Below are 142875 nucleotides of genomic sequence, written 5' to 3'. Positions count from 1 at the left end.
TTCCTCAGTAACATACTTTAGTATTCTGCCTCTAAACCATGCTGGGAGTATGAAAGCTGGGAAATTGTATACCTAGAACTGTTCAGGGCCAAACTCTGCAGTCAGTAACTACAATGCAAAAAGTACATGCAGATGACCGGTCCTAGACTGACCCAGATCTCATCAAGATCATTCTTGTAGCAATACTTCATTCTTTCTAGAACTTCTCTGTCATATAGAATCACAGAAGGGTTTGCGTTGGAGGGAACCTTAAAGATAATCTACTTCCAACTCCCCTGCCATAGGCAGAGACATAATGTATAACGCTTCCAGGTGGTTTGAATGAGCTGCATGCACATTGCCTGCTGATGATTTCTTTTGATAGTCTTTTCCTTTGATCATGGGCAATGAATTCAATGACACTGCAGTGTCTTTCCTGAGTGTTTTATAAAGACATAACACAGTGTCACAATTCCAGTAACCAAGAAAAAAAAAAATTGGTGTGCGTGCATTATATTGACTGCAACAGCTTTCAGAATGATCAGTTCTCCTCATTTTCTTTCACTTCCTCCTCCTCCATCTCTTCATTAAGTCAGTGAGCTTCGTCTGACCCTTCCCACCCCTTTGCTATGAATAAATGGAAAACCTCTTCAAAAGCTTGGTACTGACAGATTCTGCTTTCTCAAACACTAATGTGCATGTAACCTGCTGGGCAATGTTTTGTAAAAATAATGATGAAATATTCATGGGAGCATGATGGCAACAAATAAATGGAGTAAAGAGAGACTACAAAGCAAGACAAGAGGTCATTTATCGTATTATTCTAAGCCAAAAAAAACTGAAATAACGATGCAGTCCTCCAAAGCCTGCTGGGTGAAGCATGAGCTTTCACTCAGGCCTATCGGTATCAGATTCTTTTCTATCACCATATCAAATCAATCTGCTGGCCTTTGCTTGCTCCTTAGTATGATAGCTACCACTGTAAAATCTATCGGGTATACCAAAATGGAGAGACCTTGCACTACAGACAAGTCTCTGTCTAGATAAGGCTGAATAATAATATACATATCAAGACTGATTGTTCAAAACCAAAACTAACATGAATGAGAAAACATTGCTATAGAAATCACTCCAAACCAGGTCAGTGGTTGTAGGAGCTTTGGCAAAGCCTGAAGGGAGTGAAGGAGCTAGTTACAGAAAGACATTTAAGGGTTTGTTCACCCATATTCCTTTCAATCTTATGCATGCAAAAATAATTGCCAACCAGTTTATTTCTGGGAACTGCAAAAACTTCACAGTTGCCAGAGAACAAAGTGGGACTCCAATTTTTAAGTAGTGATTTCCACTCACACAAAGTAGGTTCAAAGCACTAAGCAATCAGAATGGTAACACTTTTACAATGGCTTTGCAGAAGTGTAAATGAATCTAAGTAAAGACTACGGCACCTGACGTGCAGGCTGCGGTTCGCTACAAGGATATTAGAGCAGGTTGCCCTTGTCTTCACTACTGCAAAGTCACATCTTTTTGATCATGGATTTGATTCATCCCTTTTATTGCCTAAAATGATAAAACATTTTAGTAAAGCAAGGACTGTGAAAATTTCATCTACTGCATAATCAGAGCTGTGCTTATGTGAAACCTTCAACTGCACTTTAAAAAACAATGGTCTATTGTTCTCTGCTTCATAAAATCATAAAGCTGCTTCCCACAGCAGCAGCAGTAGGCAGGTACCCTTGGAGGCCCCCCTGTTCACCACATGCACACAGCAGGAGCTCAGCTCTGGGTTTGCAGCTTCCAAGGGTGGAAACTCCAGGGCTTTCAGGGCAGATCTTCCAGGGCTTGGCTATTATCCTTGGAAAGCAGAAGGAGTTTCTTACATGCATCCAGGCACTGCTGTAAAGAGCTTGTCCCTGCCTTGTCTCATTGCTCCCCCCACCAGGCATCTTAAGTGCTGCTAGGTGCCCTGAAGTTCTCTCTGCTCCCAGCTGAATCAACTCCAGCCCCACAAGTGTGGTGTTATCTGACCTCCCAGCTCAGCACCAGAGGCAGTAATGAGGACAGGCCTCAGAGCAGACCCTGAAAGACCCTCCCCCTCCAGGCAGATACAGCCCAGCGACCACAACCCCTGAGCATAAGCACCCAACCAAGACTGCTGGAAGCCTTGCCAATGCCAAAATAAATAATATACCCTGCTCTTCACTTGTCCACAAATGAATTTATTACACAAGGTAACCAGCTAGTTCAGGCATGATATACACTGGTCAATGGTTGGTGACTATCCCAATCACCTTCTTGTCCCTCAAGTAACCAGGGATGTGCTCCAAGGGGATGCATGCCATGATTGCTTCAGGGAATGAAATGACTGGCCTGATGTTCCCCAGATCATCTTTTCTCTCCTTTTTGAAGGCAGGTACAATATTTGCCTTTTTCCAGTTGTTGGGAATTTGGAAGGCTCTCTCCACAGCCTTCCAAAAATGCTTGAGGATGATCTGAACATGAACCTCAGCCACCTCTCTCAGTACCCTTAGGTGCAGCCTGTGAAGTCCCATCACCTTGCATGGATTGAGTTTGTGCAAGTAATCCCTGACTCAGCCCTTATTCACTTGCTGATTGTTCTCCTCTTCCTTGACTCCTGTCTCTGGGGAACCCCTCAGTGAAGACTGAAGCAAAGATAGCAGTGAGCACCTTTGTCTTATCTGTGCCTCTTTTCATGCAATCTGCCTCATGCAGCCCACATTTTCCCTGTTTACCTTTTCACTGTTGATGCAGCAGCTTGACTTATGAGATTAGCTTTTGATAATCATTTTGCCCAAGATGGAAAAGAAATGACTGCTATAAAAATAAAGAATGACAAATTCATTGACATTGTCTGACAATGACAAGTTTTAGGTTACACTGAGTGTCCATCATACAATTACATCACACAACAGTTACTATAGAGGTACCCCTTCACACTGTTCTTTAATGAACAAAGAATCCCTTTTCCTATAAAGAAATTGTTTCTGCTGATTTAAGGTTTGTTTAATAGGAATCAGCTTTGCCAGTTCTTTTTCCTTATTTTCATTCCATCCAGCAGTTTTATCATATCATGGCTTTCTTTCAATTGAGATCCCTGGAGATCCTTTACCAGGAGATTGCCATACTTAGACTTGATGTTCCTAGGAAAGCACATCAATGTAACATTTCTGAAAGGCCAAGTTGTTTCCTGTTGTCCCTTAGGAAACAATATCACTTTGTGCTATCGTTGTTTAAATGTACCAAGAGCTTTCTGGCGCTGTGCCTGAACAGAACTGTCAAGATTGTAAATTCAAGTTATAACCCAAGGAGCATTCACGGTTTTATCTTATCCTGAGCTGCCTAACATCAAAAGAAATATTGAGAACACAACCAGCCTTTTGCATCCCTGAAGAGTGAAGCTGCAGAAACCTCTAATTTAAAGCAGTCAGAAGTACAGCAGCTGGTTTAGGGAAGGTTATAAATGAAACTATGCTCCTTGTAGCTGCTGTTGTGAACCAAGGTAAATCTACATGGTTAGACTTTGTGTGAGGATGAGCTTTTCTAAGAGGCAGAAATGGTGGTGCATTCGTAAAGAACATACTCTGAAAGAGGATAATGCAGCATTCAGTTTCTCATTTCTGTAATTACAGAAGTGTCTTCCTCCTCTTCAAGTGTCTGAAGCCATAAACCCCTATAAATGATGTCTGTAGTCCAAATTTATAGAGATAGAACTGGCACTGACATCTGGAAAACTGAGCTGAAAGCTCTTTAAACATTAGCCAGCCCTCCCAAGTCCATGGACTGACCTGTTTCATGGAAAGAAAACTTGATTCACTTTTTGAGTGGTCATGCCTAGATTCCAAGATACCTTGGACAGACCTTTTGATATGTATAACTTCGTGTCCATCATTCCTCATAAAAATCTGCCCTTTCAATTACAATTTTCACATCCCAAGGGCTTAAGCATACAGTAACTGGAAATCATCCCCAAATTAAATAAAAGCATGGAGTACCCCTGGATAACAATTCAATCCTGTAGCATACACAGTTTTGAAAGGGGCTTTTGGTTTCCCGATGAAAAAAGACCACTCAGAATCTTCTTAAAAATACAGAAATGTGCTAAAATGCAGTATTTTTAAATCAAGTTCTTAGGTCTTCCAGTTCAAGTATGTATGTCTTTGGCTGGGACATGGGCCAAGCTTGCAAAAATTCCAGATGGAGAACTCAGCCTGAATTTTTCATGTCAGGTAGCTCTGAATGAGATAGATGAGAGACATACATAATATGAGATACATTTCCTATATTTCACATTTACACCCTTACTGCAATACTGTTGAGAGACAGCATCTCCTGGTGTTTCTTATTTCCTCACCTTAACACGAAATAGTGTTTGTCAGTGAAATATCCTTTGGTCATCTGGGTTTTACAAATGCTGCAATGGTAAATACAGGCATATAAGATGCTGGAGGTTGCTTTAGAATACCCACATTCTCAGTAGCTCTGAAAATACCAGGACACAGAGATCGAAAATGGGATTAGAGATCAAATGGTTAATTTCATTGAACTATTTTGTGTTTCAAGTTGGAAACTTGACTATCCTAAATTACAATGTTTTACACTGAACATTTTTACTCTTTAAGCCCCAGAAGTCAGATTTAAAGAAAAAATAAAATAAAATCAAGCAATACAAATTAATGAAAATATACCCCTGCTGCCAAACTGGTTGTCATAGAAACAAATGTCATCACATCCAGAAAAAGGATTAAATGGCCATTAGAACTAACCTTCCCACATGTCAAAGCATGGAGAAGCTTTACATGGTAGCACATGACAAACATGACTCACCTTTGGGCGTGCGTAGCCTCTTGTGACAGGCAGATCACGGTTTGAACTCCATGTCAGTTCAGCTCACGGAGTTGCAGTGGGTAAAGGCAGCTGCTGCAATTGTTTCCAAAGCCCTCTGGTTGGAATTCCTACAGATGGAGTAACAAATTAAAATCAGACCATGAAGAGAGAAGCCCTTCTCCAGTGCTAGACTTCTGGCTGAGGTCAACAGCTCAGCAGCATGGACTACATGAAAGGTCATGAAGCAGCTCTTCTGCACAAGCACCAGGACAGGGTACATAGAATCGTAGAATCATAGAATAGTTAGGGTTGGAAAGGACCTTAAGGTCATCTAGCTCCAACCCCCCCTGCCATGGGCAGGGACACCTCACACTAAACCATCTCACCCAAGGCTTTGTCCAACCTGGCCTTGAACACCACCAGGGACAGAGCATTCACAGCTTCCCTGGGCAACCCATTCCAGTGCCTCACCATGTCAGCATGCCCAGGACCACTTATGTTTAAATTCTTGATCTTGTAAAACCTCAAGACTAGGCTTCAACTCTAAGATGATGCATATATTCACAACCAGGTAACTCTTTACATGCTTCATTATTTGGGAAAGAGGTAATCATAGAATCATGGAATGGCTTAGTCTGGAAGGGACCTTCAAAGACAATCTAGTCCAACCCCCTGCCATGAGCAGACACATCTTCAAGTAGCCCTTGATCAGACTCTCATTCATCTTAACTTCAAATGTTTCCAGGCATGAGGTATCTACAACCTCACTGGGCAAACTGTTCCAGTGCTTCATCACTGTCATTGAAAAAATTTCTTCCTTATATCTAGCCTAAATCTCCCTTCTTTTAGTTTAAAACCATTAACCCCTCTCCTGTTGCAACAAGCCCTGCTAAAAGTCTGTCCCCATCTTTTTTACATTCCCTTTTAAGTATTGAAAAGCCACAATAAATTCTCACCCAAGCCTTCTCTTCTTCAGGCTACAGAACCCTAACTGTCTCAGCCTGTCCTCATAAAAGAGGTGGTTCAGCCCTCTGACCACCTTCATGGCTCCGTGTCTTTCTTGTGCTGAGCACCTCAAAGCTGGACACAGTAGTCTAAGGAGGGTCTTACCATAGCACAGCAGAGGGAGAGAATCACCTTCCTTGACCTGCTGGCCACACTTCTTTTAATGCTAGTTGGAATACCAGATACAGTTGGGATGGATAGTTTCTAGGCTGCGAGCACACATTGCCAGGTCATGTCCAGTTTTCATGGTGACGTTTACTTCACCCTGATTAAGCTTTAGAATAAATCAGGTATTATGACTCACAAGAATAATTAATTCCTTTTAGAATATCCAGTTCAAGGACCTGGCTTTCAATCTGTGAGCTGCACACACTGTAAGAAGTCCCAAAAACTATACTTAGTGCGTCTGGAAAAGGTAATTAAGAGTAGCGAGCTGTTGGCTTGAATTCAGAGGGCAGTTGTCTGCATCTCCAACATCCATAGATTTTAGGGGCCTACAAACTGAAGCAGATTAAAAAACGGTGCTTTTCTGGCCCTGACTTTACTTTTAAGGAAGACTTGATTGAAAAATCCCCGTTTGTCCTTGCCTTATACCTTAGGGATCTTCCCTTTAGTTGAAGGACCTTTCACACTCATGAAACTGCCAGCTGCCCGCTGAACTCACATGAACTCAGGCCTCAAAAGACTGAATAAAACTTCCTCCACAGGCTACCTGGATCTATCCCAGCTGGACCCCCTTGCAAGAAACTGTGGAGGACCTGGCCCGGGGAAGGACCTCAGCAGCACAATGGCTGTTTACACCCTTACTAGAAACTCCTTTGTGACTCCATCTCATATCAGCTGCTTAACAGAAATTTTAAGTTTAGAGCCACAGAGTTTCATATCACAGACCGCCTCTGAAATTTTCTCTCTCTTTGCACTGACTTTAGAGCAAACACACAGAGACTTCAGTGCTAATCTGGATATCTCAACCCATTCCCCAGTGTGAGAAGTGAAGGGTCCAAGCAATGGTTTGATCTAAGCACTAGAACTGCAACTGTGCTGAATGGTCCCTGCCCATGCCATAGGTTCCTCTTAAGGAAAGGGGAAGGTGAAATTATTAACAGACTAAGATCCGTGTCATGTTGGCAATGTGCTCCCTTAATGTGCATCTTACAAATCTAGTGTCCTTAATCAATAGTCACTGCAGGGAAGCATGCACTTTCACTGTTCATGCTCTGCTGACAAAGGAAATTCGGCATTTCTGATTCATTTCACAACCACCCATCTTACGCAGAGCCTAATCAGGAAGCAAACCAAAGCTTTGCCCTTGACTTCAGCAGACTTTTGGGCTGTTTCACTGCAATGTTTGTGCTCCTAGACCAAACTGTCATGCATCACCTTTCAGGCCAGAGTGAATGTTTTTATTGCAGTACTATATTCTCTGGAGGAACAAGTTTTATAATGAAAGCAGTGACACCGACCCTTAACTAAAACACAGCTTTGGAAGCTGCTATTGCTCTGCCTTAGCAAGTCTTGTATCAGCTTCACAGCAATAAAGAAGAAAAAGCCAATTATCATGGTACTGTCAGGGAGCATTTCAGTCATGTTCTGCACATATTATTTTTATTCACCCTACCTTTGCCAAATTTTAAAGTCTATTTCACATCCTCTCTGAATACATCTGCTGTTGTCATTGCACTATAACTTCATTTGCTCTCTGATCTACACAAGACGTTAGATTTATGTCATCACTAATTTGTCTGTATGCATACAGCTCATAAGCTGATCCATACCTTTAAAATAATTTCTAGTCATCAGCATCTAGGCCAATTCACCAAGGCAAATGTGACATCCACCTACTAGAATGGCCAGAAGGAGGATCCAGGGAACTACAGGCCTGTCAGCCTGACCTCAGTGCTGGGGAAGGTTATGCAGCAAATCCTCTTGAGTGCCTTCACACAGCATGTTCAGGACAACCTAGTGATCAGGTCCAGTCAGCCTGGAATTATGAAAGACAGGTCCTGCTTGACTGACATCTCTTTCTGTGACAAGGTGACCCATTTAGTGGATGAGGGAAAGGCTGTGGATGTTGTTTACCCGGACTTTACTACTAGAGCCTTTGACACCGTTTCCCACAGCATTCTCCTGGAGAAACTGGCTGCTCATGGCTTAAATGGATGTTTTCTTTCCTGGGTTAAAAACTGACTGGATTGCTGGGCTCAAAGAGTAGTAGTGAATGGAGTTAAATCCAGTTGGTGGTCAGTCACAAGTCGTGTTCCCCAGGTATCAGTATTAGGGCCAGTTCTTTTAATCTCTATCAATGACCTGGATGAGAGTATTGAGTGCACCCTCAGTAAATTTGAGGATGACACCAAGTTGGCTGGGAGTGTTGATCTGCTGGAGGATCTGGACAGGCTGGATCTATGGGCTGTCGCCAGTGACACGAGTCTCAACAAGGCAAAGTGGCAGCTTACGCATTTGGGCCACAACAACCCCATGCAACCCTACAGACTTGGGGAAGAGTGGCTGGAAAGCTGTTCAGGGGAAAAGGGCCTGGGGGTGTTGATTGATGGAGCTGAACGTGAGCCAGTTTGTGCCCAGGCAGCCAAGAAGGCCAACAGCATCCTGGCCTGTTATCAGCAGTAGTGTGGCCAGCGGGGCCAGGGCAGTGATCATCCCCCTGTACTGCACTGGTGAGGCTGCACCTCGAATTCTGTGTTCAGTTCTGGGCCCCTCACTACAAGAGACATTGAGGTGCTGGAGTGGGTCCAGAGAATGGCAGTGGAGCTGGTGAAGGGCCTGGAGCACAAGGCTGATCAGGAGCAGCTGAGGGAAGTGGGGAGGTTTAGTCTGGAAAAAAGGAGGGTCGGGGAAGGCTTTATCACTCTCTACAGCTACCTGAAAAGAGGATGGAGTAAGGTGGGGATCAGTCTCTTCTTCCAAGTTACGAGCAATAGGATGAGAGGAAATAGCTTCAGATTGCACTGGGGAGGTTCAGGTTGGATATTGGCAAAAATCTTTTCACCAAAAGGTAATCAAGCACCAGAACAGGCTGCCCAGGGAAGTAGCTGAATCACACCCCAAGAGGTATTTAAAAGAAGTGTAGATGTGGTGCTTGGGGACATGCTTTAGTAATGGACTTGACCGTGCTAGGTTAATGGTTGGACTTGATCTCAAAGGTCTTCTCCAACCTAAGCAATTGTATGATTCTGTTCCAAAAGCAGTCTGGCTTTTCCCTCTGTCCTAGGTAACTCCTCCTCTTGCCTACATGTGTATCGATTTTGAACAGTTCTGTGTGGCCAGACCCTGAAGAGTCTCACCTTCCCATTCTGCCACATACCTTGCTACAGCATGCAACTGAAAAAAAAAAAAAAAAAAAAAGAAAAAAAGAATTGTGAAGATTTAGTTAAATTATCCCTGGTCAGGATCTCAAGGCTCAAGCCTATGATTCAACACACTGTCTTTGCTTGTCCATTATGCAGCACAAATAAAGCATGACAGAGAAGGTAGACTTTGAAAGCCCAGGATGTTTCAAGCATCTCCTGCCAGCCAGCCCTCATTGCTGATCCATCATTTCACAGATGAAGCACTGCAGAAAGCTGTCAGTATTGCTGTCACTATGATGAATGAGGCCACTAGCTACAACTTTCTCAAACAATATATTAAGCTCATCTATTGTCAACATTTATACCACCCCTCTCCCAGGGCTCTCCTGGGCAGCTACCACTTTAGCAGTTGCTTTCTTTATTTGAAGTTGCTGGAGGAGTTGTTTGAGTAAACACCTTAAAATTAGAAATACAGGGAGTAGCTCATAGGTAAGAAAGTAGTTTGTAGCAGTCATCAATCGTAGCAGTTACATACAAAGATTCTTAAAGATCACATGCTCAGCTACGTTAGCCATTGCAAACTATGTATTTTACCCAATAATCACATCTTTCATTACAAAATATGTTAACCCGAAAACTATACACATAGCCAGGTTTTCTAAATTCTCACCATTGTGACTTTTTACAAGGGCATGTAGGAATAAAACAAGGGGGAATGGCTTTAATCTGACAGAGGGGAGATTTAGATTAGATATGAGGAAGAAGCACTTTACTGTGCGGGCATAGGTTGCTTTACTGGCACAGGTTGCCCAGAGCAGCTGTGGCTGCTCCATCCCTGGTAGTGTTCACGTCCAGACTGGATGAGGATTTGAGCAAGCTGGTCTAGTGGAAGGGGTCCCTGCTTGTGCCATTGGGGTTAGAACTGGATGGTCTTTAAGGTCCATTCCAGCTCCAACTATTCTGTGATTCTATGATTGTGGCATCTGATTGTGTGATTTGTTAAAGTATCGCCTTCACAGTAGGACAGGCTTAAAGCCTTTCTACTACCTTATCACCAATTGCTCTCCTACATTCACTTGTGGAATATACAGTAAGCTGGAAGAGCAAACTGGTCCCAGTCCAAAACGAGGGAGATCTCAAGCTTAGAATAACTGGACACTGGGGGAAGTTGCATCTATGTTTGCCCTGTTCCTATATTCCCCTACATCTGATTCTGATTACTCCTGAAGACCAAATAGTGCTGCAGACAGCCTTTTGGTCCGGTTCATCAAGACTATTTTTATAGTCTTCACGGTGAAGAAAATGATCTGTGCCTTTGCACACTTACATACTACCTTGTGAGGTATATGTGTGTGTTTATAAAGTTTTATAGTGTTATCAAGTGACATACTGATGCACTGATAAACTCATCAGCATGGCTGAAATATTGGTTTGAAGTTCATGTGAACAGATTTTTTTGCAATAAAAGCCTTTCTGTATATGTTGGTCCCTGAATCTTTGTTGCAAGATATTTTGTTCAGGTTAGCACAGTAAACATGTATTTATTACTTCTGTTTATAAATAGCCAGCTCCAGAAACAAAACTGAAGTCATTTAATGTTATAATTCCAACTACAAAACAAAATTTTGTTGCATAATCCTAGGATCTTAATGGCAGATCTCGGGTCCCTTAACTCCACTGTAATGATCTCCCACAGCTGCTTTCAAATGCAGCCATTAATCAGCAAGTACAAAATGTTAACTGATGTATTTTGTCTTTGCTGTGATTAAATGTGAGACAGAAAAAGAGGAAACTGCTTAACAGAAGGCTTGATTTTACAGTTCTGCAGACTATACAACGATAAAAATAGCAGTAGCCAGCCTTCATTACTGCTCACATTTGTTTTTTGAAGGGAGATGCATACATCTCCTACTCCCTTGATTCACAGTATTGAGTACCTTTTCTGAGTCTGGAGAGGAAACAAAAGGGTGACTGTTACCTAACTCACCCATGCTCAGGCACACCTTTAAGCTGGTTCTTCCTGCCCAACTTCAGACTGCACCCATGTCATGACCAAAGGTGAATCAAACCATGTAGCTGTAAGCAAGAAAATCCCTAGAGCCATCCTTCATGGGGAAAGGAAAAGAAGAACGGAGCAACCTTTCTTTTATCATTGAAAAGATATGAAAATGACCTACAACAAAATACAGCTCAAAAACCCCCAAAATTAGTCTGCCTATGTATGAAGTCTGCTGTGTTTAAGCCAGGATCATTGTCATTTTGTTTCAATTTACTGTAATCTACCTGTCCCTAACCCTGGGCAAGTACGTGGAAGATGCACTGCCTGGTCTCCTACCTCTCCAACTGCTGACAGCTAAGGGTCAGAACATCTTAAGCAGCTCTAGCATGAACTGCCAGAACTTCTCCAGAGGCATCCCTAGGACAATAAATTAGGCCTTTTCAAAATGCTAGGAAAAAAAACCTGTATAGCAGGCAAAGTAGCACTAATGATGAATACCAGCCATGTAGCTGAAATGAGGCCAGAGGAACAAATGTCCCAGAAGGTGTTCTAAGGAAATAATAAAAGCCAATTAGCGCTGCATATATCTTTCCATGGGTTTTTGCAAATCTGTAGTACCTATAGTGCCTTACTGTGATATCTGATCATCAACAGCATCTTTGTCCTCAATAACTTCCTTTGAGTTAGGGGAAAAAAAAACTTCTCCACTTGTGAGGCTGAGACAGATGAAGGGTGGGACTGATCTATCTAGATTACACCTTTGTTAAATCCCTTAGGATCACTGTGACATTGTATTCAGGATCCCTGTACCATGCACAGACTTTACCAATTTGAGAAACCAACTTTTCCTACTCAAGGCAAAAACGTCCTTTGGAAGCAGACTGCTCCTCCACTGACTTTGAACATACACCAGGTGCCTACAGCTAAACAGGATGAAATCCATCCCAGAAGTTGGCCTAGAGTTGGTATACCTCCATTGGTATAGCAATGTAGAAAGCAGTGGTGCAGCATAATCCTAACTGCTTTTTCATTGTCATTTCTTCCCAGCAAACACCCTGACAATGCTCCAAGAAAACTCACAGGACAGGCAGGTCTCTCCCCACAGGTAGAAGATTAAGATTTCTCTAAGAAATGCTCAGCTAATTTTCCAGGCACCGATATTTTAAATACCCTCACACCTTTTAAAATGTTCTGACCCTGACAATTACACTACATACCTCATCCACCTGTTTACATTTGCAAGCACTATTGCCTCTCTGGTAGACAGCTTGGGTTTTCCTTTGCAAGCCTATGGTGCGATCATCTAAAGGCAGTCTGAAAAGTACCAGCACTACAGCTCCTGGATAAGCCTAAGCTTGTTTGGGTACTGTCTCTTTTATAGATCAAAAAAAAAAACCAGCATTTGCAACCCTTCCTTGAGTCCACTCACTTCTGCCCTGGTTGCAACATGAGTGTTGGTGGGCTCCTGCCCCAGCAGACTTTCAGAGCAGCTGCAGGAGCTATCTGTGTCCTCTGTTCTCCCTCATCCCCTGACAGTTTGTCCATAGGTCTCTTGGGATTCTGTGCTTTTTAAAGGGACATTTTTATCATTTTTTTGTTTTATTTTAAATCTTATTGAAAAGAATAGTCTTATAAGACTATTCCTATCCTTTTCTCCATGAGTTTCTGTCTTCCACTTGCACTTTCACAAGCTTGTATTGATTTCTCTGCTATATGTGGTACCTATTCCAAAGCTAATATACAATCCACCATCATCTTTTGTGGTAACCTTTGAATTAAAACCAAAACAGGTAACATCTTTTGCATTTTTCTCATGGAATTTCTGAATAAAAGTTGCTTGGGTGGACCATTAGAAGCTCTTTGTGAAAGTTTCCAGTTGTTGCTCTCTGATACTTTACAGCCTTCAGTGGCACAGTGGCTAGCTGTTAAGTATATCAGACAGAAAAGTAATGACAAGCCTATACACGACTATGTGCTTTTCTTTCCCATTTCTCACCAAAAGGGATAAATTTCTTGGTCACTGCCTAAAGCAAGTAGAGAGTGCACATGTGTATATGCATGAGAGTATACATACATACATCTATATGCATGCATTTGTGTGGTGTTAAGAGAAAGGTGACAAACTCTTAAGTTGTATCACAGTAGAACTGGTCCTATCCATTGTACAACCCACTGGACTGAAGCAGAATGAGAAGAAGCTAACAGAACACAGGGACAAGGAATAACAATACTTCATCACAGTCCTGCAGCCAACAGAGGGACAGAGAAATCCCTCAGAAAGGATCTCATGTAAGGTGAAGGTAATGGAGGACTAATATTCCTTACAAGACAGAGCAAGCCAGTGTCACATAGAGCGATACCACAGACTCAGTGGCTCTGCCTTTCCTGAGGCAAAAACTGCAAGGAGTGGGGCTGACAGCAGCTGTCAGAGTACCATAAGGCTGACAGCAGCTGTCAGAGTACCATAAAACTGACAGCAGCTGAGAAGGTCAGCAAGAGCAGAGAGTTGGAGGTGGACAGGTGGAAGTGGGAACGCAGGTTACCAAAACTTGAAGCAGCATCCTTGAAAATAAGTCCCAGAATGGTGTTAATAGCTCAGCTCCTGAGTGCATGGAAGTATGTTGACAGTTCCTGAATAAGGAATCCCCTAAAGCAAAGTAAGTGGTGGCAGCCAAGTGCTGAACTAAAGCGTAACCTAGTTCACAGGCATAGTGACTATTTAAGCATTCCCTCTCTTCTGTCCTACAGCATCATTACAAATTAGATTCCTGCCCCTGAAACTGCAACAATAAAAGCCACTGCTTTACAGTGTTATTCCGAAGAAGATACAGAGAAATGGGTCATGACAACTTCAGCTGCAGAGCTAATCCATCATAATGCACCATAGCGCTTACAAATTGTTGCCCAAGGCAGACAATGGCAGGCATTTCCAATCAGCCCCAGATGGCTAATATGTGGCAATGTTTTGTAACCTGCGTATGCTAGACTACCACAGCTGCTCCAGTAAGCCTTCTTGAAGTATTGATGGATGCTCTTTTTTGACCCAGAACATTGAACACATTTAATAGAGAAGTATTGCCGCCAAAATCATTCCCTCCTCTTCCTTTCCTCTACATTCCTAATTCAAAGGTCAGAAGTAAAATCAAGCTCTATCAAATCTATCTGGTTTTCTCATTTTTGGAAGAGATATTTGTGCTTTCATCTGACAGCTCAGTTGAAATATTCTATCCTGTGCCAATAGAAAGGATGGTTCTGCACATTAATAAGCAGCACACAAGTAAAATGACTTTCACACCCTTACCAGGAAGTGTATAGGTTCTCTTTGTAAAGGGGTACACATCAGGTGTTTTCTCTGTCCCCAAAACTAAAATCTGGCTTTTATCTGAAATATGAAGATGGCACACTGTTTACCTTTATTTAAAAGCTAGTTTGTGGTTTAATCATAAGAAATATTACAAACTCACTCCAATTACTTATGTATGTGTTTGTGTGTATACATGTATTGGTGTATATACTAACAGTCACACATGAGTTACGGACAGTTTAAGAGGCCAGCCCATGCAGCAATCTTTCATCTGATTCCCCCAGATAGAGTTGAACCTTTACTTTGTTACTCATTCTCCCCTCTTTAGAAGCCACATTGTCTACTAGCACTGAATTTGCCTCATTTTCTATGTCCCTTTTTAGCCTCCCACGTAATTTGCCTTTGGCATTGTAAACAGCCTGTGTTCTCACCAATCTTTTGCTCATTCAATGATTTTAAGGCTGAAGGGACATTTGGATTGTCTGATGTGATTTCCTACATGGCTCAGTCCAGAAAAACTCACTCAGGTACTTTCACAATGGAGCCAGTGACTCATATTTAACTAAAATATTATCTAATAATCACCTTGCCATAATCTGAGGACATCACAGGACAAAGAATTCACCACAGCCTTTTTGTCATAGTGTCTTTTGCATGTCAGCATTTTAGAACTCAAAAGGAAGACTTACTTTCATTTTGCTCTTCTCCACCTTCGCTTTCTGCCAGCACCTTCTGATTTTTCTCCAGTATTTTTTGAATACTTGTAGTTTATACTTAATCTTCTTTCTTATATGCAACTATGTGTAGTTCAGTACATAGGAAAATATAAGGCTTTCTGCCTACACTGAAAATTCAAGAAAGAGGCCTCATTCCAACCCTAACCATTCTATGATTCTGACTCAGAGGATGAGATCCTGCTCTATAATACCCTATGGTATTCAAAAAAATCATTCTTGTACCATCCACCATGGAACAAGGTATCAAGACATACAGTCTTTTCATAAACAAATACAAGAGGAGGGAATGAAAGCAAAATTTGAGCCAGATAGGCACTCAAATGACTCCATGAACAATGTTGTTGAGTATGGCTGAGCAAGAATGACTGGATAACGGCTCATTGATGTCCATAATAAAGACAGATTCCCAGCTATTGTAATTCAACGTAACATTGTAACATCCAGGAAAAAAAAATCACCTGATAATTCTTGATGGCACACTTATGAAATTTAAACTCCCATTCCTTCCTCATCAGGCATATTTTTATTTTAAGGTGTTTAGAAAATGCTTTCCGTGAAAACATGTGAAATACTACACATAGGCAAAAATCATCATCTGAAAAATCCAAGGAGGAAAGCACATAGCACCTCTATAAGAAGGGAGGTCAGGATTACAGTGAATATGATTCCACGCATTTCTGCAGGAAAGCAATCATAAAGCATTCAGAAAAAGGGCTACAGCCGAGATAACCTCTGAATGAACCTTTGTCCTCTGGGAGTCTGTGTACAGTGCTGCATCACAAGATTTGAGTAGACCAATTTAAAAGGACCCAGAGGATCAGTGAGACTAATCCAGAGAAGAAAAAGAGAACGAACTGAGAGTAATTTCACCTACAGAGGAGGGACTTAGTGGTCTTCAGCAAGGAAAAGAGCTAATGCAGAATAAAAAAGAATAGTCTATTCTACAGTTCCACAGAATAGGACAAAAAAGTAACAGCCTTAAGTTACAGAAAGGAAAAGCCAGGTAAGACATTAGTGTAAATCCTGCTGAGGGTGAAGATGGAAAAGTCTTGGCACAGATTGCCTGAAGAGGACACGCATCTCCATCACTGGAGCTTTTTAATAGGCTAGACAAACACCTGCCAGGAATGGCATGGATGCATTTAATCCTGCCTCAGGCAGAGAGATGGATTGATGACCTCTTTAGGCCTTTTCAGCTCTGCTCTATACATAACTGGAATAAAAAACTAATAAGGAAGACACACTGGACTCGACTGCCCTTACTCTCCCCAGTGAGTTCGGGACCACATTTGCTTGATTTTGTAAGTCTGAAATACACTTGTTTGGTTGTATAGCAAAAATCTTTTATACATACAACTTATAGAGCATTTCACATCATAGCAAATTACAGCTGTAAATGCAAAGATTATAATATAGCCTCAAGGTATTATATGGAGTCCTATCTGCTTAGTTTATTGACAAAAGATGAGCTACTCTAAACTGTCAGTGTAATGTCTTGCCATCTTAACTGCAAATTAAGCTATTGTTCTTTCCATTTGGAATATCATTGTCAATCACTAAGATTCAAGAGCTGGAATTTCAACTTCTGATTTTTTTGATGGTTCATAGGGCAAGCCATCATAGCTATCTTGCCACTGTGTCACTACTCCTAGCAAAAATATAAAAATTATTTGGAAAGTACAAGAACTGATGAAGAGGAGGATAACAACAGCCAAAAAATATGCAAAATAAATATTATTACTCAGAAAACACAGAAAGAGTGAGAACAAGCTCATTACAAGTGGCCAAGATTACTTCTTCCCAGACATAGACTGTAAAAACCAGCATAGCCGTCCTGCAAAGTGCAGTGTTGACATACAGCAGCTGAAAATCTCTCCCACTGGGTTTAACTGGAGTTACCAAAAAAATGCATTTAGCCTATTGGTAGTAACCAGAAGTCATTCTGGGGTGTCATCCTCCAGACAGCCACACTTAAGAAAGTTCCATCAGTTCTGCTTTTTGTCCGGAAGATGAGCTGGTGATGGCCATGTGAGAAAACAGAGAAAGCCATTCAAAATAGCTGCTAGAATCAGACAACAAATCAGCAAGACTAAAGACAGCTCCAGAAGACAAGTTTTATTGGTCTGAATATATTACCTTTCCGTTTACCAGGAGTAATGAGAATAATGGCATGGTCTAACTGACAAGCCAGTAAATGGAAGTTTATGGTAGGCCCTAGTTCTCTATTCAGATCTAATCACGGGTGCTAGCTAGCATCACTGACAGTCCAGCAGACTTGCTTTCTTGTATACTAGTACTAGGGACACCGTATCTAGGACATACTGTTCACATATTGTTCTAAAACATTTAAAATAGCATTCATTCCTATTCTCAGTCCCAGAGTATATACCTAGACTTGGGCTCCACAAAAGCTGATGGTAGTTCAATGGCTTCATGTTGTGCCTTCACTTGTAACTTGGCATTCATTTGCATGATTTTATGTATGATGACAGGAGCATGCAAAATATGTCAGGATACAAATACTTCATTTCACATTGAGGCTAAAGATGGAAACACAGCTAAAAATGGGATCATACCATCATCCCTGGCCAGATTTGAGAAAAGGTCTCCTTCTCCAAAAACATATATTAGCTACAAGAGCACTGGCTGCTAAATTATCTCAGCATATTCTCACAAGAACTGGATAATATAATAATAATTTAAAAAAAGAAAATCATTCCCAATAAAGCATTAAAACAAAAAAAAAAAACAAAAAACAAACCAAACAAAAAAACACCAAACTAAGTCATTTATAACACCCAAGTTCTAAGTATCAGAGTGCTCACTTAAAGGAATCCCTACACAACAGAAAACATTCCTCCCTTCTGACTTACAGCAATGGCTTACAGCAGAAAGCTGCAAATGAAAGGATTCATTTTTTAATACAGGCGAAGGAACTGGGGCTTTTTCAGCCTGGAAAAGAGAAGGGTCAGGAGAGGCCTTAGAGCAGTTCTGAGTGCCTAAAGGGGCCTACACAAAAGCTGGAGAAGGACTTTTAGAAGGGCATGTAAGTGACCGAACAAGGGGGAATGGCTTTAAGCTGAGAAAGGGGGAATTTAGATTAGATATAAGGAAGAAGTTCCTTCCTATGAGGGTGGCGAGGCCCTGGCACAGGTTGCACAAAGAGGTTGTGTCTGCCCCATCCCTGGCAGTGCTCAAGGCCACGTTGGACGGGGCTTGGAGCAACCTGGTCTAGTGGAAGGTGTCCCTGCCCATGGCAGGGGGTTGGAACTGGATGAGCTTTAAGGTCCCTTCCAACACAAACCATTCTATGATTCTATGATTTAATTTTCCCCAGACAGGCTTAATAAAGAGTACATTTAAACCCAGGTATGTTACCAAAGCAACCTAGTTAACATAAATTTTTTCACATGCCAGAAAATCAGTGGGATTTCAGGTGTTCCTGTTTTATGATAAATATTTCAATTTAATCTACATATTTTTGTATCAATCACCAGTGTAAGAATACTCTAAAAGCAAAGATACATGGTATTTCTCTGATCTTTTTTGGCTTTGTCAGAATCTCTAAATAGCTCAGTTTTCATACCTCATCTTTTGTTACCATTAGATAACAAAAAAAGTTTAAAAAAAAATCATCTGTACCCTAGAGCTTATAAAGTTTTTTAAACTATTTGCTTGTATTTTCCATAAATGAAGCAATAGTCCCCTCTTCTGGACTGAAGTAATGTTGCAATTACTGCGGAGAAACCACTGTAGAATGAACTTCCTGCTAATGTTTACTGAGGGTTTGGGGCTTTTTTCCTAATTACAGTAACAAGAAAAGCTTTCAGGTCTATACACAAGTCAAGCACACAAAAGAGGTGAAGAAATCAATGAAGTAATGGATTGTGGAGTTTTGTATTCAGTTTCAGCTGAAGGCGCTGATAGCTACAACAGCTGTAAGTAAGGATCTGTCACCATTTCAGGAGTGAAACACAAATTCCCTGTAATGCATTGACTCACAAACTCTCAGTGTTTCTTAAAAAAGCTGCACAAATCACTGAGCTGGAAGGAGGAGTTTATTTTAAACAAGTGTTTGATTCAAGGTCTTCTGCTTTCACACCTGAACGTTGATTGTATAACCAAAGACTAGGTTAGAAATCATCACCCGCTGAAAGAAGAAACACTGACCAAAGCAAATAAGGCAGAAAAATCTCAAGGGCTCAAATTCACAGAAAAAAATGGCCCCTCAAATACACCAATTCTCATCTCTACCTTGAGCAAAGTATTAGGAAACAAATACGCAAGGGAGCACAAGCACCTGAAACTTAATTTTGTTCTCTCCCAGGTTTTAACCTTTTGTTTGCAAGAAGCAGCACAGAAGAGTAAAGTATAAGTACAGAAGAACGGGAGGAACTGAAGCATCTAAGGAACCTGCATCTGAAGACGAATGGCAGCTAGCGTCAATCTTGCAAACAGATGTTACTGAAGTCCACTCCAGAACAACACATACAGGAAATTTCACACTCCCAGCCCTGCTTCACAGACCTCCATGATTCTTGCCTTGGTGGCAAGGAAACCTGAGGGCCTCCAGAGAAGCCTTCTTGTGCCTCGAGAAAACCAGAGGTGTGAGAGGTGTTGCAGTGGCTGTCATGCAGCCTCACCTCAGCCTGCTTTCCTCTGAGGGGCTGTGCAGGGACAAGCTAACCAGCAGGGACTGCCTTAGTGCAGATGACAAGCAGCTGGACCCCAGCAGAAAGCCCAGGCAGGAGCCCATGGGCTTAAGGTCGTGGAGGCCCAGAGAGCTTTCCACCCAGAGTGGGGCAGGGTCTCCAGTGGGACTAGGAGGTGAAAGGGCCTCCACCTGGACACAGAGCCCATGCATAACCCTTTTCCTTCTTCATCTCATCCCTCTCCTCCTTCCCCTTCTCCTTGCACTTTCCCCATACCATGGCTCAGCGAGCCAGGACCTCCTCCTGCTCTGACCTGGGGCCTTTGGTTTGCACGAGGCACACAGACTACACACTCCCAGCAGAATGTCCTCCATCCTGCAGCTCCGGCCAAATGAGGAGTGTATCACAGCTCAGGGAGCTTCTCTGGCAGCTCCAGTCTCCACCTTTCATCCCCAAGGATGCTGCTTGGCATTCCTTCCCTATGGAAGATTTGAAAGAAAACATCTGGGCTGGTGGAGACAAGAGAGAGCCTTGGGGTGGTGCAGGTGCCCAGCAGCAACCACTGTGCCCCATGCACACAGCAGCAACACTCACATGTCCTGGAATGCCACCTTCTCCCTGCTTTGCATCATCTGGTGGTCAGGTCACTCAGCAAGGCAGGCACTGGGCACCACATGCACGAGGGTACGCAGCTCCTGCCTCCCTCTGGGGAGCAACCCTGCCTGCACTGCCTGCAGCAAGGCTTGGCTGCTGGCCGTGTGCTGTCACAGAATCATAGAATCATATGGTTATAGTTGGAAAGGACCTTAAAGATCTAGTTCCAACCTTCCTGCCATGGCAGGGACACCTCACACTAGACCAGGTGATCAAAGCCCTGTCCTGCCTGTTGCTCTGGGGAGCTGCAGGCTGGCAGAGACTGCAATGACAACAACATCTACTTATTCTGACTTGAGCTGCCCCATTATGAATGTCACTGACCCCCTTCTGGCTGCAGCTGAAAGGCATGGGGTTTGGGCTGGACACATGGGACTGTGGGTACCAAGAAGACATCAGGTGGGCTTTGTCCCTCTCAGCATGTTCCTGGCAGCAGCCATGTGGCCCTTCATTCTGAAGGCCATTGCCCCCAAAGCCTGGCCAAAGCTGACATGCTGTGTCCCAGGAAGCTGAGCTGGTCTTTCCCCAGGATGGACGGCACTCAGAGGCTGTGACACCACGGCCAAGTCTCTGCACTTTCTACCCATGTACACGCAGATGTCAAGGATCAGCTGCTGCAGAGCTCACTGAAGGAAAGGGCCTGTACTTGTGTCATGGCAAGTGTTACACTTGGCCAAAAAACACCCCAAAACAAAGGCTGCTTAAAACAGCCCCTCTTCGAAATAAAAGTGCCCTGTTGAACAGAAAGAGTGAGACTGTGGAAATATCATAAAGATATTTAACAAATACTTTTTTCAAGGTTTTTCTTTTTTCAAGACTCTGCAAGCTCTGAGTGTTCACAGTATATTAGAAAACTTGCCCACGGCCTGGTGTCCTGGGTTCCGCAGTAGCAGTCATGTTTTTCCTTTGTGTTAACTGGTACAGTGCTGTGTTTTGACTTCCAGTTTGAGAACAGTGTTGGTGAAGCCGATGTTCTCGGTTGTTGCTAAGTGATGTTTACCCTGACCAAGGACTCTGTGAGGCTCATGCTCTGCCAGGGAGGAGGGGAGGCTGTGAGGAAGCAGAGACGGGGCGCCTGACCCGGGCTAGCCGGGGAGGTATTCCATACCACAGCACGTCATGCCCGGGGTGAGGGGTAACTGGGAGTTACCCGGAAGGACAGGGGCTTCCGGGTGGAACTCGCTTTCTTGGCCGGTGGTATCGTATTCTCTTCCCTTGTTATTTTCCCTTATCATTGTTGTAGCTGATAGTAGCGGTGGTGATTTGTTGCTGGACTGTTTTTGTCTCAACCCGTAGGAGTTGCACTCTCTCGATCCTCCTCCCCGTTCCTCCGGGAGCGGGGAAGGGGAGAGCCCCGGTGCGGGGAGGCAGGGGGGGAAGACGGACACGGACCTCGATTGTTGTCAGCTCGGCACCACTCACTGGGAGTGAGTGAACAAGCTACCTGACTGGGTTTAAACCACGACAGTTCTTTTTTGGCGCCCAACGTGGGGCACGAAGGGTTGAGATAAGAACAGATCTGACTGGATTGATAGTCACTCGTCACAATGCTGATTTATTGGCTCTCAAGGTTGTTTCTCTTGATCTCACAGTTTCAGTATATGATATCTTACGTCCATCCGGTACTTGCTGTATTAGTGTTTTTCAAGTGTGGGGCTTGGGCTAAGGTTTTTATCCCATTGTACTTTATGGTAATGACTTGTAATACAATAGAATCATTGATCATGAAATTGATCTGGCTTATGTTCCCAGTGTGGTCACCACCTTTATACTTTGGGAGGTATATGATGGAGGTGCTTAGCAATTACACATCTTTTTTCTCCTTCTCAGATGCTCAACCTGGGAAGGAGACATCCTTTTACCCTCCTAGTCGTCCCCCCAGACCATTTACATTTGAGAGTTTTGAATTTTTTGAATGGCCTTTTAATGCTGTTGAGACTTGTTTGCTGATGGTGATGGGAATCACCATGCTAACACGCATACAGAGTGTGTTTTACCCACTACTGATTTCAAGAGTTAAGCAGATTCAGGTTTGGGTCTTGTCTGGGGTCAAACGACGATGTAGGAGGACCGAGAGATTTTCCCTGAGGCTGGACAGCCATGAGTGGCAGGGTGTGTGGGATAGTATGGGCAAGTATCTAGGTCAGTGGGCCCCTCCAGTACTTTGGAATTTCACTACTGAACAACTGCAAAATCCAGAAGAATTAGTAAAACACTTAAATGAGGTGTGTGGTCATTCTGGCCATACCAGAGATGGACAAATCACGGCAACGTGCTGGGGCTTGGCCTATGCTTACAGGGCCTTGTTCAACACTATCCAGCACCTTCAAAAGGAAAAGAATGTCGGCGGATCTGAGGGCAAAGCAACAGTCGCTACTCAAACTTTGGCTGCAATGAACAGCACAGCTGTCCCAGTGGCAAGTACAGCAGCTGCTCAAACTTCAACTGCAACAGACAGCGCGGTTACCCCAGCTCCAAGCACAGTAGCTACACCACCCCCAGTAACAAGTACAGTCGCTACTCAAACCACCGTGATAATCACTGCAGCCAAACCAGAGGACCAATTCGTACCAATATCAGTTGCCCCTGTACGCAAGAGAACAAGCAAAAAGGAGGCAAAAAGGGTGAAGCGAGATGAAGAACCAATGAATTCACCACCCGGTCCAGAATCTGATCAGGAGTCATCATCACATGACGAAGAAGAAGAAGAAGAGGTAACTTCTCGACCTCGGACCTCAACCGAGCTGCGGAATATGCGAAAAGATTTTACCCGTCAACCAGGGGAGCACATCATCACCTGGTTACTCCGATGCTGGGACAATGGGGCTGATGGTCACGAACTAGAAGGTACAGAAGCCAAGCAGCTGGGATCACTTGCTAGAGAAGGGGGAATTGACAAAGCAATTGCAAGAGAGAAAAAGTCCCTCAGCCTTTGGAGGAGGCTCTTGGCAGCTGTGAAAGAAAGGTTTCCGTACAAGGACGATGTTACGAGTCGTTCGGCCAAGTGGAATACTATAGACAAAGGCATCCAGTCTCTGAGGGAATCGGCCATCGTAGAGATGATCTATCACATCAAGCCGAATAACGGGGATACACCTATAGATCCAGATGAAGTTGAATGTACACGACCCATGTGGCGAAAACTTACACGGAATGCACCGTCATCATATGCCCATTCATTGGCAACAGTAACCTGGAATGACATAGTACCACTAACAGTGGATGAAATGGTTCATAAACTCCGAGAGTTCGAAGACAATCTCACCCCTTCCATCATCTCAGCTGTGAAAAAACTGTCCCAGGACATCGAACAATTGAAGGACAATCTATCTGATTTATCCGGCTCCTCACGTGTACCAACACACGTCTCAGCTATTAACAAAAGGCGTCCTATTGTTCAAGAGAGGAGATACAGGAGGTATACGCCACGGGGTACCCTATGGTTTTACCTGCTGGATCACGGAGAAGACATGACAAAGTGGGATGGAAAACCTACTTCAGCTTTGGAGGAACGGGTGAGTGAACTGAAGAGGGGAGCAAGGGCCAAGACTGATCGTCCCATGAGAGCTACGGCTTCAGTCTCTGGTGATCAGTTTCCCAGATGGAGTGGAAGAGCTGATTTTACTCCAGCTCCTGTGATAAAGAAGAATAATCCCTTTCAACACGACTTAAGTGTCCAATGCTGTGACGACTGTTAGAGGGGCCCTGCCTCCAGCCAGGTGGAGGTAGGGGACAATCGGATTTACTGGACTGTGTGGATCAGATGGCCTGGCACATCAGTCCCACAGAAGTATAAGGCTCTAGTAGATACCGGTGCACAGTGTACCCTGATGCCATCAAGCTGTCAAGGGGTGGAACCCATCTATATTTCTGGAGTAACAGGAGGATCCCAAGAGTTGACTGTGCTGGAGGCTGAAATCAGCCTGACTGGGAGGGAATGGCAAAAGCACCCTATTGTGACTGGTCCAGAGGCTCCATGCATTCTCGGCATAGACTACCTCAAGAGAGGGTACTTCAAAGACCCAAAAGGGTACCGATGGGCTTTTGGTATTGCTGCTTTGGAGACTGAGGAAATTGAGCAGCTGTCCACCTTGCCTGGTCTCTCAGAAGATCCCTCTGCTGTGGGGTTGCTGAAAGTTGAAGAACAACAAGTGCCAATTGCGACCACAACAGTGCACCGGCGGCAATATCGCACCAACCGAGACTCCCTGATTCCCATCCATCAGCTGATCCGTAGACTGGAGAGTCAGGGGGTGATCAGCAGGACCCGCTCACCCTTCAATAGCCCCATATGGCCAGTGCGAAAGTCTAATGGAGAATGGAGACTAACAGTAGACTATCGTGGCCTGAATGAAGTCACACCACCATTGAGTGCTGCCGTACCGGACATGCTAGAACTTCAGTATGAACTAGAGTCAAAGGCAGCCAAGTGGTATGCCACGATTGATATTGCCAATGCATTTTTCTCAATTCCTTTGGCAGCAGAGTGCAGGCCACAGTTTGCTTTTACTTGGAGGGGTTTCCAGTTCACTTGGAACCGACTGCCCCAGGGGTGGAAACACAGCCCTACCATCTGCCATGGACTGATCCAGAATGCACTGGAACAGGGGCAAGCTCCAGAACACCTGCAATACATTGATGACATTATTGTGTGGGGCGATACAGCGGAAGAAGTCTTTGAGAAAGGGAGGAAAATAATCCAAATCCTGCTGAAAGCCGGTTTTGCCATAAAACGGAGTAAGGTCAAGGGACCTGCACAGGAGATTCAATTTTTGGGAATAAAATGGCAAGATGGACGTAGACAGATCCCCACAGATGTGATCAACAAGATAACAGCAATGTCTCCGCCAACTAATAAGAAAGAAACGCAAGCTTTCTTGGGTGCAGTGGGGTTCTGGAGAATGCACATCCCAAATTACAGTTCGATTGTAAGCCCTCTCTATCATGTGACCCGGAAGAAGAATGATTTTAAATGGGGCCCTGAGCAGCAACAAGCCTTTGAGCAAATTAAACGCGAGATAGTTCATGCAGTAGCCCTTGCACCAGTCCGGACCGGACCAGATGTAAAAAATGTACTGTACACTGCAGCTGGGGAGAACGGTCCTACCTGGAGCCTCTGGCAGAAAGCTCCAGGGGAGACTCGAGGTCGACCCCTCGGCTTTTGGAGTCGGGGATATAAAGGATCTGAGGCCAGCTATACCCCAACTGAGAAAGAGATACTGGCAGCCTATGAAGGGGTTCGAGCTGCTTCGGAAGTGATTGGCACTGAAGCACAGCTCCTTCTGGCACCCCGGCTGCCCGTGCTGGGCTGGATGTTCAAAGGCAGGGTCTCCTCTACACATCATGCAACCGATGCTACATGGAGTAAATGGGCTGCACTAATTACACAACGAACTCGAATAGGAAATCTCAGTCGTCCAGGCATTCTAGAAGTCATCATGGACTGGCCAGAGGGCAAAGATTTCGGAATGTCACCAGAGGAGGAGGTGATGCGCGCTGAAGAGGCCCCACCATATAATAAACTGTCAGAAAGTGAAAAGCAGTATGCCTTGTTTACTGATGGCTCTTGCCGTATTGCGGGAAAGCATCGGAGATGGAAGGCAGCTGTATGGAGTCCTGGACGACAAGTTGCAGAAACTGCTGACGGAGAGGGTGAATCGAGTCAGTTTGCCGAGGTGAAAGCCATCCAGCTGGCCCTGGACATTGCTGAACGAGAAAAGTGGCCAGTACTTTACCTCTATACTGACTCATGGATGGTGGCAAATGCCCTGTGGGGGTGGTTGAAGCAGTGGAAGCAGAGCAACTGGCAACGCAGAGGTAAACCCATCTGGGCTGCTGCACTGTGGAAAGATATTGCTGCCAGGGTGCAGAACCTGGTGGTGAAGGTACGTCATGTAGATGCCCATGTACCCAAGAGTCGGGCCACTGAGGAACACCAGAACAACCAACAAGTGGATAAAGCGGCTAAGATTGAAGTGGCTCAGATGGACTTAGATTGGCAACGTAAAGGTGAATTATTTTTGGCCCGGTGGGCCCATGACACTTCAGGCCATCAGGGCAGAGATGCAACATATAGATGGGCCCGTGATCGAGGGGTGGACTTAACAATGGACACTATTGCCCAGGTTATTCATGAGTGTGAAACATGTGCTGCAATTAAACAAGCCAAGCGGTTAAAGCCTCTTTGGTATGGAGGACGATGGTTGAAGTATAAATATGGGGAGGCCTGGCAGATTGACTATATCACACTGCCACCAACCCGCCAAGGCAAGCGCCATGTGCTTACCATGGTGGAAGCAACCACCGGGTGGCTGGAAACATACGCCGTGCCCCATGCCACTGCCCGGAACACCATCCTGGGCCTTGAGAAACAAATTTTGTGGCGACACGGCACCCCAGAGAGAATTGAGTCAGACAATGGGACTCATTTCCGGAATAACCTTATAGATAGTTGGGCCAAAGAGCATGGCATTGAGTGGGTATATCACATCCCCTACCATGCACCAGCCTCTGGGAAAATCGAACGGTACAATGGGCTGTTAAAAACTACACTGAGAGCGATGGGTGGGGGAACTTTCAAGCATTGGGATACACACTTACCAAAGGCCACCTGGTTGGTCAACACCAGAGGATCTGCCAACAGGGCTGGCCCAGCCCAGTCAGAACTGTTACATATTGTAGAGGGGGACAAAGTTCCCGTGGTGCATATGAAGAATTTGCTGGGAAAGACAGTCTGGGTAATTCCTGCTTCAGGTAAAGGCAAACCCACTCGTGGGATTGCTTTTGCTCAGGGACCTGGATATACTTGGTGGGTAATGCGGGAAGATGGGGAAGTCCGATGTATACCTCAAGGGGATTTGATTTTAGGGGAAAACAGCCAGTGAACTCAATTGTATGCTGTTGCCTGCTGTGTAATGCTTTTATAGCCCATCAACTAGATGTCTCCAGGTCACCAGCGACTGGCCCTGACTTCCCTCCAGCCATCATCCCAACAGAGAATGAACTTTGAACATCATGGACTGAATGGACTCGGCAGCATTATAGGGATTGGTCCATGCACTAAGAAAATGATTTTTCCTCTTGGTCTGTATGTATATGGATGTATATATGTGGGAGAGCGATGGTGTATTGAAAATGTGGGATCTGAGCACGACGTGAATGGTATGGAATAAGGGGTGGATAATGTCCTGGGTTCCGCAGTAGCAGTCATGTTTTTCCTTTGTGTTAACTGGTACAGTGCTGTGTTTTGACTTCCAGTTTGAGAACAGTGTTGGTGAAGCCGATGTTCTCGGTTGTTGCTAAGTGATGTTTACCCTGACCAAGGACTCTGTGAGGCTCATGCTCTGCCAGGGAGGAGGGGAGGCTGTGAGGAAGCAGAGACGGGGCGCCTGACCCGGGCTAGCCGGGGAGGTATTCCATACCACAGCACGTCATGCCCGGGGTGAGGGGTAACTGGGAGTTACCCGGAAGGACAGGGGCTTCCGGGTGGAACTCGCTTTCTTGGCCGGTGGTATCGTATTCTCTTCCCTTGTTATTTTCCCTTATCATTGTTGTAGCTGATAGTAGTGGTGGTGATTTGTTGCTGGACTGTTTTTGTCTCAACCCGTAGGAGTTGCACTCTCTCGATCCTCCTCCCCGTTCCTCCGGGAGCGGGGAAGGGGAGAGCCCCGGTGCGGGGAGGCAGGGGGGGGGAAGACGGACACGGACCTCGATTGTTGTCAGCTCGGCACCACTCACTGGGAGTGAGTGAACAAGCTACCTGACTGGGTTTAAACCACGACACCTGGTCAGACTCCAGTATGTCCTATGAAGCTAGTCAGGCGGAAAAGACAGATACGCTTATGTTCCATTTTTTACTGTGCTTGATTGGTTTAATAATTGGCTGAAAGAAAACACAGTAAACTTTAACAGAGAACTGGGCCGTGGCCAACCTTTTCTGCTCTGAGGTCTAAAAAATAAGTGATCCAAGAAATACATACTCCACAGATTAGTAACCCAATGCTTGCTGCTGGGATACGTGATAAAAAGCTCATCCCACACATACAAAGGAGCCTGTGGCTAAAACAGGCCTGTGAGAGGACCATCTTCTATAGGGACACAGTGGTCACCTTTAGCCAGCTGAAGGAACAAGGCTCAGTAGTTGGAATATTGACCTGCTTTTTCTGGTCTTGAATTAAAATGAATAGCCAAACATGTCACCCACAGTTGTCTTCCAGTGGGGAGAGAAACATAGGTTTGAGTCAGGTGTTTCTTCGTACGTTCTTTTTATGAAACAATCACAGATGCCTGTTCCATCACTATGAGGTGATCCAGGCGAGACACAATGATTTTGCTCCTTTCCAGTGAGCAGGAGAACTGGAACTCAGCTTTTCTTCATTCTGTATTGCTGCATTTCCACTGATTTTCATAACACCACAAAATCCCTCTGGCCACAAGGGCCAGGGGAAAAAGCACTGTCAGTGCCTGAGTGTGAGCTGCTGCAATTCACTTCCATGTCCCTAAAAACAACTAAGTCCCTTTTCACCACCATTCTCAGATGAAACGTAGGCATTCTCATCTGCCCCCCGCTTTTTCAGGGTGCTTCACTTCCTTGAAAGAGAGCTCTGTATCTAGCTTGAAGATGACTGCAATTTTAACTTCACCACCACCAAAAGCAATTGAGTGCTTGTGGGCAGTCAAAATTTATGACTGCAGAAAACTGTGTGACACACCTCAGATCAGAGTGTGTCCAAGCCTTAGGAACACCAGTGAATTCCCAGTCCCTCCCTAGAATCTATTTTCAAGAAGTTTCAGCAGCAATGGAAAGTAAAATCAATTCCTTATTTTGCAGCTCTCTGTAAATGCTGTTATTTCCACCACTTTTGAGGCTCCAGCTGGAACAAAGCATCTTTGCTGAGTGTCCTTGATCATGAAAATAGTGCTTGAGCATAGTTTCACTCAAATCTTCCCAAAGAAGCTGCCTCACAAATCATAATGCCCTGCAGGGCAAATGAAGCAGCATCAGTTCCATGCTTGCTTCTGCTCACATCTCCCCAAGCAGGCCAGGGGAACACACCCTCAGGGTGGGAAACAAAATAAGAATGACAACTATTGTGTAGGTTTGAGTGGAGTTTATTTAGCAGTTGGCAGCTGGCCTGGAGTAGTGGGTGAAGATGTGATGTGTTGTGGCTCTAAATACAGTAGGCATGTAAAACTGCAGGCCTGTGTTTTGCTCTCTCTGTGGTTCAGCAACCACAAACCCAGGATTCCTCTGCTTTCCACACCAACAAATCACTGCTGCCTTTCCCAAGGCCTTGATCAGAGCAGTGAGCCTATGTCAGACCCACCCACAGACCCATCCCAGGGCAGTGGCTGGCCAGCCACCCTCCCCAGCACAAGGTCCCTTAGTAGACAAACAGGTCAGGATGTCACAATGTCCTGATTGCACAGCCGGTACATGAAGTTCCCAGCACCAACTTTCTCCAGCAATTTCCACCTTTTTTTGTTTTCCTAAGACTGCCTTGGGATATGTTTTATCAAACAAAAGTTACACCCTGAATGCAGCCGTCAATATTCCTGTGAATATTCCCATGCCCTAAACTGGGATTGATCAACAAATCTAGATCAGGGATGGGCATAGGCAACGCAGTAGTGTTGCTTGAGAAGCCACCACAGCTGTCTAAAGAAAGCTGAAGTTATCTCAACAGAAAAGGGAGGGTGAATTTTGTTTTATATTAATAGCTATATCAGTTAAATGATCAACTGGTTGTACCAGTGTTCTGAGTTAATCAAAAGGTGCGAATATCTTCCTAAGCCAGCTAGACCAGTATGGCACTCAGACCAAAATAAAGCATAAAAGCTGAGCAACCAGAAAAACGAACTTTGAAGAGAGCTATGGGCTTGAGCTGGCTTCAACACACGTATTTCTTACCAGTGACTGGAGATACGTAGCATCATGATGGTAAATGTATATAGACCAGTAATGGCAATTTTGTCTATATTCTGATTCAACCGGATTTTGTAAATGCTATATTGTGCTCTTATTGTGATTGCTGCTTCACTCTGCTAAATCAAAATCCCAGGTAACAATAAAAGTTTCCAAATAAGTAAATTTAGTAATAACACACTAAACCATTCTCATATGGAATATCTGAATGAGCTTGGTCAGAATGCATTGGACAAGAGAAGTACCAGGACTCCAAGGCAACACGGTCAGGACACTCCTCATCGTGAGGTGTGCATCTCCAGGGGAGGCTTGGTTTACTCAAGACAACATGCACATCACTGTAATGCAGGACGATTTAAAATGGCCACCCCTTTGTAGCATCAAGGGCACGTGGGGAATATGCGCTTAAGACTGTGTACGTCTACTAATGTAAGGCCTCAACTTCATGCAAGAAAGGACAGCAGTTGATATTTCTGTCTGACTTTGATTCAGCTTAATTTTTAGCCACTTCAACAATGCAGTGATAATAAGAAACCAACAACCTTGCATGTATGAAAAAGTAGAACTCTAAATACATTTATTATTCAGTTACATTTGTTTTTCATTGCACAAATTTGGTTTTTATCCCCATGGTTTACAGTTTTTTACAAAGTTGTTAGGATTTTTAGAAACTATTAGAATGATCACTTAAGTCTATTTAGGCACAGTTTATTAATGCATAACTGCACTTTCTCCACTTTTTTCTCTGTGTGAAAGATATACACTTGCATTTAAGCTCCAAATTGAAATACATTTCACAGTCTACGCTTTTACAGGCATAATGTCTAAAAAAGAAGTTTTGATTAAATAGTCTTACCTTATCAAATTTTGCCAATAAAGCCTAAATGAAAGCAACTTCTTTTCCAGAAATGCTGAAATCAACACAACCCTAAGACAAGAACCATGGTAGCTGGCCATTTTCTATGCTAGTCAGTCAGAGGGTAATGAAGAAACAGTCCTCAAAATCCCCTGGGAAAATTACTCTAACTTGGAAATAATTTAAATAATTTATTCTGCATGAAAAATAACAACAACAAAAAAAAAACCACAATGCAGCAAATGAAACACATATGGCGACAAGGATGTGTCCTATCCCCTGGAGTGCTGAGGCTGTGTCAATTGCTCTCCTTTCTGACAATGATAGTTTGAAAACCAGAGTACCATATCCCTGGGGCTACCCTCTGTGAAAATGGCTTTGAAGTTTGAAGCTGTCAGGCCTGTTTGACATGGCTGAAAAACTGTGAGCTTCTCGATTTTTTATGTAGCTCTTCTCTTTGGTGAGAAAGCCTGACTACTTCTGGTGTAATATTCATGTATTTGGATTAAAGCTCTGTAACTCGCGTTGAGCTGCTTCTGCATGTAACTGCATACTGCAGTGCTTGCAGGGCACAGGGAAGTCCATTCTAGAAAACCTGAAATGAGCTGAAGTTTATTTCAACAATTTTGTTATATTATTTTTTATTTTTTTTTACAAAAAGAGTAGTGTTAATTGACCGATGGTAAAGGACTACTCCTGATGCACATGAACAACTACCCGCTTTCTGTAATGCTGCAGAAAGAAACAACAGTATTTGTGACTTTTTAGCACCCACAACTGTTGCTGCTATTGATAAATGAATGGAATATTTTGAAAGCGGGTGATGTGTTTGCAGCAGGGAAAAAGGGATGCTGGAGTCTTTGTGTGATTCTCTCTCTTGAAGTATTTAGTGCCCATGAGCTCCCTGCTGGCTATAGCTTTCAGGGATAACCAAAGGGGTATCTCACATGAGCACAGGCAGTGCACAGCTTTTAGTCCCCTTGCTAAGGATTCCTGTCTTTGGAAATTTCTGACTACAGAGATACTTAAATTTCTTTAGACTTTTGAGAAAACATTAGACACCAGGCAACTAGAAGGGGATAGTATTCATTCCTGCATATGTCACAACAAAGGTGCACGGATACAGGTTAAAAAGCAGTAGCTTGCTCTGCTTGGGTTTAAGACATCTCCATAAACTCTGCATTTGGGACATTCCCACTCTGGTGCTGCTGCTGCGCTCTGATCCCAGGGCAACAGACAGTGCACTGCAGGAACAAATGGGAAAAAAAAAACAGGCACCAATGAGGCAGGCAGGTCTGTGCCCTGCATGGGTGCTCGGCACTGCGGGCAGGCTGCATAAAAGCTGGTCACAAGTGCCAGCCCTGAAACCAAGGATGGGCCACATCCTACAGCTGCTTGTATTCCCAAGAAAGGTCTGGGGGAGGCAGCAAGCTAGAGAGTTGATGCTGAAGGGAAGATATATGTGTGTGGCTTCAGGGCCTAGGGACACAGGGCAGCCCTGGAGGACGCAGGAGGCTGGGCAACACAGCTGGAAAGAGGGAGCCTACAGCTGTAGATGGCTGCAGGCAGTGGACAAGGCGCTGGCAACTTGGAGCTAAGGAAGCAGAAGCTGCAGACAGGACAAGCAGTACTCCAGCAAAGGGGGGGGGCTGTTTGTGACCAGATCTGACAGCAGATCTTTGAGCAAGTGTGCTCAAAACCGCAGCTTTAAATGTTGTTCTCATTTGCCTGATGACCACTGCAGCATCACAGGCCCCCAGCTGACTGCCACTGGTATTTGGCAGAAGGAGGGACAGAAGGCCACTGACTCAAAGGACCCAGAGACCTCCGCTGCACTTGAAGCTTCTCTGCTGACAATCAGCCCACAACACCACCCTTTTAATAGTAGAACCTTCAAACATCAACTCTCCTTTATCTATCACAAAAATGCCAGCACCGTGTCAGCCCCAGTGCAGCCTCCCGCTCAGAGCGGGACTATCTCCAAGTTAAGGGCAGCTATCGCTTTGCCCAGCCACCCAGGTTTAGGGCCGAGCCGTGAGGCAAGAGTGGTGCATGAGGATCACTTGGGAGCTAGAGGTGCCTGTGAAGCTCAGTTGCAGAGTGGTCTCCCAGGGTAGGAGGACAGCAGCCACAGGAGCCGCACTGCTGAGTCCAGGAGTGGGAAAAGAAGCTGGTAGCTGCCTTCAGTGTCCCATCTTGATGTCATGTGGAGGAACAGCAATACAGGTTGTTCCTAGAGATCTCCAGGATCCAAAGAGCAAGATTTTCCAAAGTGTCTCACTAGCATTAATGCATGAGCTTCTGACACAAGTGAGCTTGCGAGCAAGGGGAGCCTGGAGAAGCACAGCAAGTCCATAAGTAACTGCCTGGTGATGATTAGGGAAATACAACCACCACAAGCCAGGGAAGTCCATGCTGCCTGACACATCTTTTTTTCCCCCAGCAAAAACACTAGGAGGAGTCATCCACAGAAACAGGAGTCTGCTGCAGTTGTCAGGGGTGCCAAGAACTGGAGGCCAGCACCCTCAGTAACTGTCTGCATCCATAGAGAAGTTTCCACTTTCCAGCTTCATCTGTTTAATTTGAACATCTCTCTGGTTTACCAGCTCACGTAGTCTACGGATTTCTTCCTGTTGTCGGTAAAACATCTGCAAAAGCTGTAAGAAAAGTCACATTTTATCTCCCTTACTGTAAGGAAACACAGACTTATCCTGTCAAATGTCACCAGTCCTGTCAAATCACTTCTGAGAGAAACCATTTAAGGAGGAAGACTTCAACCAACAGAATGAACATCAGCAGTACTCCTGCTGTCCTCTTGCTTGTGCTATAAATGCATGTGTTTCTCAGCACCATTTAGTGATGCTACCTTGGATTAATTCGGTGGAAAAGATCAGAAAAATTAACTTTCACACTTCTGATCACTCCAAGAGAGCCTAAACACAGAGAGTATTTGGAGTCTAAATTCCTGGATCTGCCATGTCTCCTACTCTGACCTTAGGCATGTCCTTTTACTTCTGGTCTTTTTTCCTATTGATCCTGCACCACTGCACAAGCTTTGGTTATGATACACAGAGGGGTTTGGCTGTCAGTTAAGTCAGATCATGTTGCTGCCAGGACCTTTTCTGGAGCCATTCCCAGGAGTAGGCAGTGACCAGCAGCCAGCCTCAGTGGCACTGTGCTGCCAGCTTGTTCCCCAGCAGTCAGCTTCCAAGACAGGGGCAGAGCCAGCCCCCCCTTTCCCATGTCAGGGTCTACAATATAGCTAAGTGCTCAAGACTATATGGATGCACCCTGGGCCAAGGAAGCAGGATACACCAGCTTCTTCCACAGATATCCCTGATGCCTCATGGGGCTATCTGAACACAGCTCCCATAGAAGGTTTACACTGCATATACTCCCTTCTCTTCCAGAACCTGGAGGTCACAAGCGCCTCCTTGTCCCCAGACACCAGGCAGGTCAGTGCACAAGAATGCCTAAGAAGCAGGAATACTGACTGCTCTCGCCTTTCCGGACTCCCTCAGCTGGTGCAGCTGGGCCACATTTCTGCTTCAGCTCTGCAGCCAGAGCATGCAGAGCTTCTGCCGCACAAAGAACAAAGAGCTTGTACTGGCCAGGTCTGCAAAATAAACCCTCCCCAGATTCTGTCACCTTGTGAATGGCATCCTTTTGCTGGCTGAGGCTTCCACCCACAGTCCCAACCCTTCACCCCAGATATTCACACCTCATTTTCTGTTTTGGGTGGTGGACACTCAAATATGTCAAAGCTACTGGAGAGGCACATTTGCTCATTTTTTGGCAATTTCTCCTCCACTCTGAGAAGTTTTCTTCTATGTTCAATCTCATTTGGCTCCTGCACATCCTCCAGCGGCATCCTTCCTCCCCAGCCCTGGTGCCGGCTCAGGTCATCAGTCTTTGCGGGTGGCTCTGGCTCAGAAAGCTGTGGTAAGGAATTCACAACTCCAGAGCCTGGTCTCAAGGATACCAAGAGAGGTCCTAGGGGAGGAAGCAGGTGACAGGTTAGGACTTAGGAACCACATTCAGAAATCAGCTGTAAGCAATTCACTCAAACAGCCTGCAGGGATAAATGAGTAGAGTGGAGCAAATTCCTGAGTTCGCAGTGGTGAAGATTTTAGCCACCAAATTATTTTAGCTTACAGCCACATCTGTTATGTCTCTCCTTTTCCTTCCCTTCTTTCTCTGAAACTTGACAGGCAAGGGAGCCAGTAGCAGTTTACCTAAGCCCTGGAGAGCTGGAGGGCTGGGGAGTTCTCCATGTACTGACCTTTGTTAACTCCATTCAGCCACTCTTGTGCTGTAAGTGCTGGCTGGGCTGCTGTCGTCAAGGGGTAGATGTCTTCCTGGTATGACTCTGACTGCAAGCAAGCAAAAGTCCAGAGTCACCATATCAGTGAGATTTTGGCTTAGAGGGATTATACTGGATTGTGGTGGAGAAAGGAGTTTGTTCCACCTCAGCACAGGATGTGTCATGAGCACTCACCAGCTTGGACATAAAACCTTCTTGTCTGCCCTGAGCCTCTCTTCTCCTCACCCCAACTCAGAACTGTATCTGAAGGCCTATTTTAATACCTGCCAATAAGATCTTTACACATCCAGACAACAGACTGGGGGAGGTTGGTGAAACACTAACCCAGTTCTCTCAAACTCAGCACTCCTGAGGATGAAGAAGTGGATACGAAGGATAGGCACAAGTCACAAATTATTAGCTGATCATCAGCTGACAGAAACTGGCCAAGCAGATAACATTGGCAGAACATGCCTGATTGGTCATTGCAATGAGCATTAGCTCTTGCTGCCTTTCTGAACTCAAGGCACTCATACCTTCCAGTGTTTCTGGAACCCATTGTTCCCTTTTTCCGTGGGTAATTCTTCTTTCTTCCACAAGCAGATTTTCATGTAACTCAACAACACTCCGAACTCTTCTCTCTTTCGTCATTATGTCAAACACAGACACCTAACTCCCGAGTTACCCAGCCGGGGTTTGTTGGCACGGCTTTCCCACAAACTGACCAGCTTTGTCCCTCAGTCCAGGAGAGCGAAAATCTGTTATACCTACTTTCCTGCCCTCAAGAGTCACAGAGAGAGGGTGCTGCCTTATTTTTCACTGATATTTGTCCCAGACACAAACATGACCTGAAGTTAACTTACCCGTCGAGGCACAATCATGGAGATGGGCTCAATCATGCTTTTAGTAGGTATCAGTTTGTAGAAACGGAAGATTTCACAAGCTGACACTTCAAGGCCTCTCTTTGGCATCATTCCTGGTAGGATAGCATGAAACAAACAGGATATAAATCCCCCTAGGAAAGTTAATGTCATCCATATTGGAATAGGTATGACACTAAACAACAAAAGGAATCACAGCATCAGCTATACAGCAGTGAGGTGTGAAGTTTGCAGTCAAAACTGGCTCAGTGGCACAAATGACAAGGCTAAAGAATTTTGGTTTCTGTCCAACCATGAAGCTACATATAAGGGTCTGTGTTTTTTATGCCAAGCCTCCTGTTCCTTCTTCATTCTCATGAGCTGCAAATTGAGTGAACAGGACTGAGCAGAACTGGCAGGGAATGCCACAGGATTTGACTATCAAGATCAGCAGGAAGGGATTTCAGGACACCTGAACACATTAGAAGAGCTACATGAGTCATGCTGAAAGCCCTTCCAGCTCAGTATCCTTCCCCCAGCACTGTACCAAAGCAGAATGGAGTAGGAGCAGGATGTGAACATCTACTTTGTCAGAAAGCACCATTTGTCCTTCAGGGACTCACTGAGCCACACAAAGTCTCAAAGTACCTGGTAACCTCACTGGATTTCTATCCCATAAGCTTCTAAAGCCCAAAGCCTACTGTCCTGGCTTCAGCAGTAGCAGTCATTTTTCTTCTTCTTAGTAGCTGGTGCAGTGCTGTGTTTTTTACTTTCAGCCTGAGAACAGCACTGATAACACCAATGATTTTAGTTGTTGCTAAGTAATGTTCACTCTGAGCAAGAATTTTCTGAGGCTCATACTCTGCCAGGGAGGAGGGGAAGCCAGGAGGAAGCAAAGACGGGGCAACTGACCCAAACTAACCAAAGAGGTATTCCATACCACAGCACATCATGCCCAGTATATAAACTGGGGGCAGTTACCCAGAAGGGTTAGATCACTGCTTGGGTCAGGCTGGGTATCGATCGGTGGACAGTGATCGGTTGTATTCTCTTTCCTTGTTATTTCCCTTATCGTTATTACTATTGGTGGTAGCAGCAGTGGTTTGTGTTATACCTTAGTTACTGGACTGTTCTTATCTCAACCCATGGGAGTTGCATTCTTTCCATTCTCCTTCCCATCCCTCCAGGAGTGGGAGGAGGAAGAATTGGGGGGGGGAGTGAGCAAGTGGCTGCATGGTTCTGAATTACTGGCTGGGTTTAAACCACGACACCTACAAAGATACATCCATGTCAATTCCCTTAACAAAAGGGATTATCTCTCTTTTAGACCTTGCTTCATTGTGTCCTACAGAAGCTTTGTTTTTTACTAATACCAAATGACTCCATTAAACAGTAGATTCTACATGAAGGGCCAGTGATCATTACATTGTGCATTCACCTAAATGTAAACCTAAGCTCCACTCCTCTACATCTACATTGTATTCTGTTTTGCAAATACTGGGGGATAAGATTTAGTGAAATAACCTTAGCAGTATGATTTGATCAGGATAACAGGTCAGACCAGGGAAGTATATTTGATTCATTCAGGCCCTTTAAAAACACTTGTACACGTCCTTTTCAGTGAACAAATTTTAAGAAGACTGTGACAGCCAAAAATTAGGATACTATATACTGCAAGGATCGTAAAAGCTGAGTAACAGACAGATAGATATTCCAGTTAAGTTTTAAATAATCTATTCCTTTTCAATAACAGGGTTTTTTTGAAGGACACAGGTACAAATCCAGTGCTGCTAAATGTCTGTAACAATGTCCTGGAAGAATGGGAGTGTCTGCAAGTAGTGTGGAGGGGTGGCAAATGGTCCTAAAAACACATGTTTATAGAGGAATACAGCTTACAGGGTAGACTGGAGAAGGTTCAAGAAAAGGATACCAATAGGGTCTGAGAGCTGAAAGCCAAATTGTGTAGCTTGAATGAGCTAAGCAATGGGTAGTAAGTGGACAGGTTAATAAGCACGGGTCTCCAATGGAGGAGGGGTGACCTAATCACAGCAAGTCCATCTATAACTGGGAAATGCCAGCAAAGGAGAAGATAGGCAAGCAGTAAAGGTATTAAGATGTGGAGCACCCATTACCAGAGAAACCCCAGAGTGGAAACAGTGTCAACAGAGTTCAATGCCAAAAATCTTGGAGCAGATTCACAATGGGCAAGAAGCATCCTCCACCTTTAAATCCAGACTATCCTCCCTTCCACCTTGATTAGGTATGCAGGAGGGGATGGATGCAGCAGTGACTGGTAAAGCTGTGTGGGCCATGTTCTGCTGGTCAGAAGGGAACCCTCAAACCTGTGCCCCTGTAGTATCACCTGTGACATAAAGGTAAATTGGGTCAAACTGGCTGCTGTGCACCTGTAAACCTGAATAGAGACTCAAATCTGGCCCACTCTCTTTTCTAAATGATATTTTAGATAGTCCTGGACTCTGGCAGTCTTTAAAACAAAGAAGCCACCTCTTATAACATTTGACATATGCTGTCACTCACCCATTCCCTTCTGTGGTAAATGAGAACGATATTCCATCAGGTAGTACAGGTATGGTTTCTCAGGGCTTATCTCATAGTACCGTATATTTCCATCACCCTAAAGGCAAAGAAAATCAACGTAAGGCAACCTCTGCTGCTTAGTATGAAAGCATGAGAAGATTGCCTGGCCTCAGAAGCCATGCAGAGTCAAGAATGAACTAAATATTTACCCCCAGATTCCTATGTGGGAAGGTTAGGGCTCTGCAGTGTGCCTCCCCAGCATTTGCTGAATGGGAAGCACTTACCTTTCCCACCACATAAAGCATGTGTGTGTCTGAGTCGTAGAAGGGAAATAGGATTCCTGAGGAGCCATCCAGATCCTCCTCCAGTAAAGGCACAGAAAGGTCATCCTGGCAGGACACAGGAAAAACAGAGAGCTTCAATCACTGGCCAGTCACCTCAAGTCAGGGACATCTCACCTGAGCCCCACCTGACAGTGGCACATAAGCCAGCTTCTTCAGAAACTCATACTCTATAATGACCCTAGGCCATGGCCAGCTGCCCAGAGCAGAGGGTCATGCAGAAATTTATTCAAAGTTCTGTGGGTGGGAAATGGGTGCTCTGTCCCAGGCTCTCAATTGAGTGCAGCACCTCAGGACATCAGCTCATGATAACTGGTACAAAGGGTGACAGCACCACAAAGAGGCAAAAGACTGTGTTACAAGGTAGTTAACACAGAGGGATGAAGTGAGACACTGACAAAGGAAAAGAATATCACTGTGTAAGAGAGGGGTAGAGAACAGCAGGGTTTCATAGGGCTAGCAGGCATCGCGATAGGAGAGCACGTCTTGGAAGTGATCAGTACTACCTCAATACTCTTAACGTCAAAGATCATCAGAAAACAAACACACAACATTTTTTAACTCCATTGAGGGCTTCACCTGAGTAGGCTGTGTCTAGAGCTCATTTCTGTTTCCAGTACCAGTATCAATTTACCAGTAAGACCAGGAAGAGCTGCTTTTAAGTCAGAGCTACAGTGACCATCCAAAGGTTCTTTGAATGATTTCTACCCATAGCAGGCACAGCATTCTCTCTGTTCTGGTGGATTTCTATGCTGAAAGTTTTGAGAACTTCTTCAGAAACTCATACTCGATTAACAGTGTCATAACAGTAAGGACTATCACCAACTAAGTATTTGACAGATCACTTCTGAATTGCTGTTATAAACCGGTTGTTGGGTATTTGGCAGGTAGAAAAAGTTAATGAGACAGCAAAAGAGGGAAAACTGAAGCTGGTGCGGTTAAGATTGCTGGTCCAACTCACTTGATCCCATAATGCAATTTGCCTATTATTCCACCGAGATGTTCCAGTAGAGATCAGTTTTTTCATGTTTCCAAGGAACAAGACTTTATTGGCTTTGTGAGAGTTGTAGCTGGCTTCCTATAGGAAGAGAAAGGACACTGTGTGAGGAAGAGACAGCACCCATCGCATAGCCAAATTTCATGTTACACAAGACCTCTGATTCAGTAACATCTGAAAGATCTGCTCAGCCTGCCTGAACTACAGTGAGCAAGATTTCATGGGCATCTGAGAAAGGCAGCTTAAGTTCTTCAGAGCCATCCGCAAAAGCGCAGTCAAACTAATGTATTACATATGTGCAAAAGGGTGATCTCTTAATTGCTGGCAGGGCTTTGTGCGCCCAAATCTGTGCAAATACCTAGTGTCGTGGTTTAAGCCCAGTCAGGTAACTTGTTCACTCACTCCCAGTGAGTGGTGCCGAGCTGACAACAACCAAGGTCCGTCCCTCCCCCCCCACCAGGGCTCTCCCCTTCCCCACTCCCGGAGGAACGGGGAGGAGGATCGAAAGGGTGCAACTCCTACGGGTTGAGACAAGAACAGTCCAGCAACCAATGTACAACACAAATCACCACCACTACTATCAACTACAACAATGATAAGGGAAAATAACAAGGGAAGAGAATACGATACCACCGGCCAGGAAAACGAGAAGCCCCTGTCCTTCCGGGTAACTCCCAGTTACCCCCCACCCCGGGCATGATGTGCTGTGGTATGGAATACCTCCCTGGCTAGCCCGGGTCAGGCGCCCCATCTGTCGTGGTTTAAACCCAGTCAGGTAACTTGTTCACTCACTTCCCCCCCTTTTCTGGCCCTCCCCCTGCTCCCGGAGGGACGGAGAGGAGAATCAAAAAGAATGCAACTCCCACGGGTTGAGATAAGAACAGTTTAGTACCTAAGGTATAACACAAATCACTACTGCTACCACCAATGATAATAATGATAAAGGAAATAACAAGGGAAGAGAACACATCATCTCACCACCAGCCGACCGATAACTCGCCCCCCCCAGCCCGACCAAGCACCAACCGATACCTCCTCCAACCCTGCAGTCTCCCAGCCCTTCCGCCTAACTCCCAGTTACATCCTGGGCATGAAGTGCTGTGGTATGGAATACTTCTTTGGTCAGTTTGGGTCAGGTGTCCTGTCTCTGCTTCCTCCCTGCTTCCCCTCCTCCCTGGCAGAGCATGAGGCTCACAAAGTCCTTGGCCAAACCAAAACATCGCTTGTTATCAGCTCTGTTCCCGAGCTGAAAGTCAAAACATTGCACTGCACCAGCTACCAAGAAGGGGAAAAATGACTGCTACTGCTGAACCCAGGACACCATCTCTGCTTCCTCACAGCTTCCCCTCCTCCCTGGCAGAGCATGAGCCTCACAAAGTCCTTGGTCAGGGTAAACATCACTTAGCAACAACCAAAAACATCGACATCACCAACACTGTTCTCAGGCTGGAAGTCAAAACACAGCACTTGCACCAGCTACCACAAAGGAGAAACATGACTGCTACTGCTGAACCCAGGACACCTAGGAATAAGTCAGCCTCACCTTGCCAACAAATACAGAAACCAGGCAACAATAACAACCCTGGCAATGGGACACTTGCACCCTTCTGTCCACCTGATCTCTACAAGCCCTGATCTCTACAAGTCCTCCCTGTGGCATCCCACACGGGACTGCATGAGGCAGCTATCAGAACAGTGCCCTTCGAAAGGAGTTTCAGGGAGCAAGAAGCATGGTAGCAAGATGCGGAAACTGTGTTCAACAATGACAGCAAGTGTTCCATGAAAAGTAGAAGGCAATTGCAGCACCTGGTGTGCTGGGCAATGGAAGGCACAGAGGAGTCTTCTTTAATGGCAATGAATCTACCCAGAAGAGAAAACACTCCAAAGGGTGAGATCAGCTGAACCACAAACCTCTGAACCCAACCTACCTGTAGGACTGTTCCTGCACGAGGGTCTATCAGACGTATCTTTCTGTCCCTACAGGCTGTGGCAAGGAGACTGCCATCTGTGTTGAATGACATAGAAAGGACCACATCTCTGTGAGCATTGAGGATCTTCACTGGGTTTGAGATGACAGTCTTCATGGTGTCAAGGTTCCAGATCATTATCTGGAGAAATAAAAGAAAATCAGCCCTTTGCTGCCTGACCAGCTGGGGGATTTTTGTACCCTATTAACCTCTTCTCTGCATGCATAGGTCTTGCCATCTTAAGTGGTTGTTCTCCAGCATTTAAAATATTCCCTGGTACTTACAGTAATATATCAGGGATACACTGCTCAGAATGTCAAATGTTCTAATTTCCTTCACAACCACATTTTATACATAAAAGTGGCCACCATCAGTGCAGATATTTGCACTAGCATAAGAATGAAGCCAAATAAAAAAACACAAAAAAGTGCATGGCACTGCATATTGTATCTAATCCAGTAAAGGAGAACGGCAGAATAGACTTAAGAGAGACTGGAAAATTAGCAAGTCCTTCTGAACTTGCAGCAATGTCCTTTTGCCTTTGGGGTCACCGTGGAATTTCACCCTGGGGAAGGCTTATGAGCTCTTTAGCATTAGTTCACAGCTTGAAATTAAAACAAATTTCAAAACACCCTGCCAAACAGGGTACCCCAGGAGGAGAGCTGCACATAGAACAGACCCACCTTGTAGTCATACCCAGAGCTGAAGAGGATGTTATTAGCAGTGGGATGCCATTCAATGAGACCAACTCTTCGAACATGCCCAAGAAGTTCCTTCTTCGGACTGGTAATGGTTTTTGTTAGCAAGGGCTTGGGGATCTCCCAGATTTTCACCTGAATGGCACAGGATGGGTCTTTGTGAGATTCCTGAGTAAGGAGCTGATTTGGAACTAATAACTATTATTCCCCTGGTATTATTATGCCCTTGATAGTGAATAGGAATGCTCCTGGCTTTATTGAATGCCAGTTATTTAAATTAGTATCTTTACTTTTCTGTGGGCCTGAGGAATCCTCTTTACCCTCTATCTTTAGCCAGCAGTTCTACCAGTTTGTTTTAACTTGGTAATTCAACACTTACACTTGGCCAAGCTGTCAACACAATTACAAAAACTTATTTCCAAGGGGAAAAAGTAAATGACAGATCTTGCAGACCTTGCCTCATAACAAACTTTGAGCAAAAACAAGCAAATCTGAAATAAACTTTGAAGAGTCACAGAAAATATTATAGCAGTGATCAATCCAAGCAGTCATCCACTCAATACTACATAGTAAAAGAACTGAGAACTCCCCTGGTCAGATGACAACTATAGTATTGTTTGTCCCATAGAAACTGCATCAGTGCCGAACACTTTGCAAATGACACAGCCATTTGTCAAAGTAGACAGAGCCCACTCAGGTGGGTAAAGTACTCAGAAGCCCACATAGCAGATGTCCCAAAAAGAGAGACTGAGAAGCACTGCACTGAAGTTTATTCAACTTCAACTGGGAGTGTGGTGTCTCATAACAGGTCTACCTGCAGCCCTGGGTTCTTCTACAGGGATGCTGCATGAAGACAAAAAACCTCTGTCCTCCTGGAGTGGAAGAAGAAATAGAAGAAACCTGCAAAAGGGGCTTGACCTATGCAGGTATAATGAAAGAGTCCCTCACTAACTGTAGAAGCACAACTATTTAGGATTCTAACAGGTGATTAAGCCTTTGGCACAATGAAAATTACTATGCTTGTCATATTTTTTCCTAGATTTAGCCTGAAGCAAAAGAGTAATGCTCTTTGAGGTAGATAGGTCATGGAAGTTAGCCACATCTGCCCAAGTCTCCCATTGTTTGGCTGATGAGGATCACACCTTTCTAAGACAAAGAAGGAGAGCTATAAATCCTGGGACCTGCTGGGAAAGGTCATGAGCGTTCTTCTCAACTGAGGAATCAAGCTCATCAGAAACCTAAGGACTGTGGGGTCCAGTAGCCTCTAGACAAACTTCCAGAGTGGTAAGAGCTTCAACAGCAATCACTAAAGCAATAGAGCTGAGAGTGTAAGAAAGGGAAAAATAGGTTGTGTTCATACTGAGAACTGCCTAGAATGAGCCATTCACCCTGCATGCTATTAAATGGTTGGTGGTAAAAGCAGGGGAAAAGCCCCTGGTGTCTCAGACTGTATTAAATGGCAGAAAGTGCCAGTGCTTACTGAGCAGGAGTGGGTCTTGGAGCCAGCCCTGCCAGGTCAAGCAAGAACAATTCATGAACCATTTACCTTACTGCATCTTGAAGAAAAACTGACAAAGCAAAATCACAGAATTGCCCTTATAAGCACACAGGACATCTTCAGCAAGCTGAATTCACATGTTCCTGATTGATGTGCCAAAAGGAACAGAAGGGGTAAGAGGATAAGGCCTCTCCCCATACTGTTCAAACTCTCAGTCCCTGTCCACTTGCACTGGCCTCAGTTCTAAGCCTGCCTGAAGCAGCACTGGGAACTGTAAAGGGCAATAGGTGAGACTATTGACTATTGACTCACAGAGACTATCCATCCCCTCCCATGACAAAAATTACCACTCTACAATTCTTCAGCTACACACTGCAAAAGATAGCTATGGTACCACCAAGGCAAGCTCCAGAAAGGCTGATTAATGGCCAAGAAAGCTCTGAGGAATGTGGGTAATGGGAAATTTCCACTACCTTCACAGAAGCTTGTGGCCATCCTCAAAAGCTCCAGGGAGACACAGTCCAGTAAGAACAATCAGATACATCCTTGCACACAAGCCAGAACAGTGGCTTATGCCACAGTGAGGCTCAGAAATGGTGCAGAGCACCATACCTTAAACAACAGAATGCGAGGAGTCTTGGGCTCTGATGTCCAGCCCAGTTGACACCTCTGGGACCCTAGAAACTTCCTCAGACTTCTCTCAGGACAGAGAAAGTGTTGCTGTGGAGACGTGCTAAAAGTACATCCAGTCCAAGCTCTCTAGTACAGGCCAGCACAAGACAGATGTTGACACCATATCTGTCAGTGACGTGTGAATCCAACAGCAGGCACTGAGATGAAGGGGGAATGGGAGCAAATCTGAGGAGAGGTGGGATGAAAAGAATTTGTTCAGTTTCTGGCTACCCTTCAAGAAAAGCACAGAGGAGATGGAGCCAGAGTCTTTGGAGGTGCACAGGGACAGCACCGAAAGCAATGAAAACAAATGGCAATATGGGCACTCCCTGGTGATCAGAGGAGCCCTATTTTGCCTAGAAGGGCACTCAACCCCTGGAAGAAGGGACCAGTGAGGCCACAGCATCTGAAGCCTTGGAGATCTTCCAGCTCACCTGGACAAGGCTTAGAACAACCTGATTCAACTGACCTGCTTTGAGTAGGGCTTGGACTAAGTGAGCTCTAGAAGTCTAGCCACTGGCTACCAGGCAAACCAGTCACACTAAGAAACATAGTCTGCTGTCCTCTGTAGTTGGCAGGGATGGAAGAGGTATCCTTACATTATGTCATTGTGTACGGAACCCCTAAGGTCCTGGTGCCAGGATGACGGGAAGGTGATACCAAAACAGAGAGCATATTCACAAACAGCAAGACTTCTTAGAACAACTTTTATTGATGAGACCAGTGACAAGCTCAGTATTTTCATTGTTTAGATCATCAGGGAATGATCCAGTGCCAAGTTTCAGTAGGAAACTGGAAAAGAAAGCTGACAGGGAGCAGCTTTCCTGCATAGACTCCAGAGTCCTGGTAGACAACAGGATAAATATGACACAGCAGCATATCCTGGTGGGGATGAAAGCTAGCAACATCCTGGCCTGATACAAAAGGAAGACAGCCGTTAGATCAAGGGAAGCAATTTTTCTCATTTACTCAGCTATCATTAAACAGCAGCTGGAACACTGCATCCAGTTTTGCAGTATCTCAGTGCAATAAAGATGCTGATAAACTTAAGTGATTCCAGTGGAGGCCACCAGGATGCTCAGGAGGCTGCAGCACTTGCCCTTTGAGAAGCTGAGGGAGATGGGCTTGCTTAGCTTGGAGAAGACATTTGCTTCAAGGCAAACTTAGAGAAGCCTTCAATACTTAGAATACTGCTAAGAAATTAGAGCCAGGCTCTGTCTTGAAGAGCAGGGTGGTAGGACAGGATACAGCGGTTACTAACTACACTGGGGAGGTTCTGACTCCATATAAGGAAATATATTTCTCCATGGAAGCAGTGAAGAACAGGAACAGGTTGCCCAGAGAGGTGGTGAAATCTCTATCCTTGGGTTGCCTCCTGTGCTCAACAGACCTGCACAGGAGAACACCCAGGCTCCTTTAACACAAATGGTTTTGTGATTCTGTAACTGCAGCAGGAAGTTTTGAAGCTTCTGCTCATTCCTTATCTGAGGATCAAAAGAGAGGTCATGGTAGATCCTTCCTGCCACAGGTCCATCCGGAAACAGTATGAAAACTCAGCAGACAGGTTGGAGGATAAAATTAAACCCTCACAGACAGCCCGGAAATTTAAAGCCTTCAAAAAATAAAAGACAAACATATCCGAAGAAGCAAAGGAAAGTCACTACATGAAGGACAATTAAAAGAGCCTAGATTTCTAATTCAAGAGTGATTTTCGGCAGAGCTGAAATGTCTGAATGTGCACTAAGCCAGGGTTGAAGGAAATGAGAAGGAAAACCTCCCTGATGCTGTGTGGTAGAGTGAATATACCCAGTGGAAGAAAACATATGTGGGATCTCTGGAAAAAAGGACAGTAGTTAGTCAGGTGGCTCTGTTGCAGAAGTCAACATCCCGCTTTTGACAGGACATGGAAAAACAACCTTTCATGGTCACTTAGATACAGGTTAAATTGCCCGTTACAAACATTTCAGTTACTAGTCTGCACCTACACTGAGGCAAAATGTGTGACTGCATCTTAATTATAATAGTACCAGGTAAGGCACTTACTGCAGAATGGTATGATGCAGATTCCTCAGCTACTCCATAAGGGATCCAGCATGACTTTACAGAGTAACTGAGTAGAGAAACAAACTCAAATTTGCTCTGCAGGGAATTAATCTGAAGCAGCTGTTCCAGATTACATTGTATTGAAGCTTTTGTTTGAAATTAAAGGAAGAGTTTTATAATGATTAAAATTGAATAGTAATTCCATTTTAAATTCATACTCTTGTTTTCTCATGCAAACATACCCAAAAAGACAGAAGTCCCCATAAAACAGATCTTTCTTTACACACTGATTTTGATATATCATCTGGAAGGTCTGACCCCAAGAGAAATAAATGATCTTACTTTTACCTGACTTCTTTATATGTATATGTATGCTTTCACATCTCAGCCATGCGCCTTTTGGTTTCTTTTTCATTTCTCTCCCCCAAAAGGATATTAGCTATGTAACAACACCGTCGACAAGCTGGTAAACTTACTGTGGCATCTTCTGAACATGAAGCTATTACAAAGTCATTGAATGGGTTCCACTTGATGTCCAGAACATTCCCTCTGTGACCCCATATTCTGGGATAATGTGGGTCGAGCTTCCCTGTCTGGAAAACACATATCAACAAACCTAAGGTGAGCCAGGTAATTACAGGACATTTTTAAAGAAGATCCAAGCCAGCTCCAGCAAAAAACCTCTTTCTCCTTGTTATGTTCCAAGTGCCCTGGGTGGCCTCTGTCTATTGAGAATGGGCTTTTGCTGTCCCTGCTAAGCAAGTCTTGATGATAGCACTGAAAAGAAAGGAAATAATTGTCCAGGCCTTTCTAATTACACATTGCTATGAAGAAATCTGTACACATGCAGCAGCTGAGACTGCTGAAGTTAGAAGACAGTATTTGGTTCAGACACCAGGATAAAACTTTGAGGGGAAACACTCATAAACAAGTTGAATCCTCCATATTTTTTAAAGATCTTGGGGGGAGAAACACACACACCATAAGATTTCTTACCTCTTACCTCTTTCAGAAGACATTTTTTATAAGCAGGAAAAACATGTATATAGAGTTTAGCTTTTATTCTTTAGCTTCATCAGCTAGAGTTTGTTTTATTTTTCAAGCAAAAAGGCATTTGTGACACAAATTACAAATGTAGTTTTTCTTTCAACAGCTATCTGTTTCTCCCTGATATTGCTCAAATCCAGCCATTCACCAGACTGAACCAGATTCCAGACTCTCCTAAAAGACTCAAAGTTTGGGTGGCATCTTCACTACTAAAAATCCTGCACGAAGTGCACAAAGGAGTATTGAGAGCCTGATGCCACATGGGAGCAGTCTTGCATCAGGAGAAAAACATACTGCAGGCACAGTGCTACAAAGCCAAACCAGTGTATTAAATGCTAGGAAGCCTGCTGGGAATTTTAGTAACATTGCAGCAGCACTTGCTTCTCCCTGTCAGGAGCAGGAGAAGTACGGACCCACTTTCTATCCAAGACATCTGTCCAAAAGCAAAGGTCAGACACCTAAAGAGATATGGTGGCAAGCTGGTCCTGCTTACTGCTTTATTTTTGTCCCACCTCAAAGAATTACAAACCAAAATGAACACAAATGCATGCTCTCATGGAAAGGAGACACTTGTGTTGGTGCTCTCCCTGCTCCTTTCCAGAGGTGGGCCTTAGGAGGGCACAGCAGAGGGGAATCAGTGCTGGCTCTAACATGGATGTGGCCCGAATGTAATTTTCCCAGCCTTTAAAATGTGTATGGTTCTGAATGCAGAACAGGGCACAACATGTAACTATTCTGGCCTCACTGGAAAGTTTATCACATAGACTGGGACTAACCTGCTTTAATCTGAACACTAGAGGGCTTTGAAATGTAAAAGACTGCTTTTTGGACTACAGTCTAAAACAATTGTGACAAAGCAAAGTGACTTGGGAAGGCAGAAGAGAGATAAAAAGCCTTTAATAAGCAGCATTCCCCCACCCACAGTGTCCTTTTGTGGGCTTCAGAGCTTGATTTCAATTTGGCAACTCAATGGGCTGGGCAGCCAGCTCCACAACGATGCCTTGATCCCTATGGGAACTGTCCCCTCCTAGAGCTGGCTGGCTGACTGTCTGCTCCCCATTCCATCTGGGAGACTCCCAGGCTGCCCTGAGCCTGCTCTGCCAGTCCCATCCTGCAAGGCTGTCCTACCACCATGTCCCCAGCAGGCTCAATTGGCCTTGGAAAAGGAGCCCTTGCCCTTCCAGCCACCAGCCCCAGTGCAACCTTGCATTCATGGGACAGAGCAGGACCCCGCAACACGTGAACCCCCAGGCTTCCAATAAACACGTAGGACAGGTAGAGCTGCTGGTCTCAGATGCAAATCTGTATGTGGAAGTGAAGCTCTTCACATGCTGGGGGAAGTTTTCATCTCAAAAGCTATTTCATTAACTAATGTTTTGTTATTCATGCAGAGGTACCTGACTTCCACAGAGATTTGCAGGGATTGAAAATTAGTAATTTTTCAACCTCACACTTTCTAAACTCCCAGCACTTCTGAAGAGTAACCAAACTCAGAGCTCCTTGACAAAAAACACTTCTACTGGGACAGCCCTTACAACTCTCCCAAGAGCAGAGTTTGTACAGGGTAGATATCCTTCCTTTAACAGCCAGTGCTGACGCATTGAAAGGCTGGAGATCGCAAAGACTTAGATAAACATCTCCTTGTCTCTTGGGACTTTGTTCTCATTTTTCTATCCCTTTGCTTTATGCTGCAAAGGAAGAGACAGATGCAGTCTCAGCCAAGCCTGGTCATTGGAGAAGGGAATAGTCAGGCCTTTGCCACAAAAAGGAAGGCCACAAAACTGCTCTCTCAGTCAAGAACTTTGCTTGCTATGCACTGCATGCAGTTCCCAAACACATCTGTGCCAGACACCAATCTACGCACCCTAAGAAGACCATTCATCTCCCAGTTATAGTCACTGAGCCTGTGTCTCCTTGGACTTGCAAGATTAACAAAGGCAGTCAGCCTGTTCAGCCATCTTCCTCCCTGGTGAGACGTGCTGCCATTCAATGGTACATCTTCACGAGGACCTGTCTGACACATCCTGCATCAGAAGACCATTCTCCAAGTGGTGGCAAATATCAAACTAATTCCTCTTCAGGCTGAAAGCAAAGGCCTGCTGAAAGGAGAGTATCTGTGGCAAAGAGCTATCTCCCTATATAACCTCTGCTGCTCTCAACCCTAACTCTCCCCCAGGCTCTCAGAGAGGAACAACAGTGCAGTAGTTGAGAGCGGGATTTACGCAGACTGACGAGAGAGCTTGGTGCCCACAATAAGGAGCACAACAAGCCAGCAAGGAGGCACAGTTCAGAGCAAGGTTGAGCCTGCATTTAAGCACATCTTGACGCAGGCAGTCCCTCTAGTAGCATGTGCAGAAAGAACTCCAAAAAGCATTGGAGGGACAAGAGCAGCTCCAAGGGCAGGTTGTTCACCCAGCCTGGAAAGGGTAGGCCTCTCTTTCCCAGCTACCATATCCTGCGTTGGCTAAATGTGATGTCCTGGCTCTTCCGCTTTTCCTCCACACGATGGCAAGGTTGTAACGCAGCTGCTGCCTGTGAATCCAGTCAAAAGTAACCACAGATCAGAGGCTCATCATGAGAAGGCAATACTGTCCCATGCATAGTCTCCAGAGCAGCTGCCTTTGGTTCCCTGCAGCTGGGTCCACAGTATGCTGTCTACCATGGTCAGCATTGCAAAGGATGGCAGCCACAAATACCACCACCAGGAGCACAAGTCAAAAGCTGCCTGGTTTTACCAGGTAGGACCAGCTGAGAAGTGTATCACAGTCCCCAGGCTCAGGGAACCTCTTTCTGTGAGGGGCTGAGCCCACTCTCCACACCCAGCAAGGGTCAGGAACAGGTATTCAGAGAACGGCTGTGCAAAGCGCAGCACGTACAGATAGTTTCCCCGATCCACCACCAATGGTCAACCCTCAAGGGACATGCATCAGAACTAACACAGTTCATAAAATGCTCTATAACTTCATCCTGGTTTACAACCCTTAATTCTTCTGGTCTCATCAGCATCTGGAGCAGTGAGCTCTACATCTGAACTGCAGAAGAATTCACATCTACTGATAACAGTTTGCTCCCTTTACCAGGATTCCAGGGACTCCATACCACAAAAAAACAAGAAGAATTACTCCTCAGGCTTGTTCCTCATCCTCATGACAAGTTTTACATATCTCACTTCTTTGTCTTTTTTTCCAGACTGACTGAGGCCTAATCTACATCTTCCTCACATATTTTCATTGATGTACTTTAATAACCTTTTTCTGTACCTCCCAGTTCTACCATGCCTTTGAAATAAGGCAGTTATTTCTGCAGGCAGGTATTTCAGATCTGGATGGAGTGTTAAGCAGGTGTTAAGATGGAAGAATTACTACTGAAGACTAGCCTAGAGAGCTCTAGAGAGCTGAGAAAAGGTGAGAAGACAGAAAAATTAATAGTAAGCAGTGCAAGCACTCTCAACTCATTTTGCCAACACTTTGAGAGCTGGCTCCCACCCCCTGTCCCACAGTCACCAGCTTACAGATGCGGCTCTGCGATAAGGACAAGTTCTTCAGCCTCAACAGATCATGGTTGAGGGGGAAGAAGTGACTCAGTCAAGAAAAACAAGGCAAGGGTTAATTTTAGAAGGACTGTCTTTGAACAGCACCTGCAGAGAAGGAGATGAACAAACAAAGTCTAGGAGAGCCAGGAACTGTGCTAAATTCTTCAAGCATAGCCAGTTCACTTTCATCCTTAGCAAATATATATTGAAAAAGTGGTAATGCAATAACACCATCAATTAACTTTTAATTAAAGGCTGAACTTTTGCCTTTCATCTGTTCTGCCCTGATTCCAGAGAGCTCATAATCTCATATTCAAGTTAATCCACATTAGTGCATGCCTAATTTTTTCTGAAGCAATAAACATCAGATGGCCTGCTTCTCTCCCTCATCAGATCCGTAAGTCATCAAAACCCATAAACATCGGATTTGTTACTGAAAGGGAAGCTTCTCCAGCATCGATGCTTTAAGCTTAAGAGCTTCACTGCCTGATAACCATTTCTCCACTCTTTCACAAAGGAGGAGGTAGAGCGAAACATGCCACATTTTCCTTTTGTCATATCTGAAAACATGCCAGTAATGCAGCTTTCAGATTTTGCCCCCTGTGTCTCCTAATTACTTCTATATTTAAAATTTCTCCTAGCACAGTTCCTGCTCTTTATACAGGAAATGCAAATGAGATGTGAAATGAATGAAGGTGCTAAAAAGCTGCAAGCAGCAATGTAAGAGATAAAACTATACACAACCCAGGAATCACCTGCCAGAGCATCTGAGGCCCCTCCTATCACTCTGCAATCTGGACAGCAGCATTAACTGAATATCCTCTGTGTGATCTAGCTCCCTAGAAAGCCTGGCTTTCCTCCAGCCTCTTGATGCTCTCTCAAAAGCCAGCCTGCCTCAGGAGAGCTCACCTGGTGTATGGGAATGACAACAAAGGCCCCCCCGCACGCACACTCAGTCACCACTGCAATGAAGTGGGGGTTTACAGCGCAGAACTGGTTGTCATGGACGTTGTGGGTGATGGGCACGCAGTCATAGCATTTCTCCTTACTGGCTGGTCTGCCATACACGTGCCGGAACTTGGAGGTGCGGTACTGCAGGTTCCACGACATCTGCAATTGGAGAAACACAATGCTCCATGACATAAGGACCAAGCAAGGCTTGCAGACCCCCGCTCCCCAGCACAGCCTCACCCCTCCACATCTGTGCTCCTCACATCAACCCTCAGACAGCAAGCAGCAGTCACTTTTTTCTCTGGTGGTCTTCACCCCTGTGGCATGACCTGTGTCTGCACCCACTGCAGATGGAGTGATGAAGAGAAGAGAGTTCAGGGGAGAGAAGACAGCTCTCTCCATCACCAGCTGGGCTGTGCATGCAGTCCCTATCACTGAGGCAGCGTCACACGGCAGCAAGTTTAAGAGGAGATGAATCTTGGTAGCACAGAGCTCAGGAAGGATAAAAGATACATCTTAGGTGGGGAAAGCCTGAAAGATGGCAAGTGAAAAAGCCAGTCTGGATGCATGCTTCATTTAGTCCTGAGGTGTCTTAGGACCAAAAATAAGTCTAAATTTTGCACATATGAAGGGAAAAAAAGAGATCTGACAGGTTACAGGAATAGTTGCTGTCACCTCTTGGCTTTTTCCCCACTAACAATGAATGACATTTTGCATGACTAGCTTATAACTGCACCACAGCCTTCTGACAGGCAGCATTTTAAATGGTGTTTAAATTAGATACATAAATCATGCTAAACACAAGAACCCTTCCCACAGAGAGCACTGGAGCTTAACAGAACTCATGCAAGTGCTCTCAAGTAGGAAACTACCAGTGTTGGGCAGAAAAGGTCATTCAGACTATTAACTCTTGCTCTCTCAACAAGACCTAGACAGTGGGGATGGTCCTACTGCCTAAAGGAAAAGAAATGGAGATCAGGCAAGAAGGTTATGGGTGAAAGAGATCCCCAGTCAGCTGTGAGTATGGGCAAACATTGGGAAAAGGCTTGATTTTACCCAGTACTGATTTCTTTAACATGAACTTGGTGAACACTGTTATCAGCAATACTGGATCAAAATACTCCAGTCTGAGATGGGAACCCAACCAAGCAGCTTTTGAGTTACAGCAAGACTTAAACCACTCACTCATGTGGGTAAACGTTTAAGGGGAGGCATGCAATGGCAGGAAATCAAGAGCGTCATCACCTGACAAGGGGTCTAAGCAATTCTAAACTTAAATATCCTTGTTGCTGGCATGTTTTTGCATCCTCTTATGATGACTGTTTGAGGTTAGGAAACTGTATTGCTTGATCCTGGGCTGTTAAACTGAAACTTTACAAGCACCCATCAACACAAAGATCCACAAAGCTCACATCCCACATCACACTGGAAGATGTGAGCTATGAATAGTGCTAGGACACAAGTCCTGTCCTATCTCCTGTTCCCAGAAGGAGCACAGTGTGGTCTGAAGTGCCATGACATATCTGCAATACAAAAGGGATAGATGCCCATTCTGAACACAACTGTGGTGAGACACATGGAGACACAAGTAGCAGCCCAGATAGAGAAGCTGGGAAGAGCTGGGCTGGGCAAAACACTTCTCTGCAGGGCTGTACTTAAGCAGCTCCCAAGTTTTGGGAAAACATAATGTTACTTGCTGCACTCCAGCCAGCTATAACAGGTCTTTCATCTTTTATTCTCCACTCCTGCATGATTGTCAGCTACTCAAAACAGCTTCCTGGCAGTAAGCAGAGCGGTCACTTGTGCCACCAGCTCCATTCCCCGCCATTCTGTCTTGCAGGCAAGCCCACCCTGAATTCTCTCCCACCCTGGGTGAGTCCTGCAGCAGAGCAGGCCCCATCTTCTCCATAAGGGCCTTTGAACTCCTCGATGACCCCCACACTGGCATGTTTCCATGTACACCTCACCATTTCCATTCCCCACCCTTGCCCACCACCTCAACATTAGGAGGACGGTCCTCTCCCTGCTGGAGGCAGAGGCAGCAGGGGGCTGCACATCATCAGAGCCGACTCCATGGGCCACAGGGAGCTAGCTGCAAAATCCTCCCCAGAGCAGGAGGCAGAGGCACCTCCATGGGGAGCCCCTCCCCCACATCTTTCCATGGCAAGCAGTAAACCCTGGTGTACAAGTAACTTTTCACAGTTCCTCAAAACCTACTGAGGCTACAGCTGCACTTTCCACCTACCTCCCCCATCCGAGGTGCCACTACACTACAGCACCTTCTTACCAGCCTTCTCCTGGCCCTCATCACACAGCCTCCCACTTCCAGAGGAAAAGCGAACTGGACAAGGAGATCCTGACAGTAGCAGGGCTGCATCAGCCCCCTCTCTGCTCACAGTGCCACGCCCATCCGAGGGTGCTGGGATCCATCAGAGGCCTCTGCTCAGTGTTCCCTGCAGGGTCCTTCTTTTCCATTTTCAAACATTCGCTTCCCTCTTCTCTGTTTTCGGGTTTTGACAGTCACAATTATTTGGTTTCCTTCCTCTCCTTTACTGCCACACATGGTGGAGAAGAACAGACAGGAACACCAGGCAAAAGAACGTGATATGACCACTGTCCAAACACAGAATCATAGAATGGTTAGGGCTGAAAAGGACCTTAAGATCATCTAGTTCCAACACCCCTGCCATGGGCAGGGACACCTCACACTAAACCATCTCACCCAAGGCTCCCTCCAACCTGGCCTTCAACACCACCAGGGATGGAGAATTCACAACTTCCCTGGGCAACCCATTCCAGTGCCTCACCACCCTAACAGGAAAGAATTTCCTCCTTATAGCCAATCTAAACTTCCCCTGGTTAAGTTTTAACCCATTACCCCTTGTCCTACCACTACAGTCTGTAATAAAGAGTCCCTCCCCAGCATGAGGTCTCCACACAGCCTTCTCTTCTCCAGGCTGAACAGCCCCAACTTTCTCAGCCTGTCTTCATACAGGAGGCGCTCCAGGCCCCTGATCATCCTTCGTGGCCTCCTCTGGACTTGTTCCAACAGCTCCATGTCCTTTTTATGTTGAGGACACCAGAACTGCACACAATACTCCAAGTGAGGTCTCATGAGAGCAGAGTAGAGGGGCAGGATCACCTCCTTCAATCTGCTGGTCACGCTCCTTTTCACAGTATCACAGTATGCTAGAGATTGGAAGGGACCTCGAAAGATCATCTAGTCCAATCCCCCTGCCGGAGCAGGAACACCTAGATAATGTTACACAGGAATGTGTCCAGGCAGGTTTTGAATGTCTCCAGGGAAGGAGACTCCACAACCTCCCTGGGCAGCCTGTTCCAGTGTTCCGTCACCCTCACCGAGAAGAAGTTTCTTCTCAAGTTTAAGTGGAACCTCTTGTGTTCCAGTTTGTACCCATTACCCCTTGTCCTATCATTGTTTGCCACCGAGTAGAGCCTGGCTCCATCCTCGTGACACTCCCCCTTTATATATTTATAGACACTTATAAGGTCACCCCTCAGCCTCCTCTTCTCCAAACTATAGAGACCTTTTGGTGCAGCCCAGGATACGGTTGGCTTTCTGGGCTGCGAACACACAGTGAAGCCGTCTCAAGTTCATTTTCTCATTGACCAACACCCCCAAGTCCTTCTCTGCAGGGCTGCTCTGAATCTCTTCTCTGCCCAGCCTGTAGCTGTGCCTGGGATTGCTCTGACCCAGGTAGGACCTTGCGCTTGGCATGGTTAAACTTCATGAGGTTGGCATCAGCCCACCTCACAAGCGTGTCGAGGTCCCTCTGGATGGCATTCCTTCCCTCCAGGGTATCAACCGAACCACACAGCTTGGTGTCATCTGCAAAGCTGCTGAGGGCGCACTCAATCCCACTGTCCATGTCAACAGCAAAGATGTTGAACAAGACCAGTCCCAACACCGATCCCTGATGGACACCACTCGTTACTGGTCTTCAGCCAGACATTGAGCCATTGACCACAACTCTTTGCATGCAGCCATCCAGCCAAATCCTATATCCACCGAGTGGTCCATCTATCAAGTTGATGTATCTCCAGTTTAGAGACAAGGATGTCGTGCGGGACAGTGTCAAATGCTTTGCACAAGTCCAGGTAGATGGCATCAACTGCTCTACCCCTGTCCATCAGTTCTGTAGCCCCATCATAGAAGGCCACCAAATTGGTCAGGCAGGATTTCCCCTTAGTGAAGCCATGCTGGCTGTCACCAACCACCTTGTTGATTTTCATGTGCCTTAGCATACCTTCCAGGAGAATCTGCTCCAAGATTTTGCCAGGCACAGAGGTGAGACTGACTGGTCTGTAATTCCCCAGGCCATCCATTTTCCCCTTCTTGAAAATGGGGGTTATATTTCCCTTTTCCCAGTCATCGGGAACTTCACCTGACTGCCACGATTTCTCAAATATGATGGTCAGCGGCTTCGCAACTTCATTCACCAGCTCCTTCAGGACCCATGGATGGATTTCATCAGGTCCCATGGACTTGTGCACGATCAAGTTCTTAAGATAGTCTCAAACCAGATCCTCTCCTACAGTGGGCCCAAGGTCTTCATTCTCATGTCTGCGTCTGCCTTCCAGGATTTGGGTGGTGTTGTCAGAGCCTTTGCCAGTGAAGACTGAGGCAAAGAAGTCATTCAGAACCTCAGCCTTTTCCAAATCCTGTGTAGCCAGTTCTCCTGATAGCTTCCGGGGGGGGCCTCCATTCTCCCTAGTCTGTCTTTTATTTGAAATGTACCTATAGAATCTCTCCTGTTATCTTTCACATCCCTACCCAAGTTTAATTCTAACTGGACCTTAGCTTTCCTAACCTGGTCCCTAGCTTCCCGGACAACATCCCTGTATTCTTCCCAGGCCGCCTGTCCTTGCTTCCACCTTTTAGAAGCCTCTTTTTCGCCCTCGAATTTTCCTCAGCAGCTCCTTATCCATCCAAGGAGGTCTCCTGGCCCTCCTGCTGCATTTCCTTCTAGTTGGGATGCAACACTCCTGAGCTTGCAGCAGGTGATCCTTGAATATCAACCAAGAGTCTTGGGCCCCCTGCCCTCTAGGGCTATATCCCATGGAACCTTACTAAGCAGGCTCCTGAAGAGGCCAAAGTCTGCAGGTTTGGGCTTAGGAAAAGTAACTCTCACCTGGAGTTGAATCTGACAAAGGATGTGAATGGCAACAAGAAAGTTTCCTGCAGGTACCACAGCAGTAAAAGGACAACTAGGGAAAACCTGAGCCTGCTGAGAAGGGGAGCAGGAGTCTTCTGACAAAGGACACAGAAAAGGCACTACAGCCTTCACTGCTGTATTGGGTTTGCATGGCAGGGTTTTGGTGGTGGAAGGAGCTACCAAACCCTGCTGGGGGGGGGGGGGGGGGGTGTCTTCTGCAAGAAGCTTCCCCCATGCCCCATAGAGCCAAATGCTAGCCTGTGCCAAGAGAGTCCCACGCTGGCCAAGGACAAGCCCACCAGTGATGGTGGAAGTGCCTCTGGGGTGATATAGTTAGAAGGGGAAAGAAAAAACTGTGCAACTGCAGCCCACAATAGGAGTGAGCTGTGGTGGTTTAAGCCCAGCTAGTAACTCAGAACCATGCAGCCACCTGCTCACCTCCTCCTTCCCCTTCCACTCCAAGTGAGATGGGGAGGAAAAATCAAAAGAATGTAAACCCCAAGGGCTGACATGAGAACAGTACAGTAACTAAGGTACAACACAAAACCACTACTGCTACTAATAATAAGGGAAATAACAAGGTGAAGACAATAGGAAACTAAAAAGGGAAAGGAAAAACAACAACCAACTCAAGTGCTCAACAATAGAATTGCTCACCAGCTGCCAAATGGTACCCACCCTGACCCAAGCAGTGATCTGGGCCTTCCGGGTTACTCCCCCCAGTTTATACACTGGGCATGATGTGCTGTGGTATGGAATAGCCCTTTGGTTAGTTCGGGTCAGGGGTCCTGGCTCTGCTCCCTCCTGGCTTCTTGTGCTCCTCCCCACTGGCAAAGCATGAGAGACTAAAAAGTCCTTGGTCAGAGTAAACATCACTTAGCAAAACTCAAAACATCTGCATGTTATAAGCATTATTCTCAGACTGAAGCCAAAGAACTGTGCCACCTACTAGGAAGGAGAAAAATTACGGTTATAGCTGAATACAGGAGATGAGCATATGAGAGTGCAACAGTCCTGCAGACACCCATGTCAGTGGAGATGGAGGGGAGGAGGTGCTCCAGGCACTGGGCCAGAGATTCCCCTGCAGCCTGTGGTGCAGACCATGGTGAGGCAGCTGTGCCTCTGCAGCCCATAGAGGTCCTTGGTGGAGCAGATTCCCCCTGCAGCACACGGAGGACCCCACACCAGAGCAGAGGGATGCCCAAAAGAGGCTGTGACCCCATGAGCAACCTGTGCTGGAGCAGGCTCCTGGCACTAGCTGTGGCCCCATGGAGAGAGCAGCCCACACTGGAGCAGGTTTGCTGTGTTCTCCATGCACAGCCATGTCTGAGCAGAGTGAGCCAGCATGGACAGAGCCCAAGGTCCTGAAAATCCCAGGTATGCAGCACTGGGTAAGGCCTGAAGCCACAGCTTGGGATCCCCAGCTCACCTCACCTGCTTGTGGGGCTGCAAGAAGCCAGGGCAGCAAGGAGCCATGGTCCTCACAGCAGGAGCATGCAGACCAGCCCTGCACACTGGTCAGTGCTCAGGGGCAGTTTAACCCCATCTTGAGAGTGAGCTGGAGCTGAAGTCTGGGTCTTTTCATCTGGCCGAGGAGGTAGAAGATCCTCCCTCACTTGCTGCTCAGGGCTCTAGTGTCACAGTCCCAGGCACAGGGACTGATGCTAAAGAGACAAAAGGATGAAAGGGACTGATGAAGGGACCTCTGCCAGCATGGCACAGAGCCCTTTGCATCTTGGAGAAAGGAGGAAGGCAGCATAGCCTTTGCAGTCCAAGCCTCCTGCCCTCCCTACCCATCATCCTGACCTAATTCCCCACATCACGAGCCTCTCTTTGGGGTAAGGCGAACTGGGATGGAAGGAGACACTGCAGACTGTACTAGTGTTCCTATGTTTCTGACCGTACAGCCGATGTGAAGAACGTGTTTAACACTACCCTCCCCTCACCCAGTTCCCAAAGACCAAGCCTTTGAGGCTGTCACTCCACTTCTTCCAACACAGAACATCACAGGTTTTTTTCTGAAGCTGCCAAGGAGTCCTGAAATAGGATACAGAATTCCCTGCAGCACTCCTCAGACCTCTGCTTGCCAGGCTGCAGCAGGCAATCAGTGCAAGCTTTTTCAGGCGGAATGGTGTTTCCTAGGCAGCTTCTGTCCATTGAGATGTGCAGCCCTACCACTGGGAGTACTATCTCATGAAAGAACATTCAGCGCTTTACAGGAAAGAGTAAAATGCATTCATTTGCTTCGTATTTCCTCACTGCTGGCATAAACAGAGGAAACAGCTCCTCTGCCTCTCTAAGCAGGATAATGCAACTGCAAAAACAGAGAAGGGCATATAGATGGTTTAAAATGATACCCTGAAGCCTCTCACAACAGGCATTTCTGGGTGCTTGGTTCTAAGCTGAAGGCAGGGTACAACACAGACTACTCCAAGAGAGAGATCTGACCATGTAGAGAGTCTCAGCTACAGAGCAGAAGAACCATGGAGGCCAGTCTCAAAATACAGAAAGATCCTCACCAGAGATTGCCTCCGATGTGCAGCAGAGTGCAGGCTTCACAGAAAGCCACTGCAAGTAGTCCTACTCTTTCTATGTGTGCTGAAGTTAAATCACATGTGCAGCAAGCACAGTCAGCAATGGCTCATGCTGACTGTGAAGGAAGACCCGAAGGGAATCAACCTAAAATTGATACCCAAGTCTGCTGCCTGCAAGACCTTTTGTTCCTCTTTTTTTTTCTAAGACAGAGTCATATTGTCCTTGGCTCAGCAGCTGGGTCTGATATATAAGATAAAACAGCAAAGCCATAGCAATTCTCCACCCAGTGTTGAGAACAAGTGGGATTCCTCTTCTTGGCACCTGGAAAGGTGCCCAGAAAGCCACTGCAGTACTCTGATACCCTCAAGCACAGCCTACTCAGCCTTTCTGTGCTTACTTTACATGAACCTGTAAATGCACATGTGACCTCTAAAGAACAGACAGTTAAAGATGGAGAATCCAGGTCCATCACTTTTCTTCCGAAGTATGGTGCAGCAGCACTGAAGGGACTTAGGTCTGCCTTAGCTCTGACCCTTTCATAAGGGTGTTTATGAAAAGTTACCTTTCCATGACTCATCTGTGAAACCTCACTGCAACGGTCCTCACTGTTTGCTGAAGGTGTGAGCTCCTAAGAGGGTTGTGAAGCCTAGCAGTGTCTGCAGCACCCAGAAGCAGTCCTAGGAGAGCTATGCTGTGGGGTATTTACTGCTGTCCACGAAACATCACACAAAAACAGGCATATGCATGTCCAACTGACTGAATGTCTGCTTCACCATAGGTGAGCGTGTTCCCACTTGCCCTACTGCATCCCAGTTAACCTGTTATTAAAGGTTTGACCAAAACACTCATGAAATTTTTGAATTCTGGATGGATTTCTCCTGAACCTGGACAACATAACTAGATAGGAAAAGTGAAATATGTTTAAGGAAACCCAGACATATGATAGCCTAATCCAGACCCAGCTGAGAGCACCTTCTCCTCCGGTTCACAGTATTTTATGAAAGCATCACAGCAGCCAAGCCAGCTCCAATTGTCTCAAAACTCAACACATTTACAACACTTTTTTCTGTCTTCTACTATCTTTGGTATCCTTGGCATCGACAGTACCAAGAGCTGGAGGGCGAACAAGACCTGGAAGTTATTTTCCTTATATGCTAAGGAAGGCCTGAAAGAAGTTTGACGGGCACCTTATCTCCGGGAAATACCAGCTGTCAGGTTTGGCTCCACATAGGTATGAGCTGACCTCTCTAGTGCTCTTTTTCAGTCCCAGCCATGAGCTGCTTTCTCTTGCTCAAGAGCAGAAAATTAACTTGGGGTGGGAGTAGATGGGGGTTTAAAAACAAACTACAGAATACAGCCCTTGAGCAGAATCAGATCATAAGAAATACCCGATGTGGGTCAAACAGAGAACAAATAGGTGGGAGTCACACTACAGCTGGGAGCAGAGGGAATTGGAGTGTCTTTGACAGCAATGAGATACCCTCAGCTCACCCAGAGAACTACAGGTGGGTGGTGTGATGGTCTCACTCCAGGGAAGGAGAGGATACGAACCAGCCCATGCCTCATTCCCTTTTGTATAGGCCTGCAAGTCTCTAGCAATGGCTGGACACACATCAAAGGCTGTGCTGCACCTAGTTAAAGCAGGGAGGAATTTAGTCTACATCGAGGTCAGATGGGAGATGGGTCTGTAATCTGATCAAGAAGTCGGGGGGTCAAGAAATCCCACTTAGCATGCTCAGTTTCTGTACTGCACACTCTTCAGAGCATGCCAGCCTTCTGCTCTCAGTCGCCAGGGAGCAGCAAACTCCAAAGCAGACACCATCTGCCACCCAGGATCTCTGATCATGTCTACACTCACAAAACGTTAACAGCAGACCCCCACTGGGGCAGGTGATAGGTGATATCAGAAGATGAGGGAACTGGGACCTTCATGCATCCCACTGCTGGCTGCCAGGAAGGACACTCATTTTCTAATTCCACGTGCAAACAGCAAAACAATCAGCTACCAGGCCCCCATCTGCCAAATGGACACCAGCCACTGAGCATGCATGACTCTTTGTGGAGCCAAGCATGTCCCCTACCATCCATCCTGATTCAGCAACAGGCTTAGCGTCAGTGACTACTTTCCACTGACTTTATGCAAGGGCAAAGCCTAAACAATACCATCATTTAACAACCTGGATGGTGAGACAAGGAGGCAAAAAAAAGCATAAAATGTAATCCCTTTTAAGCAATGTTAAGTGTGACGGCTTTGTAATGGAAAGTAACTGCGGTGCTTGAAGGTAGTTGACATAATTTCAGGCCCTCAGGACCTCAGTACAAAAGGTGTGAGAAAAGCAGAATAGAAGGACAGGACCTGGGGATGGGGAGTATCTGGGACTAGCAGATGTCCAGGGTGGGCACAGATAAACTAACTGATAAGTAAAGGACAGGATGATTGCTATGCTTGGGGTGTTAATAAACCCATTAAGCTGGTGTAAGCATCTACTAGCGAGTATCCCGGACTAGCAGATGCCCAGGATGGGAGCAGTTAAACTAACTGATAAGTAGAAGGCCAGGATGACTGCTATGTCTGTAATGTTAATTAAGCTGGTTATGAAGAGTGTTGGGAAAAGCAAACGACCCTTAAAGACCACCATCATATTTTTGTATGCATGCCCGAAACTTTCTGGAAAACGATGTAATATGCTCAATGACCACATAAGGATGGCCTGCATGGCAATACGGGAACACGCGTTAAGAGGAGCTATCCCCTGTGTCTCCCGGCGCCGCAATAAAGAATACCTGCTTGTCAACTTGAAACTCTGCTGGCGAGTTTGTTCCTGGAGTTTTCTCCGAATCAATGGTCACTATGTATTTTCTTTCCTCCCAGGCACATTCCCTGCTGTGAAAATACAAGCAAGGAATGAGGTAGTCTGGCTCTAAGCTGATAAGCACGGCAGGAGCTGTCTTTATTTCCAGAATAGAAATAATACACAAGTGCACAGAGAAAATGATGCTGGACTGTGAGCTCCTGTTGCACTCCACATGCCTGTACTGGGATATCTCATCATAAGCAACACAAACGAGGAATTAGAGAGGTGGGCACATCTACGGGGGTATGATATAATAGGCATCGCAGAAACATGGTGAGATGGCTCCTACGAATGGAGTGTTGGAATGGAAGGTTACAGGCTCTTTAGGAAGGACAGGCCTGGCAGGCGGGGAGGGGGAGTTGCCCTTTATGTTAGGGATAGGCTGGAGAGTATGGAACTCTGTCTGGGGACAGGTGAGCAGTCAACAGAGAGTTTGTGGGTCAGGGTTAAAGGGAGAACAGCGATGGGAGACATTACTGTGGGGATCTGTTACAGACCGCCTGATCAAGGAGAACCTGGGGATGAAGCACTCCATAGACAGATAGGAAAAGCCTCGCACTCACAGGCCCTTGTTCTCATGGGTGACTTTGATGCAGAGTTGACCAATGTACAGGGGGGTTGTACAAGGGGGTTAGAGGAATTTCCTTCCTTAAACAAAAGTATTGTCTGTTGTAAATGCCTGCTAAGCAGAACAAAGGCACCTGGTCCTATTGATAAGGAAAAGCAGACACTTGGTCCTATTGATAAGCAGCTATTGATAAGGAAATACAGACATTTGATCCTATTGATAAGCAGCTATTGATAAGGAAAAGCAGAGGCCTGAATCTACTGATAAGGGGGAGAAGCAGATGGTTTATGGCTGGGATACCACCAAACCCTAAGGCCATATGTGAAGACTGAAAGGTGAAAAGTGCAAGAAGAGGAAGACTCATTTACTTCATCTTGAAGACCCCTACCCACAGGAGGAAGACTCATTTACTTCATCTTGAGACCCCTGCCCATGACCAGAGGGGGCACTGCGCAGGGGCAGAGGACCTTCTGGCTCATTATAATACGAAGCAGGGATAGGATATGAATATGTATAGGCGTGTTGTGCAACCTTATGAATATATATAACTTTAGAGGATAAATGTAGAGGGAAACAACACTGAGGTACGCATGACTTTGAGGAATTATCCCCGTGCGTCTCAGCGCTGAATAAAAAGCATACCTCCTTTACAACTTTAACGAGTTGTGGAGTCTATCCGCGCATCAACTTCAACCACCCTGATATCTGTTGGAGGGACGGTACGGCCTGGTACAAGCAATCCAGGAGGTTCCTCGATTGCGTGGAAGACAACTTCCTTCTGCAAGTAATAGGGGAGCCGACAAGGAGAGGTGCCATGCTTGATCTCCCAGGTCAAGGGAAGGGCTCGTTGGAAATGTGATGCTCCAGGGCAGCCTTGGATGCAGTGAACATGAGGTGGTCGAATTTGAGATCCTCAGGACAGTGAGAAGAGTGTGCAGCAAGCTCACTGCCCTGGACTTCAAAAGAGCAGACTTTGGCCTCTTCAGGAACCTGCTTAGTAAGGTTCCATGGGATATAGCCCTAGAGGGCAGGGGGGCCCAAGACTGCCAATTGATGTTCAAGGATCACCTGCTGCAAGCTCAGGAGTGTTGCATCCCAACTAGAAGGAAGTGCAGCAGGAGGGCCAGGAGAACTCCTTGGATGGATAAGGAGCTGCTGAGGAAAATTCGAGGGGGAAAAAGAGGCTTCTAAAAGGTGGAAGCAAGGACAGGCGGCCTGGGAAGAATACAGGGATGTTGTCCGGGAAGCTAGGGACCAGGTTAGGAAAGCGGAGGCCCAGTTAGAATATAAACTTGGCTAGGGATTTTAAGGATAACAGGAAGGGATACAGGCACATTTCAAATAAAAACCAGACAAGGGGAATGGAGGCCCCCTCAGGAAGCTCTCGGGAGAACTGGCTACACAGGATTTGGAAAAGGCTGAGGTTCTGAATGACTTCTTTGCCTCAGTCTTCACTGGCAAAGGCTCTGACAACACCACCCAAATTCTGGAAGGCAGATGCAGGGACTGTGAGAATGAAGACCTTGGGCCCACTGTAGGAGAGGATCTGGTTTGAGACCATAAGAACCTGAACGTGCACAAGTCCACGGGTCATGATGAAATCCACCCGTGGGTCCTGAAGGAGCTGGTGAATGAAGTTCCTAAGCCGCTGGCCATCGTATTTGAGAAATTATGGCAGTCAGGCGAAGTTCCCGATGACTGGGAAAAGGGAAATATAACCCCCATTTTCAAGAAGGGGAAAATGGATGGCCTGGGGAATTACAGACCAGTCACTCTCACCTCTGTGCCTGCAAAATGTTGGAGCAGATTCTCCTGGATGGCATGCTAAGGCACATGAAAAACATCAAGGTGGTTGGTGACAGCCAGCATGGCTTCACTAAGGGGAAATCCTGCTTGACCAATTTGGTGGCCTTCTATGATGGGGCTACAGAACCGATGGACAGGGGCAGAGCAGCTGATGTCATCTACCTGGACTTGTGCAAAGCATTTGACACTGTCCCACTCAACATCCTTGTCTCTAAATTGGAGATACATCAATTTGATGGGTGGACCACTCAGTGGATATAGGACTGGCTGGATGGCCAAAGAGTGCCATTGAAGCTTCCAACTTCATGAGAGCAAGCAGACTGAAATTGGCAAAATGCTACACAACTAGAAGGCTCCCGAGGAGATACATATGCTATTCTCAGCCCTGTGTCAGTAGTCCATGAAATAAAATCTTTAAATACACACAGCTCCAAGCAATAAAACCAAAAGCAAGAATCACTGGCCTTCCCAAAATCTGCCTACGCCCATGATTTTCTCTTGCACCCTCTCTTCCACTGTCTTCAACTCCATTTAATTCATCTTACCCTTCTCTCCTGCTAAATCCTCTCTCCCGCCTCCCTGTCCTTCCACGCAGCTGATCCTCTCAGAATTCACCCCTCTTCATCCAAAAACAAATAATGTAACTTGCTGCCAAAAGATGTGACCAGTCACTCTGGGAGACTCGAAAAGCCCTTAGCTATCTTGTCTCTGCCAACGGCAATTAGATAATGTTTAGAGCCACATGACAAAACCAAGATGCACATGAAGTCAGGCTTAACAATGCACTGAACATCAAGCTGCACATGGGAAATAGGAGAGACATTCCCATTCTCAGTACCCCAGGACTGCTGGTTTTATGCCTGAGAGCCAGCTAACATGCACTGCAAATTTCATTACATGACCCCATGTGGAACAGATTGTACAAAAGAAATCCATTAAAAGTACTTCTCCTCTCCTCACTCTGCTATCCCCACAACAGATTTGTGCTTAATCAGGAAGACATGTGCTACCTGCTCCCAAACCAGGCTTGTGCAATCTTCACACATGCAAAAGGTCTTGGTTTCAGTGTCTTCACTTTTAAAGAGACTGTTGGCCCCTCTTCTGTTGAGACGGAGGCATGTTTCTTGATGAATCTTAGCAGAGGAACAGCAGCAGAGCAGCTTGCTTCAAACCTCTGCTCTTACCTAGCCAGCATCAGCTAGGAAGCGGTGCAGCACACACACCAGCTCAGGAAGGTTAGTGTTTCTTACACCTCCTGCACAAGATAACTTTCATCAGGATGTGGTACAGCAGCAAGCCTCACATACAGGCACTTCCACTGGAAAACAGCCTCTCCTAGCAGATGACTAACAAAGCCAACTAAGACTCAGGTCCACCCAGCTAGACTGGGACAACTTTGGCAAAGACAAGTACATCACATCATTGTATTATGTGCAAAGACAAGTACATCGTATCATACTCCAAGTAATGCTACTAGTGCTTCTCCCACAGGACAAATATCTCTCCCCAGGACCTGGTACTGCAGGCCACATGCAGTAATACACCCTGCCCCTGAGGTTAAACAGAGAGCATTCAAAGTGACAAAAACACTGAAAACACAGTGTTTGGAGGAAATTCTCACACCCAAATGGCTTTAAAGCTTTCAACCTCACAGCACTCCACATGTATTTCTCACCCTTTCTTCTTGCCTTACACAGAGAAAAGGCTGTTGGCTGCAACCCTGATAGACGCACAGTGATCACAAAACAAGCAAGCAGCTAGAAAGGCGCGTGCAGGTGCCATCCCATGCATCCTTGCTGGCCGCCAGCTTTCCTGACAAGAAAAAGGGCTTCATTAGAAACAGCAGAGAGGGCAAACATGTCCCTCTTTCTAAATCAAGTGTTGTGGTAAGATACAGTTTACTACGAGCAGCACACAGAGCTGGCCCACACTGCTACAGGGTCATTCTTGGTTTTCTCTGAAAGGTGATGGCAATGGCCTAAGGACTGGAAGAAAGAAGATGTCACCCTTATCTTCAAGCAGGGCAAGACAGATGATCTGGGGAACCTGTTAGAAGGTTTTCAGGGGATACTGGGGGAAGGAAAATGACATCAAAGTAAAAAATGACATCAAAAAAAGTAAAATATTAGCTGATACACAGGTAAGAGTGAGATAGATGGAGAGTCAGCCCTGCATTTGTAAACCCTTGCCAGGCCTCACAAGCCAAGCTGCACTAACAAAAGCCACAATCTCTGTGATACTGCATACCCAGTTTCCAGTGCTACCATGGTTCCTCACCACAGTGATACGGTTAGCAAGAAGGTCCTCAAGTGGATAAGTGGTTTGTGAAAAATGAGTAATACTTACCTTTTGAGTGCTACAGGCTTAAGTTCAAAATAAACCCTGGCCACCTTGTTCATAAGCCTATATATCTCCAGGAAGGCTAAATTCAAGGAACATAGGCAGACCATCACAGGTTTTGGAAGTCCGTCTTTTTCCTGTTCTTCTCATTCATTTCTCTATACCCTTCCCTAGGATCCTTCCCTGAAGATCTTTTTTCTAATATTCTCCAGTAATGGACAGACCATCATCTTCCTGTGAAGCTTATCTGAGCACTTAACTGCCTTTACAATGACAAAGCTTTTCCTTGCTTTCAAAATTTAATCTCCTTTTGTGCTATCAATGTCCCTTGCTTATCCTATTTGGCCACATCACAGGAAAAACCTATTCCCCTCTTTCTGCTGCAAGCTTTCCTCCGCAGTTGACACAGAGCTTTTCAGTATTCTCCAGTTTTTACCTCCTTCTTCTGTCAGCCACATTTTCTCAGCAGCTGATGAATTTGTCCTTCTTGCCTCCAGTCTCTTTGGCTGATCTGTATTCTTCCAGAGCAGCTGCATCTAAAACTAGCATACATCTATTTTACTGATATGGGTGAGCAGATGCCTTCTTTATAATTCACCAGATACTCTCCTGTTCATATTTACCATTTTCTTGCTACAGCATGTCACTGTGCTGTGCTCAGCCTGGAAGGAACTGCAGTCCCTGAACACTTCTCTGCAGAACAGCACTAGTCTGACAGTACTGCATCATCGAAAGACCTGAACCTCTCACTGCAGAACTGATTTTCCCATGCCATCTCTTCAGCTCATCAAGGCAATTTAAAACCGGAACCCTGTTCTCCTGCAGGCTTCCTGCTCCTCCCATTTTCCTGTTCAGTATATATTCCTTTGTCCTAATTACTAACAAAAAGTACCAGAGTATCAGATGGTAGGAAGAACCCTGTAAAACTCTTGTCAATAAATCCTCACATTCTGCTAATTAGCTATCACATGAGCTCTCCTGTATAGTTCTCTCACCAGATTTACTGGTACCTTACCATAGACAGGGGTATCTAGTGCATATTCGCCTATCTTAATTGTGTCAAACTGCACTGCACACTTTCCTAGTCAAGATAAATGATGCCTGCTTCTCCATATCCTCTGTGCTCACCACACTCTCCAAGAGGAGATCTGAGTGTATTGACATGCTTAGTTTTGCAATGCTCATCCTACCTCTTTTGCCTCATTATTTCTCCCACATGTTCTACTTTTTCTTGTTGTTCTGATATTTTCTTTACAGAAAGGCTGCAGCTCCCTGCTACCCAGAGCTCAGGAATTTCCTCCACCCTCTGCAGAGCTCTCAGAGACAACCTGCTAGTTGCTCTGAGTTGATTTCAGGCAGTTCTTCATGTGTCCTGCAGCCTGCACTCACTAGAGTTCCCACACATCTGTCATGGGCACTGTCTAACCTTCCTTGTCCCACTGTAGCCCAAATTACCACTCATTCCTTCGTGCTGTTGCAGAGGAATTTAGCTAGGCTTGGGTAGGGCCCTGCATTTGTCCCTCGAAGGAGGCAATATGGCTGGAAGCAGTGAGCCCTGCCAAGCAGGGCTGTGCTGCTGGGGTGATCCCAGGGCACATCAAGCCTGCTTAGGTAGTAATAACCGACCAGTACCCCAGTACACGCTGGGATCCAGGGACAGGAAACTGCTTGTTGTTCTTAACAGCCCACCAGGAGTGCAAGTTCTTTGGGATCTCCAAGTTTTTGTTCTCATGGGGCTTCGGCTTCAGAAACAGGTTTGTGAACCTCAGACCTTAAACTGGGCTCCACTCCAAGCTATGGATGCTCTCCTAGGCATACCTGCAAGACAGCAGGTCACGCACTCCCAGACACACCTCACCATTCAAATTCCACATCTGCTTGTGTAGTAACACTATCAAGGAGAAATTATCAGTAATAAATTCCTTTGGATCCAAAGTCAAGGAAACAACATGGTTATGCAGCAACCCAGAGCTTTAAATATCATTTGTATGTGTCATCTCAAACAATACCACAAGGCTACAGATTTATTGTTATGAGAGTAATAAACAGCAGATATGTGGTTTTCACCTCTTGGTTCCACCTAATGTAGGGCAAAAGGAAGCACTTGCCTCTTCCATAACTGTAGACTGATAAGCGACATCCTGCCTACAAGGATGTTATCAGTTTAGAGTCCCCATATGGACAACCTGACCAGTGGATCATGACCCTGACCATGTCACTTGACAGCCAGTTGCTAAAAGACAAAGGTTGCTTCAGTAAGAGACTAGCTGGCTTTTTATGCATTCAAGCCACCGAGCAGTGCAACTACAGTCAGTGGCCACAACTAGGAAATAAAGTCTGCCTTGCTGAGTCTACCACCAGATGTGGTGCAAGCAGGAAAAGCATTTCCCATCTGTGACTCCATGGTTCACAGCATCACTTAAAGCTGTTTCTGCAAGAAGCACACGCTGCCAGCAGCTTAGAAAGGGATCTCTGTGGGTTCAAGCAATCCAGGCACAAGTACACATGCTGCAGTTAAGCCTTTTCCCACAAAAAGAGGGCCGGTATCTCAGAGTGTGGCACCCTCAGCCCTGCATGAGGTCCTCCCGCTGTGGCTAGCACGCAGAAACATAGGGGCTGCCTCCCGCAGCCCTGCGGCTGGTGGTACGTGCTCCGGCATCTGCCTTCAACAGTGGGAATCCCCATGGGTCAGACTGCTGCATATACATTAGTGGAGCATCCAGCATGGGACATAGTTTAAGCAGCCGCCTGATTTTCAAACCACGTTGGTATGCATGCCACACCTCAGACACTTGAGCAGTGTCAGAGAAGCAGTTCAAGTCAGTGCCACAAGAAAACTGAATTACCGGTGAGGTCTCACAAGCAGGACCAGTCTAGCCAGCAGTTCCGTATGAATAATGCATTAAAAATGAATAAATAAATCCAGGAATAGTTTGTAAACTAGAGAGGAAGTGGAGAGCCATTAGTGAAGTGATCTCACATTGCTTTTTCTATCTCCGTATTCAGGGAAAAAAAAAGGCTTAAGAGCAATCCAGACTCTCAAGTTAATCAACAAAACCAAAGAAAGGACTACCACTGCTCACAGCCTCCAGGCAGTGCATTAGCTTTTAGGGAAGGTCTCATGAATAATGCAGCATGTCTTCCAGAGCATCTGCTCTCCAGTCAATTCATGGTAGGTGTCGCGGTTTAACACACACTGGGTTTCCAAAAAACACAGCACTACACCAGCTACTAAGGAGAAAAATGACTGCTACTGCTGAACCCAGAACAGTAGCAAAAATTAAACACCTTTCAGCATGTCTTTCTATCAGGCTGCAGGGCCTTCTTACAACTGCTCGGAGGCATATCCTTGGAAAATCAACCCTATCTGCCACCAGAGCTGGAAGCCTTCTAAATCAGACTGCTGGGAGCCAGTCTTTTCAATAACCCATCCTGCAATGGGCCTCGATTTTATCAATTGCCTTTCTTTGTCCACACTCACTGTTAAAGGGCTCAGATCAAGGCTTCAGTCCATGCCACACCAGAAGCATCAGCCCACAGCTTGCAGTCTGCCCAGGTGCCCTCTCCTTCCCTACAGGGACAAGGTAGTCCCATAGCACACCAAGCCTCTCTCCTGAGCTGTAAAAGCAGCTTCATAATCAAAGTACCCTTCCCCAGCAAGGGGGTACAAGCAAAGAGCCTTCACCAAAGCCTGGCTTCAGCCATACGCTCAAACCTGTCTGTTTTCAGAGGCAAAGCAGCCGATGGACAGCAGTGCTTTGTCCATGTCCATCACTAGCACCAGTTTGAACATCAGTCATCTTCAGAAGCACAAAGGTCCCTTCTCCTTAGCAGCTCTTGGAGAAGGAGTTTCCTCGGAGCTGAGGAAACTGCTTCTGTCACTTCCTTCCAGCAGCAGAATCTGAAGGCTACTGGTGACCTGAGGGAGAGCATGCTGCTGGTGCAGATGGATTAGGGTCTGCATAGGTGGGGTGGGACAAAATGACAACAGCAAAAAAGATCTCAAAGGAGACCATATTCTAGAGAGCTTTCATCAGAAAACCCAGCTCTAAGTAACACTTAAAAACATTTGCAGTTCTCCAGCATGGCAAACATACTTAAATATAGTGCCCTGGAAAGCTGGTTGTGAAAAACACCTCCGCCTGTAGTATAAACATTGCGCAAATGCAGAGGATGTGAAGCAGGGGGTAAAGTTGTCACTCAAGATGGAAATAAGTGGATTCCCTCATCCACAAAACAATGAGGCCCAAACCTTTCCCTGAGCAGGAGCAGCAGCCCCTCTTGCCCCTTGTTTTCAGCGCACACTAGCCAGGGCAGGACATGAGCTCTCACACGTGTCTCTGGGAGAAGGCATGGCAGACCTTCCCTCATGCTAGCAGTAGGTCAGAGCTTACAGAGGGTACATGGTGCCCACAGCCTTAGGAGAGGTGGGACAGCAACTCCTCTGCTGCCACAGGCATCATCTGTACTTTTGCCTCCACCAAGTGTCAGTTTGGGCTCAGGGAGGCAAACGCTGCATGAAGACTTGGCCTGTACTCAACAGCAAGGTGTCAGCATCCTATTGCCACCCTGCACCCCACAAACATCGTCACTAACTGATGCCACACCATCTCAGATCATCCTTCTAGCAAGGGAACCCGAAGCAGCTCACCAAGGAGCAAGGACATACCAAAGCCCCAAACTTTGCAAAAAACACATTGTGCAAATTTTATTCCTGTTAGAAGGTACACTGACTATTGTGAACCTTAAAATAACTTCAGACATGTATGTCTGGACAGGCATGGGCTGCTAGGAGTGAAACAAGAGCCCACTCCACAAGGCAAAATTGGTTGAGACAGCAGAAAAGCAGTGACCACCCTGGCTGAGCTTCCCAACTGCATTTGTACTCGGTCAAAGCTGAAACCACAGCGCACACCCCAAGGCAGGCAGCAATGCTCAGCAGTGTCCAGCACAGAAACCTCCCTGATGGTGACACCTGCTCGCGGTATTGCCACATGCCCGCCACCCGGTATTACTGCATGGCTGCACTCTTCTGTCACACTGGCACAGCAGGGAGATGGAAGAGGAAACTACAAAATAGCCCAGCCAGGCTATTTTTAACTGGGTCATCCCAGCACAGCCAGCGGCAACAGCCAGGAGCAGGGAAGAAAGCAAGGAGAAAAGCTGTCAGAGACCGCAGCCTCAGGCAGCTCTTAAGAAGCTGTCTCTGCTATCACCTGGGCTAATGAGGAGCCCGACTGTATTTTGGGGAGGCATCCCCAGAACAATGTACAGTGAAGCCACATCATGAAGTACTGGCTGAATTGTCACCCATTCTTCACTGCTGGGGTCCCTCCCAAGCCTGACAATATGTACTTGAGCCTCCCCTGGGACAAGTGGGAGGAGCAAGAAGAAATTAAAACAATAAAGCATACAGAAACACAAGAAAAAAATAGGCCAGAAGGCACTTCTGGAGGCCCCAAGTCCTACCCTCAGTCCCCAGCAAAGCCCACTGCAAAGGGGCTCATGTTGCTCAGACTTTCCAGCTGAGTTTGGAAGTCCAACAGGGATAGAGATCCCACAGCCCCTGTGGGAAACCTGTCTGCCCACATTCTTGTGGAGAAGCCCAGGTTGCAGGGCTTGCAAAGTGACCTAGATGACTCTGGTCAAACTTGTTGCCCACCAGAACCCCATAGCCTTCACTGACGAGTAGCTCTCTTGCTCTCTAGCCTGAGCCATTGCAGGGAGCTGCTGCAAATCAGGAGCAGAAGTTGACATTTACCTTTACTGAAACTCATGGGGGGCTGATCTTCCCCTCTTGAGAGGCATGAAGCTGGCAGGAAGCCTTCAGGTTGCTTAGGAAGCCCAGGGGCTGGGAGGTGCCCATGTGGGGGTCTATTGCCAGACCTCGGAATTCCCTGCAGTGGCCAGACAAACATCACTCTTCCCATGAGCAACCAAGTGATTTACCCTGGAGCAAGAGAGCCTGTGGCTCCTGCAGCACCATCACTATCCTGCTGCCAGTGGTGCCTGGAGCTGCGCTTCCTGCAGGTTCACACCTCATTGAGGCTCAGGGAGTGAAACACCACCTCACTGCACACACATGCCCCAGGCTGCAGAAGTTGCTCCGTGAATATTTTTAAGCCAACATCAGTAGAAATCCAGGTGAAGAGCATGGCCCACCCTGCAATGAGTGTGGAGAACATTGTGCTCAGTCAATACAAAGTCAGCTTGTTCTGATTTTTGTATTGACCAAGCATTTGTATTCCCCTGGGGACAGGGCAATCTCCAGGGATGCTTTCACTCAGTGACAGCACTGTTTTCCAACAGTCCAGCCTCCCCCTTCACCACATGTCCCATATCAGCTTCATGCGGCGCCCCTACTCCGCAAGCTCTGGCAGAAAGATGATGCATTAAGGACACAAATGGCTTCAGTCAACAGGGCCTTGGGTCAGGGAAGTGCGAGAGGCTGGTGAGACCCAAAATGATGCTGAAACTCAACTCAGTTTCATTAGGCTTATCAGAGCTCACAGGAAGGGCAGGGAGCAGTGTGACCAAAGCAAAGGATGGGGCCACCTCAGCCTCATTGGAAAGCAAGCTCCTCCTTCCCCTGGTTCACCTGCAGCTTTCCAAGATAGCCTGTGTAGTCCAGCAGAAAGATAAAGCCCTGCCTACACTCTCCAGAGACAATACCCTCTTTCACTCGGCCAGTTACCAGGGTAGCAAAGAAAATATTATTGCTTATCAACTTCCTTGTGAGTATAATGTGCCTCTGAATTCAATGGGAGAGCAAATTCCACCTTATAGAGCTCTTCTACCCTGGCAAGATCCTGTTCTGTTACGAAAGAAAAGCAAATACAACAATCCTGATTCAAAGAACAATCAAAACTGGAAGCCTCCTCCACCACACACACTGCAAAAAAACTCATTAGAAAGAGGAAGTGGTGAAATGCACAAAATTTAAGGGACATTGACGCATCTCTTGTTAGAAAGGCAGCCTCAAAAAGCTCATAGCCTGACCTTTTGCAAGCTCAGCAGTTTCTCCTGAAACCAGAGCACTATGCTTTTGCTGTCCCAGTTCACAGGAAGAAGCCTCCTGCTATTCAAGGACAAGCCAGATTCTGAGTTTCAGCCACCCATTCAAAAGATGAAGCTGGGTCTCAGTAGCCAGCCATGTGCTTTGGGAAGATAGGGATGTTTCGTCCTACTGCTCTTTATCATCAGGTTTAAGTATGCCTGCAGACATCTGGCAGATTGGGTATCTCTGCTAAAGACTACTGTACAGAAGGCTTTCCTTGCAGAAAAGCTGAGATTTACTGGCTTGGGGGGGGGGGGGGTGGGGGGGGTGGGCTGGGGCGGGGGGGGGGGGGGGGGGGGGGGGGGGCTGGCTACCTTCAGAGAATCCCAAGACTTTGATTAGTTGCCCACAGAAGCCCAAATGGGTAATGGGTTCCAATGAGCTAGCCAGGGTTCTTCCCAAACTCTTCTGCCTAGCTGAGGAGCTGCGGCTGCCACCGGAGCACAGGTATGTTAGGAAAAGTGAGGTGGCTAGCAGGGTGGAGCAAGGCAGTGGGAATACACCCGGTGCAGGTGTTTCTCCTGAGTTTTGTGAAGGTTTGTAAGCTACACTTGAATGTCTAAGATGCAGCCCTTAACATCTAAGGTGATTCAATGCAATGGCACTCCCAGGACTGAAGGTTTGTGCACTGCCCAGACCACCCAGCTTAGAATGCTTGCGGGACATGAAGGGATTCTGTGGAGCAAGCACAAGCCTGGCCTTAGCATCTCGTCTCTGAAGCTACCTGGGAAAACTGAGTCTGATCAACCAGGTGAAAATGGAAACTAACACAGAGCCGGGCACTAACCCAGCTCTGACTGCCTGGGTTGGACAGCACAAGCACAGATGCAAGAACACAGCCAAAGGGACCTCATTCATCTCTGGGAGTCCCCAGGACAGCCTCACAACCAACCTGTAGCTCTAAATCAAGGTAGATGTGGAGAACCCCAAAATGAGGAGCTCCACCAGCCTGGTGACAGGAGATGCAGCTTTCTCTCACGTCTGACCTACTTCCCTCCAGCTGCAGCTTACGTCCTTTTCTCCTTGTCACACTATCTGTCACCGCCAGGAAGAGTCTGGCTCTGTAACCACCCTTCCAGGAGCTGTATCACAGTGCTAGTAAATCAGTTTGGCAGCAAAAGACACAGGTACCTACAACCATAGACTACAGAAGAACCAGATGTGGGTTTCCTACTCATAAGCCATGGAGCAAAGGGAAGTGGTCCCCATCCTTCGGGGAGCAATGACAGCAGGACCTTGTTCTTTGAAAGGTGGCAGACAGCATCAGATCTTCTCTGCAGTCCATAGCTGCAGAGTTCCTTCATCTTCCTTGCAGCATCATCTGCCTGCAAAAAACACTCAAGGACCCACGGAACAGCAGAATGTGGAGAGCTCTCCAGCAACCATTCAGTGCCTGTGGAATTGCTTTATGATTGCAATTGAGGGTTTTCTCTTTAACTGGGTGATTAAATAAGAATTGGCATTGCTCTGTTCTCTAGAAATCTAAACTCTTAAAGCACTTCAGCTAACAGCAGGCCCCATTTATCTCATGCATGACAAACCACCAAGAGAGCACAGCAAAGGCAAGTGCTACAGGCACAACAGGCAATGCTTTCTGCTGTTTTAAAATCAGTTCACCATTTAGAGCAGCAACAGCAGGTTCATTTGTGCTCTTTTCAGTTTTTTAGCCTATCTTTGACTAATGCTAACTAAGTGGGAGGACTACCAATGCCTTCTTTGCCAGGGAAATGAGATTCTGTGCCCTTTTATTCACCCTGTGGGCCTGGCAAATGCAAAGTGTCTTGGAAATCAGTGACATCATCCTGAACTGAATCCATTGGTGCAAGTGCAGCAGTAGTGTTTGGTTCAGACTGGAAGCATGTTTTTGAAGCACATCTCCTTACTGCTGCCATTTACTGCACTCCAGTTTGCACTGCAAAGCTGTCGTGGAGCATGCAGACAATATTCATTGCAGATGAAACTAAAATCATTCCAGGATCAGAAGCCAGAGCACTCAATCTGCTAATGGGATCAGCTGAGTCAGGTTAAAACATCCAAAATGCCTGCAGATATGAAGTCCTGGTGCCACCTCTTTCACTTCACAGATCTACTCCTCTTGCATTGTAGATGTGGCTATAGTTTAACAGAGGGGTGAGGTCGGGCACTGCACAGGCACTCTTCCATAGATACCCCTCTCTTGACCCTCAGCCTTGCCTGCCTTAGAGTCATAGAATAGTTTGTGTTTGGAAAGGACCTCCAAAGTTCATCTAATCTAACCCCCCCCTGCAAATGAGCAGGGACATCGTACACTAGATAAGGTTACCCAGAACCACATCCAGCCTGGCCTTGAATGTCTCCAGGGATGGCGCATCCACCACCTCTCTGGGGAACCACTGACAGTGTTCCACCACCCTTACTGTGAAAGACTTCTTCATCACATCCAGGTCTTCAGATACACGGAGGAGAAGAGGTAAAGAAAACAGTGTGTTGATCTCTTTTAATGGGTTTGAGTGTTCCTCCATCTCTGACCATTTTGTTCAGCATCACAGCTCTGTGACCCGTTCCCCTCTTCACACCTCATCAATGAAGATTAGCCTCTCCTCCCATATAGTAGCTTATTCCAGAAGTACTTCATTCCTGACAGCCTCTTTGCATATATTCTCCAGTACAGATTTTGATCATTCTCCCTCTCCTGCACCCCTTACAGCTAGAAATCACCCCACACAGAACCTCCACATCCCAGCTGAGCTCCCTGCTACAGGCTCACTCTCTCTACCACTGCTACTTTCCTATTTCTCCAACACAGCTGATATGATGCCAACAAGCTGATCTTTCCTCTGCCTCTGAGTCAAGTCTGGGCACCTGTGCCTCATGGGCTTTTTGAGCCAAGGGCTTATCTGCCTGCTCAGCCAGCCCTAATGGATTTTCCCCCTGCAGATTCATCTCATGGGTTTGCTTGAACCACATCACTGACATCCTGTGTCAATGAGTTCCACTGTTTATCTGTATCCTGCTGTTCCTGGGCAGTGATAAACAGAGAAACAATCACACCTTATCTGAACTCCACATCCCATCATCCTACCATATGTCATATCCCTTTTGAGACATACCTTTTCCAAACTAGTAGAGAGGCAGTTGCTCCTCTGCTGCCAGTCTTCTGCACTACCAGGTCCTCAGTGAGCTGCAGAAAGCTAGCATTGCATGAGGCAGTCAAGGCACAGCTGCACTGTAGCTGTAGCCAGACAGTGTTTGATCTTTTCACAGCACCAGTAGAAAGGGAAAATAAAAACAAAAATAAGAATAGGAAAGGTAGCATAGGCCTTGAAGTCTGGCTGTGAATTAAAGCAGCATTTGAACTCCTGGTACAATAACGCAGGCCAGGCAGCTTGGGATGCAATCTCCATGCCTTAGGCAGCAAAAACAAAGACTGTCTGTGTGAAGAAGAGCAAGAAGAAAAGCACTGGGTAGGATACACTGGGCTATGCTGCACCTGACTGAATATGCATTTTTCTCTGTATATCTTATATGTGTTCATGTAATTACATCTGCATCTAGGGCTCTTCAGTACCAGGGAAAGTCTTCAGGCTCCAGGAAACTTCTGCAGATGGCTCAGAGCCAGAGGAGTACCCAGCTGCACTGCTGCTCAGAGAGATGACAGCAAGTAGGAACAGCCCCACAGAGGGATGGAGCAGGCCGAGAGCTACCACTGTTCTGTGTGAGATCCTGCAACACCAGGAAACTGAGGCACAGGAAGGACAGCAGATAATGATGCAGGGAGGTATGGAAGCAAAGAAAGGGAAGGAGGCTTAGAAAGAGCTTAAAATAGAGATGAATTTCCTGGGAAAGACATCCCCTTACATTTATAAACTAAGACACCATGCAATCATCTGCCAGTATCAGTTGCACCAGAGGCAGCAGTGAAAGGTGTGTGAAAGCCTTCTTGTGCCACAATGGTGTCTGTCCCATTAATCTTCCAACCCCCACAACTAAGTTTGACTACAAGACAGGCAGAAACACTTATTTTTAATATGTAGCTATCATGAAGCCACAGAAAAGTTCATGTTGCGAGTCATTTGTGCTGTCAGGGAAGGAAGAACAGGTAAGACGCTGGAAAACACTTCTGAAATACACAAAATCGTACACAAGGTAATGACTGGTTTCACCGGTTTCTCAAAGCTGAAAGAAAGAGGAGGTAGAGAAATCGACACTTCAGTTCCCTCTTTACACATCAAACAGTTATACATCAAGCTTTCAGTTAAGCTCAAGAAGTCCTGTTCCACTAACAGCTCACAAAGGGCTGGACATCAAAACCAAGCTCAACAGTCAAAAATTCCCCAAGCTAACAGCAAGATGAGCTTTACTGAAATGCTTTTTGAAGCTGCAGGGATGAGCACAATATATACAAGGACATCCTTTGATATTTTGCCTCCATCCAGTGAACCCATAAAGCAGATGTGTACTGCAGCAGAAAGTTCTCACCACTCACCCAAGTTTAATACTTGGCATGCGTGTTGGGAAAGAAGCATTGGACATAGGGATCAAAGCAGACTTTCCAGGCGGACTTCAGCTGTGGGTTTCTTCGGTTTAACTTCATGGAATATCGTCTCCTAATGTCATTACCAGGTTTGCACTTCTAGTATCATGACAGAACCACAGGCAAATTTAGGCTGGTAGGAGACTCTGCAGCCCTAGCTCCTAGTCCAAGCAGCCTCTAAGTCAGCCTAGGTATGCTGGGTTCAGCAGTAGCAGTCATTTTTCTCAGTAGCTGGCGCAGTGCTGTGTTTTTGACTTTCAGCCTGAGAACAGCACTGATAACACCAGTGTTTTTAGTTGTTGCTCAGTAATGTTTAGTCTCACCAAGGACTTTTCAGACTTGTGCTCTGCCAGGGAGATGGGGCACAGGAAGCTGAGAGAAAGCAGAGATAGGACACCTGACCCAAACTAGCCAAAGGGTATTCCATATCACAGCATGTCATGTCCACTATATAAACTGGGGACAGTTTACCTGGAAGGGTTAGATGACTGCTTGGGTCGGGCTGGATATCAATCGGTGGACAGTGATCGTTTGTATTCTCTTTCCTTGTTATTTCCCTTATCATTATTATTGGTGGTGGTAGCAGCAGTGGTTTGTGTTATACCTTAGTTACTGGACTGTTCTTAACCCATGGGAGTTACATGCTTTCAATTCTCCTCCCCATCCCTCCAGGAGCGGGGAGAGAAAGAAGCGGAGGAGTGAGCGAGCAGCTGCGTAGTTCTGAGTTACCAGCTCAACTTGAACCATGACACTAGGTTTCTTAGGGTCTGGCCCACATGAATTCTGAAAATCTCTGAAGGTGGAGGTAGGCAAGCAAACCATCCTGCTGAGGCCCTGTCTGGCTGGTAACTGTGACCTCAGCCAGGCAGTACACACTGCCACAGAGGGAGGTACTGGTCCTGCACAGTGCTCTGTGTAGGGGATGACTCCAAGGGGGTGAGTCACCTACCCCTCCTGCTCCAGAGCTCCAGCCAACACAGTCAGAAGTCCGTTTTCACTTACAGTTAGTGTCCAAAGTGGCTCAGAGGACTGCTGCCTTCAAACTGTCATTCCTCCAGTGACCATAAGCCAAAACTCAAGAGAGAAAGTTAGTTGTCATTCTAGGGAACAAGAAAACCACCTTGGGGCTCTAAAAGCAAAGTCCAGCAGAACACAGAGAGCTCGGAAGAGGAGTGTATGCCCTCCAACATGGTGAGACAGGATGCTCTGGGGGCAACAAGCCAGGGAAAGGAATCTCTGCAGGATGCCAGGTGGCTGCTGTTCAGCTAAAGGCAGGCTGAGAGATGTCACTACCTCCAGAGAACACTGCTGTCTGCACTGAGAAGATCATCCTGTTCAAGTTTCTAGCAATGCATCATCCTGGGATGCTCTTCCCACAATTCCTCTTCTTTGTTGCTAAAAAAACACAACCACATCCTTATTTTACCAAATAATAAGTTCTGCTTCCAGCTACTGGCTCTCATGTTGGTTTGTCAGCTGGATTGAAAAATCCATTATCTATGAAGAGACAAGAGGATTCTGATCTTTTCGACTCCACAGGAACCAAGAGTTCACCAAAACACAGCCTGGATGCCAAGACATAAGTGCCAACTTTACACTTGAGCTTTTACTTATAAAATCTCAGTGAGGGCTTGGGTATTTCTGCTCAAAGACTTGGTTTTCAAGTTGCATCACACCCATTGTTACTGCACAAGGCTTAATGTACAGCAGGGGCAAGAACCTCAAATAGATGCAAGGGGGTGTAGAGTCAAGCCCTTCAATCCCTACTAAACTTTTAAGTGAGTGCCATGATCTTTAAAACTGTGAAAAACTGAATTCATATTGATATCTACTGGAAGCTGTTGGATGCCAGGCTATCATTAGCAAAATCAATCTTTTCAATTAAGACTTCAGGCATCAGTTACTGACACCAAGACCTTCACAAATTCAGAGAAACATGAGCTACAGCCATGACCACAGGCAGGAGGGGTCAGAAGAGAAACTCCGATCTTCCCTGGCTGTAAGGGAAAGAGCCTCTATATGTAGGAGGAGCTGAATATTATGAGAGCAGGAACTTGGAGCAATGCTATTCTGATTTTGTTTTTGTCCCTCTGTGCATGTAGTTTGGTATTTAAATTAAATTAGGGAAAATGGCAGAGAAAAATAATGTGAACTAATTACATTTAAGTAGATGTTAGCAAGACAGTCTTTGACTTCTTCTATTTGTCTATTGCAATTAAAGAGCTGCCTAGGTCCTCTGTGCCTATTACCCTGCAATTTTGTTGCCAGCACAGGCTCATTTCAGTGAGCAGATAGAAGAAACCAGAGGATGACAAGGAACACTGGTCATTCCTGGCATAATTCACGCTTCCAGGCAGTGCTCCCAATAACATCAATATGAGGTTCCTTACAAAGGAGCATTGCAACTGTGCCTGTTTAAGCACAGCTCCCAGAGCTGGAGAAGGAAGAACAAGATGGAGTTTGGCCTCTCCTGTTTCCTTGAGGCTATCTACTCAGTTTCCAAGGACTTTGTCTCAATCTCAGGAATAAAATTACCACAAAGGGTGGGAGTTTCTACTGCTTGGTCTTCCTTATCATTTTCAACTGTGACTTTGTCCCACAGAGAGAGTCAGTGCAGTCACTGGTGCAGAAGACCTCCTCTCTGCAGGTAGGAACGTCCATGTTTCGTGGCACAGAGTTAAAGAGCACAGCGACTCACCAGACCAGAAAGAATCCCCTGCACAAGTCCAGAAGGGGTGCTCAGGAGGTAGAGAGAGGCCAAGCTTTGGGCACCGCATTGGAAAATGTGAAACTGTGTGAAATAGAGCAGGTCAGCAGGAGAAGAGAGAACAGGGCTTGGAGCTGCATCCCATCATGCAGCAGCATGTCTCCACTCTTCAGAAAGGGCTTTGCTTCGCTTGGGGTCAGAAAGTCCTATTTGCAAATCTCAAAGTGCTTTGGAAATAGTAAGCACCAGCATTACCCTAATGGAGCGCTGAGGGGGTGTATTTTCAAAATGGAGACTTGCTGGCAAGCCTGGAGCACCGCAGAGGGGAAATCCCTGGAAATACTAGGCCAGTCTGGCTTCTCCTCGCAAGGCAGTATAACCCTGTGCGTGTCAAACCCCCTCAGCCCATACAGCCTCCTGGGTGATCTAAAGGTCTTTCCTGTTTCTCCTGCAGAGAGGCAGGAGGCGCGTCAGTGTAATTGCTATGTGCTGCGGGCTGCTCACCTCGGCTGGCTCTCTGCAGCCAGAGCAGCTTAACGTGCACCCCAGGGAAGCCAGGTAATGACTACATGTGAAACACCTCACCACAGTATCACTCCTGTCTTCTTGACAGGGAAGCAAGGGACCAGCCCACATGCGTGCATCAGGAGGTGCAGCCACCATCCAGACTCAGTAGGGATGGGTCTGCAGGTGCCCTTGTGTCTGAGCAGGAGGTTCAGCAGCAAGCTCTGCAGCAGTATCCAGTCCTCATATCACTGGGCAACTGTGATACTGTTAAATGAATATTTTACTGTTAAAACAGACTGCTGCTGTTTGTAAGTGGCATACAGGAACACTCGGATAAGACAGTGGGTTGTTTGGGTTTTTTTTTTAATTCAAGCCCCCCTGGAGAGGGCTTATTTATGAAAGTGAAGGACAGGGTCTGGCCATGAAAGGTTCAGAACTCTGCTGAGGTCCCCTTGGGCCAGCCGGGAGGTGATGGTGGGGAACTGATCTGGGTCAGTCTCCCCCCACCCTGTTTCTTCACAGAAGGTCTGTGTCATACCCTGCCACAACTCACCCTGCAACAGCTCTCCCACTGAAACCCTTGCTGTGGAAATCGGAGCCCACCAGGGTGGAATGGAGGCTTCATGCTGTGCAGGCACTGCACGCCGAAGAACACAAAAACATCAAAGGCAACAAACTGACTGCAACATAGGAGCGGCCTGCAAAGTCACGTGCAAAATCTACCTTATCTTGCACCTCTGGGGCAGCAGCCTCTCACTGCAAAGCATCACCTTTGCTTCTCGAATTTGCTAGAGCTTTCAGCTTTCTCCCCAAGTCTAACACTGAAGCATTCTTGTGCCTGGGCACCTGCAGCTCATATCACAGAAACTGGATCCACACTCAAGTGTATGTCCACAAAACCCATTTTGCACAACAATTGGACATCTGGCAGCCCGGAGAGCCCATGGGCAAGGGAGAGCAGACCTTACACAGGCACAGCATACCAGTTCCAGAGACCAGCAGCCTGCACAGTGCCAACCCACCTAAAACAAGACTCACAGAAGCCTGCCACGGAGCCAGGAAACCCAAAATCCAGCATTACTTAGCTACTAACAACAGACACAGACACATTCATATATTATTATCCAGGAGAGAAAATAAAGTGATAAACCCACCCCATCTGGCGGTGCCCTGATCTGCTGCACACACAGCCAGCACAGTCTGATCCATGGGATGGAGGTGAGTGATGGGGCTGGCCAGGCTGGTGCAGCCACAGAGGGCAGTGGTCTCCCTCCCCCCTTGGGACTTGCACAACTGGCACCCTTATGCAGAGTTGCTTTGCTTCCGAGGAAGGCAGGTCGGGGGGACCTTGGGGTAGAGCCATGTCTGGCTCTTTGTTCAAACATCTCCAGTGGCCGGGACTCATATTTCTCAGGTCTGTGGCACCTCTACGGAGATGACGGGGTTTGATTTGTTGCTATGGCCAAATGGACTGAATTAATTTGGAGCTATAGCTTGCCTGCAATAATACAAATTCTCCAAACAACATCGGCACAGATGAAAACACCTCGTTTTTCCCTTGTCTCTAAGAAACACCCAGCTCCTCCCTATCCTGCCTACCCCAGCTTTGTGCGAGGTTTTCCTGAAGTGCTCACAGCAAAACATGAACTCCCTTCATGTCTCCAGCAGTCACCCCTATCTCTGATCAAATCAGGAGAGATCCAAACAGGGCACAGCCAGTGAGAAAACAAAAGGAGCATCAGGGCTACACAAGCTGGTCCTTTGTTAACCCACTGGGGAGCACGCACTGGGAAGCTTAGAAGGCAACCAACACCCAACCTCCCCCCAAGTGCAGAAATCACTTCCCCTGAGCACCCAAGAGGCCAGAAAAGAACAAAACTGTCCAGGCAAACTCCCTTCAGAGGGACTGCAGCAAACACAGTGCCTTCTGATGAGGTTAAGTGAATGGGGTGAGGGGTGGAAATCTGAACAGCCAGAATGCTCCAGAGCAAGACAAGGAGGGTACCACTCCCTGCAGGGTGAACAACGGGTGTTCGGCAACCCACTGCATATAGCTGGCCTCCCGAGGCCACCAGAGACTTGTTTGCAAAGTACTGTCATCATTACATAGCCCTGCGCAACGGCCCCGTCAAAGCTGCTGGACCAAAGCCAGACCCACGGCAAGAAACAGTTCCTCCAAAGCTGTGTTGGATGAAAGTAAGACCCCTTCCAAGAGCTTGCCCAGAAAGAGGAACCGGCACCAGCAGACCCTGCTGCTGGAGAGAATGGTCCAGATGTCATTTACGTAGCTGTCATCGTAGTCTGCACTAGATGTGGACAGACATCAAGCACCTAAAACACCCTTGACTACAGCACAAAGGGGCCAAATTCAACCACTCGCACACACAGAGCCGTGGATGAGGCTCTCGCTGTACCACTTGCAGTTACACAGACGCCAAGCCACGCACCAGCGGGCAGGGCTGGCGGGAGGAGGAGCGGTGTGAATCCCGCCGCCCGAGTCAGCGGCGAGCCCTGTTGCTCCTTGACCCGACCGCGCATCGCGGCGGCTCCCGCCGGGGCCGGCTCTCGGTCTGCCAGGCGGAATACCGCCCGGGGAGGGCACGACCGGCACCAGCTGCGGCACCCGATGCCGGTGGCTGCGCGGCAAGCCCCGCTGCCGCTCCCCGCTCCCGCCGCACACGCCGGGGGATGCCCGAGGCCCGTGGCACGGGGCGGCCGCCACAATCCCCGGCCGTCGATGCGCTCACGGCTGCGGCGGCCCTGCACAAAGCGGGGAGTGGCAGGAGGGGTCTGCGGCAGCCCGAGCGCCGTGAGCAGGCGCCTCGTTCTCCGAGCCGCCAAGCTCTGCAGGCCCCCGAGCTGCCGCAGGTGCCGCGGCCGGCCCTGCCCACCCGCATCCCGGCCACGCAGCCCTCGCCACCACCCCGACCTCGCACCTTGCCGCTGGCAGTGGGGGTCCAGCGGAGAGCATGGCAACCAAGCCGGGCGGAGCCGAGCCAGCCCAGCTCTGCCCACCCGCGTCCCGGCCCCGCGGACCCCGCAGCCACCCCGGTCTCATACCCTACCGCTGGTGGCGGGGATCCTGAAGCGCGCACAGGACTGGAACCGAGCTGAACCGTGCCAGACCCGGGATTAGATAGCTCTGCCCGCCGGCGGACCCCGCCCCGGCCGGCCCCTCACGCCGCGCCCCGCATCGGGGAGGTGCCAGCGGGGCTCGGGAGCCGTCCACCGCCCTCTGATGCAGGAGCCCGAGCCCGCAGAGCTCCAGAACGCTTCCCGGGGTGCGTCCGGTACAGAGCGCTCGGGTCCGATCTGGCAGCGCTCCCGTGCCCAGCCCCGAAACGCGAACTGCCGTGGGAAGCGTGGGGTTTGCCCTGCTGCAGTCGTGGGGAGAGCCCTGTAACCACAGCAGAGTGCTCGGGCACCTCTTCTTTCCCTGAATCGATGTGCACAGTTCCCTGTCACCATTACCCATAGGTCCCCCGGGGCTGTGCCTGGAGAACCTTGTGAATCAGAGTACGTTTTCCCAGGTGATGAACTAGGGAATCACCTCGGAACACGGTCCTGACAGCACCAGGACCTTGACATCATCTTTGCGGTGTGTACCCACAGGCCTTGCCTGTGTGAGCAAGTGTGGACCCAAGCTGCAGGGCCTTCACTGGTGGCAAATGTCTCTAGAAAGCTTTTCGTCACTGAGGAACTCACATTCAGGCTTTGGGGTTAGCTGGCACCCTGGCAGCACTATAAGCCCACCTGGTACCCTGGATGAGGAACTTGGCAAGTGGAGATCAATGGCCAAGATCAAAAGGCAAAGGAGATGTCCTTGGACAGGTGAGCCACTGAGCCAATACCACTCTGGTCCTGCCTGAAGAGAGCCTGAGAGAGCAGGCTCACCGCCATGCTTCAGTCCCACCGGTCAGTGGGGAGCAGTGGCAGCGCTGGGCTGAGCCACCGGGTATGGCAAGACTGCACAAATGGTGTCCAGTGCTTCCTTTCACACACACTGTGCTCCAGCCCTGATTGAGCTGTAGAAGACTGCATGCAGGACTGACAGGGGGTGCAAAGACGTCTTTGAGGTTATTGGTGAGAAACATTTCTGCTGCCTGCACAGTAGGCATCTATATAGTTATGCACAAGTGCCACTCCTCAGAGGTGTTTCAGGTGCTGACACAGTGAATGGTTTTGCTGTCCACTCACCTTTGCAGTCTAAGACAGGGTGGCTGGGACTGGTGTCTCTACTGGGGTGTCCTTAGTGACTGGAGTGAGCTCCGCTCTCTGACTTCTTTCCCGGGACATCTCTTCCCAGGCTGGGCAAACTAATGAGAAGTGGGAAGCTACTGCTGCCGGCAGCAGAGTTAGCTATGGAGGGGAGCCTGACAGCAGCACAGCCAAGCACCACCGTCCCACATGAAACCGCATACAGCACTGCAACCTGCAGCAAGCCACTGGGAAGAGCAGAGCCGGCACTTGCAGTGGCTGCTCAGTGCTGCAGGAGCCATATTCGTGGTATCTGTGCAGCTACAGACAAAGCACCTCTCGCCTGGCTGCGGCAGTTCCCAAGGAGCCAGGTACTGCCTTGCAGAGAGCAGCTGCAGAAAGGAGTGAGATGAGACAGAAGCTTTCTGCTTGGTTATAAGCCTTGTGACCCTGTGAAGGGTTTGCAGAGACAATATCCTCAATTAGATTTAATTCAGGGATATGTTGCATCAGTGCAGAGCACTTAACAACTGCACTGAAGAGTGCTGCAGCAGGCACTGTACTTTGATTCATCCCAGCCCGCAGAGGACAAGGGCCTGACATGCCCACAGTAGGTCTGGATGGAGCCTCATGGAGGAAGCTGCTGATTAATTATACCCAATTAGCATCATATATAACACCTCCCCTGCTGTCATTATTTCCAGCTCTGCGCAGTGACTGTACCCATGTTTAAGGGGCAGGTAGCACAAAGGGGATAAGCTGGAAGCTAAGCCATGCCAAACCCACCAGCTTGGGGGGTTGATTTAAAACATCCTTGTAATGGCAGTGCCAGAACTGGCAGTCCTGTCAGTCTTGTAGCATTGACATTCCCTGTCTTCCCCCCACCCTCTCTCCCCAGTGTGCAAGAACTTTTGTCACATTGAAAAATGTTAAATTATTGAAAGATGACGCAAAAAATACCAGTTGGCTTTAATTTCCTTTTGGAACTTCTCCTACCTGCAAAATGCTGCCATAAACAATACTTTTGTACATAACAAAATGGTGTTATAAAAGGAAAAAATAAAGGTGTTTTTAGAAGGGGGCTGTGATGTTGGGCTGAGTGCTATTTTTTCCCAAGGCACCTTGAAATATAATTTTTCTTATCTTGAATGTTGCCTTAAGCTTTCTACCAGCTTGACACCAGAACATGCCAAAGAGGTTCTGTATTGTGAAAATCAAGCTTAAAAGCAGAGCAGATACTGATGGACCAGCTGGAATCCCAAACCCAGGCCTCACACTATGCAGGAAGCCATCAGTTAAGAAGAAATGAGGACTCTGTCTCAATGCAAGTGGACCATGTGCCTAAATCAAGGGTCTGGCTGCAGCGGGACAGGGGAGCCCTCGCCCCACATGTGCTCACCATAGTTAGTGGTATCGCCTCTTCCACACATCCTGGTGTGCTCTTTCCCACTCTGGAGCGTTCCCAGGGCTGAGCAGGAAGCACACACGGATATTCTCACGATCTAGCGCAGCCCGCAGCCCCTCACTGAGCTCCAGGAACTACCCTGGAGGGCACTAAATTACGTCAGCTCCACCATTGTGGTGCTGGCAGGGGAAGGTGGTTTGTCTTTTTGCACCTGGCCTGTCCCAAGGCCAGGCAGAGCTAATGTTCTGTAGAGGAGCTCTTAGCACTGAGAAACATCTGGAGAAGTCCTAGCTTTGGCTCAGGCCACTAAAGTGACCTCTTAAATGGGAAGAGTATCAGCAATGGTCTTGTGTCTAATGGGGCAGGTGGCAGCCTGCAAGCTGGGGGAGAAACTCAGCACTGTGGGCTATCTCCCACCACAGCGTGCTGCTGCTTTCTGCTCATGAGCAATGCCTTGTCACGTATCTCCCTCCTTCACAATGGATGAGAAGCCTTGGGATAAACATTAACTCACACAGAAACAACCTCCCTGGCAATGCTTCTTTCAAGGGCAGCATGCCAGCATACAGCATTAGTGCTGTGCACTAGCACTTTTGCATGCAAGGGCTTCAGCATGTAAAGACTCAAGATCCTTCCAGGCCAGTATCACCCGGAGCCAAAAAGGGGTGAGGAAGGAGGCCTCCCAGCTTCTACCTGTTTGCAGCACAGGGATTTACTGAGCCAGCAGTGGCTTTCTGTGTGTTTGGTCACCCTCCACCAGCCTGTCCTCTCAAAACCACATCAACTCTTGGTGGCCCCAAAGGGCTGCAACAAGGCAGTCTATAGATTAGTTGCACATGGCAGGGAGGGAGGGAATCAGAAACGTAATTTTTAGGGTTGGAGCTGGTATCCAGAGGTTTCGATTAAGGCAGAGACTTAATCTACAAATTACGGCTTAATCTACAAATAATGTCATGCATACAGCAAAGCTCAGCAAAGGCTGACTCTGGGGTGAAGAGGCACCCACTTCATGCACAGGCACAAGCACAGGCAGAGGGAGCTACTGGGTTATGCAACCATGTTAAACCGTTTGCTAACCACAGAAATCATCCTTGTGCACTTTATGCAGGGTCAGCCTCAGTTTAGAGCACCCCTGGCACTGATACTCACTGCAGCTCTTGCAAAGGCTCAAAGGACTTGTGCAGGGCTAAGCTAACCTCTGGGACCAGCTGGCATGCTGCGACATGAGTTCAGTGCTTTTCAGTAGCCCTAAAGTCTGTGGAACAGAAAGGGAGGAAGGCCAACAAGGAATGCCAGCTCGGCTCCAATGTGCAGGTCTGCGCAGGCCTGACAGATACTCCTGCATCCACCACATTTCAGTAAGGAGCAACCACAAGTGACTGGTTGACAGAATGACCAGAGAAAATGGCCCTCAGCAAACACATGTGGAACAAAACCAAGAGCTGGTGAACACACAACAGCAGATAAACTTCCAACAACACTGAGATGTCTTTCCCTTCCAATTTCAATTCTGTCTTCTTCAGAAAAGTTTATTTTTAATGGGTCATTATATATCACACAGACCAATATTTATTTATATACTGTAGACATACATCAGCCTGTGGGTTGGTCTAATAATGTATGTTTTCAAATACCTTTTTTAAAAAACATAGTGTCAGGAAGAAAAGAGTTTTGACCTACTGCAAAAGGCTTGAGGAAAAATACAGTAGTTAAGTACATTCCTAATTTCCACAGTCTTGATATCAAAGATAATGCCTTCCAGAAGTCCGTAACAGTAGCAAAGATCTGTATTTGTGTGCACCCATGCACATAACAGTATATTAGATCAGCAATATCATCTGTAAAGAAATACCTTTTGCCTTTTGAGCTTCTCTAGGTAGGTGGCATCATTTTAAAACCAGTGCTTTCTTATTAGAGATAATGTGGTAAGACCCCAGCACCATTATCTTCTTGTCCCACACTTCCAATGTGTGCAGCTGTCAGTGGCATGCAGGGGACCTACCTCACTCTTGCTCATCCAACTACTCTTCCCGAAATCTAATATCCACTTTGATTACTTCCATGCTGTGTGATTGGCCTCCACAGCTCTCTCCCAACTCAGACTTCTATAATGCTTTGAAACTGTCTGATTTGTGCAGGTGTGCCCAAGCAGACAATGTGTCTCAGGTGAACAGAGACTGGTGCTGTTTCCACTACAGTCTGTGATCCTGCCTATGGCCCACCTGGCTGAGATCAGTATGGGCTCTGAGTATTTCCTTTTGCTTCCTCTGCAAGCACTGACAGCTTCATACCACAAGAGGTTTGAAAGAGGCATCATCCACTGAATGGGCTTCAGTTCAAGGTCAGTCTGAAAACATAGAGCAAAGCTCATCTTACAGCAGGGTCTACTGGATGCTGAAAGTGACAGGACTGCTGGCACACCTGGAATAAAGCACTGCTCAGCAGGAAAGCAGGGCAGTTCTAGCGCTGTGTTAGGGAAAATAAGTTGTATTTATCTAAAACACTTGACCTATCCTGGATCTGTGATGGATTGAGCTGCACAGTCCAGGTGATGGCTGATCCTGGGAGGCATGGGAGAATCAGACCCCATTCCCAGAGGTAGGCAGGGCATCTCCATGTGCCAGACTCATAAAGCCAGCTCCTTGGTTCAGAGGAAATTAATGTTTTTTCTAAAGAATAACAAGCCATCTTCTCTGACCTAGTCCAAGTGGTTTGTAGGTTCACCAGCAGAGGGCCATAGTCCATATTCCGTCAATACTGGAAACTCCTACAGAAATTAACTCCTCCTTTCCATTATGAATGGGACTCACAGGAATGTCGACACAGAAACCTGGCACAGGAAGAGCAAACTGTGAGGCAGAGGGAGACGGCCACACACTCATCCTGGTCAAGTGTGAAGTGATCAGAAGACCCAGGTGTCCAGAGCAGTCAAATTCTCCGTAACATTAAGTAAGCCCTGCCAGCAGCCAGGCTGCGGTTGATTTCACTCTGAGATGAAAGATTTTCCACGGAGCAAACCCACCTCTGGAAGGCACAGTGCAGCAAGGGTCAGGCCAACTCATAGATGGCTCTGCTCAGAGCTAAACAAAGAGGAAAGGTACCTCCCAGCATTTCCCAGCCAGGCAGGCAGACACATCTTACGCTCCCATGGATTTCCAGAGGAAACAAAATAAACTAGACGCAACTCCACTCTCCCACAACACATTTCAACTGTCCCAGCCCAAGTCCCATGGGAAGATGCCCTCAAGCTCCCGGAACTTTCTTGGGCCCAACACTCATCAGGAGACTCAGGAACTGCAATGTTAAACACAATGCTTTCCTGGCCGGCTATCCACTGAAGGCACCATGCCTTCATAGAGCAGGTTTCCTTCCTGACCAATTCAGCAGCTTCAGGTACCAATGAGGGAATGCTCTCAGTTCATTATTTCTGGTAACGTTACTTGTATATAAGGATATCTTTCAAGCCTCCATCAGAAAAGGTAGAAGACTCCTGCCTGGCTGGGTCTTTTGTACCATCTCAAATTCTGTCATGGTAGCACAACTGGTATTTCCTATGGACCATCAGCTGTAATCCTGAACGGCACAAGACAGGGTAGGCTGAATGAGGGAAAGTTCAAAAGGAGTAAAATGCCTTTGACACCTTCCAGTCCATTACAAAGCTCGGTCCTATATGGTCCCCCAAATGGTCCTATATACTTACAGCCTTGTTTCCTGAGACAGATGAACTCCTGCTGTGACTGCCTTTCCCCCTCTGCTCCATCTCTTACAGACAGTTGCTACCGAAGACTGCAAGGTGAGAGGGAAGTGATGAGGAACTCTTTTTGTTAAATCTCTTCTTCCTCTTCACTAACAACCTCCTTCAGGTCCTGAGGTCCCTGCTCTGCTCTCTCTTTTACATAGGCTGCCTTGATCTGTTCCAGTTCATATAGCTCTGCCTCCAGCTCTTCCCTATGCATCGACCTGCGGTTCTTCAGCAGTTTCATGGGGAAAGGATTTAAGTCATTGAAGGCAATGTTCATCAGCTTCCTACAAGGGAAAAGACAGGCCTGGTGAACCGATTTACTGATTGGTGACAGATGGTAACAGATATGCCAAGTGTATCCTGGGGAAGGCAATGTGCAGAGCCTCAGGTTTCAGCTCTCTGAGCTCAAAAGTCACCAAGCAACAAAGTCTTAAAGGAATCACAGACAACTCCCGACACAAATACCAACCCAAGCAACACTTTAAGCAGTCTTGCACTACACCACCTTTCAAGGTACCAGTGTGCAGCCACCAGTCAGGATATGGGGTATCAGATGCCAATTCTGATGGCCCCTAGGGGAGGAATATTCCCAACACCAAGTTCTTCTGACCACAGAAATCTTCCTCTCAGACACACATTGCCATGAAAGGTTGTGAGTGCTGCTGTGTTCCCAAATACCCAAACTACAGCCGAGAGAAACCCAGCAAGTGGCAGCACAAGTTCCAGCTTCTGCAAAAAGCAGGCTGGCCCAGACTCAGGGGCCTGCTCTGCTGTAGTTGCCTCTGCCTGAGCCAAAAAGAGTTTAAGTAACACCATGAAGTGGAAGTCAAAACCAGACAAACTCATACATGTCCTGTGGACCTGCCAATGCACATACACCTCTCTTAAAAGACGGGTCAGAACTCCATTTAGGCTGACCTAACAGGCAAGCAAGTACAAATCAAGGATGGAAGCTTATCTACAACCCACGGTCCTACCTGCCATCCATGATCATTCTTGTGAAAAAGCGTAGGTACTGGTAGATCTCCACACTGTCATGAATTCTCAGGATTTCATCTTCATTGTATTTAAAAATCGCAAGAGCATAGCGGAAAATCACCTGGAGAGTAGAAAGGTATTTGAGTTGTCAATCTTAGGCAGTTGAAGACCAGGCTCTCCTTCTATAAAACTTGGGGTGGGGCACATATTATTGCAGTATAGGCTGGACACTGGGCTTCTCCCAACAGGCTATGTTAGGGCAGGCCTAAAGAAGCACAAAGCCAATATGAAGAGAATGGCCCTATGTAATTTACAACCCCAGAGCATACCAGATCCTCCAAAAGGATAGGACACCACAGGGATTCTACAAGGATTCTCCAGTTCTCACTATGCACAGGGGCAATATTAGACTCACTTCTTCAGGTACTAACTCTCTGCCCATCTTCTTTTTCCTTTATCTGTCATACTCTCAGCTTTGTCCAGGTCACAGAACAGAAGACACCATGACCTGTCAGAGAGCTGTTTCATGGCAGGACCACCTGCTCAAAAGTGCCAGGGATCCTAGGCACAGCATCATGGACTAGCTCTGCCTACCAGAAGCAAGTGAACAGACAACACAGAGGCTGGGAGGCATCAAGGCATTTCATCAAACAGGCAGGATAGGACAAAAGTTCAACCCTCCATCTCTTTGAAACGTGCATGTCCATTGCCCTGCCATCATGTCACAGAGGTGGTGCAGATGGGAGGTAGACCTAGACTGAGAGTTTCACCTTAGTTCCCTCATACAAGAAGGCATCCCACACTCGCAGGAGGATGTCGCTGACCAGGCTGTCCACAAAGGCCACAAGAAACCAGTTGAAAGTGATGAGTGAGACATCAATCCGATAATGCTCAAAATGAGCCATAAGGCGAGGCAGCTTCTCTGACAAGAAGTCTCTGAAGACTCTCTGATCTACCTAAAGTTGACAAAAAAAGAAAGCATGTCACAAGTATCCAGTTGAATTACAGGGTTACTCATAGAACAACATTTTATATCAAATGGCCAGAGCGCTGTCTCATCTGCAGGGAACCCCAAAGTCAGAACTAATGCTGTATTTGATCATGTACTGAGGCAAGTACAGCGAATATAAAAATCTTCTATTTGCACACGGCACTCCAAAGACAGGGTGCAGGTTCCAAAGAAACATCTGAAGAGCTGCAGAGTGGGGCTTTCTTCATGCTCGGTTCATACTTAGGCCCTTCTTAAAATAAGTAACTGTGTAATTAACAGGCACCTTCCTTCTGACTAACCTCACCTTTATGTAATTACTCAGGAGTGGTGCCCAGTTTCCTAGTGCTTAGGGATCAACTTTGCTGCTCCTGTGTGTGTAAAAACTTTGTACTCTCAAGTCTACAACACCTCTGCAATGAAAGGGATTGCAAGGTGGGTTCACTTTCCTGTGGAGAAATCAAACACAATGGAAGTTGACTGCTAGCTTTTAAACCTTTACTGTGAATTACTATGTCACAGTCCAAGAAGATGCGAGTGTGCCCAGCTAACCTGTGATGTTATCAGTGTGTCACTGTAGTAGTCTGCTGGCATTAGGTTCTCCACAATATGGACTAGGCACCAGAAGGCACTTTCCTCATCTTCCAGGACCAGTAGGGAAACAGCTGCCAACCTGTGATGGACAAGACATGGTGAGGCACTACAACACCACCAGCACAGGAACTGCAGAATGCAAGACTCCTCTTGGTATGTCTTTACTTCTATGAGTGTCCAAAACATCAAACACGGCAGGACTGTTGGTCAGAGAGGCAAGTGAACTGTTCTGCAGGCTTCTGACAGAACCATGGGGGTATAGTTTTCTTTTTCATATGCCTCTGTCAGCAAACAGGAAGCATCAAATACAGAACTGATGTGACAAAGCCAGACTTGCCAGCTAATGGGACGCTCTGTAGATCTCCTGAAGTTACCAGTGTGCTCATTTTTGCTATTTCCATACAGGAAAGAGGTCTCTCAGAGATACTCCATATTATGGATACATTAAGTGACACACTCCATGTTAAGTGACACAGCTCACTTTCCCATACATTCTTCTAAATCCCTTACCCTCTTCAGCTCCAGCCTTCTTTAAGAAATGAAACTTTAAGATTCCCTGAACCTTCCCCTGTCCAGACAGAACAACCCCAGTTTCCTCATCCTCTCCCCATGTCATTTTCTACAACTCCCTCATCTCCAACTTCCCAACATTTCCTCCAACTCTTCTCAGCAATAGGAATCACCGGGATGATTTAGAGTTAGAAATTCAGCCTCAGTCTCATGCTGTTATACTGGGACTGCCTCACTCAACCTCCTATGGCTGTTCCTTCCTATTCTGTAACTATGGAGATGCCAAACAAGTGCATCCTGCTGATTCCTTAATTCCGGCAACAACACTGGATGAAAAAAAACCACACCAAATGCAGTACTCAGGATCCTGGGGTTGCTTGAATCACACCCTGGAGTACGTGTTTACACCTTCTCAGTCAAGAAGCAGCATACCTGGCTCCTCACCTGTTCAGTCCCTGGCAGTATCCAATGGCAGGATTGTGCCAGGAGAATGCCAGCAACACCCTCCGGAGCTTGGGGATGAGCTGGGAGGTGGGAGAGGAAAAATGTTTGTTGTTAGTCAGTGTGCGGGGCAGATCAAGCTCAATCTGGCGGCAGGCAGGGTGCTCAGTGCTCTTGCTCTGCCGTAGCAGCTGCTGGTAGTGGTCAGGCCGATGGCTGCAGTGCCGGCTGACAATCCACCTCCAGACCCGCTGGCGATGCTCCACTGGAATGCCGCTTCGGATCAGGTTCTTCAGCTCTGCAGAGGGGCTTAGCTCTCCAATGCTGTTCCACCTGTCACGGAGGGGCTTCTCTACTACTTCCTGGCTCCGCAGATTGTTGGACTTTATCTCCAGGGCTTGGATTTTGGCCAGAAGTTTCCAGTCCTCAACTTCATATTCAGGTACAGTCATAAACCCATACTCATCATACTCACTGGAGGGACACAAGTCAGAGATTAGTTCAAAGGACAGTGCTGGTACCTGCATCAAGGACCACTTACTGCTTGGGTCCATGCCAGCTGCAGCCTGCTGCCAGGTTCCCGTCACCTGTGCTGGAGCACAAGTGCTCCTTCACTTCTATGACAGCCGCGTATGAGAGCCTGCCATGCCTACTGTCTCAGAGCCCTGAAGGCAAATGAGAGCCTGCAGCAACAGCATACATGCACAGACTTACGTAACTTTGCTCCAAGCTACAGCCCAATCTCATCAGACCTCTCTCACCTCACCTGCTTCCCTGCCCCTAACAGATTGTCTAGCTCTACCTGTGAACCTTCTCCTTACCACATTCAAGTGCAGAGACAGTTCTGTAAGAAAGGACTGCAAAGGCTTTGGGGCATGAGACTGAAGAAGAGAGATCCACAGTCCCTTCTGATGTCTCCCTCTACACAATGCAAATCTCCTACTCACTGAAAAACACCAGGAGCACTGAAAGTACAGATCATTGAGGGTGATCATCATCACTCCACAGGCTGGGATACTCCGTAAGACAGCATTATATTCTTGACAGAGAGCAAGCCTGGCCTTGGTGATCTTATCTCCAAAACTACCTGGAGAACCTGTGAGTCTGACCCAGTCAGATTACATGGAAACTGCTACAGAACTGGGGCGTTAACTGGGCAGGAAAGCATGAACACAAATGCAAGGACCCCGCAGCACTGGTGTCATGGCTCTCTGGAGGTCTCCAGTCCAGTCCCCCTTCACTGCAGGATTGTCCCCGGAACCAAACAGGGTGATGGCAGCTTTGTACAGGTGGAACTAAAAACCCCTAAAAGATGGAGATCCCCCACTTCCCAGATGGCCTCCTCTCCTATGGAAGAAGATTACCCTCATGTACGGTGTTTATGTCCCAGGCATGCCATTGCTGTTATCACTTGCTATACTGTCTTCCACTGCCAAGAAAAGTTTAGCTGTATCATTTTTAACTTTTCCTTCCTACAGTGATATGCTTCCGTCAGACACTTGTGGTCTCCACACCACCAAATCAAACCAGCCTCCTCAACATCCACTCCTGGGTCATGGCTTCAACTCCCTCCTACAGAAATGTCCCCAGCTATTACTTGCCTATACACTTCCCTCCACAACCTCCTACAAGGGTGTGAATATTGCCATGCTCTTGCCCCTCACCTTACAGGGTTCAGGTTAAAACCTTCTTCTGCTTTTTCCTTCACATCCCACTGGAGTGCTTCCTGGATGAGGTTCCTCACCAACTCAGCATGGGAGCTGGGCAGGCCAGGCACAGCCTCCTGCAGCTTCCGCAACACTGTCAGGTACTTGCTCTCCATCTGGCAGTTTTGTGCTTGCAGGCAGGCACACTAATGGGGAAAGAAAAGCAAATGAGCTGGCTCAGTCATAGTTCTTCCTGCATTGCTACTGCTCTCTATTGGCCTGCTCTGCACATAAAGTGAAGACTCCTGAACAGCAAAGCTGAAGGAAACACATCCAGCAGTTTTCTAGTCAGTGCAACTACAGCCATGAATGATCACCATGGTTTATGAACAAGCACAAGCTGCAGTAGCTAGCATGAGCAGATGTTGCTTATGGACTGCAAGAGCTACTGCAGCATCCCCTGCTTTATGTGGGTGCACTGACAGCTATGGCTATCAACTGAACTGCATCAGTTGATAGCCATATCCCAGCCAGCTCAGTTCAGGACACAATCCAAGAGCCACTATGGCAGCTGAGTTTTCTGCAGTCTTTTTTCCCTGCTCACTCAGACAAGTAATCTATCCCACATTGAGCTGTACCCTGAAAAAAGAAAATACACCACTCCTGAGAGTGAGCTATGGCCGTACAATTTTCAGGGTACTTGGTAGCATCACTATCAAAGTGACCACATGTCCCCCCAGCAACCCCAGGTCCCATGGCACTGCTACACAACATTTCTGTAAGACAGGAAGCCCAATTGAGTTCAAACAACAGCAGGAGAGTCCCTGCCACCACCATACTCCTGGCACACAAAGCAACAAAAGGACTGTTACCCCCACTCCACAAGTGGGGAACTGAGGCCACACAGGTGACAAGACTCACCCACTGTATCACACGTAGCTCAATGAAAACTCCTGCTCAGTGGGAAGCAGCAGTTGAAAATAAAAACGAAACAGAAACTACAGAGAGAGTTAGGCTGCATATAGAGGGGACAGAAAGGAGAATGGGATTCTCTTATACTACCACTTTAATCAGCATTCTGCCTCACATTCACTATGTTGGTCTGATTACTTCCTCTCTGATGGTTATGTTGGTTTCAGGATCAGAGAAGGGGACTAAGTTAGGAGGTAGGCAGGGTTTCAGAGGACAAGAAAGTAAACAGATATAAAAACTGTAGTAGTAGTAATAATAGCAACAACAACAACTTCAGAAGCAGGTTTTTGCCCTGCTCCAGAATCCAAGCCTTGGAGACATTCTGTAAAACCCAGGGAAGTAAAACACAGGGAGAATCAACAGTACAAATGCCAGAATACATCACCACCCTGGCCAGTGGTTCAGAACCAGAAGGCAGGATTAGACAAGTCTCAGAGTAACAAAGCTATGCACACTTACAAAGCTAGAAATAAAAATAGAGCTTAAGAAGACATAAGAACCCTGATCCAGCTGCAGGACCTGAGAGCAGTGCCACCTAGTAGTGCCAAACCTGGTAGAGATATCAAGACTAGATGGAACCAGGACTCAGACAGTCTGCCAGTTCTTAGGAAAAATTTCTGATTCCCTACACAGTATTGCTTTTTTATTTGTATCCAAAAGCATAGCCAAAATGCAGAAACCTGGGTTAAGTTTCAACATCCTTAAGACTGAGTTTTACAAGTATTTTACTGAAGAATGAGTATGATCATGTTTAATTTGGGAAGAACACAAATTGGGGGAAAAAAAAAAAATCACACTAAAAAAACACATTGAGAAAAAAACTTATTCCTGGTGTATTTTGGACCAAAATCCATTACAGTACTGGCTTTGGAAAGAAATTAGTAACAGCTCTCACCAAGGGAAAAAAGTCACTTTGCCTTACCTTCATCAGAAGGGCTTTTTCATTCTCAGCAGCATTTGTCCAGAGTTGAGTAACCTGGTGGATCTCTGAATTGAGAAACTGGTTCTGGGTTTTGTATGCCTCAATATCATCCTGCCACAAAGTAAAACAGTCACACAAGGAGAGTTCTTGAGGGGCTTGGAATCTCCTCCTACTTCAGAGATTCCAGATATGAATTATGTTAAGGACAAGAAAGTATCTCAATAATTTTGTGTTCTAGGGAGAAGACAGGACTCCCCAAGACAAATATTGCCTACAAAGGAACTCAAGGCACAACACTAAATCAAAATGTCATGCATTGACAAGGCAATACTTGAAAATACTAAGTGCACTGCATGTACATGGTTAGAAAACACAGAGACATGGGGGTGATATAAAGCTAGAGAAGCACCTTAAGCAAGATAGAGAATATATGTGTTTTGTCCTATAAAAAAAAAAACCAAAACAACAAAACCAAACCAAAACCAAAACAACACCAAAACCAATCTGACACAAATTTCAGCCCCATAGCTGGCAGCAAAAATGAACACTCTTACCACAATGTGGTTAAGTGGCTCTTTTGGCAGTTCTCCACCCCCTGGCCAACTGGTCATTGTAACTGTGCATATAGTGACACACAATAGGCTGGATTTGAAAGAAGCAGGATGTATTGGGAAATTCTTCACAAGAACGAAAGACAAGAGTAACAAACCTAATGAAGGCAGCGAGGCTGAAGCTGTTAAACAAAAGAAGGGCAAAGAAAGAGGCAGGCACTGAATGGTGACATGAAGTCAAACAAAACAGGCTCTGAGCTGAAGCTGAAAGTAACCCAGATGCTTTTGAGCACACTGTTGGTATCAAGTGAACTCTTTCCAGCCTGCCGCTGGTTTGGAGACAGATGAGCAACTAGCAGAAGTGTATTCTGTGCTTCCCACAAGGAACACCCTCCCACTGAACAAAAGGGCACAGAAATGGGACCTCCCAAATGACCCGTGCCATCTCACACACCTTCAGGTGCTCAATCTCCTCCTGCTGCTTGTACAATGTCTCCATAGTGATAGCATTGGCTTCCTGCAGGGGGTCAGATTGCTCTCGGGCCACCTGCTCTTTCAAGGCCATGATGACTTCCTGTTTGGCATGGTTCTTCTCCATCAGAAGCTGCACATGCTCCTTGAGTTCCTCAATATGGCTGTCTCTCAGAGTCAATATCTGCTCCATTTCCTTCTTTTCTTGCTCAAGAGCTTCCAGTCGACTGGTAAGATCTGCGATTTGTCTCACTTTGTGGCGCATCAGCTCCAGCCTGTCCTTGTCTTCTGCTGCAGTGAGATACATGCTAGATATTCGCTTCTCCTGCTGGGCTGCCTCCAGAGCTTTGTGAAGAAGTTTAACCAGCTCCTGGAAAAGGAACACAAAGCCATCACATCACAGTGCTGTCCAGGGCAACGGCAGCACAGAGAGCACAGACCCAGTCAGTAATAAGCAAACAATGAAGGGTCCTCAGGATCTTGAAATCCACTCCTTCAGAAGCAAAACTGCATGATGCAATCTTGAAATCACAGTGCCTCCTCAGAGGAGTTCTGCTCTCAGAGATTGCCTGAAAGGTCTCTGCAAGCAGAACACAGATGACTTGACTTTAGGTGAATTGCTAATGGACAAGCTGCTGCTCACACTGTCTGAATTCTGGCTTTCCTACAGTCATCATTCCTGGGAGGCCCAGCAGAGACCAGAGAAGCTGGAGATCTGGTCAGCAGTGTGGTACAATAGGAGGGAGAGAAATTTAGTCTACATCTATCTGTGCTACCAGAAGGAACTGTGGTATCCGTTCTAACCTTCCCTCTGCCAGAGCCCTCCCTCACTCCATCCCACACAAAGGCACGAAAGCCTGTCCTGGCAACATGCTGCTAATTCAGGCTTAGCCTGAATCTCAGCCACTTAAGGAATCGAATCAAGGATGCAACCGATTGCCCACCATGGGAGCTGGCTCTCCTGCCTCTTCTACTAGAAATGCTACCAGCATCATTAGTGCAAAGCCTAGTATTGCTCCATGCTCGTGAAGAACATGACCATTCAGGAGAGAAAGCTCTTTCAGTGACCCACATGCTGACTTCTACAGTCAAATCACTTACTAATGGTGCATCACTGTTCAAAAAGAATGACCTGCTGTTAACAGCATGACTCAACCTGACACTTCCTGACAGTACCTATTCAGGACCGTACTTCTATCATTCACTGACCAATAGAGATGCATGAGCAAGACACCTGCAGAGCACAGTTAGATTTGTTTCATCTCCCTTTCTCCCTTTTCCAGACCATCTGCTAGCTGCACTCCCTAGCAATGGCTGAAGGACAGCCCATTCTCCCTTGTGCTGGGCAAAATCTAGCACATACAAAGGGGCACCACGAGCAGCTTCAACTGGTCCCCAGTGAGTGCTGGCTGAGCACTTCTCAGCCTAACACCAAGGTGAAAAGCAGTCCCTCTGACCAGTCTCAGGGCCCTGCCCTTAGAAACAGCAGACTCTTCAACACACTCACCTTCTGTGACTTGACTTCCTCTGTGAGTGTCAGAGTCTGTTGCTGTAGGACACTCACTTTATTCATTGGGTTCCTCTCCCTGGACAGTTCTTCAGGCAAGCCTGGGAAGCCACTGTTCATCCACCTGGCTTTCCTAACCCAGTTCAGCCTGGAGTCCATTCTTTCATCCTCTAGGGTCCCCCCCTTAACTGAAGGGAAATAAGGTTAATTTATATGGAATTGGGACTCCTGAGACTTGCTATGGGGAGACTCACAACAGCTGAGAAAAGACTGACACACAGGAAAACTGACCTGCTGGGATCCATAGGGTTGAAGCACAGACAGTAGGGAACAGCCACAAATATCCCCAGAATAAGAAAAGCTGTACTGTTTTACAAGTAACAGGTACCTGTTAACCCACCTTGCCCCCCAGCAATCTATCTTGCACACGGCAAATGCAAGTTACCATCACAGAGAAGTAAATTCCCAAGCATGTAGTGGAGCTGCTGAACTTAGCCTGTAACCATGCAGCAATTTAACATTTACCTTGAAGAAATAACAGCATGGGCTTGCACCATGGATGGTACTTTTGCCTCTGCAGAAGGTTCCAGAGGTAAGAGACAGATAGATGCAGCCTGAAGCAGAGCTAGAAGAGTCAGTCTTGTGCCAAGAACACAGGAAGGGACCTAAGATAATGTGAGAGTTTTCATATCCCATGACAACTTGCTACCCCCTTCCTGCTAAGTCTGATCCTCTGCTAAAAGCCACCATACTCAGACCAGCTCACGCAGCTCAGTAACAAGCACCTGCACACCCTGCCTCCACTTCCGCCTCTTGCTTCTCATCCGGGTTCTCAGGATGCGCCTGGAATTCACTGAAGGTAAAGACATTCCCATTGTTCCCCCACAGCTGCTTTGAGCCACAAATATTGTAGACAGTGTTCCTGAAATAAGAAGAGATCAAGACAGCCCTGTGAACAGGAGAAATCAAGATCACCACAGTCAGTGCATATTCAAACTATTCAGTGCCTTACTTCTCCTCTTATCCCACCTTTCCTCCCAAAACCTATCTCCTTCATGGGCTAGGAAAAGGAACTGCTCATGGCATTGGTGGATCTGAGGAGAGTGAGGTTGTAACTGGCATAAATCAAAAAGGTGCCACAAAATCAGTCCCAGCACAGCAATATAAATCAGCTGGAGATCTTTCCCCATGTGAGTGTGCCTTATACATAAACACACCAGGCTGCACAGAGGGATCAGAGGTAACAGTAGAGCAACCACATCCCTCCCTTGCTCCCTCCCTCTTCTCTTCCTTTCCTCTCTCCCTCTTTCCTTCTCCTCTCCATTCCTTTCCTTAGCACACTGCAGAAATCCCCAGGTGCCAAGAAAAGCTACAGTACAGCCAAAACTGCCACAATGATCGCATTTGAAGCAGTCACAGGTCCTGTGCTCTGAACCACATTTAACAACCTTGCCACAACAGACTCAATAGACTTCAATGCAGTAAACAGATTCAGGAACAGACTGCAATCAGACCCAGAAACTGTTACAGCTGCTGTGACCAGCTATTGCCAGAAGCACTAAGAGATGACTTTACAGCATCATGTAAAACCACAAACGCATGAGTATTTTCTGTAAAACCTACACAAAAAGGTGTGAGAGTTGCTTATTTCTACACAGATACTTTCCCTTCTCCTCCTGCACTGTCCATCAACTGAAACAAAACCAGACCCTTGTTTTGAGGTCTACGCAAGACACAGTGTCAGCTACTTCCTAACTGTAAATGAAGTTGGCACTTAGATATTGTTCTGCTTTTGCCTTGCTACTGTAAGGCTCCACCACAGAAAAGCAGACACTTCTGACTTCAGACAACATATTGCCACGTAAGATCAGCAGGCCTTCATTCCCTGTAGTCTGCAGCTGGTAACCGTCCAATGAAACTTTCCTTTCAAGGTTCGTTGAAACTACTGGAAAGTGCTAATGGGCTTCTATCACCAGCCTACAGAGTACAGGCACAAGCTGCCTAGTGTCCCCCAAAAGTAATGTGCACATGCACCACAGCAGGCACATGAACTGCTACCTACGCCAAAGAAAGCTTAACCAAGCCCTACAGCTGCCACTAGGATCTTTGCTAAGAGAGCTAGAGGACAGGAAAGGCATTGGAACAGGGTGATGGAAAAAGCCCTCTAGCAGGAATTTTACTTTCACCTGAAATATCCTTCAAAACGCTATTTCATGGCTCTTCTACCTAGGCAAGACTCCCATTTCACACAACACGACAGACAAGGAAGGCACAAAGAGGCAGGCTAGCATGTCAACCACCTGCAGCTCTCCTCACACATACTGTATCTCTGTCCAAGGGTGCTTAAGGGAAATGTTCTGCAAAGCAGTAGATGTTTGGGGTGCAGGCAAGGATGCTGCCTTTAAACCCACTGCTTCTGTTGGCGTTTTCACCAGAGGCAGAAAGTCTTCACTGTCAACACCACCTATGTAAAAACAAACCAGGACACAAAAACAAGTGAGGAAGACAGAATTCCATTGGACTTTGGCTCCTTCAGGTAGCTTGAGAGTCACAACATTTTACTACAGGTCTACATTCCACGTTCAATGGGCCAGGTGGAAAAAGGACAGCAGAGCATGTTTATGTAGTTTCAGGTCAAATTACAGAAGGTTCCATGTACAGTCATCTATTTAAGGATAATGAAGTCACTTCAACCATTTGTATATGATAATGACAAACCCTAAGCAATCAGAGTTTAGCCACCTAAAGGAATAAGGAAGTGAGATGTTGCTGTTCTTTCCACCCCAGTGTTTGGTGTTTTTAATGTGCAGATAACACTCCACAAACACAATTTGTTAACAAATTATCGCCTGATATAGCAAAACGCGAAGTTATCCAGAATCTTCTAGAGCAGACATTTACGATGGAGGGGGGGTTATTTGTTTCAAACAGAAGTCATAACTAAGCAGGTGGACACCCTGCTTGTGCCCTCCCCTGATTCACTGGACTGTGTACTCCCACTGCTAGGAATACACCTCTTATCTGATCACCAGTAAAAAAAAAATTGTTTGCTGTAAATTTCCTCACAAGAGGAAGGGGATATCCCAAATGTGCACATTTCACATGCATGAGAAAAATCAAGAGGAAATTAATGACTGTAAGATACCTGAGCATCTCCAGCCACACGCTGTGGATTAGGAAACAGCCCATTCACATTCACCCAGAATAAGTCCAGAAGTTCCAAACATTGACCAAGCATTAATAGCTGGCACCTGCATTTAAAAACCTGGCCAAAACTTCTGCCCACATACAGATGAGGAGCACCATTCATCACAAGGGAGGCTGAAAGCAGAAGAAAGGCTGACATAACGCAACACCTACTTGTTCTGCCAGCCAGAGGTTCATTGACAAGCTGGGAGCTGCCCACAGGAAATCTGCTTTGAGCATTGCAAAATTCCCAACGTCTCATTTGTAGCTGCTGCAGCCAATACATCATTGCCTGATTGCTGATTGCCTGTATTAACACAAAACAGGAAAGGGAGGAAAGTAACCTCATCAGCATGAGATGCATCCCAAAGGGCTGACCACCACTTCAATGCACAAGTCAGCAGAAATAAAGGCCAGCTGTGTCAAGCCTATGCGCTATCCTCTGGTCCTAACACTGACTTGGGAGGACAGAGAAAATCTTCAGCACAGCCTTAGTATCAGAACCTCAGTGGGCTGCTGATAAAATTTTAACTGGTTTTTGATTCATTATGCTCCAAGTCTAAGCAGAGATGTCACAACTATTTCAGGCAGGAATCACCCACAGAGCTCCTTAAGAGTAATTTTCAGAGATAACAACCTAGCAAAAGCTCTTGCTGGGGCAACCATTTCAGACAGAAGAGCCTATTTCTGTTCAGCAAATTATATGTGGACTGTAGGACTCCTCAACGATTTTAACTCAGCCCCCAGTTCAGTTTTTACACCTATTTTGTTAAACACTAGCCATCTCACAGGTAATGGAGTCCCAGTCTTGCCAAAACAAAGCAAGAAATTTAGGTCCAAACAGTAACACTCCAGGCTGGCCGATCTTAGCAGACATGTGTCTGTACTGACTGGGAATGTTTCATAATAGCTCCACAAGAAGATGCTGCTCCTTACCTTCAAAGTAAAAACTCTGCTTGGTGTTCTGATCTCAAAAACCCCTTCCCCATTTTCCACCTTGCAGTCAAAACTGGCGCTGGAGAGATCAATAGATCCCAAAGGGTTGATGTCCTGTGCAGTTCTGTAGTATAATAAATTACACTTGTTTTCATCGTAAAAGAACCAGCGAGACTTCCAGGTCTTGATTGGCCCCTTGATGCCCAGCTTATTTAAATAGCCACAGAGTTTTTTTCTGGATGCATCTCTGCTGGGTTTCAGCTGTACATTTTCCAGTTCTCCAGAAGAGGAAAGCACATCTTTCTCTCTTGCTGAGGCTTCATTGCTACTGTTACTGTCTGGATCTGACTCCACTAAATTGCCTGGAGTGGTAAGGGAACAAGCTCCACTTTTCAGTCCTTTTTTCATCTCTTTCAGGAAATAGACTCAGAATTGTACTGAAACAGGAAATTCTCTGAGTAAATAAGTAACAGCAGATACCGAACTACTCAGCTCCACATAATTGTTATAGAACCTGCAGCAAATGAAAAAGGAAGAATAAACTCAGGTCTGGCATACAACAAGAGACACTCCCTAGCTTTCAAACTCCCCAGCCAAGGTCTCAGACTTCTACTTTTGGTCATTGCTGCCTGCCTTCCTTAGCTCAGATGATCTCTATGTACCTCTTTTCTCCCTTTTTCATTCCTACATTAGCCTGGACTACCAGCTGAGAAGCAGTAACACAATCCCTTGAGTGAAAAATAAGTACAGCCTATGGGCATACCAAATTAATAGCAATAACTAGTGCATTTGAAGCCACAAACAACAACGTTAACAGTTGCAGGAAACAACACTGCAAGACAACAAGCTCTGCCAGGGCAAATACTTGGATCAGGAGATTTCAGGTAATTGCATCCTGCCATTTCCAGTAAATGTTCAGCTAATATTTTAAACCATTGCGTCTGGAAAAGAATCCAGCCTTATGCTGCATCCCTATAAATCCTTTGTGTCAGTTGAGAATTGTTGTTAAAAAGTACACGTATCCTGTGTTCAGTCTCCATCCAATAGACCTCATTTGATGGATTATGTACCAGACAAAGTAATTCTGTGATGCTTACAAAAGAGACTTGGTTGCTCAGTGGCCAATGTAACCTGCGGGGTTCCAAAGAGAAATGCAGAGTGCAAGAGAAAAATAGAAAAACAAGAAAGGATCTGTGGAGAACTTTAGTCCATCTTCCCTCTACTGAGAAGGGAACATCTTCAAAGCTGTAGACAACTACTCACATCTACATTCTAATGACTTTTGATTACATGCAAGGATGGCAATTCTGCTACATTTCTGGGTACTTTTTCAAGTGCTTAAAAGCACATGGCAGGTGTCATTTTTTGCTCAGAGCTGCAGACACCCATGGCCTTTGTATAAAGAAAGCACTTTATACAACACTCCAACACCTATAAATAACCTCTTGCATTGGTTTTCTTCAGTAAAAACATGGTTTAAAGATCAATAAAAAGACTTCAGAAACTAACATATCTGAAGCAAGTATGTATACAAATAAATTGTTGCAGTGTTAAGTTAGTGACACTCCAACCACAGAAACAAAACTATTGACACACAGCCAGCTGTGTGATACCAGGTGAATGGAGATTAATAGTGGAGCACACAGAGAGGTTGCCCAAGCTCATGCTCTTCCAAACGACTCATCCTCATGACCAAAAGCAGGCTTACCCATCTCAGCGCTGGGTAAGCCTCATCATGTTTATTGCTGCCCCCTCCTGTTCCCACATTAGCTTTCTGCTGGCAACGCTTACGCTTTTTGGAAAGCTAACTGAACACCTTTTAGTTTATTCCCCTGACATCATGGATCTTCCTGCGGAATTCACTCGCAAATGCCAGGAACAACCCTTCATGAAGATGCCTACTCAGCCTCTGAAACACCAAAAAGACTATTTTCCAAGCTAATATTGCCTGGTGCAAAGGAACCATCATCTGGAGCAAAAAGCAGTCACAACTCTCCCTAACAGACCCTGTGGCTTTATGGCAGAGCTAGCACAAGGACCTCCTGCACCATCTGAAGACTCCACCTTCTACCTCTTGCCATGGGTCCACACCATGAACAGGAGCTAACAAGCATTCTGGATTCAGGCACCAAGTTACGAGTCATGTTATAAGGTGCAGAGAAAACCTTATTGCTCTCTACAACTACCTGAAAGGAGGTTTTAGTGAGGTGGGGATCAGCCTTTTCTCCCCAGTAACAAGCAATAGGACAAGAGGTAACAGCTTCAAGCTGCACCAGGAAAGGTTTAGATTGGATATTAGGAACAATTTCTTCACAGAGAGAGCACTGAAACAGGCTGCCCAAGGAAGTGGTGGAGTCACTGCCCATGGAAGTGTTCAAACCCCGTGTAGCTGCGGCCCTCCGTGATATGGTTTAGCAGTGGTCCTGGCCGTGCTGAGGTAACGGCTGGATCTTAAATGTTGGTTGATGATCTTAGAGCTCTTTTTCAACCTAGCTGATTCTACGATTCTGTGTCAGATCTGGACTGCAAGTAACTCTAGAGATCTCACCTTCTTAACAGCAGAGATGCCCTGAAGTCACCGTCTGTTGGCGTACTACTGCAAGTACCACGGAGCAGCCTCCAAACCAAACACAACGGCAACAGAAGAGGGTCTTCTTCAAGTTCCCTTCCGTCCAGCCACTGCCTGGGAGCTGTCTGGAAGAGACGTTGCTGGAAGCAGCTCCTACACTGACTCAACAACGAAAAGACAAACCCTGCACGGCCCTTTCTGCATCTGCTAGCGCGAGCTGCACAAGGCAGGCCCCCTCACCCCGCGTCTGCCTCAGCGCCGCAGAAGCACCTCCCAGCCCAGCTGCACCGCGTCGGGCCACACGCGAAGGCTGCCGGAGCCTGGCACCGCGCTGCGCCGCCGGCGACCGGGCCCTGGCACCGCGCTGCGCCACCCCGCCCCGCTGCGCCGGGCGGGGGCGAGCACCCTGGCTGCGGAGGGGTGGTGGAGGGGGCCCGCAGCCCCGGCCGGGGTACCTGCTGCGGCCGCCGCCCCACGCTTCCCGCCGGGTCTGGCGGGGCGGGGCCGGGCGGCACGACGGGGGAGCAGAGCCGCGGGGTGTGAGGCGAAGGACGCCCGGTACAGCCACGGGAACAGTAAAAAGAGGACATTGCAGACGGATACCGGGGAGAAAATGATTCATCGGCGTGGTGCGGCGCGCCGAAAGCAAGCCAGAGCGGGGCAGGGGGGACCGGGAGGTTCCGTCCGCTGGGCGGGATGTGCCCCATGCCTGCAAAATCGCTGGGGCAGTGGGCGCAGACCCTGCTGCTCCCCAGACACAGTGCAAGCGCCACGGTTGTGTAGCTGCGGCTAATCGGATAAGGCAAACGAATTTCACATCCAGAGGTAGTTGGTTCCAGGAGGTTTAAGGTTGTATGATCAAGCTGGGCCAAAGGGTGTAGACTGACCCCTGGAAAAAACTCCAAAAGAAGTACTGAGAGGGAATAGGGGTGTCAAAGACCCTTAATACAGTGGTGCAGATCCACTGACAAGATGGACGTGCAGCACAGCCAAGCTCACATGCTGTCAGGCAGCTGCCTCTCCTGCAAAGCCTTGCTGGGCTTTGTGGAAACTGGGCTAGACTAGGAAGGCACTTTTTTCACCCTGTCCCCAGGATAAAGAGCCTGTACAGCTATGACTTTTCCCTGCATGCAGTGATAGCTGAGCCGTGATGATAATGATGTGACTCACTTCAGTTGCTCGCAAGAAACACCTGAGTTTAGCCAACTTTACCAAGTTTTATCACTGACTTCAACCAAGTTTAGTACCTCAGCAGCAAGAACCAAGTGTCCAGTTGTCCAGTGGCTTATCCTTCCACTGGCTTACAGTCCCAAACCATAGGACACATGGAAATGATCACAGCATACAAACTCCACACGTTTTCTCACTTAAGGTGATTTCACACACATTTGGCTTATACAGCAGTTGGCCATGAGACTAGATCAGCTGTGTGAATAAGTCCTCCCCACTGAAGCCTGAGCTGCCTTGTCCCCCTTGGCTACAGCTGTAAGGAGAGGACCAAGTGTGACTCAGAGGGTGGTAGTAGGGCAGCAGTAGCACATGTATAGGCTGCCCTGGACACATTTTAAAAGGCTCACCTGAAGTTCCTCAAATTGGTTAGTACCAGTATGGCTGCAAAAGAACTGTCCTGCTTCCAGAGCCGCCTTACACCCTGGCACCAGCACGGACATACGCAACTACAAAAGGGAGCTGAGCTGGTGGAAAACCCAAGTCGCGGTTTTGTACTCAAAACCACAACGACTTCCAGACCCAGCACACACTACGTAGCTCACAAAAGGAAAAGCGGCTGCCAGACCATGAGCTAAGGCCCCACAGGAAGAGCCACGCAGCCACCCCAGACCCGCCTCCTGCGCCGGGATCCCTCTCCATACGGGTGGTGGGTGCCGCCGCAGGGTAGACGAGGTGCCCGGGGGGGGGGGGGGCTCAGCGACAGGCTCAACAGAGCAGCGACACTGCAGGGCGGTGTCCGAGTGCCGGCCGCACTAGGAACGTCTTGGTCACCCCCACGAGCTCTTGCGCACGAAGCAGGACATGGCGGGCGCGGGGTGCGCCGATAAGGCACAGCTCAGCCGCGCATGCGCTCGTCTCCACGGATGCTCCTCCTCTTCACCGCCCGCCGCGCAGAAGATGGAGGCGCTGTGAGCCGGTCTGCGCCGTCCCGAGTCAGCTCCGCCATGAGGAACCTGCGGTTGCTGCGGAATGGCGGGTGCCGTCCCGCCGCCATCTCGGGCACCCCGCAGTGCTTCTGCCTCGGCGCCGAGCCCGGCACGGTCCTGGTGGGCTCCCAGTACGGCCTGCTGGAGCTGGGATCCGCCCGGGACACGGTGAGAGGGTTTCCTTGCCATTTTTTGTATGCTCTGTCTGTGAAGTCTGAATGAGCCCTCACAAGTATTGGCGCACGCCAAGCAGCTGCCCATGAACATCTTCATGTTGACACTGGGTGTAGAAGTATTAAAAGGGGAGGAGAGATAACTAGCAACGCATTGGAAGTTGTAGTATTGCCGCGTTGTTTTCCCTTATGTGAGCTTTCTTCTTGTTTCCTAGCTCTTTTAACGTAAGAGGACCTTCATAGTTTTTGTAGGTAAGCGAAGATAAGTACATGCGCATTGCATGTTTCCTGCTGCCGTGTACATACTTCTGTGGTGTAAGACTGTGTAATTGCAGTAGGATGAGATGTACCTGTTTATGTTATTCTGTCACTTTTGCCAAAGTCTTGGGGAGATGATGTGTATTTAATAAGTCGTTGGTTTCTCTACTTCAAGGTGACAAGAGAAGTTGACTTAGCTGTGGAGGGTTTCATGCCTGAGGATGGAAGTGGCTGCATCGTGGGTATTGAAGACCTTCCAGAGCAGGAGTGTGTGTGTGTTGCTACAGCAGCTGGAGATATCCTACTGTGCAATCTCAGCATGAAGCAGGTAAAATGACAGGAAGGACACAGCAATACTGAGGGATTTCAAAGAAAAAGATGACACTTTTTAATTTCTTCAGAGGGCAGTTGTATGTTTACTGCATATTGAGCTGTGGCTGTTCTCCTTTTTCTGGGAAGATGAGCTGATGTTTGTGGGGGCCTTGAGCAGAAGTCAGAATATAGACTCCATGAAAAAGGCAGAATTGTAGGAGTGCCTTGCTTGTTAACAGCCATAGTCCTTTATGTTTGCTCAGGGGCCTCTTGGCAGTCTTAGAGAAGTAGGATATTGCTGAGACTAGGTACAGTGTAAAGTAATTAATTCATAACTTGGTGTTATTTACCTTTTTATTATTATCAGTCAATGCAGAACATTGTGCTGACATGACTTAACTGAAGAGGGGAGAAAGTGTTATGCCTTGTGATTTGAAGCCCTAGAAAATACTAAAGGGAAACCAGAATATCTTAGCTGAGTAAATACGGCAGGAACTGAGAGATTTGCTTTCTGTTCCTTCCTTGCTGTTAGATTTGTATGATCTTCAGCAAGACAAATACCACAGCAGCAGCCTCTGAAATCTCTGTCAGCTCCTGCAGTACCAGCTCAACAGTGCAGGTGTAGGTAGGCATGAGATGACAGTGGTCTGTCTGGGTTAGCTGTCAGATTGTGGTTATTTGCAGCTCCCCTCTTTGGGTTTTTGCTTAGGTTTGATTTGCAGATACTAAAGTTCGCAGTTGTAGCTGAAAAATGCGTCTCATATTGCAACTTAAAACATGTTGTAAGGGAAGAGAGATGAGCAAAAGATACGAGACCCAAGACTTCTTGCACTGATACATGGGTCAGAGGTTTAATTTCATATCTTTTATTTCACAGCTTTTTGGTTCACTTTCTCAGTTTTAAGGTTTGTTCTTTTGGTGCATTCTGGGCACCGAGAAAGAAGTCCTGAAGGTATTCTGGTTGTTCAGAAACCTTTTGCATGTGGGTATGGTTACCCTGCCCATCGGTGCCCAATCCCACTTTTTTTACCTTAGAAGATTGTGACACCCAACTTAATTCCTTGAATGGCCTCCTCTTGCTGTTTATCACAATTGTTCCGTTCCATGCCTTTTGCAAATTAGGGTAACAGTGCATGACAGAAGTTCCCTGCCCACTGCTATTGCTTATGTACTTGTGATGGCCCAGTAAAACTGGACCAGTTTTTCATAAACTTTGGAGTTAGTGCAGCTATATACAATTGCCAAATTCAGCATGCACAAGCTGGTCAGAGTTTTAATGGATACGGTGCCTATTAACTGCATGTTGAAATTCTCAAGGTAAGAACCATTATGACTGTGTTTTGTGACTTAAGCGTGTTTCCCAATGTAACTACAGACCTGACCAGGCAATATTAGTATTAACTAATCAGGCTGACTTAAGACTGACAGTTGCAAAATAAAGAGCTTATTAAAACGATGTATGGCAGAAAATGCTAATCTGTAGGTTATGTGGGCTGTCATACCTAAACATTCTGGAACTGTCTTTGGTTTGAAATGTTTATTTTGTTTCATTCAACAAAAAGAGCAAAGTAAGGCTTGTTACTTTCCTAAGTAGGAAAGGATTTCAACTCTCTTGGTGACTGATGGCTTTTGTGCTGGGATGGTGTTTCTGCACTTCTGTGATCTTACTTTGGTCTTACAGGTGGAATGTGTTGGAAGTGTGGACAGTGGCCTGAGTACCATGAGCTGGAGTCCTGACCAAGAGCTTGTTTTGTTAGTAACAGGTATCAGCAACAGTCTCTAAGGTTTCTGCCAGTGAAACTCACTGTGGCCACAATCACAGAATCACAGTTAAGTTTAAGATAGAAGAAGCAAAATACAAATTTATGAAATTAGAATTCAAAGAGATTAAAAGACCTCACCTGATCCAACATAGGAGATTTCATTTCATGGTGCTTGAGATGTTTTGGTGATAAAAGCAGAAGCTGTTCACACCCAAAAAGCTGAGTGTTATAGAACAGTAATTTGTCTTTCAGATCTTCCAAAGAAATATATATGATCTTGCTTCTAAATAGTGAAGACTCCTGCTTTATATATCCATGTGATTTCTTAGTAACAAAAATTGCTTCTTGTTCTTTAGTAGGAAATTCATGTGTCACAGGCTTAAGTACAGAAATTACAGGCTCAACTTAGCTACAGGTGTGTGTCACCCAGAAAGTAAAGTTAGCTTCAAGCAAAACAGAATCACGGGATGCTTGAGATTGAAAGGGAAATCTGGAGATCACCTGTCCTACCCCCTTGCAAAAAGCAAGTTACCTGGAGCAAGTAGCTGGGAGCTGTACCCAGTCAGGCTTTGGATATCTCCAAGAATGGAGACCTCACAACCTCTGTGGGCATCCTGTTCCTGTCTGTGAATGCACTTACAGTAAAAAATGGTTTTCTTTTAATGGAATTTGCTGTGGTTTAGTTTGTGCTTATTGCTTCTTGTGCTGTCACTCTGCGCCACAGTCTGGCTTTGTCATCTTTACTGTACCCCACCTCCCACATAAGATGTTCATACGCACTGATGAGTTGAGCCATGAGCATGGCTTCTGTCAGCCTCCCCTCATGTAACAGATTCTCCAAACCCTTACCTGTGTGTGTGACCCTTTGCTGGACTCACTCCAGTATGTCTTTTTCTGTCTTGTACTGGGAGGCCCAAAACTGGAGCCAGCATTATACATGAGTCTCACCAGCACTGAGTAAAGGAGAAGGATCACCTCCCTCAACCTGCTGGCAACACTGCTAATGCAGCTCAGGATGCTGTTGGCCACCTATGTAGCAGGGACATACTTCTGACTCATGCTCAGCTTGGTATTCCCCAGGAAACACAGGTCATTCTTACTGCCAAGCTGTTTTCCAACTGCTTGGCTTCCAAGTCTGTCCTAGTGCATGGGATGATTTTATTCCAGATGCAGGTGTATTGATGAGGTTCTTGACATCCCCTTTGGACTGCATAACAATGTCCCTGTGGAGAGCAGCACAACCTTCTGGTGTACCTGCTGTTCCTCCCAGTGTCACCTGCAAACTTGCTGAAGGTCCCATTCTCCAGATCATTAATGTAGGTGTTAAACATTGGCCCTAGTGTCCAGGGACATATCCCTGGTGGCTGACCTCAGGCTGAACTCTCTGCTGCTCATAGCAAGTTTTTCAGCTTGGCAGTTCAGTTGATTTTCAGTCCAGCTCACTATCCTTTCATCTACCCTGTTCTTCATGAGTTTGTCAAAAGCTTTATTAGAGTCAAGATACATGACATCCACTGTTTTCCCCATATCCCTAAGTTAGTCATCTCATTGTAGAAGGCCATCAGGACTTCCCCTTCATAAATCCATGCCAACTTGTTTCCAGGCACCTTGTTCTTCGTATCTCAACATATTCTAAGAGTGCCAGGTTCTTTGAAGGGGAAGTGGACTTTTTAAGGTAATGCCAGGAAGAATGTTTTTGAAGTGAGAACTTTAGAAGTGTTCTTCTGTTCCAGTTTGTGATTTTTCTGGTTTGAAGGATATTTCACTTTAGTATCATATTACTGTTAGAAATGTTTCTATGTTTGAGTTCGTAATAGAATAGTAGGACAACACATGAGAACATTTTAAGTTTTTATTTGCCAGAGATACCATTGCCAATACTGTTTTCTACCCTGCAGGTCAGCAAACACTCATCATGATGACAAGGGAATTTGAACCAATTACTGAGAAGCAACTCCACCAAGATGAGTTTGGGGAAGGTGAGAGGTGCACTGAAATGAAGTTCAAACTGATGTCACTGGTGTGTGGTGAGCATGTAGAAAGTAATGAGCTGTGCACTTACTGGGCCCAAGGAGGCGTTTTAGACTACTGCTGGTGGGCAGCTGAAAGGGAGCACCAGTATTTTACTTGATGTCATACATTCAAGTGAATTCTCTGTACTAGAGGACTTTCTGGGCTATGTGCATTTCCTGCAGATTTTTAGAATGAAACCTGGATGGAAGGTGTGAGTGGCTTGGAGCTGTGGTTGCATTTACCATACCATGCAGAGTACTGCTGTAAAATCTTCCACTAAAATGATTATTCCTTTTTCAGGAAAACTTGTAGCTCTTGGATGGGGTAAAAAGGAGACGCAATTCCATGGATCAGAGGGAAAACAGGCAGCACATCGCAAACACGTGGTATTATACTAGTTCTCTTACGTTAGGCCTATAGCTGTCTCTGGGGAAACATGTATAGAGTTTCTGTTACTCCTGCGGTGCCAGTTTGCACTGCCTTTCTGGTAGTTGTCTTCATAGGCTTCTTCTGTTTCTGTTGTTACCTGAAATCTAGCATCTTTATCCTCCTAATTTAAGGCAGCATCTGGGTGTACTTAGGACTGTTCGTACAGAGCTCAAAGAAAGAAGATTTGCAAATGCTAGTACTTGCAGCAATAAAGCTGCCCTTAAATCAGCATGACAGGTTTTATTTAATATATGCTCTATAGCAACATCCATATGACAAGACAAACAGCATGCAATTTGGCTGAGAGGAGCAGAAGTAGCAGTAGTTTGATATCCCAGAAGGCAACAGTATAACATTTTGTGCTACTGAGCATCAACAGTCATATGAGGCACCTCTGTGTTCCTGCGTATTTTAGCTCTTTGGTCCTTTGTCTAGCACTTCCTTGTTTTAGTCTTGTTTTCTCTACCTTTTATTAGCTGGAAAAAACATTCCCCTGCTGGATTTTTCTTTCTTTGTTTAAGTTTGAAAATTGAAAACTCCAGCTGAAATTTGGCAGGCCAGAGTGCAGACGTAAAATGTAGCCTCTTCTGTCTTTTACTGTTAGGAGGGACAGGACGAGGCTTGGCTGTATCTGAGAAAATGTGCTTGATTTGGCAAAGTTAAACCTTTGAACAGCTGGGTCTTTATATGTATTCTGTTGAGATTTTGTTTTTTCCCTGTATTGTTCTGAAAAGAGCCTGTTTGCCTCAGAGAACTCTACTCATCCCAGCCTCTGTCTGCCATACAAACTGCTTGGATGGCATGCATTTCTCACCTTTCCCACTTTTCTCCTTCCAAGGGGTCATGACTCCAGGAATCAATCAAACCCTGATTTACCCTCATTTCCAGCTTATGCACAGCTGGTCTAAGGTAGAGGGGAAGGATAGTGTGTGGTCATGTGAATAGACAGTCATTTGCACTTGCAGGAGGAGCAGATTGAATTTACAGACAGTTTTAATAACTATTTTAATAACATCTGAGTAGCGAATTTTAACTTTGAAGCCTTAAGATTTTTTTAATGGTTTGATTTCATGCCAAGGCTGTTGAAAGAGCTGGCTTAGCAATGCAGCTTGATTAGACAAAGACAGCAGTTGCCTCCCAAGCTTTGATGCAACTTTCTTTTGCGTGACTTCAGGAAGTATCAACCGCTTCAGCCTGGGATGATGGCAGGCCTCGGGTGACGTGGAGAGGAGATGGGCAGTTTGTTGCAGTGAGTGCTGTGTGTCCAGAGACAGGTACGGGACCAGACTTCTTTGAAATACAAACATATAAGAGGATTCTAGAACTAGGTGGTGTTCATGGTCTCTGGGCCACATAAAGCAAGGGTGAATTGAGCTATTTACTCTTTTCTCTGTTTTCTCTGGTGTTCTCAGAGGCATTTTATACACATGATCTTTTGAACACTTTATTTGCAGTTTAGTTTTCAGTCCAGTGAGAAGCCAGAAGAGGTTGCTACTGAGTAGTTATTATCTGAATTACTTCTTTCACAGGTGTTAGATCACCACTCAAGCTCTTAAGCAATCTCTAGGCTCGCAGTGCCAAGTGGATCGATCTGTTTGGGTTGCCATACCTGCTGTCCATCATACTAGCAGTTTGGCCTTGCACATTTCTGTTTAAATGCTAGCAATACTTTTCCCTAGGTTTTACCCTACTGAGTACATTTCTTACATTACACTCTTACATTTCTTGTAGGACTGTAATTGATGTCCTCTGATAACTACTACTACACAGTTTAAATGTATCACTCAGTATACTGAACTGCACCAGATTACACTGCTTTTCCACTAGTTCAGGTTTTTGCCTTCAGTAGTTTAGGTTAGGGAGGATCTTGCATTTTAGCAAGACTTTTAACATTCCTGTAGCGAAAACTGGAGAGGGAAATGGCTATGACTGAGCTACATCAGACCAAAATTCCTATTCAGTTCCTTTAGGGTCACTCATTTACTATGGGAGAGCTGACTGAGGCAAAATAAGTTCTTGTCCCTGAAGGTGTAAAGAGAAATCTCGTTTTTCTTCATGTGCATCAAAATTTGCCCTTCTACCCTCATAAAACTAGAAAAGTCTCTTCCCAATGATTTCTTCACCTCATTGCTCTCTCAACCTGTAGGTGCTCGGAAGGTCAGAGTGTGGAACAGAGAGCTTGTACTACAGTCAACAAGTGAACCTGTCTCAGGATTAGAACAAGCACTGTACTGGAAGTGAGTAGTAAAAGAATCTGCATGCTGGCAGCAGTGTTGTTTTTTATTCCGTGGTCACAGTCTTTGATCATAAATTTCATTTCTCCTGTCTATTTTCCAAAAATTTAAAGAAAGCTTCCTTTTGATCCAGCATGAGGAAGAGTAGTCCTTAAAACTCTGAAAAGTATAGTACTTGGATTACTTGTGGGAAGAAGGGATAGACTGTCTGCACAGCTTCTATGTCAAGTGTTTTTGGGCCCAACTGTGTAAATAGCTCCCTTTGCCAATGCTGACATTCAGTTGCTTACCTGAGAATGTCATGAGCCTGGAAAAATGTCTCTGCTGGACCTATGACTTTATCTAAACAGTGCTGAGTGAAATACTTCCTCTGCTGTCCTTTTCTTCATGTCTGGAGAAAATACAAGATGACTAGTGTTCAAAATTATATTAAAGTGATTATGTGAACAACCACTTTTCATGTGGCTCTTTTTTAAGGCCCTCTGGAAACCTGATAGCATCTACTCAAGAAAAACCCAACAGGCATGATGTGGTTTTCTTGGAGAAGAATGGACTTCTTCATGGGGAGTTCACCCTCCCATTCCAAAAGGGGCAGGTTAAGGTAAATGCTGTGTTTAGGCTACTTTGGTTAGAGTGTAATGGAGACAAGGATTAGGTCTTTTCCAGATTCTAGGAGGAAGTTTTTAACTTAACAGTGCTAGTCCTATTTGAAAAAGAGACCTGAAAGAGAACAATGAAGAAGCCCGTGGAGAAAACACACTGCCTCCTGCAGGCCTGTTTTACAGACACATGTACAGGGCGATTGTAGCCCGGGGCGCTCCTGGGCTCTGTATACTTTCTACTAGGCAAGTGCTTCAGAAATGCTGTTCAGGATGTCAGCTATTGCAGGAGTGAGGCAAAATACCCAAAATAAGAGAAGTGAGAAGTTACTGCTGTGGTGTTACTTCAGATTCTGCCTTTGGAGGATGAGAGGTCTTTTGGCAGATGCTTCCTCAGTGCCAAGGAAAGCAAAGAGAATACTGTTGGCACGTTTGTGGGTGTATCAGCTCTTCGGCTGTGTGGAACCACTGCGAATGGTTCTGCTTCAGGTTCTGCTCCAGCTCTTGGAAGCTTTGCAATATATGAGGGCTATGTTAACTATGTTAATTATTAGTATATATAGTTAGTGTGTGTATATATATGTGTGTGTGTGTATATATATATATATATATATAGTTAAGATAGATAACCGTGCACCATTACATAAGGAGCCACTTATGGTCTTGCAAAACAACTGGGAGCATACCCAGCCTACACCCTACAGAAACAACAATATTAGTAAGAGCTGTGTGTGTTTCTGCAGGTTAATGAGCTGCTTTGGAATGCAGATTCTACAATTCTAGCTATATGGCTGGAAGACTTGAAGGTGGACAACTCCAACCCAAGCAGTTATGGTGAGAGCACTGTGAGGGGCTCTGGCTTTTACACTTGTCTGTGTTGTTAGCAGTTGGTATTCCTCTACAAGTTAGGGAGACGCTGGGGAGGCTTACCTCCAGCTTTGAGACCCATATGCAGCGCAGGAAGAACTGGTAATTTAGACTGAGCTCGAAGCATCTTCATTGCGCTTTATTAACAGAATTGTAAAGGTGTGAGCCCTTCATAAACCATGCATGCCTTCTCACAAGGGAAGCTCAAAGAATTCTAGCACTGGCTCTTTTGCAGGTAGTCTCTTGCTAAGTTTTCTTATGCTGCGTGTTTTATGGCACAACTCGTGGGCTGAACTACTATTTTCGTTGCACTTAACTCACCCCTTGAAGAGCAGTGGTGGTGGTGTGGGTTCGAGATGGGTCTCAAGTAGCAGTCTGTAGTAACCATTTGTTTTTATGTAGTTCAGCTGTGGACCACAGGGAACTACCACTGGTACCTGAAGCAAAGTCTACATTTTGGTAGCTTGGAGGAGAATCGGTTGGTGTCGCTGCTGTGGGACCGAGAAAACCTGTATAGACTGCATGTACTCTGCAAGGGTTGGCATTACCTCTTCTATGACTGGCACTGGACCATAGACCGTGGTACAGGGGAGAATAGCCAGGACATGGCAAATGTGGCTGTCATAGATGGAGGTGAGCAGTGGGACTGCTTGTTTGCTCTAAGGTCAAAAGAAGTGGCTTAGCCTTTTGGATGGGATTATGGTAGTTCTTCTGTTAGCTGCTGTTTCTACAAAGCTGTTAGTGAGGGTCATTTCACTAACATTGCTGAAAGCTTCAGAGGTGGTTCAATGGAATTAACTACAGCTCTGTTTCCAATAACATTGTTCCTACTTTCAATAAAAAACCTAAGAAGAGCCTCACTAACATTTGAGCTGGATTACATCTTGGCTTATTTTTTTCTCTTCCACAGATAAAGTGCTTGTCACAGCATTCCAGCATGCTGTGGTGCCTCCACCCATGTGTACCTATGAGCTCCAGCTCCAACAGGCAGTTAATCAAGTTGCATTTCACACAGATCCCAAACATAGTGGAGACATGGCTGTCCTGGATGCTGATAACAAGATCTCTGTGTACAGATATGGTGAGAGCATGTTGCGCTGTCTTACTAAAGGAAACCCTCTGTTCCTGAAAGCATCAGCCTGGAGGACTAGTAGGGTGATGGTCACTCAAACCTTCAGTCATAAGGAGCAAGATACATCTGGTTAATCTGTGGGTTCAAGCTCCATTCTTTAATCTCCAGTACTTTTGTGTGACACAGGACCGTTTTGGTGGTACACTGGCTGCGTGAGAAGGAATCATTCAGCACTTAGCTATGTGCTTATGCTGGTAATATCTCCCTGCCTAGTTTTGGCTTGGGTAAAGTGCAGCAAGCAGTATTTTATGTAATCTGTGCTGATGGCTTGCTGCTGGTTGGCACTGGACATGTCTTGAAATGGCTACCCAGGGTCTGTCTGATGCATCTAGCACTTCCCAAAACAGTCCTATGTAAAATGTAATATTCAAGACATTTCCTGCTGTCTCTTTTTTTGTAATGTGACATTCTGAGGTAACTGTGTTCCTCAGGGTAAGTGTTAATGAGGATTAGGTGATGGCTGTGCATGGAGGGATGCTGTTTTCTGACTTCTGTAGTTACCCGAAGCATCTTCTTTTTTGATAAGAATGAAAATGGAAGGGGCTTTGTTTGCAGGATCTCTAAACTCTGCTTTGTTCTGTGTTTGCTAGGACAAAGCACAATGAGTGACCTCAGTGTCAGGTTTGGAGCTGTGGGTGGAAATGGATTTAAAGCAGCAGTAGAAATGCCATACCTGGATAAAAACTACAGGTAATACAGAACTCTAGTATAGCTGTAGTGGAGAGAAAAAGATAGAACCTGGCCATATGTTTTAGAGGTCTTAGCTCTGACCGTTTGTCTCGAGATACTGAAGAGATGGTCAGATAACATGGTTTCATTGTGCTGACACTGGCTGCAACTACTGCTAAGGATTGGGCAGCACAGTAGGCACTTTATCCTGAGAAGCGCTCTTGTCTGAGCTCTTGGTCTAGTGGGAGCAGTGACTGTCAGTGACAGCACTGAAGTAGCCTTTCCTGTACCTGATGCTCTTGGTATTGGGGGGTTCCCTGTGTCTCATCCTTCCATCTCCAGCCTAGCCTGTGTCAGGTTTCATGCGTTTGCTGACTGTGTTTGTGTACTGGAGCCTTCCTAGCCATGCTGTGTCTGAACAGCCATGCTGTGCCTAGAAAGACCTTCACTTCTGCAGTGAGGTGGCCTATGGAAATCAGATTCTATTTGCTTCCCAGTCTCTCTTACTTTGTGACAGAGTTGATGTGGGCAGCAACAACAATGAAGTGATGAATCCTCTGGGCCTCCGATTTCTCACCTGGCTGCCAGATGACAGCTTCCTGGTGGTTGGTCAGGGTCAGCATGCTGCTCAGTCTGTCCTTCACCATCTGACTGAAGTGCCTCACAAGACTGTAGCTGAACAGCAGCGCCTCAGTTTACGGTACTAGAGATCTGACAATTGTGGGTGAAGTCTGAGAATACCTCTGAGCAGTGTCTAGAAGGAATTAAGCCTCTCAGTAGACATGCAGCCCGGAGGCTGTGGGTTGGGGAATTTGACTCTTCCTGCGAAAGAATCAAACAGCTCATAAAGCTGCCCCCTGTTTAGCACTTGCATATAGTCCTAATGTCTACACCCAGCCTGACAGGAGGCTGTATGCTAGCATGCCTGTGTCTGTACAGGATAGCTCTGTTCCTTGTATGAATTCCAGGCCCTTGGGGTGGGAGGAGGGACTGAATTCCTCCATTCTACCCTATGCTCACCGTTTTCAGGGTCAGGAAGGGGACTGGTAGCCCTTGTTACTCCTGTCTTCCTCCTCCTCACCTGCTGGGCTTTGTGGAGTCAGTTGAACTAAAACTAGATCACAAAAGGAAGCCACCCAGGGTTTCCCAAAGGGATCCTGTGAATTGCTTGCTGCGGAACTGGCACAGCAAAAACAGGCTGATTTGCATACAAACTGTGAAGCAGAACAAAAGAAGTGTGGGCTCTGCAGAGTGCTTTAAGTATGCAGTGACTGCACAGTTAGGCAAATGCCTGTTGGCTGGAGTTGCTGGTGCTCTGTATTGCCAATGTTAGCTGACATAGGCATGACAAGACTGCAGAAAGTCGTTATCTGTCCATGCCGGAGGTGTGTATTCTTCAGTCAGGCCATAAAAAATGCACTGTCTAGGTATCAAGTATATCTCCTGTGACTGATCTGTGTATTTTGTGTCTTGCTCTAGGTTGTCTGTGCCTGTAGATGGAGAAGTGATCAGCCTGTGCTGCAGCCCAGCAACCAAAACCGTAGCTCTGCAGCTGGCTGATGGACAGATCCTGAAATACCTCTGGGGTGAGCTGGGCCCTATTAAACTACCTGGTCTGAGGTGTAGTTATTACATACTTCTCAAGAGGTTTAATGAGACGATTTGACTTTCAGGGACATAGATGATTCTTGCTGATAGTCGGTCCTGCCTTTCATGCTCTGTTTGCTCCCAGAAATGGGCCAAAATTAGTGATTTGTGTCAGAAAGCAGTTAGTGTAGTTGAGAATAATAGTTCAGACTTTGACTGAGAGGAATGTGATTGGTTTAGTGATTTCAGAAGTGTTGACTGACTGCCACATCATTGGCACTTCTCTCTTGTTTCACAGAGGAAAAAGGTGCTAAGCTCCTAGAAGCTACCACCTTCTCTGCTGTGTCCTAGACACCTTTTGTGTCAGCCATCCTCCTCTCTGTCAGATAATGTAGCTTATTTCCAGCTCTGGTTTTCTTCAGATACATGCCATGTGATTGTAATGTTTGAATCTTCAATTGCCTGGGAAACTGTGTGATCTTCTTTGCTCTTCAGAGGCTTCTGCTCCAGTCCTTGAGCCCTGGAGGACTAGCAGTGGCTATGCTGTTCAGTTCCCCTACCCTTGCATGCAGACGTCTATCACAAGGATCGGTGGTGAAGTAAGTAAGACTGTGAGCAGACTAAATCCCCTATTCAGTTTTCTTTATATCATATGTGCACCATGACCCTCTCCTAACAGCATTCTTTGTAAGACCCTACACAGAGCTGAGGGCGTACCTTTCCTTGTCTTGTAGAGCATTTCTGATGTGTGGCATTTAACACCTGCAACACATCAGAATCTCAGAACACATAGAATCTGCATATTCTATGAATAAAATTAATAATGTCATTGAAGAGTGATAAATTTCAGATTTACAATTTCCAGTAATCACTGCTCCACTGTTTTGGAAACAGCATTTTGTTCCGTCTTACCTGAATGTACACTACTAGCAAATATGGCTGCATTGAGTTACTGCATCTTTCCTTCTACTGGTCTTTCCTATTGTAGATGGTTTCTTGATAGTTACAGCAGCTTAAGGAACAGCTAGCTCTTTTCTGGCAGTTTGAGTTTCTGTTCTTCAGCATGCATCCAGGTGAATGCTGTATGGAGTTGCTTTGCTCTGAACTACTGCTTTTATTTTGGTATTTTGGAGCAAATGCTGCTGAATAAAAAAAGAAACATAAATTATCTGGTGTGGTTTCTGCTTCTATTTTATTACTGTGCAGTTTCTGTTACAGGGTAAAGGAAGCTGGGTTTCCAGCAAGAAGTGTTTAAAGACACTTAAGTAAGTGCTCCTGAAATAGAGCCTGCATAACTTCTTGTCCAGCTACTCCAAGTAATTCACATGGGGTACTTGGTACCTAACTGTAGGGCGCTTCAGTGCTTGTCAGTGTTGTGAAACCCTGTAGGTTGTGAAACATAGCTTATATTTGTCATCTTTTTTTATTTACAGGAAGTGATCTTGGGCCTCACAGATCGATGCCGGTTTATTGTTAATGATACTGAGGTACCAAAGTGTTTGCTTCTCATTGTATCCCCTTTTCCTCTGCCAAATGCAGCTTTCCTGTTCCACTCCATACAGTGATAAACTTCATCATGTTTCTACAGGTGGCTTCCAACATCACATCATTTGCAACGTACAATGAGTTTTTGTTGGTGACCACAAACTCCCACACCTGTCAGTGCTTCTGCTTGAAGAACATGCCACTGAAAGGTAAATGCCAGGTGTGGCTGCCTGCTGCTGGCAGCTCATGGCCGTTGTCTGGGAACCACAAGAAGTCCCTGTTTTTCACATCCAGACCTGCTACCTGCTGTATTTGGGTCACTCAGAACAACTGCTTAAGAGATGGAAGAAGAAAGCTGCTTTCAGGAATCTACTACAGAGCAAGGGGCACAGGGAACTAACTTTGTATGTCATATGTCCTTCCCAGAGAGCAGGATTTGTCCTGTAGTTGTTAGCCCTGCATTCTTTCCCTCCACTCCAAGTCCAGGAAAAAAAAGGGCTGTGCGGTATTGCAGGTGTGTGGTAGAGAAAGGATCCCAGTAGAAAGAGTTTCTGGTGGCATCTGGCTGTAATAGGTATGAGGACCCTGAGAAAGGCAGGGTGACAACTTACTGGGCCTATACATCTTTCAGTGCACTTTCATCTGTTGAGCTTTGTGATCCTGTTGTATAGAGGACATATGTCCTGTATGACAAAGTAGGGTATAGAGAATGTATCTCCTGTATGTCCTCTGTATTCTACTTTGTGTACCGCAGAGCTGAACTAAGGACAAAGAGGTTGTCTTCCTCTCTGGAACCGTTGAAGATCACTGGCATATTATTGACTCAGTGTGTCCAGTATGACCTTGCTGGGCCACATAGGAAAGCCTGACTGGGGCACTATGCTGCAGTGTGCCATGTATGCTGATAAATATGCTGTCTTCAGCCCTTCAGGCTGGCCTGAGCAGTGCTGCAGCACGCAACAGTGAGACGCTGCGCAAGGTGGAGCGAGGTTCCCGTATCATCACCGTTGTGCCCCAGGACACAAAGGTTGTGCTCCAGGTCAGTGCTCTGCCCACGTCTGCTGTCAGGGACCCTAGTGAGGCTCTCAGTGGGCAACTGGCCAACCTGCAAACAATGTGTAGTGCTACAGAACTGCTACCCTATACTGCTACAGCACAGCACCTCACAAATCTCCAGCTGTGGAGGGATTTTGGGCATGCCTGTGGGAGTTAGGTTCAGCACAGGCAGCTGGGTATAAGTGGGAAGATCTGTTCAAATTCCTAATGGCTGAGGTAGCATAATGCTACATATTGTGGCGCTCACAATACATACCTCATGGTGAATCTCAGACACACCTCTTAGTACTTGCTGTGTTTGCTAGCAGCCCTCTATTAGTCTTGGCACTAAGTTTTTCTGAAGTGCAGAGCTCACTCTTCAGAACCAACAAAGGTGCAAGAATGGAGAAGGATGGCATTTGAAAAACATGGCTGGAGGTGTGCAGCCCAACTTCCTGAAAGCAGGTCTAACCTAAAAGCTTGATCAGGTTGCTCTGGTTCTTGCCTGATAGAGTGGAGTCCAGGCTCCTGAGAAAGGACTGTTTCTGAGCTGAGGGAATTTTCAGGTATTTTTCCACAGTCTTTGAAATTGCATGTTTTTTTAAGTGAACAGGTCCATGCATCTGGAAGTGTCAGACAGGCCTAGAAGATTGACTAGTCCTCCTTTGCCTTCAGTGTAATGCTACACATTATTAATTGCATGGATTTTGTCTTGTAGATGCCGAGAGGAAATCTGGAGACTGTTCACCACCGAGCTCTGGTTCTTGCACAGATTCGGAAGTGGTTAGACAGGTAAATGGCACTGGTGTAGTATGGTCTTCCTTCCCCCGGTATGAGCTGTTAGAGGCTGGCTGGCCTGGTTGTGTTGTGCTGGAGAAGGGAGGGAGGCTAAATTCAAAGAAATTGGCTGTCAATGAGAATGAAACTTTCTGACACTACCAGCTGGAAATGCAGCTTTCAGCAGCCCCAAGTGCCTCTCACTTCACCACTGGGCTTATAAGTGTTCTGAGTCTGTGTGGATAGCAGAAATCTTCATCTGCTCCATTATCCGGATACTTCAGTCACTACATGACAGAGCTTGCTGGTTTTCATATTTTGTTTAACTGATTTACACTGAAGCTTTTCTGAAACAGAAGTAGGTCCATTAGATGAAAATGTTTGCTGTTTTAAGAGAGGAAATAAATAATGTAAAACCTGCACTGCTTCCTGGTGTGCTGGTCTGTCCCACTGCAGAGGCTGGCAATGAACAGGATTGACCTTGCACATTTTTTTTTTCTGGAAGGCAATCTGTATGGGTTATTGCCTAGGCTGTTCCTTCCCCAGGGGATCAGTGCTTACCTCCAGTCAGTTGCCTTTATTTGCAGATATTGCACCTATCCACTGTCTGAATTATCCTTCTTGACTCATTCCCCCAGGCTTATGTTCAGGGAAGCTTTTCAGAGTATGAGGAAGCTGCGAATCAACCTCAATCTTCTCTATGACCACAATCCCAAGGCATGTATACCCCGTTCTGTTGTTTTCAATATCTGTCTAGCCTGGAATCCATTGACATTGAAGAGTGGGCTCAAACAAGTAGGTGGTGCTGTCATTTCTGCTTTCAGAAGAAATGGCTGCTCTGCACTGCTGCATCCTCATGCAGGCAGATCAGATTTAGTATTTCCTTGTACATTCAGAGAAGGTCTTAATGTACTTTTTCAAAATAACAGTAGTAACACTCTTGTTTGTTTCAGGTATTTCTGGAAAATGCGGAAAACTTCATCAGGCAGATTGATACTGTGAACTACATCAACTTGTTTTTCACAGAGCTGAAGTGAGTATAATTCTCTCAAAAGGAAGCATGCATATAATCAGTGGCAGTATATCATTTTGTCAAAATGCTGGCAGCTCTTCAGTGTGGGTGTAAGGAGTCAGCCAGAAACATAGAATGTTGGGTCATAAAGACTCAAGCAAGCTCAGTAGTTTCAGGGACAGTCAGTGTGTCTTTTGGGGAATTCCAGCTTGCAAACAGCCAGTAGATATTTCCAGCAAAGAATTAGTACATCATCTGACAGTTTTGACTTGTCTTCTCATTATAACTATACTGGGATAAATGTGAACATAAAAAAGTTTTGTTGCCTCATAAACAGGAGCAAGACAGTACTGCTTATCTGAAGTCTGAGGCCAAGATACTTGCTTAGATTCCCAAATTAGGTCCCCTGACTTCTTTCTCCAGGGTTGAGTGGCAAGAGGCAATAGCACATTGATCATTTCAGGACTTTTCAAGCTTGCTGAAGTAAATAAATTTTAGGAGCTGGAACTATCACTTAACTATTTTGCTGTATTTTAAATTTTGACCTGACCTTAAGTCTTTGTTGAGAAATAAAAGCAAATGTTTTAATTTTCAGAAGTGCTCAGGATGTCCCCAGTGGGTTTTGTAGAGACAGCTGCATCTTGAAGATCTTGCTTTCTGTTTTTTGTCCAACTAAAGTAGTTGTTCTGACCAGTTTGGTTTTTTGGGTTTTTTTCTTTTTGGTTGTTTTTTCTCAATGCCTGTCTTGGCTGAGAATCACTTGGGATGGATGACAGATGCTGTAGAGTTTTCTGGTAGTGTGGCAGGTTGTGTGTCGGTACTGAATGACATATGATCTGTTTTGTTGTGTAGTTATTTTCTGCATACATTTGTGTTTCTTAATGTTACTGCCTTTGTGCTGGGGTAAGTGATGGACCATGCTGGTATTCACGTTAACCTGCTTTTATTTAGAGAAGAAGATTTCACAAAGACTATGTACCCGTCTCTGAATGGTAGCAGTAAGGCTCAATCACACCAGCATCCTGATCAGAAAAAAGTAAACCTTATATGTGATGTGATGAGAGTTGCCATGGAAAACATTGACCCTCAGAAGTGAGTATATTCTTATTGTACATAAAGGGACCATTAGAGAGATTTCTCTTTGGAAACTTTTGGAAAACAAAGCATCACCTTAGCTGGGAAAGCTATTTTGAAATAATATGTGTGAAATACATGAAAGTGGAAATAGCCTTCTACAAAGCTTTCCTTTTATAAAAGAAAGACCATTTTAATGCCTAATTTGATTTGGAAGACTGTGTCCAGGTATCCGAGCTTTTGGAGAGAGGTGTTCTCCATTATGCTGGCTGGCATGGTAAGGAAGTTCATTCTACTCGAAACACCACCAGTCTTGTGACATGTTTGGGGGGACATGCTGAGCAGAAAAACCATTCTGGTATATACAGTTCTCTTGCCATTTTTCCTGCCTTCCTTTAAAAAGATTGAAAAACCTGAGTAGTATTGCTGTGGGTTTGGTTTTGTTTGTGTTTCTTTAATAAAATGCAGACCAGGACTTGCATAAACTGTCCTAAAATAAGAATAAGCAGTGCTTCTGCATTCTCATTTTCTTTTTATATTTACTGCTTCTGTTTCCTTCAGATACTGCCTATCAATACTGACAGCACACGTAAAGAAAAGTCCTCCAGAACTGGAAATTGCTCTCCAGAAAGTTCATGATCTTCGAGGTGTTGTATCAGGAACTCAAAAGTTTTGAAAGTGGGTGGTTTGCAGGAGCTTTCATTGTTAGCATTGTTCGCACTGAAAATTATTTTAAGGAGGGTGTTCATGGAATCAGCCAAAAAACAGAAACTTACTTGAAGCTAGCTGTGTGTTAATGAAGAAGCAGCATATACACTGATGGTCATGCCCTCAGAGCTCATCCTTTTACCCAAGTATGTCAGCAGACAGTTGTTTTCTCTTTCCCGTCAGAACTCTAGTTCTCTCAGCATGGAAAAGGAGGTTCCCATTCTGGGTTCTGCTATCTCAAGCTGGCATATTTTGTTTTTATTCTGTGCTGACACTTCTGACTTGTCACTGCTGAGCACTTAACAAGTCACTGTGCTTGGGCTAGTCCTTGAAGTTTCCCAGGAAAGGCAAAGTAACCCCTTCTGCAAGACAGAAAGAGCTGTTGGTTTGATGGTCCCTATCTGGTGTCAAGAATGTGCTTGACTGTGCATCCACACCCTCAGAGTGGGGTTCTGCTGCTGATGGTGCTTTTTTATCTTGTTACAGAAAATAATACTCCAGATGTCAAAGCCGTGAGTGCAGAAGAAGCATTGAAGTACCTACTTTTCCTTGTTGATGTGAATGAATTGTATGATTATTCACTGGGGACATACGACTTTGATTTAGTCATCATGGTGGCAGAAAAGTCTCAAAAGGTCTTCTTACAGTTCCAGCCAAGGAACCATTTTTCTGCTTTCCTAAAACTTCTTTATAATCTCTGGATTAACCCATGTGTTTTGATGGTCATAGCTCTTCACCCAGGCAAGGTTCCATTTGCTCAGAAGTCCTGTGTGTGCATGGGATGATGCTGGGAAGGTGACATGTCTCTGCTGTCCCTTAATATATCCTGAGCACAGCTTTGGAAAGCTGCTTTTGTTCAAGGTGAAATAGGGCTCTTCTAGAGCAGCACAGCAATGTAGCTTAGAAGAAGGGAGCAACTGTGGTCTGAAGTATTGTGACTGCATACCTTACATTCCTAGTTCTGTACTCTTCATTCTTTCTTATTTGGTGGTGGCCGTTATAATAATGTTTTATCTTCCAGCAGGTATAATTTCAAATCTCTGAATGGAAATACCCATCAGAATCTTCAGAGTTTCTTAGCGTTATAGCAGAGCCTACTGTCAAGTCAGTTAGAGCACTCTGTTCATGATAATGGATTCCCTGTAGTGAGGGAAATTGGTCAGTTTTACAGCTGCAAATTTATACATAATAATAGCTGAAATCCTTTTGGGAACCTGGTAATTTAAGTTAGTCATTCTTGGCAAGAGTACATACACTGACCTGATGCTTTGAGATGGCCTTTTTAGTGTACTATACGATTTCAAATACGGGACTCTGTGGATGACGATGCGGGCAAGTAAGGATCTTGCGAGATTAGTTCAACTGCAGTTTTCATTATTCTTTGCAGGACCCAAAAGAGTACTTGCCCTTCTTAAATACCCTCCGGAAGATGGAAACAAATTATCAGCGATATACAATAGACAAATACTTAAAGAGATACACAAAAGCTCTTGAGCATCTCAGCAAATGTGGTAGGTGTTCTACGTATGCATTATCTCTAAGGAGAAATTCTGCAGTGGAACATTTCCATTTTGAAGAGTCTTTTGGGGGAAATAGCAGAAGAAAGAGGAAGGTTGTACAAGGTCATCTTCCCTTCTCTTAGTGCATGGTTCACTTCTGCTGCCTGTTTATGTAGTATGCGATGGTGCAGGGAGAAAGGAGTGAGAAAGTTTACTACTTTGTGATCATGAAGCATAAGTCTTGTTTGCTCCTGTTGTAGGTGACTTATCTCCAGTTAATATCGCTGGCAGAAGTGGAGCAAACCTCAAGGAAGTGAACACCTTTATTTTACAATAGTAGAATAGGTTCTTCTGTGCTCTTCCAAACACCTCTAGATGCTTCTTGATGCAATGAACTCGGGCTGGCTGGAAGCCATGAGAACTGTGTGCTTTCTCTTTTATTGCTATGAAAAATAAATATTTTCTTCAGGTCCTGAACACTTCTCTGAATTTTTGAATTTGGTGAAGGATCAGAATCAGTATTGTGAAGCCTTGAAGCTGTACCCCCCTAGCACTCAGGAGTACAAGGTGTGTAAGCATGTTACGCTGCAGTGTGCAAGCTTTTTACCCTCTCACACGTGTTTGCCTGTCCTCGGCACCTTTAGTGAGGGCAGGGATGAGACAGCAGCTGCTTTTTGTTCAGGTTTTCCTCTGAGATGATAGCAGGAATGATGCTCAGCGCTGACCCTGTGAGGTCTGGTTATTGAAGGAATGTCTGTTACTTCTGTGATCCAGTGACCAGGAGAGAACCTAGGTGTCTGGTTTCTGCTGCACATCTTAGGGTATGCCGAAGAATTTGTGTAACCACAGACTTTTCTTCTTGCATTGACCCTTGTGAGACCCACTTTCTGCCTGGCACTTGTAGATTGTCTGGACACACTTTGTTATCCTTAAACTATTTTGAAGAGTGATTGAGAGCTTGTAGTGTGTCCTGTATTGGTTTCTGTGTATTACTGTAGCTTGCTCAAGGCTGAGGTAAAATGTAAATGAATGCATTTAATATAATTTAATTCAGGTATTGTGAATACACAACACACAAGCCTTTGTAAAAGAAGTAGAGGAAGAAGTAAGAGGGGAAGTACAGAAACTCTTTGTCTATTTGCAGCATGGTGAAAGCAGAAGGGACTTTCCTTATAAGGGAGGTCTGTTCCTGACTCTGACCTGTTGGGAGTCTTACTTTATTCCTTTTGTATTTTTCCAGTCAAATCCACCCACCTGTTCTTGATGGAGATTGTGGGGTTTGAATAGCATAGTGAAGCTCAGGATATTAATACACAGCAGCCTGTGCCTATAGAGTTGCAGGGCTTGCATCCTCCCTTGTGCCATTGTTTGACTCCTGGAGTAAGCTGGCTCAGAGAGACATTCTAACAAAGACCATTCACATGAATGGGGAAGAAGGGGCTGATTTCCTGCAGTATGTAGTTTACCCAGCTTTTGGCTTGAAGAGTTAGATACCTCTCCATGCCTCTTGCTTTAGCTCTGTGAAATGTCTCAATGTGCTAATCATCAGCCCTTGGCTTCATACAAAGTTTGAAATGGGTAGGAACATTGTGCCGGGATGTTCCTTGAGAGAAGGGGGAAATAAGCAATTTTTGGTGGACACTTCATTTATACTAATGGAGAACTGCTGACTCCACAGCTGATTTCACATTTCTCTTTTGTCCCTTTCTTGCAGGATATCAGTGATGCATATGGGGAGTACTTGGTTCAGAAGCAGCTATATGAACAGGCTGCACTGATATTTGCTCGTGCTGGAATCTTTGCAAAAGCACTTGATGCTTTTCAGGACAGTGGCAGCTGGCAGCAAGCCCTGTGCATGGCAACACGGCTTGGTTACACAAAGGATATGCTGTCCAGCCTGGCACGGAGCATGGCAGGTAGGCCTTGAGGAGATGTAAGTGTGCAGAGCAAAACTGGCTGCTGTTATTTTTGGTTCAGTTTGATTTTTCCTAAAATTTAATGAAAACCTTGGTCTGCAGCAGCTTTTTTCTTTAGAGGAGAATGAAAATCCCACATTTCCCAAGGCTTTGTGTCATTGCACATCACCTTTGTTACTCAAAAGAGCAAAAAGAAGTTGGAGCTGAGCTGGTAGGCACCCAGGAGTTGCCAAGCTAAGCTGTCGTCTTCTTGGCTGCCCCATGCCAACTGCTTCTTGCACTTTTCCCATGCAGCCAGTTCCTGAGCTGCTATTCCACATTGCCTCCTTGGTTAACCTCAGAAAGGGGGCAGAGTGCTCCCTGCAGATAGCAAGAACAAAATACACTGGAGCTCTTAGGAGAGATTTACATCCTGATGCCCTCCACTTCACTGTTTCTGTCTCAGACTGAGAGGAAAACTGTCTCCAGCTGGCCTTGAGGGACATGCACCAGCAATTTCACCAGCAACTGACTGATTATGTTCAAGTTAATGAATTCTTGGCATCAGGCAGCCATTCTTTTCCCTAGCAGATTAAGTGTGTGAGCAGGTAGAAAGTGCCTCGCTGAGTGGGATTTTCCTCTGCTTTGTAGTTTTGTGGCACAAAGTACAGCTGCTTCTGAAATGCTGAACTCAGTCTTTTCTTGTAGGAAAACTGGTTGAACAGAGAAAACATGCAGAGGCTGCCATACTCCTCGAGCAGTACACTGAGGTAATAATCACGCTCCTGTCTGTGTCCAGTAATACCCTCTGTGTTTTCTCTGTTTTTCTGGGCCACACATGACTCCATGCATGGTGATAGCAAAACCATCTGTGCCGTGAGCTCTCTTGAGGAGGTCAGAGCAGCCCCAGGTGCTGCAGTAAGTAGAGTGGTCCTGGATGCAATGTCCCTGAGTTTCTCCTTCATAAAGCTTTGGTATGAAAAGGTTTTGTCTTAGAGAGCTGAAGCATGAGGGCTGGAGTAATGAACACAGAGTTCCAGAGGGATTTCCCATTGGTTTAGGAGAAGTAACTTTGTTTTTTGGGTTTGGGGGTTTTGGTTGGTTGGGGGTTTTCTTCATGTTACCACTTGAGAGTACCTGACACAGTAGTGAGTACTGTTTTCCTGTCCTAACAATGATACTGCTGTGTAGGAATGTACATTTGAGTAGGTGCTACCTGAATGTGTATTATTAGCATCAGTAGCAGTACATGGTTCCTTTATCCTTCTAGGACTATGAGGAGGCTCTTCTCCTGCTCTTAGAAGGGGCTCTCTGGGAAGAGGCTTTAAGACTGGTAAGGCCTTTCAGAGCACAAGAACCAGAGTGAAAATATTTCTTCAGAATGCAAGAACAGAGGGGTGGGGTCTGGGTTAGATCCTTAAGTAATACCTTGTTTCCTTTCCCTGATCCAGATTCACAAGTATGGCAGACTGGATATCTTGGAGACCAACTTCAAACCTGCTATTCTGGAAGGTGAATCTGTGCAAGAACCTGAGACTTGTGTGTGCTACAGAGGCTGAAGAAGGTCTTTACTGGGTCTGTGGGAAGTCACAGCACTCCAGTACTGAAAGCCGTACGGAAGGATGCTTTGATTCTGGCCTGACACTGCCCACTTAGCTGCATTTGGCTCTCCACAATGCAGCTTGAAACCCAGAGGTGTCGTGTCCTCTTTTCAGCTTAGTCAAGCTCCGTCTAAGCTTTTCAAGACCTCACAGTCACAAACTGCAAAGGTGTCATGGTCTGCATGCCCATAAACAAGCAGGATAGTCCTTACTCCAGAGCACATGTAGCAGTAGAGCCATGAACTGAAAAAAAGGGCTAGCAGTCCTATAAACTTTTACGAGTATTGTTTAAAAGATTTCCTCTGATTCAAACCTAATTGACATAAAGTGTTTTAGGTGTAGATCTTTCAGCTCTCCTTATATCAGAAACACATTTTTATTCTAGAAAATGCTTGTCTGGCAGACTAATTCACTCTGCATCTAGGTGCATCTTGTTTGGTGGGCTCCTATATTACAACCTTTGAATTTCCTTCCCCTTCAGTCGTTTTGTGTGCTTTGCACCTAACTTCTGAGCTTGCCAAAGGACTATGCTCCTTCAAACTTCTTGTGTAAAAAATAACATTTTTCTGGTTTTCTTGCACACATGTTCATGTTCTGATTTTCTTACTGAGCAGCTCAGAAGAGTCAGCTGATCTTCCTATATTCTCAGAAGACAGCATTTCTTCGCCATAAGAGTCGCCTGCAGGTGGTCCGAGAGCTGAAGGAGAAAACCTGTGAGAGCCTGCAGGGTAGGTATTGAAATGAGTACCACTTTCTCCTGCAGAAGTAACTGTGATCATCTTTTCCATTTGCCCTGGTGGAGCTGTACTCTCTTGTACCTGTGTTGGTATCTACAGTAGTAGAATAGCATTCTCCTCACCCCTCTTCACACCATAGTTGGACTGTTATTGTTTGACCTTGCATATTCTGTAAAGACAGCTTTATTCTCAGTGCTGTGTCGCAGCTTCATGGGATCAAAATGCACCTGAGAGCTCTTCAGTTCAGCATTGTTGCCACAGTGTCAGCTTGGCTGGGTCAGGCAGTGCTCAGCATGTCCTTTGTGCTGAGTACCTACCAGATACATTCACCTGACAGCTCCTGCAGGCTTAGAGAAGTGTTCTGAAAGCAGAATGCTTTGTCCTGGTCCAGATTTGCTGCAGTGACATTGTCATCCTTCTGATTGTGCTTTTCAATATTACAGGCCCCAACAGGGACTGTGATATTAAATAGCACAGTTGCTTTTTCTCTTGCATGCTAGCTGAGTGGGTTTGAGAACTGTAAGGCCAGCAGGTAGAATGAATCTACACCAGCTGCTCTTCCAACAAACTACATTACCCATAGACAAAACTTGGAATAACTAATTCTTTTTGATACTGTGATGGTTGCTAACATGTTTTGCAGATTATGAAACGCCACATTGCCCAAAATTGGATCTTTTCTCTGAAACGAGCAGTGTTGTGACAGCCAGTGACATGAGCAGCAGATATTCACACAGCAATTCAAGGATATCAGTGTAAGTGTCTGCTTTCAAATTAGGTAGTAGCTGCGCTGGTATTTGGGAGGGCAGCTTGCTCATGCTTGGCAGGCTTCTCCTCGCAGCTGTGCGTAGAATCATAGAACAGTTAGGATTGGAAAGGACCTTAAGATCATCCCATTCCAGCCCCCCTGCCGTGCCTTGAAGCTGCATTAATTACGGGCATTTTGTGGTTATTTTGGCTCTTGTTGGGAGGGAGAGAGCAGAAAATGGCAGAAGCTACTTAGTGCAACAGGAACTGAGTGGCCAGCAGAGGAGCTGTAAACACAGGCTCTGGGCAGGAGCTGGCTCTGTGTTGGGCATGTTGCCAGAATAGCTGGCTGCAGGAAGCTTGACACAGAATATGGGCAGAGTACCTCAAACATTAACAGCTCATGCACATGGCCTGTGCTCTTTGCCCTAGTTTTTCTGCTTTAATGGGTGGGAATTACTACTAAATAATCATGCCAATGTCTTCCCACAGTGGGGGTCTGTGTTGCTTTTGAGTGCTCCTAAAAATGTGAGCTGCAGTGTGGGGTAGGGTGTACTAGGGGCTGCTGTAGTCTGTGAGACTGCTTCTGAATTCCGTAGCTGAAACGTGGAGCAATACAGCTGTGGAAAACTGAGCTGCTTAGGACACTTTCTGTGTCGCAGATAACAGGAGCAGAACACAACCTGTATTCAGCACACCTGTGTCAGAGTGTTTTGATCATTTAGGGACATCATGCAACTAATACTGGCCTATGATTAGAAATTGCTTTCCTGTGAGAATGGCCAAGAGCTGAGCTGTATCAGTGCCTAGTTTGTGGAGATAGCAGAAATGAAAATGTGCACAGGCAAGCATGGACTCTGGCACCAAACAGTTTTAAATAGAGCTCAGCTTTGCCTGATAGTGACTACTGCCAAACAATTTACTCTGCTTTGTGCTTAGAGCAGTGCTTTAACTTTGCTAGAACATAGATCAGTCGTTTTTGTAGTAAAGAAACAGCCCAACTACTTGTGATTCACACCACAAAGGATATTGGTTGACTAGCAATGGAAACATTAACATAAAGGTATATAAGTTTACATGTAGTTTCCTGACACTGGGAGAAAGTAATAAGTAACTTGTTACTCAACTTAATGTTCCTTCAGACTTACCCTGATACAGCTGATCCTGTTGTGCATCCTTCTTTTCAGGCGATCCTCAAAGAACCGGCGCAAGGCTGAGCGCAAGAGGTACAGCCTGAAGGAGGGGAGTCCTTTTGAAGATATAGCCCTTCTAGAAGTCCTGGGAGAAAATGTTCGTGCTGTTGAGACTGTGAAGGGTACGACACTTGATGATCCACTCCACAGCTTGTAAAGACAGCTGAGGCAGCTTGCCCCTTCTTGTTGTTAATGGGTGTGGTGGGGAGAGAAGCTGCCTGGTCCGTAAGACCACCTGTCTTGGACCTAGGTTTAGCTCATCTGCCTCTGTGCTTGTTAGAACACATAATGGTGTAAGCTCTCCACACTTGAAGTTTGAGAGCAGAGAAGAGAAGCCTTGCCAGTGCTATCACAGATTTGTCTCATATTTATACTAAGGCAGTGGAGGTGCTGGGTAAGGACAGAACCAGTTCAGATTTGATTCTCCTCTTTCTGTGCCCTGAAACCCAGTGAAATACAGCTGTTTATTTAGCACAGCTGTGTTAATTGCTGTTGTTTGTGCTTCTGTTCCCTCTTGCAGGAGACATACATATCCTTCTGAAGCAGCTTGTGTTGTTTGGTTACAATGAGCAAGCAGGGGCACTGCAGCAAGCCCTGGAAGAGATTTTGCAGCTGATGGAGACCTCCATCCCAGAAATCTGGACTCCAGACCTGCAGCAGGGCTCTGTCAACCTGGTCTGTGCTCATCTGCAATAACTATTGTGTTTGCTATGCAATAACCAAGTGTTTAGCAGTATTTTGCATCCTCCAGTAAAGAGTCCAGAATGCTTCCTTGGCTTCCCAAATCTGCTCTTTTTTTTCTGAAGAGCTCAAATAGATGATCTGTACAAGTACCTGCAAAGTCAGTGCACTCTAGATGTGTACTACAGGTACAGCCGGCTGTGTCCCTTGTGCTGAATGGCATGTTGGATATGGTGAGGTCTCATAGTGCTTGTGTTACCTTGTCCTAGGGGTGACTTCATAAGCTCTACTTTAAGCAATTTGTAGAACATGAAACCACTGTTGTATTTTGGGTGGTTTTAGGCCTGATGGTTGAAGTGTTTGCATGGCTTTCATCTACTGGAGTACTGGTTGTCGGACCTCATGTTGTGAAGGCTACCAGACTGGTCAATTTAGTCTGAATCAGTCTATCATAAGGAGTATATTGCAAAAAGAAAGGTTATGTCAGGCTTCCAAACTTCAGCTTAACGCAGAGTAAGGAAATCACAAGGACTGCACTTAGTTCCCTTCCAAAGTAAAAGTCTTTATTTCTGATAAGTAGTTTCTGGGCATTCATGGTGAGCACAAGGTATTTGGCAGTATCTTCTCCCTAACTACTGACTCTAGGGACAGATTAAAACTGTTCTGTGAGTTTGAGAGCTGAAGCTCTCAAAAGAACTTTAAAATATTGCTAGAACTGTAATGAAAGTAGTCCTGCCAAGTCGTGACACAGTGCAGTGAAGAAGTAGGTGCTGGGATTAGGATTCTGTGTCCTGAGAAGCTGTCTGAAAGTGGTTCTCTCTTTCTGCCTCTGTTAACTTTTCTGAGAGATCACTGGACTTTGATCACATATTCCTTGTCACTTTGTACTGTGAGGTCTCCTGCAGGCAGCTGCTTATGCTTTTGGAGACTAGCAGCGGAGTTTTATTTGTAGCTATCCCTGCTCTCAGCCTTGCTTTGCGCAGTTTGGAACATGGGTATTGCTTCTTCATACAGGTCCTGGGACCCAATTCAACAGCAAACAGCATTATGGCTGCCTATCAGCAGAAGAGGATGGTGACTCCTGTTGTACAAGGTTGGTTGAGACTCTGAGTTAGGTGTGGGTGTGAAATCTCAGTGAGGTCAGTGGGCTTGAGGCTTTCCAAGCATTGCTACCTGCCAGCATTTGTAGGAGCTTCTTGTTTTTCTTTAGGGTATACCCTCCTGCCTTGTGGCAGGTGAGCAGCCTTCTTAATAAGATTTCATTTGCTCTGGAGTACTTTGCTAAAACTCCTCTCTGGATTGTGCTCCTTAATTCCTTGTGTGTACCATCTGTCTGTTATGAGGAAAATGGAAGTCTGATTTCTTAGGGGATGTGTTGGATAATTCTGCTTTTAACTTACCTGCTGAATTTTTCTGTCTGGCTTTGGCAGCCAGGCCAGGCTCTTGAGCAGGCCAGGCTACAGTCTGCCATTCAAAGCTGCAAATACAACCTTAGGGCTGAGAGACCTACAAGGGCTGGTTCCACCTCCCTGTCTTACCTCTTCCTCACTAGTCCTACAGTCTGTTCCGCTGCTAGTCCAGGAATTACCAGGAGAAATCCTCTAATAAACCTCTAGATGCGGTCTGCATGTTGCCACTTGCCAGGGAAAAACTTGTGCTGCTTCTTCAGAGCCAGCTGACTGTTGTGTGTGATGCTTCTGTTACTGGTGAATGAAGGAAATTCTGCTTTCTGCCATTGATTGTTGTCTCCTTGTTCTGAACAATCACACTTAACGGAGAGGGGACTTGATCTGCCTCATAGATTTATTTCTCTAAGCAGTTCTGCTTGGGGTACTCTTCCCTGTGCAGGCAGGTCATCAGCCACTAAAGGGAAATGCTATGTGCCAGACTTCCCAGTGTTCTTTAATGTAAAGAAAATTAAACTAAGTAGTTGACAGCCCCTGGAGAAACTGTATGGTTGTTACCTCTGTTCTGACACTTACCATGTTTGCCTTTCAGATCCAGAATTACTTATTCCACCAAAACTCAATAAAAGTCTACAATGGAAACTGCATCTTCTCCAGTAACTAAAAGCAAGAAATCCCAGCGGACTCTGAAATGTACCTTTTCACATAATTTCATTACATCTTTATGGAAACCCTTGTCCTGATGTTTCTGATAAACTGTTCTTAGGCTGTGCAAGAGAAGGGTCCCTCCTTCTGGTGCAGCTGTTGACTATGACCTGTAAGGCATCGTGCTAATGTGGACAGCTGCTCACATCCCACTGCAGAGCTGGTTTGTAGGTGCTGAATGAATGAGTTGTGTTTTCTCTGTTGAAGCTGGATGTTGGTAGTACCAGATTTTCACCAGAATCACTTTGTTACATCAGAGTGAACCCTGCAGTACTGACAGAATTGCTGTCCTGAAAGTGTGCCCATTCACACCAGGGGGATCTTGGGGAGAATGAATAAAAGCAGGGGGTAGATCCTGTGTCGCTCTCTGCTGGGTTACACTTGATGCGCGGATAGACTCCACAACTCGTTAGAAGTTGTAAAGTAGGTACGCTTTTTATTCAGCACTGAGACGCACAGGGATAATTCCTCAAAGTCATGCATACCTCAGTATTGTTTCCCTCTACATTTACTCTCTAAAATTATATATATTCATAAGGTTGCACAACACGCCTATACGTATTCATGTCCTATCCCCACTTAGTATTATAATGAGTTAGAAGGTCCTTTGCACCTGCGCAGTGCCCCCTCTGGTCATGGGCAGGGGTCTCAAGATGAAGTAAATGAGTCTGCCTCATGTGGGTCTTCAAGATGAAGTAAATGGGTCTTCCTCTTCTTGAACTTTTCACCTTTTAGTCTTCACATATGGCCTTAGGGTTTGGTCAGTGTCCCAGCCATAAACCATCTGCTTCTCCCCCTTATCAGTAGATTCTGCTTTTCCTTATCAATAGCTGCTTATCAGTAGAATCAGGTGTCTGCTTTTCCTTGTCAATAGAACCAGGTGTCTGCTTTTCCTTATCAATAGAACCAGGTATCTTTGTTCTGCTTAGTAGGCATTTACAACAGAGATACTTTTGTTTAAGCAAACCAATTCCTCTAACCCCCTTGTACAACCTCCCTGTACCACCCCCCTGTACTTTGGTCGACCCTCTGCATCACACTAACCTAGATTAGGTCAGTTAATGCTGCTGTATCAGATCAGCAGCTGTACCCTGATTATGCTGTGCAGTATTGTGGAATGGTTTCAGCTGGAAACTGAATATACCTAAGAATTAGGTTTTACCCCAGAATACTTGTGCAACCTGACTCAAGAGGTAACAGCAGCCGTCCTGGGAGTAGAGGATGGGGACAAGCTCTGCAGGTGAGGGTGGCAACACCTCCAGAGGTAGCAGTTCCCTGCTACCACATTCTGGTCTGACAGCTACTGTGTTCAATGCAAGCCATTTCAGTTAGGTGCAGTGGAAAAATGCCAGAACAAACAAGGCAGTTCCTGCTTGCTGGAGGTACCTCAAGACATGACAATGGGTTGCGTTCTTACTGCATGGCCTTAGCATGTGCCTAGTGCTGCAGTTCATTGATTCTGTGATGTGAGAACCCTATTGTACTGAGAGGGATGGCCACATGGGCTTGCACTGTACATGCTGTCCTGGCTTGGGGTTTTTGGAGTGGTAAAATAATCCATTGTCAGTGTTGCGTGAAGCATTGGAGTGTTCTTCCAGCCATTATGAGTTATGTGGCAGTGCAGGGACTGCTTAACCCTGTTGTCAAGCACTGTGACTGCACTGGAAACATTCTCCAAGAGTAAAGCCTTGAGATGGTAAAACACATGAAAGGCTGCCCAGGGGTTTTATTGGATTTGGGTCTTTAAAATGGTAGAAGATAGCTGCAAATGAAATACAGAAGCCATCTTTCAGACCTGCAGAAAGGGGTAGTGGGAGAGGGAGTGCATGGTCCTCCCCAGGCTGTGGAGGGCTCTGGCCCTGCAACTGAAATTCAACAAAGGACTAATCCCTGACATTTCTTAACCTGATGCCAGGAAATGTGGAGGTCTTGTATGGCCTAATCTATTGTCTAGGAAGTTCCCCCCTGAAGAACCCAACAAAAGGTGAAACTACTGCCAGCTCATTGAGCTTTCATGCTTGTGCCCAAACACAGCAGTTCCCTTAATGTATGTATGTGGCTACTTGTGCTTTTTCTTTGTGGTGATGGCCAAAGCTGAAGACCCTCTAGTCTTAGATGGATTTTCCTATCTGCTTATCAAGGCAAAATCACTGTAAATCTGCCATCCAGGTGAAAGACCAGTCTTCTAAATCATTCATGTGGTAATTCACCATCAAACTCCATTGTCTTCCCCTACCCCTCTGCCTCCTGAGTGAACTTTGACTAAGGAGTGGTAGAGCTGGTAGCCACATCTTGTGTCCTTGAGCTTCCAGGGGGAAATTCCTGCCTCCTTTTCAGCAGCAGCAGCAGCCAAAAGCCTGCTTCCCCTTGGTTTCTGCTAGGATACACTTTTTCTTTCTCAGTGACACGTCATCTTAAAATATACCCTGCTTTAGCTGATGTCTGTGCAAACAGGTTGAGTTTGCTCTTCTGCGTTCTGCGGAGGCTATTACTTCAATTCCTGATTAACTGCATCTGTTTGTAAGCCATCCGTGCAGAAATAATAGAGAAAAGGAGTTAGCTTAAGAAGCAAACCCTGTCTGCTGTCTAGCTTCATTAAGTACAAAATACAAAAGGAAAAGTATTAAAGGCACACAATATCACAAAAATAATACAGCTCTGGTAGAAATTTCTTAATTACAGCAAGGGGTGGAAGGGAGGTGCTTTCGAATTTATTCTGCACCCTTTGTCAGCACTGGTCTTTCTAAGGCACCCAGTCTCTTCCTCAGAAGCACTTCTTGAAAATACAGGTAGAACCATGTTCTTCATATTCGTACCTGTGCACCCAGAGGTCCTGGAAGGAGTTGAGTGAGGCCAGAATAGACCCACCAATCCAGACAGCAAACTTTCTTTGAGGGGATGTGGCTATGATGGGGCTGTCATGGGGGAACATCATGGCAAGTTCCTTCTGGAAGCGTTCAGCAAAGCCCTCCATCATAGTGCTACCCCCACACAGCAGGACGTTCCCCAGCATTTTGCTGCTGATGTCAGCACTGCACTTACTGAGACAGGCAAGTGTCAGCTGTGAAAGCCCTTGCTGCTGTGAGCCAGATAATTCTGGTTTGAAGAGTGCTTCAGCACAAAGGAACCTCTCTTTGCCTACAGTGATGAAGTGCCCATCCGGCAGCTTGTAATCTACTTGTTGTTTCTCAACAGGCAAACTCAAGTCATGCTTAAGATCCAGAGAGGTGTAACAGCACTTCTCTTTGAGATCTTGTATGGTGTTTAGCTGGTGTTCTGTGAATTCATTTCCAGACTCATTTAGTAACTTCATGAGGTAACATGTGATGTCCGAGCCAGCATAATCTACTTTCCCAGTGATGCTATGTAGAATATAACCTTCATAGATAGGAACCACGTGCGAAACACCATGCCCACTTTCCACCACGAGAGCTGAGGTTTTCCCATAAGAGTACATGGATAAATGGGACTGGTATGCAAGGTGTATGGCAGGCATGTGTAACCCTTCAAACAGCATCTCAGCATATTTCCCCTTGTCAGTGGTGGAACACAGGGGAGGCACTGACATCAAAACAGCATGGTCCTCTGGCTGAATCTTCATCTCCACCTTGAAAATACACTTCAAAATATCTCGGACAGAGTTCCAGTCCACCACTGTGCCGTGTCTTACTGGGTTGGTGCGTGCTGAGGATATGCTGCTATTCTGAAGCTCTTTTCCAACAAAGGTTTCTCTTTGATTG

At 46.0% G+C, this 142875-nt stretch overlaps 4 protein-coding genes across 8 annotated transcripts in view; 1 reads left to right on the top strand and 3 right to left on the bottom strand.

Moving 5' to 3' along the window:
• Positions 1-32932: 32932 nt before the first annotated feature.
• Positions 32933-85726, bottom strand: CORO2A (coronin 2A). Of its 2 annotated transcripts, none has more exons than XM_062604347.1 (12): positions 85710-85726; positions 52667-52867; positions 47655-47771; positions 42951-43100; positions 42229-42408; positions 40265-40381; positions 39247-39351; positions 38963-39059; positions 36428-36540; positions 35544-35634; positions 34983-35254; positions 32933-33918 (listed from the first exon to the last, which is right to left on the bottom strand). In XM_062604347.1, exons 2-12 carry the CDS (start codon positions 52865-52867, stop codon positions 33787-33789), a joined length of 1575 nt encoding a protein of 524 aa, XP_062460331.1. In that variant the 5' UTR covers positions 85710-85726; the 3' UTR covers positions 32933-33786. The 2 variants fall into 2 exon arrangements, with proteins under 2 accessions (XP_062460331.1, XP_062460330.1); XM_062604346.1 differs by lacking the exon at positions 85710-85726 and adding an exon at positions 82771-82933.
• A 4135-nt stretch (positions 85727-89861) lies between these two features.
• Positions 89862-108768, bottom strand: TBC1D2 (TBC1 domain family member 2). 3 transcript variants are annotated; one of them, XM_062604517.1, is made up of 14 exons: positions 108368-108764; positions 105820-106333; positions 105058-105190; positions 104020-104161; positions 102483-102619; positions 101698-101885; positions 100174-100560; positions 99169-99279; positions 97293-97480; positions 95632-96102; positions 94636-94756; positions 93866-94051; positions 93095-93216; positions 89862-92401 (listed from the first exon to the last, which is right to left on the bottom strand). In XM_062604517.1, exons 2-14 carry the CDS (start codon positions 106225-106227, stop codon positions 92200-92202), a joined length of 2796 nt encoding a protein of 931 aa, XP_062460501.1. In that variant the 5' UTR covers positions 106228-106333; positions 108368-108764; the 3' UTR covers positions 89862-92199. The 3 variants fall into 3 exon arrangements, with proteins under 3 accessions (XP_062460501.1, XP_062460503.1, XP_062460502.1); XM_062604518.1 differs by lacking the exons at positions 89862-92401; positions 93095-93216; positions 93866-94051 and adding an exon at positions 94268-94532 and having other exon boundaries at positions 108368-108768; XM_062604519.1 differs by lacking the exons at positions 102483-102619; positions 104020-104161; positions 105058-105190; positions 105820-106333; positions 108368-108764 and adding an exon at positions 102223-102362.
• Positions 108769-110513: 1745 nt separating this feature from the next.
• Positions 110514-139161, top strand: ELP1 (elongator acetyltransferase complex subunit 1). 2 transcript variants are annotated; one of them, XM_062604420.1, is made up of 36 exons: positions 110514-110712; positions 111151-111303; positions 112969-113050; positions 114949-115029; positions 115364-115446; positions 116667-116766; positions 117639-117729; positions 118204-118327; positions 119069-119159; positions 119595-119825; positions 120103-120273; positions 120915-121014; positions 121511-121693; positions 122473-122579; positions 123076-123179; positions 124014-124067; positions 124169-124274; positions 124989-125104; positions 125819-125892; positions 126516-126594; positions 126831-126910; positions 127841-127981; positions 128525-128610; positions 129158-129306; positions 130059-130182; positions 130640-130737; positions 131885-132086; positions 132774-132835; positions 133336-133398; positions 133517-133577; positions 134281-134394; positions 135047-135158; positions 136338-136465; positions 136864-137018; positions 138039-138117; positions 139023-139161. In XM_062604420.1, the coding sequence occupies exons 1-36, from the start codon at positions 110563-110565 to the stop codon at positions 139088-139090; spliced, it is 4002 nt and encodes a 1333-aa protein (XP_062460404.1). In that variant the 5' UTR covers positions 110514-110562; the 3' UTR covers positions 139091-139161. The 2 variants fall into 2 exon arrangements, with proteins under 2 accessions (XP_062460404.1, XP_062460403.1); XM_062604419.1 differs by having other exon boundaries at positions 115364-115449.
• A 2611-nt stretch (positions 139162-141772) lies between these two features.
• The window catches only part of LOC134156423 (actin-like protein 7A), a 1387-nt gene continuing 284 nt past the window's right edge, over positions 141773-142875 (bottom strand). The window contains exon 1 of the mRNA XM_062604436.1: positions 141773-142875. This exon is cut by the window's right edge and continues 284 nt beyond it. Coding sequence (XP_062460420.1) covers positions 141900-142875 — 976 coding nt within the window. The 3' untranslated portion in view covers positions 141773-141899.

Source organism: Pezoporus occidentalis, unplaced genomic scaffold, assembly GCF_034315485.1.
Source record: "Pezoporus occidentalis ecotype Australia unplaced genomic scaffold, CSIRO_AGI_Poc_V1 ctg86, whole genome shotgun sequence".
NCBI lineage: Eukaryota > Metazoa > Chordata > Aves > Psittaciformes > Psittacidae > Pezoporus > Pezoporus occidentalis.
The sequence above is the reverse complement of the archived record's forward strand: the minus strand, read 5'-3'. Positions and strand labels throughout refer to the sequence as shown.

Coding starts and splice junctions, on each gene's coding strand:
- CORO2A (XM_062604346.1), bottom strand. CDS start 82,929: ATGGTGGCTGCACCTCCTGATGCACGCATGTGGGCTGGTCCCTTGCTT. Junction 43,101..47,654: donor CATGTTCAGAAGATGCCACA/GTAAGTTTACCA, acceptor TGTGCCATTCAG/GTGAAAATCTGGGAGATCCC. Junction 39,352..40,264: donor AAATTGCATTATGGGATCAA/GTGAGTTGGACC, acceptor GTGTCCTGCCAG/GATGACCTTTCTGTGCCTTT.
- TBC1D2 (XM_062604517.1), bottom strand. CDS start 106,227: ATGAAAAAAGGACTGAAAAGTGGAGCTTGTTCCCTTACCACTCCAGGC. Junction 96,103..97,292: donor TTTAACCTGAACCCTGTAAG/GTGAGGGGCAAG, acceptor GTGTCCCTCCAG/TGAGTATGATGAGTATGGGT. Junction 93,217..93,865: donor TCTTGTATGAGGGAACTAAG/GTGAAACTCTCA, acceptor TCTACTCTCCAG/GTGATTTTCCGCTATGCTCT.
- ELP1 (XM_062604419.1), top strand. CDS start 110,563: ATGAGGAACCTGCGGTTGCTGCGGAATGGCGGGTGCCGTCCCGCCGCC. Junction 110,713..111,150: donor TGGGATCCGCCCGGGACACG/GTGAGAGGGTTT, acceptor CTCTACTTCAAG/GTGACAAGAGAAGTTGACTT. Junction 132,836..133,335: donor TCCTCGAGCAGTACACTGAG/GTAATAATCACG, acceptor TTATCCTTCTAG/GACTATGAGGAGGCTCTTCT.